Below are 127,147 nucleotides of genomic sequence, written 5' to 3' on the forward strand. Positions count from 1 at the left end.
AAGCTTTTCAAATAACTTTAGGCACACTGAGAGGAGGGCAATCGGACGGTAGCTCGAAGATTCAGCTGGGTTTTTGATTGGTTTGAGAAGGGCAATAACTTTTGACTTCTTAAAGAGACCCGGGATACGGCCTGAGTGAAGAATATCGGTGTAGAATCTGACAAGTCATTTCCTAGTACGGGGACCACTATGTTTTATGAACTCTGTGTAGATGCAGTCCACCCCATCGGCTGTTCCATTTTTCATATTTGACAATGCTTGGTCAATTTCCGATACGGAGAAATGGTGGGAGAAGGAGTCATTTGGGGTGGTGTGACTACGTAGGGCCTTTAATTCCGAGTTAATATTTCGCGTGAACGGTTTGTCAGCCTCGGCCTTGGATAAATTGCCTATATGAGCAGCAATGATGTTTGGATCCATCTTAGGACTTGTGGATGAAGGGGGGTTTGCAGCCCCAAGCTTGCGAAGAAGTTGCCACACTTTACGACTGGAGTGTTTGAAGCTCATGTTGGACATGGATTTTTCCCACTCAGATTTTTTCCCATCGTCCAGACTTTTTATGAGTTCATCTGCTACCTCTGGGCTTTGGTTTGTACGGAATTCTTCGAGAAGTCTTTCACTGTCCTCATTGCAGCATGGGATATAGTCTTTACGGAAACTTCTTGGGATGCACTTTTTGGCTGTGGCAATTACTAGTCCAGAGAACCTTTCGAAGTTGTTGGACTTAGGGGGTATAAATCTAACGTCCCCTTGGAGTTTAGCGGTGAATGCGAAAGTTCCACCTTCGTTTAGGGGTAGATCTTATAATCGGAACGGTTATGCCAATGTTTACAATTTCCGGACGGTGTTGGCTTTGAGGAAAGTGAGGCAGTATGCGTCTTGAGGCTGAGAGGTGGTTGTCGTTGGAACCAGAAACAAAGCATAGATTGGGATTGTAATCACGGTGCCATCTGGCAGAGCGAAAGCTGCCGGGGTCCTCGGCATCAAACAGTAGTTGGAAAGCATGATTTTTCCGACCATTGGTAAAGCCCGCTCGCCGTTTTCATCTTCGTTGGCATATCTCCAGAGGCTATTGTGACTGTTGAAGTCGCCGCAGTAGACAGCCGGGTGGGGGTAGACGGGCAGTACGTTTTCCTGCCAGAAGACTGTTGGAGGTTTATAGATGTTTACAATGTGCATATCAGAGTTGTGATTATTGATACGTATCCTGTATCTGAACGTAAGATCACCTCACCAGAAGATATATCATTGTGTACATACGTAGCGATGCCGTATTTGCTGTGATTAATAGCTGCTAGAAGTTTATAGCCAGATATATTGTCTCTATTGTGTAATGTTTGGATGAGGACGAAGTCAACTTTTTCAACCGTCAATAATCTGGATAGATAGTCAAACTTCGATTTGCTTATTCCCTCGATATTGAGTTGGTTCTATTTCTTTTGTTGATTTTGCCATTTTAACTTATTTGTGGCTTTGTCAGGATTATGCTTAGTTTGTTTTCCTTTATTTTCCTTGTATCTCGTTTTCTGTTTACCAATATTTTCTCCGGGGAATCGGAGACGAGTGTATATATATGTATATAGATTTTTTTGTGTTGATATGATAATTTGCGATTTCTTTTATGTTAGTTTGTAGATTAGGAGGGGTTTTATTTCAGTTCCACTTTCTTTCTCTGTAGGAGGTTAATCAAATTCTTTAGCCTCCGATTCGTTGTAGTTCATTTAGCGTTACCCAGGATGCACCACGAGGAGGCCAACTACGGTTGCATGGCAAACATGCTAAAATATTTTTCGTGTTTCAAAAATCCCCAAAAAATTTAATGACGTGATAGAAATCAAGAAAATTTCGTTGGTCATTACATTTGAAGTAACCGTACCCATAACATGGCCTTTTGTCGTTACAAAATACTCAAAAGAAATTCGTCGATTTTGTGTGGACCGATAACTCCTGACAATAGTTATTAGAATTATTTAATGGTTATTTTTGCTATGCGATAGTAGAAGTAATTGTATTTCCGTTACAGTTCTATAGAGCAACCGGATTTCTTTTGGAACCTTTTTAGTGTATATTTTTTTTTAATTAGTATTTTTTTCAATAGGTTATAACTAAAAATCTCGCGGTGTCCCGCTGTTGCAATAGTACAGAAATTTAGAGGAGCTCTTGAGCTATCAATTTCTCAATAGATTAATTGCGAGCAACTGCGACGACGCACAGTGGTTCCACTTGAATGGGTAGAGTGCCCACAAGTATGTCCAGTGCAAATAGGAAGCGAATACGCTGGTTACAGCTTTGTACAGCTGCGAAGCTTGTTTTAAGAATCCATGAGTGTAGCATTTCCGATCTGGCTATTAAAACAAAATATCTTGAACAAAAGTACCGATTGTCTTACGTACAAAAATAGGCATAGGGAAATAAAAAACTCTCCAAAATAACATAAAAACCATCCAATTAGCTGGTTAAATATACCAACATTTTTGTTTCAAAATTGGTACAAACGGACCCTATACCGTTTGTTTAATAGTTCTCTTATATTTTTCTTTTCAAAAAATAATGATTTGTTTAAAAAATTTTAGTGTCCCGACAGGATATCTACTGTCCTTTGAAGTCAAAGCAAAAGAAAAGTTCTATGATATTCGAATTATAATTGGGCATTTAAAGTCTTCTGTACAAGTTCTACAAGTCTTCTTTCAGAAGACCTACTGATCTTCTCACAAAGGTCTATTTTGAAGAGCTTTTACATAAAATAAGATAAAATCTTAATTGTTAGATGATTCACCTTATGTGCCGAGCGCTTAACTTTAATGCGTCAGCCATATTGTTGTTTTTCAAAAAACTTGCCTTCACTTACACTTTTTTCATGTGGTTGTTGTAACGCAACGCTCAACGCACCGTATGTGCCGAACGCTTTAAAATAAAATTCAGAAAGCAGATTTTGTTATGTTCTTTCTGATGAAGAAAATATAAAAAAAGGTTTCGTAATTTATAAAATAGTGAGAAATTCGGCTGTGTTTTGATCAATGTCATTTCTGATTGATTCAGCTATGCTATACGACTTTCGCTTGGTGCTAAAATTCTTAGTATTTTTGCTAATTTAATTTTTCAACAATGTAAACGGGTTGATTATTTTATTATATCGTGTTTCTAAATTGTCGACTAAATGCACTAAAAGGCTGCGTAAATACTTTCTTCATATCCCTTTTTGTGCCGGAGGTATAAGTCAATTAAAAAAATTTCATTAGGTGTACGACTTTCGCTTGGAGCCACTGTATATAGCAACACCACCACCACGACTTCCCCTATCCGATTTGAATATCCATTCAAGGTAATTAGGCCATCTGGTATGGTTAAATTTAGCCACGTTTCTGTGATACATATAATATGTGTGTTCGTTTACTCTACAGAACAATGCAAAAGACCTTAGTCGATTGCAAATTTGTACAAATTTTTGAGTAAGCGAACACAACTAATGTTGATGCAAGATTTTTCGAAAATGTATTTAAATTCTTCGAATTTATTTACAAGACTTCGAGAATTAATGTGGCAAATTTTTAAACCATTCTTTTGTTTCGCTAATATACTGACATATCTATAAAATTTGTGTATTGTGGGACAATTTTCAATAAACTTAGATGAAGTCCAACTTTAATACTAAAACGTGATTTTCATTTTTAGAGATTCCCGGCGACTAGAAACGATTTACAGATTTGGTGTATTGCGATACCTATAGTAAAATTTTATGACGAACAATTTTGTAGAATATTTGGATTTGATATGATCACATTTTAAAAGAGTTTTTGAACGATTTTCGAAAAAAAAAAAAAGACCAAAAAGATCCCAATGATAAACCGAACGAGAGTTAAAAAAAATATTCCCCTCAATAAAGATTCTATTTAAATGCAAGGATTCCAAGATATCTTAACTCGAATATTCCGAAAAAAACCGGAAATAGGGGGAACTTGCCCCGCCTACTTTGGCTACTTTCCGATGTAAACTTTAAAAACGCCGGTACAGGTGTCTCTTATTTTTAGCTCTACTTTCATAATTTACTCAGTTTTACTTGTCATTTTTTTTTGTCGCACAGTGTTATCAACTGCCAAAACTTCCGTCTCCTCCCCGTGACTGTCTACTGGAGATTTGTTGGAGCAAATATGGTCAAGTTATGCATAGGATATGGTCAAATTATTAATCCTCAATTGAGTTTTTACTCAATGTTGACATTACAACATTGTATCTGGCGAAAAAAACACATCCTTATTAGCACAGGCGTAATTTCAAGAGATCCTCCAAGTGTTTCATATATCGAGATTTCTGAATAAATTTAAAAATCATATTTTTTGCCATTAGCTAACGGGTATAAGACCCGTTGGCATTAACAGAAATTAATTGACCCATTTTTTCTTAAAATGTTGATTACTCCAACACAGTGTTTAATGTAAATATTATTTGCATACTCATCATTCAACCAATACAAATCGTGAACAATACTTGAGAATCGGTATGTTTGTAAAGAATCAAACCCTCCAAACATTTGGAAGTTAAATATATCTTCTCTCAGTAAATGCGTCTCCGTAAAGTGCCTGCTTTCAGTTAAAAATTCGAGTGTTGTCTACTTACAAGAACAAATATGTTGTTATCGCTTTTTTATCCGTATGTGGTTACAACTGCGCGACTTACAGTATTATAAAAAGCGACACTTTATGTTGTACAAAAACAAATGCTTAAAGTCTGGAGTATTGATACTACTCTCTACATGAGTTGATTGACGTGATTTCTTCAGTTCCTGTGACGTTCTGTTAGCAATCGGTACAAACTTGATACAAAAATTTAAATGAAAAGAAAGCTGTTTAGTTCCTTTATTGTATATTAACAACTTTTATAAAAAAGTAAATCAAACGTATTATTATTCATTTGAATTCAATGTTAATGCGTTTATAAAAGGTGCGTTGTATTATAAAAATTGTTTCTTTTTTGATCAATTTTATAATAAAATACATCTTTTATAACCGCAGTAACATTAAATTCAAATGAATAATAATAATACGTTTGAATAAACAATAAAAAACTAATAGCCTTTTACAAATACTGTCGGTTCCGTCACTACTGAAAGTTTCGTAAACGGTACCTGCATGAGTACCTAATGCACACTCAAAGTGCCCCTCTTCCGACACTCCAACTGAATCGCATAAGAAACATACAACAGTGACGGAAGCGAAAATAGAGTTTGGACCGCATAAGTGGAACAGTTTCTTTAGTCATTTTTGTCTTTTCGGAAACAAATGCGACTGTCGCAGTAGACGCAACAATCCGTTTTCAGTGACTTTTGCGTCAAGCAAGCGATAGAAAATGTTTGGAGGGAAGTGTTGTATCTATGAAAATCAATACATAGACGCATATACCAAACATTAAGCAAATCACCGATACATACAGATAAAGGTACATACATAATTATGTTTTCTTTCTTATTCTGAAGTGAAGATCATGACCTCTTAAGAAACAGGTTTTTCTTTGAATACGAAATGTTTGGCAAAACAAAGTGAAATGCAAAAACAAAGAACTACCTATGTAGACAACATGTGGAATATGAAGTAAATACTCACCGCCATATTAAACTATTTTGTTTTGATAATTGATTTCTTGATATGTCTTCTTAACAAATCTTGATTTTGAAGCAGCCATTGAAATAATTTTCGTAGTATTTGTTTATCTTCGAAATTGTTATTTTTTCTTTCGTATTACCCCTGATTTCTGTATGTGGTACAGTCAGTGAACAATATTTTGTGGCAAAACATAAATTTCGTTAGAATATTTTCTTTCTTTCGTACTATAAATTAACTTAAAACACTATTTAAATTGTTCGGCTACATTTACATAGGAACAGCGATCCTCTGGCTTTTTCTTTATGAGGCAGGGTGGGAATGTTAACTTTTACTACCGCTGTTTGGTACTCTTTTTATGACTATTTCTATAGTCCATTAACTTTTCAATATATTCATCATGCTTTACAATTGTGGCCAAAAGACCTCGAGCATTCACCGGCGATTCCCCTGGGCCATAATCGATTAATTCATTATCCAAGGTTGTCATTTTGCCACCCAATGCCCTTAGAATTGCATCACCAGCACAAATATCCCATTTTTTGATTTTAGTTGAATGCAAATAGGCTGTGGCATTATTGGCAACAACTTGTAGCACTTTATAGCCCGCACCAGCTGCAGTTAAGATATTCGATTTCACTCCAAATACCGAACGTGTCAAATCCTTAACATCACCAGCATGGGAACGAGATACAGTGATAATTGGACTATCTGTGTTTGGATGATCGGGGTGGATCTGTGATAAATATTCCGACATGGAATGGTCAACCCATGCCCAGGCAGTTTGGCCACTGAATGGACTGTGTATAACACCCATTACAGGTTCACCTCGCACAGCCACACACACCATGGTGGTAACATATTCATAGAGTTGTTCTGAAAGTGAAGTAAATAACAAATTAATCTCAGCTATTATTGACCATTATATAACACCAAATGCACCACACCACCTACCTGTAAATTCCTGTGTTGCATCCAAAGGATCTATCCACACAGTAACATCCTTGATGTCCACCAATATATCCGGTATTGAAGCTGTCTCATGCAACACCGTAGGATCCAAATCAAACGTATTTGCCTCAGCACAACTTTCCTTATCCTCTTCCGAAAATATTGTGACACGTGGAAAGATCCGGTGTAAACCCTGCTTCATAACGCAATGTGAACGGCCATCAGCATCCGTGTATGGATCGTTGGCTCCTTCATCTGTTTTACCCTTACTTTTCTCCTTCAAATCTCTGCTCTTGGCCACTTCCAAAATCTCGAGACCTCCTTTTTGGGCTGCTTGTATGGCACCTATCAGCAACTTCCGCATATTGACTTTATTTTGATTTCTCAACATTCCATACATGGCTGGTCGTTGTTCCTGCTCGCCACCACTGAACACATAAAATAGGAAAAACAGGACAACAATACCAGCGATTGCCGCAGGACCCCGATTGATTTTTATACTCCGGCCGTGCATTGTTATTGTGGCTTTGGAGAAACGGCTATTTTGTAATTTTGTTTTTATCAACGTCACCTCAGAAGACATTCATTCGTTGTTTGGTTAAGCAAAGCTTGCTTTAACCTCAAGTCGACCACGTATTAATGTATGTCAGCAACAGCGAAATGTTCTTGGAGCTATGCTGTCCGTAAAAATAATCTCACATCTCCCAACAAAAAAATGTTTGTTTATTTTTGGTTTTATTTATAAATGACGTTGGTGCTGTCAGTGTGTATGTGTGTGTACACACAGCGTTGCCAGTACTTCTTTTCGCGTTTTGCCCCAAAAACTGGTACGCTTTTTAGTTTATCACCCGGAAAAAAATCCCACATTTGGTTCAATGTAGGGATACGCAAGTCGATTTTCGAGTAATCGATTCCTCGATTTTTTGATTTGAGGAATCTAAAAATCGAAGTCGACTTTTGACTTCATAGAAAATCAAAGGATCGATTTTCTATTATGTGGCAAAAGCAAAAATGGTAAAATTTGTAAACTTCCCTCATATGAATTATATGTTGTCTGAATTGTAAAGGAACGCTTTTCGAGTAAAAAAATGGTAAAACTTGAAGATTCTTGCACGTAAAGGAACAGAGCTATTATTTGTTGTACTGATCATGGTATAATAATACAGGTAGCATTATCATGCCAGCTGATGGTAACATAATGTGTCAATTGCATTGAATTGATGTCAAATTTTGACATCTTATGTTGCCAACAATTGCCGATGCGGCTACCTGTGTACTTGTACCATGGTACTGATGAACAAAGTTAAGGGGTAGTTAGGTTAGGTTTAGGATGCGCAGCTGCCATGCTGGCAGCCACTCCACTCGGAGACCTTGAGGTCCATTGTGATCATCCTGACTATTGAAGTATATATGTCGTATTTGATGAAGTGATTATAGATGCTGCTGTATGGTGAAGTGTACATAGTAGGTGATGGTGTGCAGTAGAAGTGTGATATGTTGTTTATTATTATGGATTTGTTATTTGATGTTACGTGTGGTGATGATGGTGTACAGGAGTCATGAGTTATGATGTATGTTTTGAATGGTGCATATGTTGATACAAGGCTGTTGATGATGATAAAGTGTGCGGTTGTGGATTTTATGGATGGATGATGGATAGTGTTGAAGGGAAGATTCAATGTGGACTATGGATGAGATGATATTAGATGCTGCTATGTGGTGATGTGTGAGTGCTGATGATGTTGATGTGTAGTGGAAAGTGTGATGTGATTCTTGTTATTGGCGAGACTGCATAATGTTGCGTGACTACAGATTATGGTGTTGTGTGACTGATGGGTATATGGTGATTTGTGCATACGGTATACGGTGGTGCGTGAGTGCAGATGGTGTGATGTGTTCCTTGTTGTGAGCGATTCTGTATGATGTTGTGAGACTGCAGATTATATTCTGAACGGTGCTGTAGGCCTGCAGATAATGATGCAGGCTGTTTATGATGATATGGTGAGCTATGTGGGAGGAGATTGTGGATTAGGTGGAAAGATGGGAAGGAGGGAAGGTGAAAATGATAAGACAAAAGAGAAAAGAATAAGAAGAGTGAGTAATTGTAAAGGAGAGTAACAGATTGTTTTAAGAAGAAGAGAAAGAGATTATTTTCCTAGACTGTGTTAAGCCTGTTCTGACCCGCCCCAGAGCCACTTTAGACTCTTACAGTAAACCACCAGGATAGTAGGGTCAATAGAGGAGAAGTAAGATAGAGAGTCAATCACATGTACACCAAATAGTCTATGCCTTTTGGCCATCAGTCTAGGACATCTACATAAAAGGTGTTCGATTGTCTCTGTTTCCTCCTCATCCTCGCATAACCTACAGTACTCAATGTTATTATCATCCCACTTACATGTCAAAGATCTTATTCTACAGTGGCCAGTAATGACCCCTGTAGCTATTCTGATTTCCGACTTGCATAGTGAGAGAAGGGACGCAGTTCTACGCCCTGAGATTGCCGGCCAGATTGACTTCGACACCTTGCAACCAGGTGCGTCTTGCCAAATTCTTACGGTTTTCTCTGCATAGAACTGACTGAGTTTGCCGAGGAAGTGGCAGAGCGGTGGCCTGACATATTCCTCTACCGTAAGGTCAGGGGACTGGGAACCACGCCTTGCTAATTCGTCAACAATCTCGTTTCCTTCAACATTGCAGTGTCCTGGCACCCAACAAAGGTTTACGCTTAAATTACATGTTTTTAAGGTGGACCTACAATTTTGAACGATCCTAGATTTGATAGTATATGACCCAAGCGCCTTAAGGGCAGCCTGACTATCTACGTAGACTGTGACTGTCCTACCTACTTGATCCGTCAGTCCTACTACCAATTCCAGGGCCTTCAATACTGCGAAGACTTCCGCTTGAAAAACACTGCAATTTGTATTGAGTTTATATGAACGCCTAATGTTCAACTCCTCACAGTACACCCCCGCTCCAGTACCTTCAGCCATCTTAGAACCATCAGTAAAGATGGAGAGGCTATCGGGTAGTGGCCTGCCATGCTCCCATTCACTTCTGTCAGGGATAGAGACCTTCGCTGCATCGAAATCCAGCGAAGGCGAAATGTAGTCAGTTACACTCCCTACGTCACTGAGTCCGATCAGACCGCTGAGCTGGTGTAAGATACTAGCATGTCCAGACCCAGAGGATCGCCAAAGATTAAGCTCCTTGAGCCTCAAGGCACTACGGGATGCTAGATACTGAACAGAAATGTCCAGTGGCTGGATGTTCAGTATTGCACTCAGTGCCGCTTGAGGGGTGCTTCTCACTGCTCCTGTAATAAGAACTGAAGCAGATCTTTGCACAGTAGCTAACCTGGACAAATTGGACTTGCTATTCAGGGCCTGCCACCAAACAAGACACCCATAGGTCAAAATGGGGCATACCACTGTCAAGAACAACCAGTGTATGATATGTGGTCTCAGACCCCAGCTCCTACCTATTGAGTTCTTGCAAGAATAGAGTGCAATTAGACCCCTCTTAGTGCGCTCCTCCGTGTTCCTTTTCCATCTAAGTTGATGGTCAAGAATCACTCCCAGGTACTTCGCCTCCGTAGAAAGATTTAGCTGCACTCCATCTAGTGTTGGTGGAACGAACTCGGCTGTCTTTCTTTTTCTAGTAAAGAGCACCAGCTCTGTCTTTGCCGGATTCACGCCAAGTCCATTGGTGTGAGCCCAGCGTGAGAGTTTGGCAAGTGCTCTTTGCATTAAATCAGACAATGTGGACAGAAATTTCCCGCTAATCAGGATGACCACATCATCCGCATAAGCAACTACCTTAGTTCCTAGATTGTCGAATTCCCTGAGTATCCCATTTATCACCAGTAGCCAGAGCAAGGGCGATAGGACTCCCCCCTGCGGTGTGCCTCTGGTGACAGATCTCCTAATGGAGCTCTCCCCAATATTTGAATTGATAAGCCTGCTTCTAAGCATGCTGTCAATCCAATCTATTAGGATAGGGGGGACACCCAGCGATTCAAGAGAGGAGTGGATCGATTCGAGTTTCACGTTGTTAAAGGCACCCTCTATATCCAGAAAGGCAGCCAAGGTGAAATTCGATTCAACCATATTCTTCTCTATATAACCCACGACACAATGTAGAGCTGTTTCTGTTGATTTCCCTTTAATATAAGCGTGTTGTGATTCGCTAATAAGGTCTCGTCTGAAGAAAGTTCTAATTTCTAAGTCTAACAACCTTTCCAAAGTCTTTAAGAGAAAGGAGGAAAGGCTAATCGGCCTGTAGTCCTTCGGCAGTGAGTGACTTGGTTTCCCAGCTTTGGGAATATAGGTCACTGTTACCTCTTTCCACAGTGCCGGTATGTGCGATAGTAGTAAACAAGCCCTAAAAATCTTCTGAAGAATGGTTATCAAAACAGTCGGTGCGTTCTGAAGCATCGCTGGAATGATTCCATCAGGTCCAGGAGACTTATATGGCTGAAAAGTACTAATCGCCCATGAGATTTTGTGGTGGCTTATTAATCTATTGACAAGAGCCACTTCCCCCGGAGTGCGGGTCCTGCTTCTGTCCACACAAGGTGTACTCGAGCTGGCATCCTCACTTCCGGGGAAATGTGTTCCTGTCAACAGATCTAGAGTCTCTAGAGCGGAGTTAGTCCAGGTACCGTCATCCCGTTTGATGCTCCCAAAGGGTTTAGGGTCCTTCGAGATCACCTTACGAAATCTCGCTGCTGCATTAACCCCCTCTATGGATTCACTAAAGCTTTTCCACGAGTCTCTCTTAGCTTTCCTGATTTCACTTTTATACCGATTGAAACTCTCTCTGTAGAGGTTCCAATCGGTATCAGATTTGGTGCTGTTAGCTTTATTAAAGGCTTTCCTGCTATTTTTCCTAAGCTTTGCTAGCTCGTTGTTCCACCAGACTGGTTGAGTTCTCCTACCAGGATAAGATAATGGGCAAGACTTCTCATAACAACCCTGGAGGACACGCGTGAGATCTGCAACTTGGCCATCTATTTCCTCCGTTGTGCGTGGTTCAGGGAACTCACACAACCTCGAGGAAACGAGGGAGCTGTAGATTTCCCAGTTTGTCCTCCTTGGATTCCTATGAGGCGGTTGCCTTTTACTTCCATGGTGGACTTGAAAGTGTATCGCTCTGTGATCTGAAAAGGAGCACTCCTCCGATACCCTCCAGTCCACTATGGCTGTATCTTCCATATTTGTAAGGGTGAGATCAATGACCTCCTCCCTTACCCTATTATGGAAGGTGGCAGTGTTACCCCTATTACATACTCGTAGATTATTAGCTAAAATAAAATCGAATATGGACTCACCTCTCGCATTGGTGTCTCTACTTCCCCAGTGGAAGTGATGTGCATTTGCATCGCAGCCCATCACCAACCTGCATCTGCCCGTCGTCTCCTCCACTAGTTTGCGCACCAATCCGCTAGGTGGGTCGGGAGCCTCATACGGCATGTAGACCGAGGCCAGAACTAAAGCCCTACCGGTAACTTCGTCTAGCCTCACTACAGTCGTATCGCCATCACTGTAATTGTAGAGTTGAATAATGTCATGTTCACACGAGCGTTTCAATTACGTTGTTCGCCTGACGAACGACGTACACGAATTAACCCGTTTCCACGACACTATTCGTAATTAACAGAAACTTAACAAAATTTTCTTAATTTTTGTTTCCTTGTTTTTACGAAAATTTGAACCGAAAACACATAAAATATACATTAGCTTCGTTCCTGTACTTTTTTAATGGCAAAAATAGCAAAAGAGAAAACTATAAAATTTGTTCTCAGAGCAAATATTTGTTCAAAAAGTACAGGAACGGAAAATATAGTAAAGTTTATTAATATGTCAAGAATAAAATATGACAGATGTCATGCAAAAATAAAAAATATATACATACAACGACTTGAGATTTTAAATGTATTTATTTCCTTTTTATATCGTTATGTGCCCAGAACAATATCTGATGCAAGTTTTTGCTGTTCATTTAGAAATTAATGAACGAGTGTAGAGGACCAAACTGTTCACAAAAGGCAGGTGATAGTCCCCAGGAACAGTTATATCAAATTCATCCAACAAGAAATACATATTTTGAACAACAAGCTTAAGAAATCATATGTTAATAAAAGCGACAATTCCCTCCAACATATATATTACGTTGACTTTTACTATGAAAACAATAAAAATCATGTTCATAATTCCTCTAAAGATTTATTGAAATAGCATTTTAATAAAAAATTAAGTTCGGGTACTCCTTCGGTCGTATCACCGCTAGTCAGTTTTAAAAGCATTATCTGTAACATCTTAAAGTTGCATTCAATATTATTAACACCAATAGGATCCACTAAATTTTTCGCCCTTGGCATAACCATCGATGGAACGAACATCTTACCCATGGGGCCCACGCAGGTCAGAGCTTGAAATGGGCAAGTCATCTGAAAATATAAGATATCCTTGGATGGACTGAATTTAACACTTGTGTGTAATACAACCACATACATATCTGGGTATTCCGCCTGTGTAAAAACCTCATTTATGTTGCGTCGAACTATGTTCAGTACTCCGATTGGGCATATCGACTGACTTATAGCATGCAGTTAAAATAGAATCGGCTGGGATAATCCTGTCTTTCTATTCTTTGATGTTGGGAGGAAGGTAACATTTGGCGTCTGGGAAGAAAGCATTAGGCTTTTTGTATGTCTACCATTTGTTCCACCAAGGATATTGTTGTAGCGGAAGCTAAAAACGTTGAAGGACTTGAACAATATAAATCATGTTCTTTTAGAGGTCTTGTAAACACGATCATGGTTTCTTACATGGAAATGTGTAAAGCTTTGGTCATAATTGCCGTAGTTGAACTGCAGGGATGAAATTGTTAAATGGTTATGAGCTTTGATTACATTTTCTAGTTCATTACCACGTATTTTTATTGAAAGATTCAACAACTATTACCGAAATTTCAATTTAATTCGTTTTAAAATTATTTTGTATTGATGTTTTGCTTCTGACTTTTTATTTTTTGTTCTTTCAAAAATGTCAAATATTCCCTTTGACAAATTTACAAATTTTTACACAACCAAATTTGTGTAGTAGAAAATAGCAGAAGAGAAAGCCTTTCAGAGCCATTTTTATTTAAAGAGAAAAGCTAATTTTGCCAGTTTCTGTTGTACGGGAACGCATTTTTTCAGAAAATTGTGAAAATAGTACTAAATAGTACTATTTTGCAGGTTCTGGAACACAACTATTAAATGAACAGGAAAAGCAATAGACTTTCCTTCAAATGTATCTTCTATATTTAACTACACACATTTCATTCATTTTTTCCATCAATTCCGAATAATTTTGTATTTTCAATGTATTTTTATATTTTTCTATTTTCAAAATTAAAGTGAGAGAGACATGTCAAAACAATGTTTGTGTATACAGACTTTCAGTTATTTGTTTCCTTTTTGTTTCTGATTTTTTACGCGATTTTGAACTAATGGACAAGAAATGTGTGTGGAATTAAGAAGGAAACACAACCATCTTCCTTCTGCTTCTTTATAAAATGTTTAGTTCATTAATTTTCTTTCATCTTTTTCCTTTTTTCTAAAAATTTTTGTGTTTTCAACAAATTTTTCAATTTTGAATTTAGACATGTCATAATTAATTTATTTCGATAAATGCTCTCATTTGTTAGAGATGGGACATATTTTATCGTTGTTCGGAGAGTATTTCTACTTGAACAACGTAGAAAAATCGTCGTTCGTTCTTAGAATTTTGTATGGGGAATCAAGTAATTTATTCGTATTTGAGGGTCGAACAACGAATAGAGAACGAACGACGTACCGTGGAAACGGGCTATAAGGTTTAGACTTTTCCTAGCTACAATACAGGTTCTTACCTTGTCTCCATTATTCGTATAGAATAATGAGAAGTGCTCATTGTTTAGTCCAGAAACCCTATTTTTATACAAATAGGGTTCCTGGACCAAAGCAATATAAGGGGTAGTTAATGTCATGTTCACACGAGCGTTTCAATTACGTTGTTCGACTGTCGAACGACGTACACGAATTAACCCGTTTCCACGACACCATTCGTAATTAACAGAAACATACATAAAATTTCCTTCATTTTTGTTTCCTTGTTTTCACGAAAATTTGAACCGGAAACACATAAATGGTCTGTTCCAGTACTGCAAGAATATACTAATTGTTACTATTTTTGTCGATAACATAAAGGAAAAAATGTTATCGTAGTAAAAAATAGTAGCTTCTTGCAGGTTCTGGAACAAAGCAAAAATATACATTAAATTAATTGCTTTAGACTTTCCTTCAAATGTATCTTCGATATTTAACTACACACGTTTCATTCATTTTTTTTCATAAATTCTGAATAATTTTGTATTTTCAATATATGCTCTGTTCCGGAACCTGCAAGAAGCTACTATTTTTTAATCCGATAACATTTTTTCCTTTATGTTATCGGAAAAAATAGTAAAAATTAGTAGATTCTTGCAGTTCTGGAACAGACTGATATTTTTAAATGTTTTTATTTTCAAAATTAAAGAGAGAGAGAGAGACATGTCAAAACAATGTTTGTGTATACAGACATTCAGTTACTTGTTTCCATTTTGTTTCTGATTTTTTACGCGATTTTCAACTAATGGACAAGATATGTGTGTGGAATTAAGAAGAAAACACAACCATCTTCCTTCTGCATCTATATAAAATGTTTAGTTCATTAATTTTCATTCATTTTTTTTCCTTTTTCTAAAATTTTTTGTGTTTTCAACAAATTTTTCAATTTTGAATTTAGACATGTCATAACTAATTTTTTCGATAAATTCTCTCAACGTAGAAAAATCGTCGTTCGTTCATAGAATTTTGTGTGGGGAAATAAGTAATTTATTCGTAGTTATGGGTCGAACAACGAATAGAGAACGAACGACGTACCGTGGAAACGGGCTATTACACTATTGCTCTGTTCCAGAACCTGCAAGAAGCTACTATATTTGACTACGATAACAATTTTTCCTTTCTGTTATCGAAGAAAATAGTAAAAATTAGTAGATTCTTGCAGTACTGGAACAGACTATATGTAAATAGGTGTGTACGATAACCCAATAATTTGTACAAATTCGTAAAAATTTTTACTGAATGCTGTTCGATAACAAAATTATCCAGCAAAAGAGAGCGAGTTTGGAGAGATTTTTGGAGAGTTTTGTGACTGAGAACTTGCAAATTTTTGCTGGGAAAATTTGTCACGCAAAAATTTGCAAGTCTGATCAGCTGACTTTTAATCACCTGTTCAATGTAAACAATTCGAAATGTTAACATTTTTGACCAAGAAAATTTCACAATTGTACATTTTTTAGATTCTAAAGCGTTGTGGATAGGATTAAAGCATTAAATAAGTAAACTGCAATTTTAAAATTTATGTTTTTGTTCCGTTTGGTTTAAAATATCAAAATAAACAAAAACAAATTTCATACATTTTCGGAAACAGCTGATTTTCTTGCAAGTTTTTGCAAAATGCTGTTCGATAACTTTCTGCAATTTTTCTTGCTTGAGAGAGTAAAATTCACTGAGAGAGGTTGCTGGAACTGACTGAGTAATTATTGCTGGGAAAGTTATCGTACACACCTAATGTCATATGACATGAAATTTTCCATCGTTATATAGTCGCTAATATGTACAATATTGGGGATTTTCCTTACGCCATTTACTTTGTGCGTCCACACCAGCAAAAATGTAATAAGAATGCGTCTCACATTGCCTGCGTGGGTAGATATGGAATGTTTTTATTTCGTGTCATATAATATTGATAGATAGTTGCTCTGTTCCTTTACTTGTCTGAGGTTACCATTTCTTACCATTTTTAACCTGCAAAGTGTTCCCTTACTTTAAAAAGCATACAATTTATATGTGGGCAATTCACCACTTTTACCATTTTCTGCCACTGTTACCATTTTTTAAAGTAAAGGAACAGACCAAGTGTAAACAGCCCTTAATCTAAACACCATTTCTTTATAAAACGTGTCAATTTGGTTTATAATTGGTCTGTTCATTTACTTTTGAAAATGGTAAAACCGGCAAAAGTAGTAAAAGATGTAAACTGCCTCCATGAATTGTATCGTGTCTGAAGTAAAGGAACGCTTTTCGAGTAAAAAGTGGTAAAACTTGAATATGCTAATACATAGAAGTAAAATAACGATGATTGTCACGTACACCTTATTTATAACACTATCCCAAGAACAAGTGACATTTTAGTACATCTTTTTCTATGAATTTTACAAGGGAGCACGCAGCTAGGATGCACTCCATTTTCGATCTAAATCACAGCTTTTGATGTAGTGTTTTGGATTGAATTTAAAGGCACTCTTCGGATTGCAATAAAATATGCAATAAAAATGCAAGCCCTTGCGAAATATCCCAGAATAAATAAAATGCATTTATTATTTGTGTAAAACAATAATACAAAGAACTTTTATTATATAAACACAAATTAAAAGAGTTTCCATTAAATTCAATCACATTTGAGTTCACTTTCTCCGTTCTTCAATTAATCCAAGCGCATCTGATTTTGCTTCATCTTCCTAAAGGTTTTTTATGTTGACTTCCCATCACTAGTTCAGCCTTCGACATGGACTCCAACTGCACTCCATTCCATTAAAAATTTCCGTCTCGTGAACTACAGCAAAAATGTTCGCAACTTAAGTTTTTATTTCCTTATTTTATAACAAATTCTTAGAAATGTATGCGGCGGGTTGGGATCAACCAACTGTTTTTTATAGGGATCTCTAAAGCACTGTTGGGCAGAAATGCTCGGCCTCATACACAAAAGTGTAAAAAATACATGAGTCTCTCGCAATTTGCCCACCAATGCTCTAAAGCAACTGTTTATAAATTGTATCCAATGGAGTGCATTTTTCAAAACTCCGTGTGGACTGCATCTAAGGATGTAATGAAATCATAACTCCACATGAACAACTTCCAACATTTTTGCTGGGTATCGGTAAAATTAAAATGCTTATAATTTCGGTAATTAACGAACATTTTCGGTAAGTTAACAACCAAAATAAATCCCACCAGTAGCAACGTAGGTCCACGTTTTCTTGTAGCCCCCACATAAGGTACCCCGACTTCGAGTATTTACCCAAATGGTGGGTAAAAACTATTTAACTGCCGAACCAATTGACGTAGGATGACAAAATTTGCCTCAAATCTTTTTTATACCAATAGAATATTAGGGATTGAAAAGGGGGGATTTGGGTCCATGTTTTGATATAGCCCCCAGATAACCGAACTTCCCTATTTAAGGAATTTTTCCCAAATTAGCCACATTTTACACTCATATTGGCTGCAATTTGGCACAGTGAGTCCTCAATATACACAAAATATCCTCGCAAAAATTTGTCAACGTAGGCCCACGTTTGGGGGGTAGCCCGCACCTCAAACTTACAAAAATTAAAACAATTAGAACACGTTCGTCAAAATAGGTGTATAGCAGAATAATTCATTTCAGGTCTAATATAAGCATAACACCATAACATAACACTGGAATTTTTCGTCATAATTTACGTAGTGATCGACATTTATTGTCTCAGAAAAACACCAGTGAGAGTAATACACCGAGAAATGTGTTATTAAATGGTATTTTTGGGGAAAATATTTGACGGACAAATATCCGAATTGGGTACTTATCGAAAAGTAGTTAACCGGGACAGTTTGAACTCATTTATATGAAAAAACTTTGGGGATATTGATTGTGAGGAAATTAAACGGGAAATGCAGTTAAGCAGAGTGGTAGATAACCGGGGTGCAGTGTAATTATGATATGAATAAAATCTTAAATGTGGTAAAAATTTAGAAAAGATAGCTATTTGAATTTATTGAATGAAGTCTCCAATAAAATGCAAATGGAAAAGAATCGTTTATATAACTGTAACTAATGCTTGGTTTACATTTATGAAATCCACTAGATTTTAACTGTCAATTTCTTTACGTATAATATTTTCCCTTTACCTTATCGAAACAAATAGTAAAACTGTGTAGATTCTTGCAGTTCTGGAACAGACCATTTGTAATGGATAGATAAGGATGGAAATCTATTCTTAGTATGCCTTGTAGGGCAACATATCGGGCCTAAATAAGTAGTAAAACATCGCACAGATATTGATGCACACATTTGAAAACTAACTTAATTGAATAACACTTCATAAACAGTTTTCTTTTAATAGACCATAGTATTAATATTAAGTCCAGTTTATTTAATTAAATAATAATTTTTATTAATAATTTACAATATATAAAGTTGTAATATTTCTCATTTCTCATACGCTTACAAATGTTATACAATAGTAATATAATATTTTATCAAATTACAATAGAGAGACAACGTTGGGTTTTTTTATCTATGTTATTTTTTGTTTGTATAAATATTGTAGAAAATATAAGTTCATGTCGATGTTTATCTTTTTATTTTTTATCCATACATTATTGCTCTCCAAACTACAACAATTGGAAATTGTTGTTAAAAAAATTAACTTTTTAAGTAATTGTTGCACAATAATTAAAACACGCAATTGTTCAGTAATATCATTTTATGGTCTAAACTATAGGTGAAAAAAGCAACAGCTTTATTGTTTTGTGTAAGCAAATCAAAGGGATTCTTAAAATATATTTTTTAATTGCATTCCATTTCAAATTTTAAAATTGTAATTGGCTAAATATAGGAAGTGAATGATTTTCTTTACAATTCATATTGGCTACAGGATTTATTATTTTTTTATTTATTAATAACTATAATTATAAATTATTTAATATGGGGAAGCAATAAGGGATAATGTCATGTATAATTTTTGGATTAGGATGTTGAGAAAAAAATTTTTGATTTTGTTGTCCACAAATAAGGCATCATATTTGGAAAGTTTGTTTGGCCATTTTTAAGTGTTGTTGTTTTTTGTTTTATATAAGTACGTTATACATTTTAAAATGAGTTTAGAATAAATAATTTATGAAACCAGAGATATGAACCTTTATTTAAAAAAGGGAAAAGTTGAAAAATTTAATGGAAAAAATATAAATTAGTGCTATAAGCTTATTAAAATATTTAAATTAAGTATGGTGTTCTTTCTTTTTTCTTTAAACATTCAGTGCTGTTTACAATATAAAACTAGTGAATCTTTTAATAAAGACAAAGACAAAAAAACGTATATAAAAAATACTCAATTTTTCGATTTTTTATGTCGTAAAACCATTACTTGAAAAAGAAATAAATATCATTTAATTTTCATATTCAGAAAATGCAAAGATATTTATTCAATGTTTTCTATAGAAAACACATATTATCTACTGTAAAAAAAACTTTATAGTCATTTTCATGTTTTATAGGTTATAATCGTATTTATAAAAAATATTTATTATTATCGCTGAAATCAATACTGTGTGCTACAAAACCAAGACTCTTGCAATATTGAGAATATTAAAAAGTAGCGGTAGAAAAAATGAGGTTAGAGAAAACACAAACATTGTCAGATTATGGAATAACAATGCCAAACTTGGTATAAATTTTGATAATATTAATCCGATCAAATAACGCATTCCCCTGTCCCTATGAGAAAAACAATTTAATTGAAAAAAAAAAAAACTTTAAAAAATGTCAGGTTATGGTGAAAAAATTGAGGTTATGGTTTCTGCAAAATATCAAAATCTGCAAAATATCAAAATTTCTCCCCTCCATCTCAGAAATACAAGAAGAAACTTATATAATCAATTATATAGGACAGTGGTGCTCAAATATTTTGTGTATTAGCCCCTCTGAGAGAGTCTCTCCTTTGCCAAACAACGGCAGGTGAGAATGAAGGGGGCGTATGTTGTTGTTGTACATCCGATAATGTGTATGTTGAATCCGAACGGTACTAAACCTCAGAAAATGTGGCTAGCAATTTGCAGAGGGTGACATTATTGTCAGGGATGAAAGCACCGACCATCTGTATGCAAGGCGGATATGCTAACACGGCAACTCTGTGAATCCCCTAAGCACTAAGTACAAACAGTGTTAATATAGACCAGGGCGAGTAGTAGTTCCGGTAGGCCTGCAGCATCTCAAATCTGGATTAGGTTGGAATGGAATGCAAGACCCCTTGCCCCATCTGGAAAGCAAACGCGCCTATTGCACGTATCAATGGACAATTAATTAATCGAAATTAATTGAGTGGTCGCAATAGTAATGGAAGGGTGTGGCCTCAGCTGCGTACATATGCCAAAATATTCAGACCCGTTACTTGGATCAATCATTTTCGACATGTTCAGGAGGGGTGTACATATTATGTAGTCACATTTCGACCTTCCACATTATGATTAGGTTTCCGAATCTCGGGGTTTATATACATAGGTCCTCCTTTGCAGGACGAGAGTGTTAATATGCTCTAGATATGGGCCTATATTCAGTTTAATCAAACATGATTAAGGTACCTAGTTACAGTTCAACCTTCCTTATTATGACTAAAGTTCCGAATCTCGAGGTTTATATATGGTTGAAGCACATGTTGATTTCGGTGTGTGGATTTGTGGATTGTAAATCGAATCATGGACAATAAAAAAAATTTTGTATAGGTTAAGTCTTATAATCGAGTAGTAGGAGAATCTAGATACAGATACTTTCTGTGATTAAGGGTCATTATTATATGTTTTCTTTTACTATTGGATGAATGGATATGAAAACGCGAAAATAAACAAATTTGCAGGCAATAAAAAATATAATTTGTACATAAAAAGTTAAAGCCATTAAGGTCCTCCTTGAAGTTTAATGATCACTTTTAATATAAAATTAATAGGAAAGCTATAAATCTGTTCGGAAAATCGAAACTATAACAAAAGAAGACTTCTAATAATGGGGGTAATTCTGTAATTTTATGGGATAGCTTTCTGTATATGAATTAATAAAAATGTATCTAATTTGTGATTGTCCCAAACCTAACCTCACTTTTTCTATATTAAGAAGAAGACTGTTCATGTGGTTTAAAATCCTTGTTTAGACGATAAAAACCATACCTAACCTCACTTTTTGCTTTTATAAACATTTTCTAATATTCTCAATAAGGTCTACGCACGGAATCTAGGAGAGATGTAAATATAGATAAAAGGTTAGGTGGGCACAAAAGCATATTGATCATAAAGTGTTTCAGCATTCTGCAGCAACAACAAATTATTGTTTTATTCAAAATTAGAAATGGCAAGAAAAAATAATATTCGATTTGTTTTGGCTTAGGTTTTAGGGTAATGGATATTGCATCTCCTACTCATATTTTCAACGAATATTTGACTTCAGATTACCGAAAGGGAGGCAATATTTGTAAAATTGTAATGTTGTGATTTTTTGAAGAAGTTGAGTCGGAAATGCGTAGTAAAATTCTGTAACACTTTTTTGGTTAACGGCAGAAATCAGTAAAAATGAAGACGCAAAGTTTAAACAAAGTTAACAAACAACACCGTTCCCAACCATTTGTGTTAGCTGCAACCTTATTTTGGTCGCTAGCATACTCGAATATATTGGTAGCATTGTGGAAAATTGTACCGTTAATAAGTTACAGAATTACATTGAAGGACTATGTTTAGAAAAATAAACCACAAGATATGAGGCCTTTGAAGTAGAATTTATAAAACTAGGGATTAACCTTTTTTACTTTACAACTGTCACATGCTGCCAAAATTTCGCTTAAAAATTTAAAATTCTGTCATGATTTTTTTACATATGTAATTATAAATTATTTTCTAATATAAAGGCACTAACAACAAAAAGAGAGAGAGAGGGCGTTAGGGAAGTGTGAATTACAGAGCCAATTAAGAGTCCTATTAAACCTATTAGTACCTCAGATTACTTTTGTTGTCTTTTTTATGAAATACTTCTTTTCTTTTGTAAAAAATGGAAGACTTTTTTTAAACGAGTCCAATTTATTGCTTATTGGTGTTTTGAGATTTCTTCTTCAATTTTTCTTTCTCCTAATTGACTCCTTCTTCTTGACCATGCTACATAAATATTTTGCAAATACTTTAGGCATACCCAAATTTAAATTTAACTATGTATTTTTTGACTTTGTGCTGGTATCCGAAGAACTTGAAATATTTTTTTTACTACCAAAACCAAAACGTAAACCCTTTTTACGTTTCTTAATATTGCCATCACCACCACCAACTGCTGTGGCAGCACTTTCATCCGATTTATTTAGTTGGGTATCACTGTGATAAGTATCCGAAATGTTGGGCACTGAATCTGCAATCTGGGAGGAAATTAAATCCTCTGATTTTAAACGTCCAGCCGATTGTAAGGTTGAAACTGATGTGATAAAATCTCTATCTAGGCTGGGAAATGTCATGGGTGTTACCGATTTGGGTGCCTTATTCAGCATCTGGTGATGTTGTTGCATTATTTGTCGTTCCAACGATGATGTTGAAAAGCGACTGGGCGATTGTTGTTTGCTGCCACCACTGGCCCCCTGTTCCGGTGCTGATTGCACCGATGATGATGTCGATGAGGTAGATTGTTGACTTGCTGTACTATGTTGTTTAACCATTTTCTTTGCTCTATTATTGGCAGCAACGCTAATAGATTTTGCCACACCGGCTGCTGTGGCCACTGCTGCTACAGATATTGGTCCAGAGTTGTTGTTATTATTGTTAACTGCTGATGTTTTCGTTAGTTGGCTATGCTGAGTGTTTGGTGGTTGTGGTCTTCCCAATAGGGTATAAAGATCTTTGGATGTCGTTAAATCAGAGCTTTGAGATCTTAATAGGGGGCTGAAAGTAGAGAAATTTAAAAGTTAATTATTTGTTGTTTAATTTTGGTCGCCAATATTCGAAAATCGAATAGGCAAATAAAGAAGAAGAATTTTGAAGGAAAACATTTATTTATGTACTGTTTGTTTTTGTTTTAATTTTAATGACATTTAAAGATTTACACTGAAATGGTCCAAGGAACGAACACTAGCATATCTAAACTAAAAGGGGGAAGTGTTCAGCGTAACTTTTCACATTATAATAGCTATAAAAGCTTGCTTTTTCACATGTCCACCATACGAATTATTAAATAAGGGAAATATAACCTCACATATTCTCACTTTCCACGCAAGTAAGATAATGTATTCATTTTGATCATTTGAATGGGTAGACGTGCGTGGTACTATGTCCGAAAGTGACTCCCCGTTGATGGGTTACTACTCTGGACATGTACACTTGCGGGACTTTAGCAACCCAGAGGGCCATCAGATTTTAAGGTGCCTTTATCAAAGTAGCCGTTCTTGTCGTATTGTAAAATTCGATAGCGATAGAGCGGAAGAGCAATGTGTCGCATAAAATCTCTTCCAGCGGAAGAGGTATAACGACAGGTGATGATGAATAAGGTTGCAAACTTGAGCCTGCATGGAATCATAAGGTGATGCTTGAAACAAGACGATGAGTACCATCCAAAATCCCCAACAAGTCGGAAATGGTGCAGACTGATTCTCAATTCTTGACAAACTGAATCAAAAACTCAGGCGACTAATGAGTATTTGAATAATCTTCTGTAGGAAAGATGTGACACCATCGGCCTCAGTGACCGGATGGATAATACTAGTTATACACCCCTGTCGGGTGAGGATGTGGAAAACACAGTCTTTCATCCTCTTTTGGCGTCCAAGCATTGTCCTCAGTTGGCACAGCCCAAGACTGATACAATCCACCTTCAGGAAAAACGCAATTTCGGCATTGAATGAAGAGTGGAAAGCAGAACTCTCTTCCTTCATCCACTGCCTCAAGGACGGCTAACATCAAGGAGACAAATCATAAAATGACTTATTGGCAAACCTATAGTTATAGTTATAGGAAGAATCCTAACACAATGATGGACATGGAGTTTAGAGAGACTTGGTTTTATATACCCAAGAATTCTCTATACCCTCCTGAATTCCAGGCTCCGAAGGACGCACGAAATCCGCAATCCCAACAAGCTGTCATGATGCAAATATTGTGAAAACGTCGTCCAAGCCGAAAATTCGCGTAGGAGACGTGCCAAAGGGGTGCAATGTCGCTGTCATATCCCGTGCCAACCATAGCGTCCATCACGCGTCATCGCTTTTATAAATGGCAGAACTGCAACAAACCGGGTGAATAGGCAGACTTTTGAGACATCTTCATATGTGGGAAAGCGGCCAAACCCAGAATCTATACTTCCTTCGTACCACCAAAGTGTGAAAGATCACCTGAGGATGGTCGCGTGGGTCTCATAAGACCGAAACGATCCCCAGAGGCAATATGAAACACATCTGGTGCTGGTCTATTTGAGAATCAGGTAACTACCCCCAGACGACCTACCGGTAAGTAATTGTTGACCCCAAAGGGAAGATCACTGATGATCGCTGGCTGCTAGTAGAAGGTCTGCTGGAGAGTAATTTTATCTGGCAGTGTGGATAATGGTAAACGTGCTTCGGCAAAGCAGAAGAATAGAAACCTACGTAGAAGTATAGGTTTGGTGCTGGGTTGGCAGTAGCTGGCCGAAACGCTTTTGGTTTGGGGTCAATCCGGTTCAAAGAAACAGCTGCCGTGGGATTATTCATAAAGGAGTAAAAGTCATTAGCTGTCGGGATGTAGAATCGAGAGATTTCCCCACCCAGGGAGTTATGGTTTTGAGGCCACTTGGGAAGACGTGGTTTCAGCTTGGGTATCGCCTCGAATAATCTGTGTTGTCGAGGTTTAATCTTTTCCAGGACAGTGGTGGCTTTGCAATAAGGTTCTTTTAAAGATCAAGAAAGTTTAAAGGGCTTGTTGGGTAAACTTCAATTAGTCGGTAGAAGGAGTTATTGCTGCATCCAGATTTCCGAAGGTGTATAATACCATACGGAGTAGGAATAGAAGCTATGGATCATGAATTAACTCCGCTGTGGCTAACAAGTGCTCACTTCCCCGGCTGTAAGGATGTTGACAACATCACGAAATCGAGGTATGGATGTCCAATAGTGTGGATAAAGGTAAGACGTGCTTCGGTAAAGCAGGCCTTCATGGGATTGTTCATAAAGGGTAAAAGTCATTAAATGTCGGAATGTAGAATCGACAGATTTCCTCACCCAGAGAGGTATGGTTTTGAGGCCACTTGGGAAGACGTGGTTTCAATCTGGGTATCGCCTCCAATAATCTGTGTGGTCGAAGTTTAATCTTTTCCAGGACAGTGGTGGCATTGCAATGAGGTTCTTTTATAGATTAAGAGGCCAAGAAAGCTTAAAGGGCTTGTTGGGTAAACTTCAACGGGGTGGTAGACGGAGTTTAGCCTGCATCCAGATTCTTGAAGGATCATAATACCATAGGGAGTAGGAATAGAAGCGATGGATCATGAATTAACTCCGCTGTGGCTAATAAGTGCCCACTTCTCCGGCTGTAAGGATGCTGACAACATCACGAAATCCAGGTGTGGAAGTCCCCCCACAGTGTGGATAAAGGTAAGACGTGCTTCGGCAAAGCAGGCCTTCATAAAGCACTTTTTGTTGTTGTAGCAGCATAGAAGCCAAAGTAGAAGTATAGGTTTGGTGTTGGGGTCAATCCGGTACAAAGAAACCGCTGCCGTGGGATTGTTCATAAAGAAGTGAAAATCATTAGCTGTCGGGATGTAGAATCGAGAAATTTCCTCACCCAGAGAGTTATGGTTTTGAGGCCACTTGGGGAGATGTGGTTTCATCCTGGGTATCGCCTCCAATAATCTGTGTGGTCGAGGTTTAATCTTTTCCAGGACGGTTGTGGCATTGCAATAAGGTTATTTTATAGATCAAGAGGTCAAGAAAGCTAAAAGGGCTTGTTGGGTAAACTTCAACGGGTCGATAGACGGACTTAATTCTGCATACAGATTCTTGAAGGATCATAATACCATATGGAGTAGGAATTAACTCCGCTGTGGCTAATAAGTGCTCACTTCCTCGGTTGTAAGGATGTTGACAGTCGAAATTGAGGTGTGGTGGATGTCCCACATATATAAACACGTCGGTGAATCTATTCAAAAACTTCGCAGACTTATAAATACTTCGACTGCTATATGCGTCTCCAGACTTGATCCCACACCAAAGGGAGATTTATAGGGCTAGTCTGTGTTATCGCACATACGGAGTCCGCCGAAGGAGGTAAGGATTACCTCTATTCCCAAGACTGGTAGACCAAGTCACTCTTTACCCAAAGACTACAGATGAATTGGCCTTTCTTCCTTTCTGTTGATAGTTCTGGAAAGATCGGTGAATCTAGAAATAAGATCCAACATATGTGCCCACAAACGTCTCCGAAGGGGCATTGAAAACTTCTCTTATACCGTCAGTCAACATTACACTGTGTGGTACTTTTGCCACCAGAGCTCCGATTCACTCGCGAGTGAAAATTTGGGGGGAGATGGTAATTTTTTTTTGGGTGCAATATTTTTGGTGTTTGTGGGGCAAGTTTATTTGGGGTGGGATACGTTTTTGTTTGATGTTGGGGAGGGGGCAAGTTTCCCCCCTTAATTTGCTCGAATTCGAGAGGAATTTCACTCGCGAGTGGAGCGGAGCTCTGTTTGCCACCATTGAAAATGTGATGCTGTCTGGCCTGGGAATCGAACTCGAGCACCCAACCTTAATACAAATCAAACCACGACAGCGGATTCTTTCGTACCGAATTGACCAAACTTTATACTAGACATAGAGGAGTCTAAAAACGCTGATAGTATAAAGGTTATGTCATACATGTTCGTCTCTGATTTGCTCCTAATATAAACGAGCTGTTTTTATCTTTAAAAATCTCAAGTTTGGGTCAATTCACAATGCATTATCTTATCTGGGTTTCTCCTCTGTCTTCATTGAGTAGATCGATAAGATGCTGGAGACCAGAATTATCAACTCACAAATAGGAAAGAGTTCTAATAGGAAGTCTGTCGACAAGGGCACATTTCAGGGAAGAATAATATCACGATTGTTTTGGCTCCTAGTGATAAACGAGATACTCAGAGACATTAATTAGATACGAACGCCGGATTAAGACAATCGCTAAAACAACTGTGTAGAGTGTAATACAGGCCTGTTAAAGTGGTTTCAACGGTTGAATGCCAAGACTGCCCAACATACTAAAGCTTAAATGCGGAAAACGATCACATATTGTTGCAACAACAACCTGTCAAGAGAAAGCCTGCGATGATTGACATTGAACGCGAAACAAATCGACAATCGGCTTTGTATATAAGAAAATTACTGAGAAATGTGTCCATGTTTGGCTACATTCTGCTAAAGATTCCTTCGTTACACACCCATACAACTTAACACAATGTTGTTACCACAAATAAACACATACATATAAATCATAAAAAATAAAAATGAATTTTATTAATTACATAAAAATGAATTTCAAGTGAGACAGACAGATAGATGGATAATAGATTGGGATGAGAGTTAATGAAGTTACACATTTATACAATAAACAAATACATCGATCGATAGTAATAATGAGGAAAAATTAATTAATAAATAAATTAATATAGTATAGTATGTAGTCGTATAAGTAGAAATCAAGTCTATCAAGTAGTAGTAGAAGTAGTGGTAACAGTGGCACACAACAAAATTCATGTGGTAGATTTTTGTTTCGAGTTTCTGAAATTGCAAGAGAAAAAAAGAAAATCGAAAAACAAAACAAAATCTAAATTAGAAAAGAAAATGTTAAGAAGGTTGAACAATATGAACGTCAGAAGGCAAAAGAGAGAAGCGTTAGAAACATACATGAGAAATGGGAGTTCATGCTTTGTGAAATAATTGGGGAGGGGAGAATATAAATACGTTAGTGTTCAACCTAAACTTAATATAAAAAAACCACTGTAACCATAAACAGAGATATTCTCAAATCTTGATAGAAATATTACCACCTGGCTAAATGTGTCATATGCAGATACAGGCAACATTTTGTAATTTTAATTTTTGGCTGTGTTGTGATTTGAGGATAAAACAATAACGATAAGGAAATTAGCATGTATTTTAGCTGGGGAATAATTTTGCACTACTAACTTATGCTTGAAAAAGTGGTACATTATCTGTGTAAAGAGAGGTGTTATTATGGGCACCAGCCTATTTTGTCCACTCTTGCATTTGGGTAATGGAAGAATAACAGAAAACATCAAACAATCTGGGGGACAACATATAAAAGCAAACACAACAAACCTTTGGTTCGATTTTCGTGGTGGAGGTATTGGTGCACGACCAACTCCTGCTAAAGGATTAACGCCGCCGCCACTACCAACACCTCCACTTATTGGTGGTGTCGGTGGTTGTTGCATGGGTGTATTAATTTGACTTGTTGGTGTTGCATTTGTCAACGCCGTTGATGTTGTTGTTGTTGCTGTGGTCAACGACAATGACACATTACTATGATTGACTTTTTTAGTACGCGGTGGTACTGTAATCGATGAACGATCTGAACGTTCAGACGAAACTGAGGGACTATGACGATGACCGTCATGTATCATAAAAACACTAAACGTTGTTGGAAATTCGTAAAATTGTTTTAGAATAAATAAAAAATAAAATTAAAATAAATTAATGATAATAATGAGGGTGAGTATGACGAAACAGTAACACAGTGCTACAATAATAGGTTGGCGGCAAGTTCCAAATATTGTTGGAAATGTCAAGACACATGAATAAGTGAGGACTTAATCTTACCTACATAGTTGACCTTCATTTTGCAATTATAAAAACAATTTCTCGCAATATTCCGGAAAAATTGAAAATTGTGAGGAAATTCGAAAGAAGATATTCTAATCTCGTTCGACAGAAGGTCTTTTCACATATATGCTATTTGATATCAGGTCCGCAAGGTGACAATTTTTTAGACAATCGCTTTCATATCAATTCTGTTGCTTGTTGATAAAGGTACAGGATGGATTTAGATTCCAAATAATAAGGGATCGATTATGGATAGCAACCCAACTCCAGTTGCGTTGCCGACAGCAAATTTAATAATAGAAATTTCCATTTCCGCATTGAAATTTCATACTTTTTACAATTAAATTAGTAGCTCAGACTTCAAAACACTAATATTGAATGAATTTGACCAAAATTTGTGTCGTTTCACTTATTTTAATTGTATGATTTTCTCTTCTGGCAACGCAACTATAGTTGAGTTGCTATCCAAAATCGACCCCTAAGTTTACTAAGGGATGCAGTAAGGACGTCCGCCTTGCCCTATGATGGTCTGCGATTCAGTTACTGACCAGAACATCAAAATTTTCAGCGGTAGCAAATCCTCTCAGTGTAATGGTGGCGTACTTTTCCATAGTACTTCATCTATGAAAAACTTCTCTACAAGTGGTGTTGTAAGACACGCCGTTCGGACTTGGCGATAAAAATTAGGTCCCATATCATTGAACCAATATGAATTGGCGTGCAGATAGGTCTCCCCTATCCCTTCGGGGATGTTGTGGGAACGTATGTGTGTATTTACTACAAAAAATACTCGTTTTAGGAATTCGGAACCAAGAAATCCAAGCCCCGTAGAGTTAAAGAGGAAGTTTCCCATGTTCCGTTGTATTCCACCCCATACAGACGGCAGTGAGATCGTAACGTATGCGGACGATTGTACGATCTTGACGTCAGGTAACTTCCCTGATGTCATTTGTGAAAGGCTGAACTCCTATTAGACTGATCTTACCACTTTTTTCCACGCGATTAAGAAATATCCGCAACTAAATCTACCTACGGCCACTCTGTTTACCATATGGACTGCAGAGGTCAGCACTGTGTTGAATGTCATGATCGATGGTAGAAGAATTCCGACCACTAACTATCCAAAGATAGTAGGGGTCACATTCGACAGCATGTTCAAGTCATCCAAGCATGTCACAGCTATCTTCACAAGTTGAGATATAGGAACAAGGTCCTCAAGACCCTAGTCCTGCAGTACTCGGGGTGGTTTTTAAGAAACCTTGTTAACCATATATATAACGCGATAGATCGATCAGTGATATGCTATGCGGGGCTAATGTGTTCATAATGCAATGGAAAATATTCAAACAACTCAGAATTCCGTCCTGAGAACTGCAACAGTGTGCCTTCCCATGTATTCAGTGTTCCATTTACATGAGGATACAAAGATCTGAGCTATGCGGCATCAGTGTGGTCCGAGAGTATGTGCGCAAGGCGATGAAAAATATTCAAACTAGTACGAATGCCGCCCTGAGAACGGCATCAGGGTACCTCCTCATGTCTTCAGTGGACCATCTACATGAAGAGACAAATATTCTACCAGTACAGCAACACAATGACATGCTCTCGTTGCAGTACTTGTTCTGGTGTTACCGTGGGAGCCATCCTAACCATCATATGGTGAATGGGACGATACGTTACATGAGACAATCCCAAGACATTGACCCTATCAGGCTGATTTGAATACTATTCACTCATATGTAGACGCAGATTCCATAAACAACTATCGTATGAATACGGTCCTCGGAGTACATCACCCATATATTGCAGTTGCGCAGCGTCAGCTGCCACGACAAACCAGAGTAGGTTTTGTGTCGCGTCAAAATTCCTATAGGGCAAGGATTGATAGCACCGTGCAAAACATCTGACCAACATGCTGCACAGGCCCTTTTCAACTGACCTGCCAAACCTGCTCAACTAACACCAGTAGCTTTATGGTTACAACCCATCGAAGCAATCACATTCCTAAAAGTAGATAAAGATGCTGAGCAAGATTAAGGGGAAGAATAAACAAACAAATGCTCATATGCTGTTACAACAACAACTCTTTTTTAGGTTACTAGAACTCTCAATAAGTGGAGGTAAACGTGAGACAGTTATCCGGGAAATGTGATTAATCTCTGACCTAAACGTGGGCAAGTGACCAATGTACCCGAGCTTCCCATAAACAGGGTGTGCAATTATTTAACCGTTTGGAAGGTAATCTTATGCTGGTCCATCAATCTGCCAATATTTCTACTGGGCGCGTCTGCCCACAAGGAGAATGGTAAGGGTGTTTTTGTGATGTGTTGAGTAATAACTGTTATAGAGATATCGCAGACATAGTTGTCTCAACATCTCTTCATTCTCTCAAACTTTTTGGAACATTGCCAAGCAATATCTCTCCATGTTCCCCAAATTCCAAGGATATTTCTAGATCCTCCGTGGACCAAAAATTGGGTAGTGCCCCTAAAACAAACTACGATGGGAAAAGTTAAAAAAAAATAGTTACGTTTGTTTAGGTATGGATTTCTTTGCACCTGTACCAGCGACAAGTGAATCATAACCAAGAGCCAAGAGTGGGGAAACTCCATTTTCGGCTGATCGGAGCGAAAGATTAGGCGGGAACGACTTTCACTCGCCTCATGAGATTATAGGGGATAGTTTAGAGAAATAGAGAAGGGAACTCGTCGAGCAACTGGATAAAAGAGCGCTCCTATTCGACGATGACCTGAGCACTACGTCGATTCCGGCCAAGCCAACTAAGGAAGATCAGTAGTGGAATTCTGTAACTTTTTTGGCATTACCGACAAAAATCGGTAAAATTCAAACGCAAAATTATGAATGAAAAGCTGAATTAAAAGTTGGCAACACTTACGGTTTCGGTAGGGTTTAGCGACTACTTTATGTTCGTAGGTAAATTACCGAAAATGTTCGCTAATTATCGAAATTAATAGCAATTAAAAATTTCTAGTCATCGATAATTGTCGGTAATTCTGTCGTTAACTAGTTACAGAATCGCACTACAGAGTAACATAGACGATGGAAAAATGAACTTGGGAGCACAAATGGCTGCACAGCTGCTCCTATATGGGCACATGCCGTAAAGAATTACAATCAAGATGCGACAGAGACTATAACTATAACTAACTATAACTGTAGAGTCCAGATTGAGCAAAAGAACGAACACACAAACATACAATAATAAACACTATTACAACAAGTAAAAAAGTGTCAGTCGGCTTTGCCGACAGATATATACCCTCAGCCAATGTGAAGCGAAACTTTCACCTCCGGACAGATCGAATGTATTTAAGGTCTCTTCAGCATTTTGTGGCCCTTTTTGGACATTTCAACTTGCCGACAAAAATGTGGATTAGGAATTAACTGCACTAAGACACAGATGTTGAACTTTTGTAGGGCAGGCACTTTTTGGGGAGGACCGATATTGGCCATTTTAGAAGTTAAACTAAATTTTGATAAAATATTAGGAGATCCAAAGTTTGGGCCAAATTGGTTGCCACATTCAAGTGACATCGTCCTAACATTTTAGTGACATTTTTTTAAATATTGTAAATAGATGTACTGAAAGTTGTGGACCGGTATTGCCCATGAAACTATGTTTGAATATAATATGACGAAGGCCAAATGTTGGACCAAATCGGTTGAACAATTCGAGAGTTTTCGTGCTCTCCGACCGTCACATATGGTGACATAGGGGTTTTTTACACCTTTCGGGCTGTTTTCCCAAGAAATATGGACTTGCCCCTGAGAAAACTTTTACCGTCGTAATGGAGGTAGCGAATGCAAATAGCTTAAACAAAAATCAAAGTGATTTGAGAGCAGGTCTTAAAGTGAACTTATCCGAAATTTTGTGTGAGAGGTACCAGAAGGACAAATATAGTCCATATTCGAACGTGATCTATATCTGTGAGATATATTAGGATGTGCAAAGTATAGATTACATCGGTCACTCCCTTCAATAGTTATCGTGCGCACATTTTTTCCGAACATTTTTGAAGTTTTGTGGGGGAGTGGGGGAGGTAGTAGCCCATCTTCGAATTTAAACTATGTTTTGATAAAATATCACGAAGGCCAAATTTTGGGCCGAATCGACAGATCCGTTCGAGAGTTATCTTGCGCTCCAACCACTACACAACGTGTCATAGGGGCTTTTTGCACCTTTCCGGCCATTTTCTCAGGAAGTATGGCCCCTGATGAAACTTGTACCGTCGTAAGGGGGAAGTGAATACAAGTTGTTGCAACAAAAATCAAAGCTATTTGAGAGCAGGTCCTAAACTGAACTTATCCGAAATTTTGTGTGGAAGGTTCCCGAAGGTGTGGGCCGATTGAGTCCATATTGGAACCTCATCTAAGTCTGGAAGAAATTTCGCGATGTGCAAAGTATGGACCAAATCGGTTACTCCCTTCAAGAGTTATCGTGCGCACAAATTTTCCAAACGTTTTCGAACTTTTGTGAAGGACGTATCGGAAGGAGTGGTCCCAAATAACCCAGCTTCGAACTTAAACTATGTTTGGACAAAATATTACGAAAGCCAAAATTTGAACCGAATCGGTTCATCCGTTCGAGAGCTACCATGCGCACCAGCCAGCCAGCCAGACAGACAGACGGACGGACATTGCTAAATCAACTCCAAATTGTCTGAAACACATTTCGTCCAAACATACTTGGGGTCTAAAACCATTATTTCGATGAGGCACATTTTGCCCGTATGAAAGTGTATATACCCTTTCTAGCCTAAAGGCTGACGGTATAACAACAACAACTACTGTAGAGTCCACAATCCCACGGGGCGGGTTCATTCGTACCGGATTGGCCCAAAACCATAGTGTTTTGGCCAGCGTCTGCCAACTCAGCATCAAACCTATGCTTCTACGTAGGTTTCTATGCTGCTACAACAACAACAACTGTAGAGTCCAAGGATAATCCGCCAGAAGTCAACACTTCTAAGGTCATTGATGCCAAGGAAGTATAAAAATTCGTGTGTATGTACCCAAACATGCATTCCGAGAAGGAGATTTACGACATTATAATTCAACCGAACTCCAGGTGGACAAAATCTTCGAGTAAATATACTTGCTCAGTTCAGACCTCATGCTATCCCAAAAGGCAAATATTTGCTCCAGCGACAGTCAGTGTGCGCTTGCTGAGAGCAAATATTTGCCTAATGTGACCATACGTTTAAAATGGCAAGCAAGCGGAGAAGGAAAAATTTAACCAAAACAGGTCCACAAACTGTAGGGTTCCTAAGGTGATTGGGTGAACCCAAGTACAGTCGTAGTTTTCTATAACGTAGCACTTTGGGACCGACAAATTATTAAGTTATAAACAAAATTCGTTATAAAGAGTGAAAATGAAAATCCTAACAAAAAATAATCTGTGTGAGGATTTTCACTTGTACCTTAAAACCACTTCGTTACAGGGAAGTTCGTTATAGAGAAGTTCGAATGTATATTCAGAAAAGAACAAGCATCACATCTTCAACTTTTGGTAGTGGCAAATTCCAATTCCAATTTTGTCATTTTTTGACACAAAACCGTTTTTTATGCCCTTGTTAAAAAAATGGGTTAGTAGGGGGTTTTTATGATCCGACTGTCATTAAATTTTTAATGTGATTGGTCTTCTAGGGCTGAGGAAAAGTACATCTTTTGCAGATGTAATTCGAATAATTCCATTTGTAATTCGTTACATTCCATTTGTAATTCCACTTTGTCCATTTGTAATTCGAATTATTCCATTTGTAATTTGAAATGAAAAAATACAATTTTTTATTTGCATTAGTTTTATGTTCGGAATAATTCGAATTTCAAATGGAATGATTCGAATTTCAAATGGAATAATTCTAATAACAATTGAAATGTTTCGAATTACAACTAATGGCTATATTACACCATATGCTTTTTCACATGTATGTTGTCACTTTCGGTATTCTAATATAAAGACCAGCTGATGTCATACATGTGAAAAAGCATATAGGGTAATAATGCCATAACATATTTCGAATTGCAAGTAAAATGTCTCAATTTACATTTGAAAAAGGTGTATATGTACTTGAGAGTGATAATCACTACATTCTTTGCAGAAGTCAACAAATCCATAGGTAGGGATGAAGGCGAAACATGATTCATTTCTATATCATATCACAACCGAGCCCTGGTCTTAAGAGCGGAACTTCCGAAATAAAAGTTATTGAATCTTCGCACCATTAAATGCCACCTTACAATCTGTGCTAGCTTCAACCACTTCACCATTCGCTTGATGATCAGTAGCATATCTAAATTAGTTAATAAAATTTTGTAGCACTGTGTTACTTTTGAAATTGGACAAAAACACATACAATCTCAATTATTAATTCTATGTTAGCAAACAATAAGTTCTATAGACAAAAAACAAAAATCACTATACCTGTCATTATAGGATGCAGATGATGCACCGGCAACAGCAGCATTACTTGAACTTATGACATTAGCATGATTGCTGGTGACAACCCCACCAATGTGATTGTAAGCTTCCAATGGGGAAGGTGTTGGCAATGGTGTACGTTGTGAGATTGCCGGTGTTGTAACGGCACTTGCACTTATTGTTGCAGTTGGGGCCGTACCCAAATAAAATTGCACAGATGGAGATTCCATATTGTCCTCACTTCCGGACGATTCTTCACGCATTGCATTCGAACTATTATTCATAATGGCAGATCCACTATGGGCCGAATTACGATTATAGCCATCGATAATACCTGGATAAATATATAAGATATCTTGAAACTTTTAATCATTTGTTCCTACTATTTGATATACAAGTTTTTTTTAATGAATGATACTCTAAATATGCCGGCTTAGTAAGCGAGTGTGGGGGGCGGGGTTAAAAAATCTAGAAAACTAAATGCCAATGTTTTGGGGTTAGAAGATGCTGTTGCTTGTTGTTATTTTTTCTCCATGTGATGGATCTAAAACTATTTTACCGGGTCGTTGTACATATACATACACCTGATTAACGAACAAAGGGAAAAGGAAGTGGAGGTGTAAATGGATTCGAAAAATGCTAGCATAACCTGCTAGGACCAACAGAAAAAGTTAGGCAATCAGTTATAAGAAACGATCATCATGTAATATTTGTTTAGTTACAAACATCAAACTCGTTACGTTCTCGTATTATTTCGTTTTATAATGGGATAAGTTCATGAGTTTTTTATTAAATGTAGGAAAGAGATCTGAAGGAGAGAGAGTGAGGAGTTAATAATTTGCATTCATCATGCATCCAACACAAAGACAATTGAACAAACAATACATTTTTAGACACATACACAGAAATACATATGCCCAACAACAATTACATATGTATTAATGGCAAATGAAATAAATTAATGATAGACAGACAAAATTTAACAATTCACCGGTTTCTTACCTGGTCATAAACCCCATCGTTCAGTTATTTTGTTTGTTTTTGTATTCTTTTCTGGTAGATACCAGGTTTTTTGAACTTTGAAAATTCAATTATTTCGACTCTATTTGTCTTGGTAGATTTTTTGCGTGATGGAATGATCGATTAGTTGAGTAAAAATGTAAAATAATTTTATGTATCGAAATATTTTTTTGTAATGATCACTTCCGTCCGTCCCTATTCGTCTGTCATTGTCTATACTTACATCACGAATCCAGTCTATCTTTTATTTACTTTAATAACCCTTCCGGTGATTACTGATTTCATTATACCCTACACCACTATGTGGGGAGGGTATTATAAGTTGGTTTTGGCCAAAAAGTTTGTAACGCATCGAAATAATGGTCGTAGACCCATACTTATATATATCAAAATGAATGTCTCGACGAGCTGAGTCGATCTGGCTATGTGTGTCCGTCCGTCAGTCCGTCCGTCCGTCCGTCTGTCCGTCTGTCCATCTAAACCTTGTAATCACGCTACAGGCCGCAATTATGATCGGATCGTCACGAAATTTTGGATGTTGATGGGGGTCCCGGAGGGGAAGAAGCCTATTGGTGATGGTCGGATAATATTTAGGGGTCGGAAATGGCAAAAAACTTAGGTGGATAAAATGACAACGTTTTTTTCCAAAGCCAATATCTCAGCTTCTGTATGGGGTATACCAAAAGCAAAACCTGACAATGAAAGCAGAAAATATCACCTTTCTAATGATGTAAAGTAGGTGCTCGTAGGCGATCAAACAACGAAGATATCGCAATAGTAGCAAATAAAACCCCAATTTTCATTTTTGCGAATTTAATTATATTGACAAATATCACAGCTTTGGTTGAAAATTTTCCAAAAGCAAAGCCTGACTATGAAAGTAGAAGATCCCGTCTTTACAATGATGCAAACTAGGTCGGCGTAGGTAACCAAATAACGGAGATATCGCAATAGTCGGTAATACATCCCATTTTTCTATTTTTTTGGAAATCACGCTACAGGTCGCAATATTGATCGGATCGGCACGAAAACTTCAGGGTTAATGGGGGTCTCACAGATGAAGAAGCATATTGATTTTGGTGATGGTCGGATAATATTTAGAGGTCGGAATGGGAAAACACTTATTTGGAGAAAAGTCAACATTTTATTTCAAAGCCAATATCTCTGTTTCTTTAAGAGGTATATCAAAAGCAAAACCTGGAAAGAAAAGTAGAAAATATCACCTTTACAACGGTGTAAAGCAGGTTGTCGTAGGTGGTCAAATAGCAAAGATATGGCAATAGCCGATAATGCATCCCATTTTCCGATTTTTTTGTAATCACGCTACAGGTCGCAATTTTAATCGGATGGTCACGACATTTTGGGGGTTAATGGGGGTCCCAAAAAGAAAGAAGCCTATTGATTTTGATGATGCTCGGATAATATTCAGGGGTCGGAATGGGCAAACACTTATTTGGAGAAAGGTCAACGTTTTATTTCGAAGCCAATATCTCTGTTTCTTCAAGAGGTATATCAAAAGCAAAATCTGGCAAGGAAAGAAGAAAATATCACCTTTACAACGATGTAAATTAGGTTGTCATAGGTGGTCAAATAGCAGAGATATGGCAATAGTCGATAATGCATCCCATTTCCGATTTTTTTGTAATCACGCCACAGGTCGCAATTTTGATCGGATCGTCACGAATTGTTTGGGAGTTGATGCGGGTCCCACATAGGAAGAAGCCTATTGATTTTGGTGATAGCCGGATAATATTTAGGGTCAGAATGGGGAAAAACTCATTTGGAGACAAATTCAAAGTTTTATTCTTTGTGAATATATTGGCTTCTAGTAGGGGTATTCCAACGACAAAGCCTGTCAATGGAAGAAGAAAATATTACCTTTACATTGGTGTAAAGCAGGTTGGCGAAGGTGGTCAAACAAGGGAGATACCACAATAGTCGGTAATGCATCCAATTCTTCCATTTTTTGCAATCAAGCTACAGGTCGTACTTTTGATCGGATGGTCACAAAATTTTGGTTGCTTATGGGGGTCCCAGAGACAAAGAGGGATATTATTTTTGGTGGTAGTCGGTTTATATTCCCTAAAAGAAATGTTTACCAGTGAAAAGCTTATGCACAGGGGTAGTGGTGTAGGGTATCACATGGTCGGCCCCGTCCCGACTATAGCCTTTGCTCACTTGTTTTTCTTTAAATTACTTACAATTGTCTTTTATGTTGGACATGATTTGAGGCAAATTTTACATATCGTTATTGAGAAAATTTATGCAATATAATACACAAGATTTAAACAAAATAACAAATTCCACAAATAATGAAACCATTGACGCTTTTCATGAAAAAATGTTTCATTTCGTAGAGTAGCCACCAAAAAGTTTGAAATATACCCATTTTTAAACAAATCATTTATGAAATATAAAGGAAAAGCTTACAAAATAGGAGAATAAAAACTATGTCCCTTACAAATCTTTGGTATCATGCTTAAGTGTTCCACACGCCATTTGCCCGTTTTGAGATAATCGCATTTTAATGTTTTGCGTCACAACTGCCTGGATCTGACTAAAGAAAATATGTATATTTTTGACTTGAATTATTACTAATAGCATATAGAATATATTTGCATAAATATAGAGGAATATGTATTGAAATATAAAAGTTATAGAGAATTTTTAAAAATAGAATTTTGGTCGATTTGTTCCATATCCACACTTATGACACACATGTCAAATATTGTACACCACATGGACCAAAGTGACAAATAATTTGTCCATCTTTGCCTCAATAAATTAAATACTTCTAAATCGAAAATTTAATCTTTGATTTTTGAAATGTGTTTTTAAAATTGTAATTGTTAAAATATTAATTGTATAACTTAAAAAAGTTTAAGCTTTCGCGTCGGAGCGTGGATATCTCGGAGACTAGAGCAGATAGGAGAAAGCAGAAAAATTCAGAAAGAGCATAGCGGAAAACCCTAGAAACCACCTCTATCCTAAAAAGTCTAAAATGGCGTATGGAACACTTAAGCATGACACCGACGAAATGACAAGCACCTTGATGGTGTTCTGAATATAGGAAAAATTTAAACAGCTGCAATTCAAATAAATTAATTCAATGTTTAGGATATAATTCTATTGGTTTAGTGGTCATCTACTTAAATATATTTATAGACATAACTGGTAAACACGTATTAGTACTTCCCAAGAACAACAAATAGTTTTTAATTTAGATAGTTAGGAGATCCAGTGATATCGACAGTAAGTCTGATTACCAACTGTATTCACCATATATGTATTTGGAGTACGAAAGAAGAAAGACGTAGAAAGCGTTTGACTAATTTTAAATACAGGTGAAGGACCATATCAAACGGTGGTCAGGTTCCGACAATACTTTGCCGGAATATGTTATACCCACAACTTTTTGAAAATATAGGTCCATTTACCCGTCAAAAAATTACAAAAAAACTAACAGTTTTAAAGAAAGACTTCACGGGGAATCAATTGAGACCAAACTTATAATCATCGGGATAGTAGTTAGGATATTATAGCCAAAATAAGCACATATTTGTGTTACAAAAAACAAATTTTGGTTTGGAATAATAGTTTTCACGTGCATTCTAGAGTTGAAAATGTTGGAAAAATTCTATAGGAGTACTTCTTTTATTTTTCTTGAAACTCCCAAAGAAATGGGCGGATTTTGCTTTATCTACATTCACACAGAAGGTTTCCCATTGAGGAAAGTTATCGGGTTGTTGAAATAAATCATTAGACTTCTTAAACGGAAATAGAGTTCAAATAAACCGCTTTAACTTATATGCATTATTAAAATATGTGTACATCGCGTAATTATCAAAATCGTTTTGTCCGCATGTGATTTTCATGTACAGCAAGACCATATCTTTTAATTTGTATATATTTTTCGAAAAATAATTTGGACGCTAAGATGTAGCATCGGCTGCATCGTAGCGTTAAAAAAACCTATAAAACATCGCTAAATTGCGCAAAGCTCATACAATTTCGTTCCGCATCCGGTTTTAGTGTCAACATGAAAATCTGTATCGATATATGCCTATTTCAAGGCAATCAGTCAAGAACCGTGGATGTGGCATCACACACTATTTTTGGGATAAAATGAATGTAGTTTCCCTATCAGTTAAGTTTTTAAATCTCAGTTTCCGCAAAAAGGAAGATGCTTCACTAGTTTTTTCATAGTAGTGCAAGCGGCCGATAGAATACGCGATAAAATGCGCTATATTTTCAAATACAATATTAGGTGATTTTCCTACCTTGAATTTCTCCTATTTCGCGTTTTAGTAGATGGATTTTAAGGAGTAATGATTTATTAGATCCGCAACGTAAAAATCCAAAATTTGCAATCATGCACGAGTAAATCGAATACGAATTGTACAAATTAGACCCAAAATTATGATTTTTAGAAATTTGTTCGCACAAAATTTTCGTATTTGGATACAGATTTCTCTGAAGCTGTGTAGGCTACATTCAAGACACATATATCAAATAAATCAGAATCGTGAGTTCTTCATTTCTATATACGATTTTTTGAAAAACGTGTTTGCGGAACGAAATTATAAGAAAATTTCAAAAAACACTTAATATCTGGCTTCAAAATGTCAGCATCATTTAATGGTAGACGCAGATCAAATTTTGAAAAGTTATACATTGGTGGGATGATCCTTAATTATTTGGCTTCTACTTTCACTTTGACAGGAAAATCGGAAAAAATGTGGGTTGGTTTCAACCCATTTTTACCCATTTTTTAACATAAATATAGCCACAGCTTCCTCGCAAATCAACTTTGAAGGCCAATATTTTTTGCCAAGTCTAAAAACATTTCATTTTATCCAAAAGCATTTAAATTGTACAATTTACAACCACTATTCGCGAGTTATAAAGGGGTAAACATTGGCCTCAACGATGTTAAATTTTCAATAATATTGCCCATATACACTCTTTCATACGGGCAAAATGTGCCTCATCGAAATAATGGTTTTAGACCCCAAGTATGTTTGGACGAAATATGTTTCAGGCAATTTGGAGTCGATTGAGCAATGCCCGTCTGTCTGTCAGTCTGTCTGGAGCGCACGATAACTCTCGAATGGATCAACCGATTCGGTCCAAAATTTAGCTTTCGCAATATTTTGCCCAAACATAGTTAAAGTTCGAAGATGGGCTATATCGGCCCACTCCTTCCGATACCTCCACCACAAAAGTTCGAAAATGTTCGGAAAATTTGTGCACAAGATAACTCTTGAAGGAAGTAACCGATTTGATCCATACTTTGCACATCGTAAAATTTCTACCAGACTTGGATGAGGTTCCAATATGGACTCAATCGGTCCACTCCTTCGGGTACCTTCCACACAAAATTTCGGATAAGTTCAGATTAGGACCTGCTCTCGAATCGCCCCCTATACGACGGTACAAGTTTCATCAGGGGCAAGTCCCTTCTTCCTGATAAGCCTGAAAGATGCAAAAAGCCCTTATGACACTGTGTGCGGTTGTTGGAGCTCAAGATAACTCTCGAACGGATCTGCCAATTCGGTCCAATAATTGGCCTTCGTATTATTTTGTCCAAACATAGTTTAAATTCGAAGATAAGCCATATCGGTCCACTCCTTCAGGTACCTCCCCACAAAAGTTCAAACATTTTCGGAAAAATTGTGCGCACGATAACTCCTGAAGGGAGTACTTTGTACATCCTAAAATATCTACCAGATATATATCACGTTCGAATATGGACTATATTTGTCTACTCCTTCTGGTACCTCTCACACAAAATTTTGGATACGTTCACTTTAAGACCTGCTCTCGAATCACTTTGATTTTTGTTGAAGCGATTAGCATTCGCTACCTCCATTACGACGTTAAATGTTTTTTCAGTGGCAAGTCCATATTTCTTGGGAAAGCAGCCCGAAGGTTTTAAAAAAACCCTATGTCACCATATGTGCCGGTCGGAAAGCACAATAACTCTCGAACTGTTCAACCGATTTGGTCCAACATTTGGTCTTCGTCATATTATTCGAACCTAATCTATGTCTGGGTGAAATATTATAAAGTTTGGACCAAATCAATTACGCCCTTCGATTCACTTTATGAAGAATTTTGAACTTTTGAGGGGGGAGGTACCAGAAGTTGAGATACCCATTTTTGAACTTGAGATAAGAGTGGACAAAATATTACGAGTTGCAAAGTTTGGACAAAATTGTAAAAAAATCAAAACGATTCGAGACATCTTTGCGATAGGAGGAAACCCAAGTAGTTAATCAATATCGTCCATATTCGAACTTCATCTTGACTCAAGATTAGACAAAATAGTTTCATCCGTTCAAGAGCTTTCGAGCGAACCAGTCATACAGACATATAAACCAACGACAGAGCTAATTAGACTGCAAATTGCCTGAAATGGTCCAAAAGCATTATTTCAGCACTTTTTTATTGTATCAAACAAAGTACTTTTAAGTAGCTGCCTACAGAAAATTCGTTCAATCTACTGCCAACCTGCTGTTTGTTTCGTTGGAAACAAAAATGAATTAATGGTCAGTTTCACTAAGACGATTCGGATTCAAATTCGTGGGAACCAGTTTTTTGAAAAACTATTTTTTCATTTTTGATTTCAATCAACACAAATTGTATCACGGTGTGCCTTAACCAAATTTAAATGGAAGGTGCTTACATCTGAGGGTTTTTGGGGTTCTTTAGGTTTTCACGATTTTGCTTGGAAACCGCGAGCCCTTTGTAAATGGGCCAAAAGAAAATGGGAAAATTTCGCGGATTCTGAAACAGCAATGTTCATAGACAAGAAAAATAAAAAAAAAAAACAGAAACGCCGGAGGGATTTTTAAATAAATCACAATCAAAATTCATAATTTTAGGTTTTCACGATTTTGCTTGGAAACCGCAAGTCGTATCGAAATGAGTCTAAAGAAAATGTTGTAGCTGTGAAAATTCTCTACAAGACTGACCTTTAGGTTTTTTTCGTAGGTTTTACCATTTTTGAGATATAGAGGTTCAGTTTTATAAGGTGGCTATACATTCAGTGCATTGTCTCAATTTGAACTTCTATATCTCAAAAACGGTAAAACCTACGAAAATATCATAAAGATCAATCTTGTGGAGAATTTTCACAGCTACAACATTTCCTTTTGGCCCATTTACAAAATCGTGAAAACCTAAAGAACCCCTAAAAATGTGAACTTAAATCGCGATTTATTTGAAAAACCCTCCGGCGATTTTTTTGTTTCTTGACATTTCTCATCTATGCGCATTGTCGTTTCAGAATCTGCAAAAACTTGCCTGGTGTAAGCACCTTCCATTTAAAATTAGTTAAGGCGCACCGTGGTATACTACTACATTTGTTTGGTAGTAATTCGAACGAGTTTGAATTCGAAGCGCCTTAGTGAAACAGGTCCTTAACCGGTTTCTAACCCGATTTTTAAATCTAGGCTTTCGAGCCAAATAACCGGCTCCACTCTCTATGAAAATTATACATTTCCATAATCAGCACCATAAACCCTACATTTAGACATAAAATTAATAAAACGGAGAGTTTCGTTGGAGACGCTCCAATTGGGCTTACATTTACAGGTGGCATAAAACTACTGTTACATGGAATAACTCTTCTGATTTTGTTAGAATTTTTTTTTTTTTTTTGAAGATAGGTACGATTTCGCTCTTCACGGGAGCACATATTTTTTAGGGGACAGAGCCGATTACCCCGATTTTTTAGCCGGTTCAAGAATGTTCTAGGAAACAATCGTAAAGAAAAAACTTGTAAAGACATTTGATTAGACCCTCTGTTTTCAAGAAATATTCCGAAAACCTGAGAAACCCCTTAAAAAATAAAAATAAATTGAAATTGAATTGAAAAATTTACCTTTGATCTGAATAACTTTTTTGCACACATGGGATCTATGGTTACTTTTCTTATTTTCTATTTTATAGTTTTAATAGTTTATGTCTCTATTTATGCTAATTTAATATTTTAAGCTAGATTTTTTCTTGCAAAAAGTTATTAGATAGACACAGGTTGGTTTATCCACCATTTAAAAATCTACCACTCAATTTCACATCTTTTCTTTGAAATTTATGTTCAATAAAATTAAGATTGATAATTGCTAGGCCAAATTTTGAATCTGTGGACGTTTCTATTTTTGGCTTTCTACTTTTTCTCCCAACCTCTATCCATATCTATTTGCTCTTGCTCATCTTCAAATTTAATAAATTATGCAGGCCTTTCCTTAAAAAAAATGTATGAGGTAATATTATTCGCATCCACAATAAATTTGTAGGTAATTTAAAATTGTTTATATCATGTCAAGGTAGAAGCTTCCTTATAAAAGCCTAGACAACAGCATCCATATCAAAATTTATACTTTAACAAATATTTGTCTTATGTTATCGCTCATGAACCAACCAACATAAGGCCAGACAATAACCTCTCTCGCCAGAAGATGAATATATCAAAAACATATAAACCTATTTGTTTGGTTTTAAATCACCTTTGTTCTTAAGGAAAAAAAAACGTCTATGTATATGTACATTACGTGCTGTATAACAATTATTAATCAATAAAGTTAAACACAGTTATAATGAACTGCCGCTTATTAAAATGTTTTAAACTTTATGGGAAAATTGTAAACAAATGATATAAAGCTTTAGTCAAACGATGACAATTAATATATTTTTAGCCAGCGAGTTCATTATAACCCCGTTAAACTGTAAATTAATTAAACATAGCAAGATAATAAATTCAATAAACAAATATTTAAATAAACAAAATTTAAAAATTAAAAATAATAATAACAAGCAAACACCGGAAAGGATTTAAAGCATTTCAGAGATACCACACGCACACACACTGTGTAACAGAAAACCAAAACAAATAAACTGGATACGAATTTTGTTTTTGTATTTACAACAGAACATAGAAAAAATACAATCAAATTCCAAATTTAAAACATGTTTTATTATAAAATTTTAAGTGAAATGCTTAAGTAAAATATGTATAAAATAATTATTTTATATGTAAATGTAGAAAGAAAATAAGGCATAGGTACATACAAAGAGAATATTGTACGTTGTAAATAAAAGGGGATAACAAAGACAAACTTAAAAAAAGGAAACTGTCAACACTTAACAGAGGGGGTAATAAACAAGAGAAAAAATTAAACATTTGTTGTATTTTTAACGCTCATTCGGCAAAGAATCTAAAGAGGTTTTTTTTCTGGGCAAACAAACTCATAATTTAACAAAAAACAAAGAAATCAAATGCAAAAATATGACACCTTTCTTTTTGTCGGTAGTAACTACATCAATTCAATATACAGTATAACAAGGTTATAATGGAAAATATTTATACGAAAATAACTTTTATAAGGAAAACGATTTTGAGGTTTCTTTAATTGCCAAACAAATGAAATTAAGAAACTTAATTTGTTTTAAATATGTAAATGTATTTCTTTGGTTTTTATTTTTAACCCATTGACGAAAGTCATTTGATTTCTTTTGTTTGGAACCAGACAATTCATAGGAAATTACTCCAATTAATTCCTTTCTTTCTACAGAAAGAAGCTGTTTATATGACTTCATTATAACCTTGTTCTCATATTGCACTTTTTCAAAAAAAAACCATAACTTAATTAAATATTCCAAATAACAGCGGTGGTGGTTTTGTAACGTATTTTGAGGCGGGAAATACTTCTTATTTATAAAGAATAATTCATGGAAACGGGGGAAAAACTGATATTTTTGTTTATAATCGTTAAATGCCATTTAATGATAAAAAACATGGATTGAAATGATTCGGAAGAGAAGATAGAATTCTTTGATGTCTAATTTTAAGTTTTGTCCACATAAATGCACATTCAAAAAAATAACATTGTGCTTCGAGGGGTTTCATGGGTGTTTGGTAGTAGTAATAGTAGAGATTTTGTTGGATTGTAGTGGTAGGTAGGTAGGTTGATTGTTTCATTCAGCAGAGATCAAGGAAAAGTTTTCAAAATTTATCTTACCTTGAACAGATTCATCATCTAATTCATCTGAGCTGCTTGTAATACGACCTGTAAATAATTTAAATATGTGTTAATTGGGTTGTTGGTTAGCACATATTGATTTTGTTTAATATAGTTTAATTATAATTTTATATAAATTGTTATTGAAAAAACAATTATATGTTTAAGTAGATAATTATTACAACAAAAACGAAATTCCTTTAAATTCTTCAACATTGGAACCAACAATCTTAGTAGCAAAGATTTATATGCTATTTTTTAAGGGAGAATAGATTAGTACCCACTTCATGTGGTCATTATAGAGTTATGATATTTAGTTTCTTCATAATTTAAGTTCCTTCCTGTAAGAAATTAATTTACGTTTTCTGTTCAATGTTAATACCAGAGATGTACAATTTAGAATAATTTGATTCTTAGTAGCTTCCAGATGCATTAAAGAATGTGACCATCCTGTATTCCCGTTTCCTGAATTTGTATTCAAATTAGAGAAATCGAAAAAAAAACAATAAAATATTGGAGGAAAAAATTTTAAACTCGGACTACAGCAATAGCAAAATCTAACGCTACTGGTAAGCATGTGGTGGCGACTAGCTCCATCTTCAAAGATAGTAATTCAACCAGTAAGGAAAGGATCAAAGTCGGGCGGGGCCGACTATATGATACCCTACACCACTGTGAATATGTAAAATATATATGGGAGCTATATCCAAATCTTAACCGATTTCCATATAATTTGGCACATTTATTTCCAGACCGAATTCAGTCACACATTCCAAATATCATTGAAATCGGACTTATATAGCGTATTTGGTGCAGCAAATACGCGAAATCGGCCGAAAATATATATGGAACCTATATCCAAATCTGATCCGATTTCGATATAATTTGGCACATTTATTTCTAGACCGAATTCAGTCGTACATTTCAAATTTCATTGAAATCGGACATATATTGCGTGTTTGGTACAGAAAATACCTGAAATCGGCCGAAAATATATATGGGCGCTATATACAAATCTGGACCGATTTCGATATAATTTGTTACACTTATTGCTAGACCGAATTCAGTCAAACACTCCAAACTTCATCAAAATCGGACGTATATAGCGTGTTTGGTGCAGCAAATGCGTGAAATCGGGCGAAAATATATATGGGAGCTATATCCATATCTGAACCGATTTCGATATAATTAGCCACATTTATTTCTAGACCGAATTCAGTCACACGTTCCAAATTTCATCGAATAGGACATATATAGCGTGTTTGGTAAAGAAAATACCTGAAATCGGCCAAAAATATATATGGGAGCTATACTCAAATCTGAACCGATTTCGATATAATTTGGCACACTTATTGCTAGACCGAATTGAGTCACACATTCACAATTTTATCAAAATCGGACGTATATAGCGTGTTTGGTGCAGCAAATGCGTGAAATCGGGTGAAAATATATATGGGAGCTAAATCCAAATCTATTTTGTTTCCTTTTGTATGTTACATACAAATGCACAAAGACATAATACCCCTTATATAAAACTGTAAATGAGTGTGATTAGCTTCGTCGTGCCAACTCCCCGGTTATCAGGTTCGTAGGTGAGCATAAGCAGAACAAATGGTTAAATCACCTGAAGAGTTTCAACATTGGAGCCGGAATAAGTGAATTTTGGGCAACGGTTAAATCACTCTCCAACCCTGGAAAGAAGAAAGATATGACCTCAGTCACGTTTCGCGACGTTACGCTGACTGATCCGAAGAGGTACGCAAGTTATTTTAATCGAAAGTTTGTCGAGCACCCGTGAGTGACAGGGTGAAGAGAATAGTTGTACTTCGCATTAGATCTTCTGAATCACTACAATTTGCAATGGATGATGTTGCGAATGTCATCAGGAACGCCAAATCATCCAAAGCTTTGCGCCCTGATGGAATCACCATGGTAATGCTGAAACAGCTGGATGAACCGGGAGTCGAGTATCTCACTAAAGTTTTCAGCCTATCGCTAGCCACACATATCGTTCCCGAAGTCTGGAAAATGGACAGGCTGTATGCCAACAAAGGTAAACACACCGACCGCGGTTGCCGCCTGTAGCAAAGACCCTCGTAGTTTAAGCCAGAAATAGCTCCACTCTGTTTGAGGACATCGAGCATATCGGCATATGGAATTCAGAAAGGAGAAGTCCAAGCCCCGTTGAGTGAAACAGGGAGCTCGACAAGGTGGGGTGATATCTCCGGAACTGTTTAACCTCTCCTGTATTCCGTCCCCTGCAGACGGCATTAAGATCGTATGCCGATGATAGTACGATCTTGGCGTCAGGTACCTTCCCTGATACCATTTAATAAAGGCTAAACCTAACTGATTTTACTACCTTTTTCCACGCGAGGAATATGTAAATATCTGCCACTAAATCTACCGTTACTCTGTTCACAACATGGACGGCTGAAATACTGATATTGATCGATGGTGTACGGATTCCCACTAATAACAACCCGAAAATATTGGGTGTAATGTTCAAAAGCATGTTTAAGTCGACCGCGCAAGCCACACAGAAGTAGGAACAAGGTCAAGTCGCTGGCCGGCAACATTTGGGCGCTGATAAAGAAACCTTGTTGACATGTTACTAAGCAAAAGGCCGGTATGTAAATATTAGCGTTACGCAGTTGAAGAATATTCACTGCAACAAGGTGGCTCCTCATGACACCAGTGGACCATCTTCACGAGGGAACATAGGTTTTACCGGTGCATCATCACAACAGGATATTTTCGATGCAGTACCTGTTTAGATGTTATCGCAGTATGTATCCCTGTTACGATTTAATGGACTGGCTTCCCCCACCCTGGCACGTAAGGAAAGGTCTTCATGATCTAGATAGAGATGTCTAAAGGTATAAACGGGAACCTCTAGACCATTGAGCCTATCAGGGGGATTTGGATAGAATTCACATTGATGCAGTCGTGTTAATGCCGTACTCGGGGACCACCCCATCCATGGTAGTAGAGGAACGCCAGTTGCCAAGGCAAACACGAGCGGACGACGCAGTCGCCGAAATTCCTATTGATACCACGATACCAACACATGCACGGCATATGGATTGGGACCACACGACACGCTGCATTTCTAGAGTTGTGCCAAATGAACTATATGGAACTATCAAGTTCAGTACGCAGTTCCAATTGCCCACATCATTTGTAATCACAAACGTTAGATTTTAAGACGTTACTCATACGTTTTGGAACTAATACGGTGAACTAGGAAGTAAATTATCCAAATGTATGCATTATCCAACTCTGATCAGCTAACCCCACTCACCTGTCTCCTGATTCTTTAGGGACGCAATCAGTCCAAGTTGCAGAATTTTTGAATCTTAATACAGAGGAGCCAGAACGTGATAACTGTAATAATACACGAACGAACGTATTTGAGTTGTTACAACAACAACTACACAGACTTTTTAACACCTGAAACCTCCGCACACATCCAATCTGAGATTCCAAGTGGATATTTTTTTAATTATTAGGACCACAACAACAAGACCGTTAAAGTGATAGTCCATTAAGTTTAATAATATGGCAAATGCTTCTTCAAGATACGGAATGACATCTTGGCAAAATGCATTTTTATGTTCATAGAAAAATATTATTCATAATAAATCGGTGAACCCTTCTACGGAACCATCAGACAAATAATAGCTTCTATGTATTATTTTCCACACTTGAAATTTATGTTTGAGTATTGAGTAATAATCATCTCTTCCTATGTTATAAAAACCAACTTAGACTGTAGTTACAATTTTACTGAATGACGAAGCATTTATTCTACAACTCACCTTTACGGTTTCTATGCTATACAATGTAGCATAGGTATGCTGGCCAAAAAAAGCCCATCACATAATTTTTCTTTTTAGATAACCCCAAAAAATTCCTCTAAATCATCATCCACATTTCATTTTTCCATCAATCAAAATATATAGCCAATTTTCTTTATGAGATTTGGGGAGTAGGGGTTAAAAATGTTCTGTCGGGTATATAAATTTGAAAATGAGTATTCATCTAATAGCGTAAAGAGCAACTAGCAACTTCCTTTCCCAAGCATCATAATTCAACCTACACCAAATCTATACAGCGCTATTTTATCAAGTTTATCAATTTAGGGACGGTCACAGACATATTAGACAAGAACATAAGCACACATTTACATTAAATACTCTCTGCATTAAAGCTTAAATAATAAACGGTTCCTAATAACTATGTAAAAAACAAGAAACAATTTCAACTTACCTCTAGAACTTTTCACAGAAGAACCACCATTTCGACCATACAATACACTTTCCAAATACGATAAACCATTGTTATTGACAATATTCATGCCTAGGCATTGTTCAATTTGTTTCCATCGATGCAGACGTTCCTGAAGTTCATTTGTTACCTCACCCAAGGAGTTACGTGCCTCGACAATCGAACGATCAACATCGTCAATACTTTTGCCATGTGTCGAGACAAAAGCACCCACCAAACTGGAACGTTTTTTACGTAATTTCTCACATGCCTCACGGGCAGATTGCAGTTGTTTTTCAGCAGCAACACGTTTTTTCAAATGATTCTTACTTTCCAATTCATATGTGTATTGTAGCCATGATTGGAGTTGGGGTGGTGGTGCCCAACAATTGTCCACCAATTCAATTTCGGCACGTGACAATTCGGTGCGTAACATTTCAATTTCTTTTTTTAATTGTTGTACCTCCAAATCTGAATTGGACGGTGTTAAGGTGGGTACTTCTTTGAGACGTCGCTCTAAATCCATTTTTTCCGTGGCAACATTTTCCTGCTCCAGCCGGGCTCTTTCTAATTCCTAAGAACAAGAAAAGATTTTGGGTATTAAGATAAATATTTCTTGAGGAGAAAGATGGAGTAAAGTTTGTACAAACCTTTTGCATTTCCTGTAAACTTTGTTCGGCTCTTTGTAGACCCTCCATATCTTGGGCCATGCGCCGTAAATGTCGTTTGGCATTTTTATTTTGTTGATAGGCATACCAGCAACCTATTATAGCACTTAAAAGTAAAGTAACTAAAATATAATCTTTCCAGCGAGTACCAGTCTCTGCAATAGAGGGAATAAAAGAATTTCAATATTTAACATTTAAAATGGTTTTGCATTTTTACCTCTTGGGGGTCCGAAAAGTACCACATCCATGGCTTTAAGGGCAATTTTTTGCTTATGTATAGGATCCTTAATACCCAAAACATTACTAACATAGTGCATATTGTTAACAGCCAATCTGGGAATGGAAGATACCAACAATTATTAAAAGTTGCCAATAACACTTAAAAATAAATTACCTTGGCAGAGCTGCACCCGATACTTTATGTTGCTTAAATAATTCCACATATTGCGGCAATTGCACTGATTGAGCCAGCCAATCTGTTGTTTGTTCAATAGTCCAATTGTGAACCTATTATAAATTTCATTTCAAATTGAGTCCTAGGGGGAGAAATTTTAGCAAATAAAACATACCTCCGATCTCAACCAGGCTTCCCATAATTCCTTAACAGAAATATGCATGTCATCATTGAAATGAAAAGCCTTCTGACGTTTTTCATAACCCGAATCGTATTTCAATTCTTCACGCAAGAACTGGAAGTAAAGAGAAGAATAAAAATTAATAGTATTTGAGTTTTATCACTAAATAACATTTTATGAAGCACTACAGCCGCGGACAACTATCCTGATTGGATACTAAACTAGCAAGATCCAGGATTAAGAGGTTGTAGTCAGGAGCACAAGGCCTGTATTAAACGTATATACTGGGAAACGATTTGAGAATGGACATTAAAGTGAATTTAAGCGGAAAAATCAAGAACTTTGGTTTGGGAGGTACCCTAAGGAGTAACTTCGGTACAAATTTCAAAACAATCAAACAGCGCCTTAACTGCACTTAGAGTACATTTTGAACTGTTGTTAGGCAGAAGGTGTTATCCGATATAGACCTTCATGACGTTTGGAAAACATTGTACGAAATGCAAAATTTGGGCCATATATGATACTCAATTCAGTTGTTGTAGCAGCATACGTTTACTGCTGGATTGGCAACCGCTGGTCGAAACGCTTTTGGTTTGGGGGCAATCTGGTACAAAGAAGTCTCCCGTGAGATTAACATCCAGTTGTTGTTGTAGCAACGCAAATATGATCGTTCGTTTATCTTTTTCAGTAAAATGGTTCTGGTTCCTCTGTGCCCAGGTTCAAATTCAATTCTGGATAGCTGGGCAATTAGACAAATTTCATGCGGGCCCAATACCAATTGATGCGATTGCAACGTCTGGGTCTTAATTGGCTAAAACCACTCGTGTTCGGAGTGGATGGGGGTGGTCTCCAAGTACGGCAGCCCTACTGTTCCTGTGTACTGGCTGCGAAACTACTCCACTGCGAATGTTATTCAAGCCTGCCTGATAGCATCGTTGATCTATAGGCTATCGTTTATACCTTTGGACCTCTCTCTTCAGATCATGAAGATCTCTCCTGACTTGCCTGGTTGGGGAAAGCCTGTGCACTATATCGTGGCAGGGATGCTAACGGCGGTAACACATTGACAATATCTTGTAGTGTTGATGTACAGGTAAAATCTTCGTCTGCTCATGAAGATGGTCCACTGGTGTCATGAGAGGCACCCTGTTGCAGTCCTCAGGGCGGCATTCTGGCAAGTTTAAATAATCTTTCGATGAATAGCGTTAATATTTGCATACCTTACTGGCGCCGCAAAGCTTACCACAGACCGGCCTATTGCTTGATAAGAGGTCAACAAGGTTTCTTTGTCAACACTCTATGTGCTGTTGACCAGCGACTTAAGGACCTAGTTTATACTTCTGATCTTGTCGCAAACAGCTATGGCGCCCCTATCGTGGTGTCGAACTTTACACCAAAAATCTTGGGGTAGTTAGTGGTCGGAATAAGGACACCAATGACCAATATGTTCAGCAATAGCCTCATTTCAGGCGTCCAGGTTGTGAACAGTTAAACAGTTTCGGAGATATCATCCCGCCTTGGGAAACTCCCTGTTTCACACCTCTACGTGTCTTTTACATCTTATTTCTGTATTCCACAAACGATAGTTGATTATCGAATGTTTCAAACACGGCTGGAGGGAAGTCTTTTCTAGGTTCTGTTGTTGGTGCAGCAGCATAGAAACCTACGTAAAAGCATAGGTTTGATGCTGGGTTGGTAGCCGCTGGCATTTCGGCCACTATGATTTCGGGTAAATTCGGTACCAAAGAACCCGTTGCCGTGGGATTTATTGGTTCAGTCCTCGACAGATATGTGTGGATATGGGGTGTAATGATGTGGTGGTGTTTTGCATGTTCGGCAACTGGTTTACTATATCTTATCATTGGAAGGTGTACTGTCTCTAAAATGTTCGGTAATGGCGACAAGAATGAGATCCGCTTGTATGATTCGCCTATGCAGGCATCCTTGCGTGGCTTCAGTAGCGGGACCAACCTGCCAACTTTCCAGGACACTTGTTAAATACTCAACTCCGGATTAATCCTCTAATTCAATCATTTTCGTTGATATCGACAGGGTTTTTAGCTCAAAAAGTCATGTATTTAAACTGCACTTAAACGAAATTTTTGCAAAAATTTTTGCGGTACCTAAAGGATTGGACCAATATAGGCCATATTGAAACCTGATATGTGCCTGAATTAAATATTACGGCATACAAAGTTTGGACCAAGTCACATTTCGAGAGTTATTGCACTATTTTAACGAAAAATGTTAAAATTATGGGGGGAGTTCACCGAACTGACCTATCTTCGAGCCTAAATATTACGAGATCCAGATTTTGAACCAAATCGGGATCTGCTGACCATTGCACCACTATGATACCCTGGAAACTATTTACATATATTCCCACAAGCTCTCCGAAGGGACAAGGGGACTTCTCTCATATCAATGAGTGCACGCCGATTGATATTCCCTAAATGGTATTGGATCTACTTTTTATCGCCGAGTCCGAATGACGAGTCTTACGACACCACCTGTGGAAAAGTTTTTCAAAGACTCTGGAAATGTAAGACAGCATTACAATGAGAGGATTTGCCAACGCCGAAAATGTTGATGTTCTGGTCAGGGATTGAACCGCAGATCTTTTGAGTGCAAAACTGACGTGCTTACCACTGTACCCCGGTGGCTGAAAACAATTCACTATGATAAAAAACAAACCCAATTTCGCATACTTATAGGGAATATGATCGGTGAATCTAGACCGGTAATGATGCCAACTTTTGCAGATGCGGTTTAGATTGCAATGCGGATTAAACTCACAAACCTATTACAGCTGGGCATGTTGTGAGAATTGTCTTTCGATCCTAACCAAATTTGAATTTAATGACTAATAAACTCCACCGCCTAGGGTATCAAAAGGGATCTCCACAATCTAGCCACCACACAAGCTGAACTTTATCAAAACCGCTAATTAAAAATTTTTCCATAATTGTGTTAACCCAAAAGTAGACATGCAGGCAGCAATATTTATTGTTTTCACGTGCCCCCAACAGCAAACTCCTCAAACAAAAGAAACCCCCCAATTCAGAATAACATCAACTTTTTTTCTCATTAACAATAATTAGGTTAGCATATAAAGGTACTTAAATAAGGAAATTCCAAAAATAACTTGGACTACATTTGTGTCATGTGCCTTTACCACTTTAAACACTAAAAATAACAACAAAGACACTTACATCATCTGATTCGCTCAGGTCAATATTGCCATTATCATCGTCATCTAACTGTTGATGTAAAGTTCTAATGGCTTCCATGCCCAGGCGATCTTGGACATTAAAACAATCGATATCATCAGCATGGCAAGCACCATCGGCAGAACCACTTCCTAGAGAGCCTAAAAAATACATGGAAATATTTTAAAATTATAACTAAACTGGAAAGAATGAGAACATCACACTTACTAAATTCATTGGTTACAGCCTGTGACATGGCTTCACTTAGTAGGTTATAGGTATTTTTAGGTTCAGCATGACCACTGTGTGAGGGTTGCTGTTGATACACAGCCGGTTGATGTTGTTGTTGTTGACTATTAATTAGAGCTGCTTGTGATGGATGCTGATGATGTGGTAAACCTCCACCACCTATACCATGGGAAGAATACTGATGTTGGTATTGTTGCGGATGATGATGCTGTTGCTGATTTTGTACAGCGGAGGCTTTTTGTTGCTGTTGTTGTTGTCCATTTTCCGCCACAGCCGGAACCTGTGCTGGATGATGTGAATTATAGTGTCCGCCACCGCCAGCTATTGTGTCACCCGCCGAACTACCGCTACTATAGACTAAACATTTGTGTAAAGTTAGTGTGGTGATTAGTGTAAAGGTAAGTAAAACTTTATTAAAAAACTGCATTCTGTCTTTTTTCCGTTCAATATTGTTGCATTCCTTGTGTCCGACGTACAACACAGCACTCTGGCAAGGCACACAATTTGTTTGTTTTCGTTTAAAATATATTAACTTCTTTTATAAATGGTTAATATAAATTTTAGAGAGAGATTTCTTAGGGGCTGTTGAGAAAAGAAATACAAGAAGAGAGATTATTAAAATTAGAATATATATTTACTTTATAAATGAAGCTATATAACGCTCATTTACTCAAGAAGTGGCATCATTACTCAATAAATGCAAATGATACAGCAGCTCGTTTGCATTATACAAAGGATGGGCTCTCACTTTACTTTATTTTGTTTGTGTAATGATATTTTTAAGTTGCAAATTGAAAATCAGCAAAAGAGCGACGATGTATTTTTCAAAGAATTTACACTTTCCGGTTGAAATGTGAGAAGAAAATGAGTAAAAATTGTTTAATCTGGAAAGACACTTGAATCATATATAATATTCATTTATCTTTAGATAACCGCATTAAGCAAAGAAGTATACAAAATTAGTTTATCATTAATAAATGTCTATGAATAATTTATTTTTATTGTTGCAATGTGAATCGTTGTCGTTGATGTCTGGTAAAGTTAAATATGAGTAGGAAATCGACGGGCACATCATGGAAGTACAAAATGTAACATCATGGGATTTTTGTTTATTTTGTATCATAAGTTGTTCTAGAAACTGGAATGAAGAAACTTATTACCGAATATATGCATATTCAAATAACGATATATTATTAAAAAAGATGATGGAGTATCTGACGATCCAAGTCCATCGATATTTTAGGTTCATAATAACTTGGAGCTTGTTTTTTTAGTTATTCTCCTTTCCACGATAATGAAGAAAAAACTTATATAACAATAATAAGTCAAACACAATGAACTGGGGTGATGAAGGCATTTGGAAATCAAGTACAATCGATGAGGATGAGACGATTTGATTTAATTTTGCATATTCGATTATAAAAATTTGCACTTTTGAAATGCAGTTGTTCATAAGTTATATATAGGAAAATGGAAAACATGATAACTTATGGAAGAAATATATATACAAAAACATGAAAAAATATGCTCACGGTTTTCAATTATATTTTCAGTGAAACAAACGTTGGTCCAGTCTGAATTTAATTTAATTTATTTATTACCACAAAAAGAAGGAATATCTGAAATCTAATTATAAATAACCATTAGCGAAAGTATCATGAACAACCTCCGTGACAGTAAATTAGAAGGGATTCATATGAATTGAACTGAACTGAATCTTTAATCAACCTGCTAAAATTAAATTACATGTAAAAATAAAATAAATAATTAAGCGACTTTAAATATGGGACAATGTACTTTGTTACCTCTCTGTTTTTAAATTTCCGACATAATTTGCATATAACGGTACGCCCTTGCAACAAAAATTTTCAACACATTTTCAAAAATTTTTTGTTTCGCAACAAACTTTGTAATATCTATCTTCGCCTTGGTAAAGAATCTATTAAATATTTTATAGTTTATTTCCCCTCTTCGAGTGTAATCGTGCGCACCATCTTAGCGGACCGAAGGAGTTTACCAATATGGTCCATTGAATGCCCGATATCACCCATTAATAGGGTTGCTGCATTCTTCGTGGAAACAGAATACGGGATTCCACCAATAGCATCCGCACACGCAGTACTTAAAACCAGTCGTTTTTGTTCCAATCCCTGAAATAGTGAGCTTCATGAGTCAGAGGAATATCATAGTCGCGGCGGTGCAGGAAACCAAGCTCGGTCGGTCCTCGAAAACGAATAGAGGGGTATAGTGCTGGCGGAGCAGATTGATAGCTCTACGTTTTGCATGGTCGTTTCTCTTGGATCATACCATATCCCCGTAATTGTCTCCACCAGCAGACCGTTCGATTTCATCACCTCTGACACCGCACTTGCATCAATCATGCATCAAGCTAATTGGATGTTTTCAGAGAGGAGTTCCCTAATTACCGCTTCAGAGATCTGCCCAACCCTTCTGATGATCGGGTAGCAGAAAGGTCGTTCCGATACACCATCACTGCTTCAGCCGCTCGCTATATACCTGCTTCCAGATGCGACTGGAATTTAAATGGTTTGCGGTGAGCATAAACAGAACAAGTGGTAAAATAACCTGAAGAGTTGCAACAACTGGAGCCCGAAAAAAAAGAATTGTGGACAACGGTTAAGTCACTCTCGAATACTGGAAAGAAGGAAGATAGGATATCAGTCAAGTTTGGCGATGTTGCGCTGAATGATCCGAAGATGTGCGCAAGTTATTTCAAGCGACAGTGGAGAGTGGCAGACCGAAGAGAAGAGTACTACGTCGCATTAGATCTCTTCCTGCCGAGGAAGAACCACGACAATTTACAATGGATGATGCTGCGAATGTCATCAGGAACGCTAAATCATCCAAAGCGTGGTAATGGTAATGCAGAAACAGCTGGATCTGCCGGAGTTCGAGTATCCCACTAAAGTCCTCAATCTGTCGCTAGCCACCCGCATCGTTCCCGAAGTCTGGAAAATGGACAGTGTAGTCCCGTTTCTGAAGTCAGGCAAGGGTGACATCAAAGGTGAATCGTACAGACCGATTTCGCTTTTGCCGCCCGTAGCGCTGCACGCCATCTCCACACATATTAGTCAAGGCACTCCACGCTGTTTGAGGACATCGAGCAGACTACTCTCCGGCCAGATACACTACACATTAGATACACTAGACTGAGACTATTGGGTGACTACGAATTCTCTACTCTCACCGAAGTCTCATCAGCAGATCCTGCAACCCTTGTCCGTTTCTCAAAGTCGTGCAAATAGCTTTGGGAAAACAGTGCTATACCCATACAAAATTGAGAGTATCGTTTTTTAATGGGTTTTCTACAAACTAAAAATTTTCTTTCATTTCAATCTGTATTTTTCACGCTATCTACCACACACTATCATCTCCTTCTTCGTCTACTACGAACCCTTCGTATCTATCCCATTATTTCTTTCTAATTTCAGGATGAACACAATGGACCTATGGTCACCGAGTGAAGCGGCTATGATGAATTATGGCCGCGCATCCTTAAACCTAACCTTACCCTCTGGCCAAGTTTGAAACGTTGGATAATTAATCATATTCGTGATACCAGCCGTATGTGGGACAAAAATCCAATAATATGCTTGATCAGCTGTGTCAACGGGCTAATGGACCTTACCAATGCGTCTTTAGACCTGGCAAATTCACCATTGAACAGATATTTCCCCTGGGCAAATCCTGGAGAAGACCGAAGGGATGTAGATAGATCGACACCTACCACCTTTTTGTCGATTATAAAGCTGCCTTCGAGCCATGTCTAAATTTGGTATACCAGTAAAGTTTAATGACTTTAACTGATACCCGGTCCTCGTTTAAAAAAGGAAAGAACCTCTTCAAACAGTACACTCCCAATACAGGTGTCGGACAAGGAGACATACATTCCTGCTGGAAAAGGTTATACGTGATGCAAACGTCAAAAGTAATGACGCAATTTACACCAATAATCATATGTTACTTGCTTATGTTGAGGTGATAGATATCATGGGTCAATCAGTAAAAGAAATAACTGTTAAGAAAGCCGAAAGTGGGTCTGGCGTTACGGCCCAATCTGTGTTGTCGGTGAATATCGAACTGTATAGGCTATACAACGACATCAGTATGCATAGTTAAACGTATCGAGACGGCAGAACTGGAGGGCCAAGGCTTCAATAGAGCAAACAAGTTGAAAAAGAGATTGAAAAACACGTTATTCCAAATTGGCAGCAACAAATAAAAAAATGATGAAATAAAAGTGGAGTTATTTGTGTACGAAACAAACGAAATATCAGCTGGTGGACATTGGCAGAATAGATTTTAAGTAAAAATGAGGGAGGACTTCACAGACTTTTCTGATGTAATATTTTTTGTTAGCGGATTTTACATCCTAATCAGAGAATGACTTCGATCACAAAAAATTTCATCACACTCGTCCATTTACTCGATTTTTGTTCATAACGTTGCTGTGTTTGATCTGCATAGAATGATTGTTTTTAAATAGGCTCGAACAAAACGATCAGGTTTGATGAGTTTTATCCGCACACACAAAGTGAGCGTTTGTGGTTGTGTGTTTTGTTCAGTAACAAGGGATGATCGAACATATGACTCGTTGGTAAACGTTCATAAATCTGATTTTCGTTTTCAATCGAGTTTGCTCTGGCTCAATGATTGTTCACGTGTTCGCTCAACTCAGTGTTTTTTTAACATTTCGGTAAATAGCAGTTAGTTTTTTTTTATGAATTCTCATTGCATAAAATGTAAAATTAATAGGAAATTTGAAACTATCAAATGACTTTACTGATATTTTTATAATATTTATAAAATATTTACTTTAAATAGGATTTGCTGTAGTATGTATATAGTATCATATACTTATATGAAACATAAGAAATTAATTTTAAATTATCTAATTTATTAAATCATAATTTTTAAATCAAATAGGTACATACTTTATTGAAATTAATGTTTGTTGTACTTTTATAAGAACCACTGTTGTCTCAAATCCAAATGTTTTTTATATATATTTAATTTCTACTAATTTATTAATTTTTTGTTTCCTACATACACATTTTAAATATTGTAAATCGAAAATATCCACCATTCATACAATTATTCACTGCAACTCCTTTTTTAACACACACACATACTATTTTCGTCTGTTGTGATTTCAATCAGAATAAATATTCTGAGTTTGAGTGCGATCAAATCACTCACTTCACAAGGAAAAATCAAAATAATAACATTCGCTGGGCTGATCGTCCCGTTGGTAGCAATCAAATATGAGTTCGTAAACAAAGCAATCAAGCGAGCCACTTGAACGTGAACATCCAACTTCATTCAATTCAAGTTAGATCACAACATTTTTTGTGTTTGTGTGAGCGACTCGAATAAACAATTTACAGCCGACGGTCTGATTGAATTGAATTAGTTTTTTGTTATGAGTGTTCGATCATACACAATCGCACTCAAAGCCAGTCTCTGATCCTAATATCATTAAAAGCCGCATGAAATGGACGACCGTACTGTATGTCTTCCAATGATCAAGTACTGCCCGTTGAGTTGGTAGTCGCTGATGTAGACCATTAGCGGCTTGCTTCTAAAAATTTCACAAAAGTTATCCCGGATATTGCGGTGGGGTTTAGATCCTTTGAGTCGTTGTTATTTCTAGAAGCAATAAAGGGACATTTGTGAATGACGAGCTATAATATGCAGAGTGAAATTTTTTTAGAAGTCTCCGATTTTCTTCATACGGAAAGGTTGAAATGAACCCTTTTATGTTGTCTTGCCAAATAATACTCGCACTCATTTTTTAATCAGTTCAATACAAACATGCACATTTATTTGTACCTCAAACGCTATCCCTTCTCAAACTTCCTTCACATTGTTAAACAGTTTAAAGGTTAGGTATTACACTTATAATATCGTATTGCATTTGTGATAGACATGACATACATACATATGTATGTTCGTATGTAGATTTGTAAAACACCCCAACTAACTTTTATATAACAAATTTATTTTAATATTTTAATTTTGTAGCAAAAGCAAAAACTACACCTAACAAAAAACCACATCATTTAGAAACCGCAACAATGAAAGCTATTCCAGAGACTTCTTTAGAAAAACAAACATTTTCGAGTCAAAAAATGAACTTTATTACCCAATTTGCAATAGATAATCGGATTTTAATGGAAATTTGACAAACATTTTCTGGAAAAAACGGTATTCATTATTCGCCTCAATGCACAGTGGATCCACTTGTATGGAGAAAGTGGCCAAAAATATTTAGAGTGTAAAAATCAAGCCAATGCGCCGCTTACAGCTTTGTGCTGCTGTAAAGAGTGTTTTAAGAAACCACGAGCGTAACATTCTCCCCCCTTTCCCCTCTGGAGGGGGTATGCGGTAAGAATTGTTTTATGCTGTTAATACAAATTGTCACGAACAAAGGTCCCGATTATCTTATGATGCAAAAATTGGCTTGGGGAAACAAAAAAATCTCCAAAACAACATAAAATCTAACCAATTTAGCGGATTAAAAAAAACAAAATTTTTGTCTGAAAATTGGTAAAATTTTTGATATAGATCTTATAGCGTTCTTTCTGGAAGGCACGTACCGCCAACGTAAGACAAATTTGAAAGAAGATTTTTTCATCTTGCCACGGATGCCAATTATGTTAATGTACGTGGTCAAATAACAGAGTTATACGCTAATATATCCATAGAAACCCTATTTAAGGGCAGCTTTAGTCAGCGGCGCACCATTTATAGTCTGGCACTAGATGGCAGCTGATTTTAAAACTGAATAATCTTAGACCCATGACCTACTTTGGAAAATTATTCCCAAGGTGGGCACTGGTGGGCATCATGACTAAAACCTTAGGTCAAATTTAAGTACATGATCGAATTGGCATTACAAAATACACTAAGAAAATATGCAGCTAACTAGAATTCCACAACACGCTAAAACACTATTTTTTAATGAAAATTAAGCTATTACCTCCTCCTTCAAAATCCACTATAATATTTTGCTAAACGCATTAGTTTCGCGATATTTTGAATATATTTACTTGCACTTAAAATATAGGTTGTACTCACAACAAAAAATATTAGTCAAATGTTCCGACTTTTGAAGTTATTCTTAAGAAGATTGCGTTTGAATGAAACAAAAACTAATATATTTTTAAAAAGGTCCATGTCATAGCTGTCAGAGTTGCCAGATGTTGTACCAAAATTTTGACATTCATTTTTTTATTTTTGGCCAATGGGTGGATCCACTGTGCAATGGTACGGATGCTCACACACTCATGATGGAGAGGTGTGAAAGAAATTTTCTAATTTTTTTTTTCAGAGATTGTAGAAAAAATAGGTGGAAATGGTGTTGTTGTAGGTGCCCACTGAGTCATCACTTTGCTTCCAAAAAACCAAATTAATTACTAAAAGACAAAACTGTAGACTTACAAACATACACGAGCAAGACAACGTAATGAGGATGATGGTAATTCAAAATGTGTGTGTTTGAGTGTGTACGTGTGTAAAATAGATAAGGAATAACCGCGAAATTGTTTAAATTATGCAAACAACAAATATTGTATACAATTTAATTAATTGTATATCAGTGAAATAAAAATAAAAACAACAACAATAAATAAGTAATTGCAAACAAAATCAAGTCATAAAAATTCGCACCTGGATACGCAGCAAGCAAGCAAGCAGGCAGCATATGAATAATGCGAGCGGTGACAACAACTATGTACGCTTTAAATAATAATAAACAAATGGAGAGACAGACAGACGGACGGACAAGTAAATATGTTTGTATTTTGAAGGTTCAAGACGCCGCTGGACAAGCACCACAATATCGTAGAATCAGCAGCCCCAAAACAACAACAACAACAACAACACCAACAATGACTATGTACACATGTCTAAAACTTGTTTCGAGTCATATTTTTATACCGAATTTATTTATACATTTTGTTGTTATTGTTGTTGTCATTATATATATACATACGTATGTACCTCGTATGTCTGTCACTGGGGGCAGGCAGCTGATTGTCAAACTATTCCAAATGTACTTGAACTTGAGAGAGAAGTTTACAATTTGTCATGAACAAAAAAAAAAATATAAAATAAAACAGTCCTAAACGGAATTATATTGTGGGTTTGTTAGACATGAATGTTATATGCCCCGGCATATAATATCAAAACAAGTCAAAGGTCAAGTGAGACTCTATTGGGATTGGCGTGACGTGTTCACAAATATGCATTGGAAATTTTATTATAAGCACAAATTTTATTATTACCGTTACTAATATTGAATTTAACGTAGGTATATAAATAAAATTAGTTATTGTTCTACAAAATAAAAAGAGATACATTTATAAAAATGTTTAAAAAAAAAGTAAGAAAGTATCAGCTATGCTGACGGAGATATACCACCACCCACAGACAAAAAAAACCTAACCAAACCAAACACAATAATTATGCCGTATATAAAATATATTGATTTCACTGTGTGTAATTTTTTGAGTCATAATTTATTAACCATATTCTGACTCCACAGTGTGATAGAACACCAAAAATGAGAAGACACGTGTCTCGCCGTTTATCCCTATGTCATCAACTTTCGCGGTTATAGGCCTCCAAAAGTTGGATGCTTTGATGTAAACAGGGTCATTTAGTCAGGACTCTATCTTCTAAACCGTTGGGAAATTTGAATTTATCTCAGAGGCAATGTTGTAGCTCTTGTCTTAAAGAACAAAAGTTGTGAACACATATAATGTATCAAGCTTCATCCGCAAGGTCAAAATCGCCATAGTCAAATTTCTTTTAAAATGTTTTCTCAAGTTTTGTTATACAGCTTTCAAACCGATCAAAATTGAAGCGAACAACCAACTAGAAAAATGTACCTTAGATCTTAGTAAACAACTTTCTAGAACATACGAACTCTGTATGAACGGATCTTAATGGTCAAAATAGCAAAACAATTGCGATTTTTATCCTCTTTTCTCGGCATCTCCTCCATAGATATTAATTAAACCGTTCAAAATTCAAGAAAATAATCAACCACAAAATTGTAGCAAAGGCTTCAATAAACAACTTTCTGGAATATGCGAAATGTCTTTGGACGGTTCTTAATGGTAAAAATAGCAAAAATCTTTTGAAAATATCCAATTTGTATACTTTTTTCTCCGACTCTGGTCCAAAGATACGCAACCGCCCAAAAATTAAGGATACAGTCAACTACAAAAATGTACCTTAGATTTCAACAAACAAGTTTCTAGAAAAAATGAAGATTCTAGGAACGATTCTTCAAGCTCATAATTCGATTATTTTAGATCATTATTTCCTGTTCAGGTCCGTAAATAACAAACCGTTAATATTTCCTTGAGTTTTTAACAGTTTGTTATTTCCAAACCTGAGCGGGGGGAATGTTACAAATAATTTAATTGTTCGTGAATTTCAGCCCTAAGAATCATCAATAGAATAGAATCTTCATTTGTTCTAAAAAGTTGTTTATTGAAATCTTAGGTACATTTTTGTGGTTGACGGTATCCTTATTTTTTGGGCGGTTGGGTGTCTTTGGACCAGAGTCGGAGAAAAAAGTATAAAAATTGGATATTTTCAAAAGATTTTTGCTATTTTTACCATTAAGAACAGTTCATAGACATTTCGCATATTCCAGAAAGTTGTTTATTGATGCCTTTGCTACGCTATTGCGGTTGATTGTTTTCTTGAATTTTGAACGGTTTGATATCTATGGAGCAGAATCCTAAAAAAGATTATAAAAATCGCAATTGTTTTGCTATTTTGACCATTAAGATCCGCTTCTACAGGGTTCCTATATTCTAGAAAGATGTTTATTGAGATCTGAGGTACATTTTTGTAGTTGGTTGTTTGCTTCAAATTTGTTCGGTTTGAAAGCTGTGTAACAAAACTTGAGAAAAATTTTAAAAGAAATTTGACCATGGCGGTTTTGACCTTGCAGATTAAGCTTGAAGGATTATATGTGTTCACAATTTTTGTTCTTTAAGACAAGAGCTACAACTTTGCCTCCGTGATAAATTCAAATTTCCTAACGGCTTGGAAAATATAGTCCTGACTAAATGACCCTTTATACATCAAAGCCTCAAACATTTGGAGGCCTATATCCGCAAAAGTTGATGAGATGGGGAAAAACGGCGAGACACGTGTCTTCTCATTTTTGGTATTCTATCACACTGCGGTGTCAGAATATGGTTAATAATTTTCGTGTTGCACAGTGTTTTGTATCACAACTTTGCTTTAAAATCTGTAGGTACCGCGATCTGGGGCTATACCAAATCATTGACATATACAAAACATTTTTAGTATCCAAACTTCTTCAAAAAGGACTCGAAATGTTAAATTTCGCTAAACTAAGTTTGGAAAAAAGTTTGAAAACGTTTTAGAGTTATCTTGAACCATAGCCAGTTTAGTGCTGGCAGTGTTTTGTCACTTTTGGGCCATTATCGCAGGAAGTATTGACTTACTCCGGAAAAAACTTGTACCGTTGTAAATGAGATCGCTACAACAACCTACTTGAAAAGAATCAAACTATGCCAGAGGAGCTTTTATACTTCAATTTTTCCGAATTTTGTATGGGAGGTATCCGAAGGAGTGGACCGATTAAATCCATATTCTAACCTGATAAATGACTGGATGAAATAATACGATGTGCAAAGTCTGTACCAATCAGAAACTCCCTGTGATAATTATCTTGCGGATTTGCCATTTTGGTTGGTGCCGTCAGGGTTTCATGGTGCTTTTAGGCTAATATATCAAGAAGTATGGACTTGCGCAGGAAAAAAATTGTGTCGTTGTAAAGGGAGCGGCAAGGACAACATACTGAAAAAATTTCAACACGATCCGAGAGGTGCTCTTAAAGTTCATCCGAATTTTCTGTGGAAGGTACCCGAAGGAGAGGACCGATATAGTCCATATTCGAGTCCGATATATATCTGGAAGGAATAATACGATGTGCAAAGTTTGGACCAAATCGTTTGCTCCCTTCGAGAGTTATCGTTCACACAATTTTACAGAAACATTTTGAACTTTTATGGGGGAGGTATCGGAAGGAGTGGACAGATATGGCCCATCTTCGAACTTAAACTATGTTTGGACAGAATATTGCGATACCCAAAATTCGAATCGGTCCCACCAGCCAGACGGTCGGACATGGCTAAATCGACTCCAAATTGTCTGAAACTAATTTCGTCCAAACATACTTGGGGTCTGAAACCGTTATTTGGAGGAGGCACATTTTTGGTCGTATCAAAGTGTATATACCAGCGCTACGCTGAGGAAGAATATTAACTGCACAGGGTGCGCCTTCTCTTGACACCAGGGGGCCATCTTAATGAGGAGGCGAAGGTTTTACTGGTGCATAAACCCAATAGGTTTGAATATCATTCATACGGATGCAGTCGCAGATTCCATATATAATTATCATATGAATGAGGTCCTCGGAGAACATCCTCCATATATCGCAGCTGGGGAGCGTCAGTTGCCACATCAGACCAGAGTTGTTTTGGCTCAACTACGCTCCAGATGGTGCATCCTTCTTAATTCCTATAGGGCAAGAATCGATGACATCGTGCAAAACATCTGCCCAGCATGCGGCACAGGCCCTCACAATGCTGCCCCTTTTTAACTGCCCTGCCAAACCTAATCAACTAACTCCATCGACTTACATCCCATCGAAGCAGCTACATTCCTAGAGCTGGAGATAGACCCAGAGCCAGATTAGGCAGAAGAATGAACTTACAAACGTATAATAAAAGCACTGTTACAACAATAACCTGCTGACAACCAGGAGAAATCTTGATGATCTAGAGGTAGTGGTCCAAAAGAGATCCACTAGACCAATGAGCCTATCAGGCAGTCTGGACGATGCAGCCGCCAGGATTCAAATTGGGCCGAATTGATGCCACGATAGAAATAGTGGTATGGTCTACGATGTACAACGTTTGGATCTCTCTTCGAGGGTTATCGTACGTTTTACCCAGTTTAGTTGGTGCTCAGGAAGTGTGGACTCGCTTTCGCAATAATTTGCTAGTCGTAACAGAGCACTATAGGTAATTTGCCCTGTTTTTGAGGCAAAAAGTCGATTTTGCAACTTTTAATAATAATAATTTTTTAGTTGGCATTGAAAAAAGAACATGTCAAAATTTATTAATATAAATGACATTTTTCAAAATAGCGTCATTATCGCGGTTTAAATTGCAGTCAAAGTGAGAATTTCGAAGAAGAACTAAAAAAATATATATTGTAAGGCATATTTCAATGTACTTAAAACCGCGAAAAAATAAACCAAATATAAATATATGTAAAATGGAATAGATTAGCAATTGCGAGAGGAATTTATTTCATATATAATATAGCTGAAACATTTTGGGTAGCGAACAAAAAACACAAAAAGTCAGAAATAAATATTTTATTTTTCTTAAACTCACTTCATATAGACTTATACTAAATTGGCCGTGTTTGGCCGTGATTTTGCCACCTAGAACACATTACTGAAAGTCTTCTGCATTGGTATTACTAGGTTTCAAAACCCGATTTTGCCCGTTTTTTGATATTTATGAGATTTTATTAAGTTACTTCTCAATAAAAAGTCTTAAAATTGTGGAAGGTTGGTTTGAGGAAATAAATAATAAGTGTAAAAAATATTGTGGTTTACAATTTCATTGCAAGTAAAATAAGTAATGCCGACAAATTGTTCGGTATATCCGTGGTTTTCTATAAACGGTGCGGCAGTAGTAAGCTTTATTTTATCTCTCTATTACATATTAATCATTAATACGGTTTAAAAGAGTACTAAACTCGTCTTTATTAACGTATATTCAAAAAATATACAAAACTGTAGTAACAATTCCTTGGAAAATCTTCTCGCGGGGACAAAATTTGTGTTACTTACTACCGTGATCGTTTTCATCAGTTTGTTGTGTATAAGAAAAGAAATGAAAATGGCATTGGAAAAAATAGCTTTGTTCGTTATATACGTAGTTGCTTATAACCGTTGTTCCTTATATCCGAATTTATCTGTAAAAATCTTTGTTTTATCTCACTTTTACACATAAATAATTTAAAAAGTTAAAAAATCTTTTAATTCCGCTGTTATTAATTTTTGTCTCAAAAACAGGGCAAATTACCTATAGTGCAGAGCCCGGAAAAAACTTCTTGGCAAAATTTTCAAAACTTTCCGAGACGAGCTTTAAAGTTTAAACACCACTTTTCCCAAATTTTGTGTGGCGATATAGTCCATATTCCAACCTAATACATAACCAGATGAAATAATACGATTATGGTTGCACTACCCGTACCCGGTTACGACGAGCAAACAATCCCACGGCAGCGGGTTCTTTCGTACCGGATTGATCCGAAACCAATGTTTCGGCCAGCGGCTGCCAACCCAGTATTAAACCTATGCTTATACGTACGTTACATGCTGCTACAACAACAACAAAATAATACGATGTGCAGAGTTTGGACCAATCAGAAACTCCCAGCAAGAGTTATCTTGCAGATTTGCCATTTTAGTTGGTGCCATCAAGGTTTCTTAGAGTTTTTACGCCATTATCTCAGAAAGTATGGACTTGTCCACGAATTTTGTGTGGGAGGTACCCGAAGGTGTCGAACCTAATCTATGCCCGGTAGAAATATTACGATGTGCAAAGTATGGACTAAATCGGTTGTTGTGCGCATAATTTTTCCGAACAATTTTGAACTTTTGTGGGGGAGGTACCCGAGGGAGTGGACCGATAGCCAACTTTTTTACCAAATCGATTAATCCATTCGAGAGTTATCGTGCGCTCCAGCAGCCAGACAGGTAGACGAACGGACATTGCTAAATCGACTCCAAATTGCCTGAAACGGATTTCGTCCAAACATACTTGGGTTCTAAAACCATTATTTCGATAAGCCACATTTTGCCCGTATGAAAGTGTATTTACCCTCGCTAGCATAAATACTGAGGGTATAATTAAACATTATTCTAAATGTTTTTTTTTTTTTTTATAGAATTACCAAGAAAATTTAACATTTCATTTGATTTTATTGATTAATTTGAACGGTTTAATTTTCGAATGTTACAAACAATCGTTTCTATAATACACTTTGTGAGACACAGCAATAACACAAACGACAACCTTAGCGACCAACGACAAATAACAACAACAAAGTTTGAAAACAATACAAAAAATATTTCAGACAGCAACAAAAAAAAAGAGTTGATGAAAAATAGCAAAAACAGATACATAGGTGCTACACACGACAATTTACTTTGCTTTATTCCATTGAATTGCTTCATCTCTCCTTTAGCAAAACAATTGAATTGAAAATGAGAAAATAAAAACGGTTATTACTTTTCTAACTGTCAGCGACAATCAAACAGCCCGCCCCTTACTTTGCATAACATTTCATACATTTATTAACCCTTTGAGAACTAATGATATTAATGAATTTATTTATTTTGAAAGATCTAAATTTTCCATTAAAAAAACTTGTATGCAATACCTTGAAAAGCGTTTTAGAAATACTCTTTAGTTTCCAGTTCTTTAAGGGTTAATAGACCTAACGTATCTATGATCGATGACTTTTCGCTGACTTTCACCTATTATTAAAAACGTCGGTATATTTCCCTCCATCTGGTTAAAAACGTTAGGTAAATTAAAAATAACAACGAAAGAATTATAAACTACAAAGCAATTGAAAAAAATTATTAATATTTTTTCTTAATTGTTTTTGTTGATTTGTAAGAGATAAAACATTACTGGCAGATTTTTTCTTATTGAGAAAAGAGAGTATGCTATGGATTTTTATAGGGATAACTTGAGAGAAGATGGGGTCTTTAGAAATCATCGTTATTTATCCAATAAGAAGGTAGATGATACTATGTACAAAAGATCTGCGAGACGCTGAAGTCATAGACAATTGTGACGTGAATTCTGGTCATTTAACAAATAATTCCTATTGACGGGGCTTGATGATAGGCTACAAAACATCTACCTAGCATGCGTTACAGGTCCGTCTGTGACAACTATATATCTGGATGCTCATTATCTGAATAATTGAAATTTTTATCAATGAACAGATCGAATACCGGCTGCGCATACTTTTTGGACGTATAAACTTGCAGACACAAAACATGGATTTGTTGCGGGAAGGTACCTGAAGGCATGAACCGACATAGTCCGTTTAGAGGTGTATATTTTTGGAAAAGAGAGCGCGCCCACCAATTTTTCAGTTGGTCTTTGTATAATTTTGAATTTTGGACTATTGTGCGGAAATTGCACACGAAAACTAACCAGGATAACAAGGAGTTGTAACCAGGATAACAAGGAGTAACTTCGGTAAGAAATTCGGCTTAAGTTGAGTTTAAGCATTATGTTCGGATCGAGACCAAAGTAGCTTTTGCCACTCTGATCACAAATCGACTGGTCCGTTCGAGAGTTCTCATGCGCTCCAACCACTACACATGGTGTTATAGAGGTTTTGTGCACCTTTCGGGCTATTTTCTCAGGAAGTATGGACTTATACCTGATAAAACTTGTACTGTCGTAAAGCGGGCCTCCGAAAGGAGTTCTTAGACTGCACTTTTCCCAAATTTTTTTGTGGGAGGTATGCAAAGGAATGCCTGGTAGATATATTACGAGGGCCAAATCGATAGTTCCTTTGAGTATTGTCGTTCGCAACATTTTTGTGATTGTAAAACTTTTGTGGAAGAGGTACGCGAGAGGTGGACTGTTATGGTCCATCTTTAAACTTGATCTAAGTTTGGACAAAATATTACGAAGACCAAATTTTGGACCGAATCGGTTGATCCGTCGACGGATACGGTTAAATCGACCCAAATTGTTTCAGATTTCATCCAAACCTTCTTGGGGTCTAAAATTGTTGTTTCGAGGGTTGATGGTATAACAAGAAATCGAAAACCACTGGAGTCAAACATGGTGTTCTCAGCCGAATCAACCCCAATGACCCCAGAGTCAGGGAGCTGACACTGGAAGTTAACAGGCTGGTCGGCGAGCATAAGCGGAACAAGTGGTTAAATCATCTGAAGAGTTGCAACATTGGAGCCGGTATAGGTGAATTGTGGGCAACGGTTAAGTCACTCTCGAACCCTAGAAGAAGGGAAGATAGGACCTCAGTCACGTTTGGCGACGTTACGTTGACTGACCCGAAGAGGTGTGCAAGTTATTTCAATCGACAGTTTGTCGAGCACCCCGAGAGTGACAGGGCGAAGAGAAGTGTATTACGTCGCATCAGATCTCTTCCTGCCGAGGAGGAACCACCACAGTTTACAATGGATGATGTTGCGAATGCCATGAGGAACGCTAAATCATCTAAAGCGTTGGGCCCTGATGGAATCCCCATGTTAATGCTGAAGCAGCTGGATGAGCCGGGAGTGGAGTATCTCACTAAAGTTCTCAACTTGTCTCTAGCCACACTCATTGTTCCTGAAGTCTAGAAAATGGGCAGGTTGGTCCCACTACGGAAGCCCGGCAAGGATGCCAGCAAAAGTGAATCGTACAGGCCGATTTCGCTTTTGTCGCCCGTAGCAAAGACCCTTGAAGCCTTAGTCCTCCCCAGTATAAGAAACAGCTATCAAGTTGCCGATCACGAGCATGGATTCCGTAAGCAGCACAGCACGACAACTGCGCTGCACGCCATTACCACACATATTTGTCAAGGACTCAACCAGTGACGGCCGTGCGATAGAACAGTGATGGTGGCGCTTGACTTATCAAAAGCCTTTGATACAGTCAGGCACTCCACCGGCCAAGCTTGAAACGTTGGATGGTCAATTGTATGTGTGGACGCCAGTCGTACGTGGAATTCAAGAAAAAGAAGTCCAAACCCCGTAGAGTGAAACAGGGAGTTCCCCAAGGTGGGGTGATATCTCCGAAACTGTTTAACCTCTACCTCTCCTGTATTCCGCCCCTCCAGACGGCATCGATATCGTAACGTATGCGGATGATTGCACGATCCTGGCGTCGGGTACGTATCCTGATGACATCTGTGAGAGACAGAACAACTATTTAACCGATCTCACCACCTTTTTCCATTCGAGAAATATGCAGATTACCGCCACAAAATCAACAGCCACTCTGTTCACCACATGGACAGCGCAGTTTGGAAGAGAATTGAATGTCGTGGTCGACGATAGCAGAATTCCGACCACAAACTGCCCCAAAATTTTAGGGGTCACATTCCACACTACTTTCACGTCGTGCGCACACGCCACAGCTATCTGCGACAAACTGAAAAGTAGGAACAAGGTCCTCAAGTCCCTAGCCGGCAGCACTTGGGGTGCAGATAAAGAAACCTTGTTGCGGCGCCAGTCTGGTCCCCGAGATTGTGTGATACGAATTGGAAAAAGATTCAAACTTGCCAGAATGCCGCTTTGAGAACAGAAACAGGGTGCCTCCTCAAATCTTCAGTGGACCATCTACATGAGGGGGCAAAGATTCTTCCAGTAAAGCAACACAATGAGATGCTTTCGTTGCAGTACCTGCTTGGGTGTTACCGTGTGAGCCATCCCAATCAGTATATTGTGGGTAGGCCCGACACATACACGCAGATCAGGAAGGATATACATGCTCTAGAGGGAGAGGTTCAACGATACAGGAGATAAACCCTAGATCAACAAGCGTATCAATCTGGTTTAAATAGTATTTACACGGATGCAGTTGCCAAGGCCTTAAGCAATTATAGTGTGAATAAAGTCCGGCCCCATCTATTGCAGATGAGGAGCGTCAGCTGCCACGACAAACTAGAGTAGTTTTGGCTCAACTACGCTCGGGATATTGCAGTCGCCTAAATTCTTATTGGGCGGAAATCGACCGCGCCGTGCAAAACATCTGCCCAGTATGTGACATGGGCCCGCACGACACAAAACACCTTTTCAACTGCCCAACCAAACCTACTCATCTAACTTCAGTGGATCTGTGGTTACATTCCATCGAAGTAGCCACTTTCCTGAAATTTTCAGAGCCAGATTGAACAGAAGAAAGAACATAATAACAAACACTGTTACAACAACAACATGGAGTTCTTCAAGGTGAATTCATACGTGCGGAGCATTTTGATGTTTCACAACTATTATGTTTCTCAAATGCGCTCCATAAATCACCCTAAAACATTGAGTGTTACACTCAAATTAGGAACAAGGTCTTCAAAAACTCGCCTGTAGCTCTTAAAGAGGGATAATATGGTTGACTGGCTCCACAAGCCAAATCTGGAAGACACTTAATAGTCGTTTTTCGAAATTTGTAATGTTCTTAACGTATTTAATTTCGACAACAACAGTCCGAGACTTTAAAAATCAGCAGGGCTTGTGTTACAGCGGTTAGCCACAGCAAGTAATGTCACAGTAACCCAACTTAAATGTTGTAATTGGAGTTGTACCTTTACATTGAACGTAATTCTGAAAGCAAATTTAGCACTTGTAGAATTAACTTCTGGATTTATGAGTACCTGTGGATATATTATAATATTTAGGAAAGCTCACAAATCAGCAAAAAATACATATAAACTCACCTCTGTTTCTATTAAACTTTTGTTTGGAGGTTTAAAACACTTCTACAACATTTCCATACAAAATCCAGAACTCATAGACCATTTCATGAAATCTTCACTGTCAGTGACGTCGACACATCTATTCGTAGTGGAATTTGGAAAAAACGGATATCTAAAATCACGTCACTTTCTTCTTACCACAATTGGTTAGATTCCATTACATTTAAGATTGGTGTACTATAGCCTAACAATTGTTTTTGCGCATTTCGAGTTGCTCGGGATGTTAATGTTGCCGGTGATGTCACACTTTTCCCCCTCTAAACGAGATACTTGTTCACAGATGACCTTCTCTCGTTTGATGTCAATTGTCAAACATTGAAAATTGTAAACGGTCAATAACAAACTGAACGACAAACCTGAAGTAGTTGATCCAACGCACTTGAATTTTTGTTTTTGCTTGCTAGGTGGTTGATTCATACATTTCATTCATTCAGCTAACCATTTTTTCTAATCTTCAATTTTTTCGTTTTATTTTCTTAAAAAAGACCAGCAACAACAACAAGGCACGTTTTGTATTTATAAAATTTAATTGAGGAATTAAAACCAGACAAATGATCGTTTCATGGAATACTGTGTACCGAATAGTAGTGGCTGGCGGGTAGTTGCCATCATTGTTTGTTGTTAATTGTTTATGGATAGATAATTCTCTCAAGAGTAAAGCCAGCCCTTTGACAATGAACAAGACCCGATTTGTACAAACAAGTTGCACCAGTAACCAATTATTAATTATTGCGGTTGAGAGGAGAAAAAAGAAACGAGACCGACGAAGATGATAGAAAATATAATAAATACAACGTAGACAACGCGGTTAGTTATTATTAATAAAAAATTAAATTGTTGATCTTACTTGCAAGGGAACTTGTCATATTGATTCAGAACACAACATATGACAGTAAAAATTAGCCATATACAAATGAAAGAAACAAACGCCAGCCAGACACACATCCATCAGTTTAATTTCTCAAAAAGATCGACAACACGCACACACACCTATCACACAAACGGCATAGGTAATGTAGCAAACAATTAATAGAGAGGGGGGAACAGAGAAATAGCAAACCACAAACAAACACGAATTGACGATTTCTAGAATAGAAAAACAAATGAAAGCAAAACACAGAAAACACACAAAACATTTACAAGGAAGGTTTAATTTTGTGTTAATCTTTTTATTATCATTATTCACTGTCAGTATTTTTTAGGTGTTGACATTCTATTACAACGTTTTCTATGATGCGCACTTTTACCTTCCACCTGACACACTCACACTCTGACTACAAGACCGAGCAGGAGCAGCAAAAGTAAAAAACAAACAAAAATATTAATTACTAATAACACAAGTATTTTTCATTTGTTGTGGAGCTGCTCTGAAGTAATATAATATTAAATATTTTGTCGTGTGCATTACGGGATTGGGATTGGATTTTTGCATTTAATTTTCTTCTTCAGATTATACAAGTTGCCAGACATCATCTAGCGATTATTCTTTATACCATCCATCAATCTTTACTCATTTTGCTCACTTTTTCACTTGCATTTCATTTAACACAACATTTTTCGCAATTTTCTTTTCTTGCTTCGTTTTATTCACTGACAGACTTACGAGATTTATTGGATTTTTTTTATTTAATCGACACTTTTTAGCAATACATTTTACTTCGCGGTATAATTTGTGTTTTCGTTGTTTTGTATACAAAGAGATTTGTCGGGTTTTTGCTTTTTTAAACTGAAATTACTCCGTAAAATTGTATTAGCTATCGTTTAATGTTTGTGTAAAAATACGTAAAAATACGTTGCTTGCCCCGAAAAAAACTACGACGATTGAAGAAGTTTAGGGATAAATAAGTCGATTTCGGTAAATCGATTATTAGTCGTAAAATAACCGTAGTCGATTATTAATCGATAATCGATTATTTTTAAGCGGGGTACACTAGAGCTGGCAAAAAATCGATGGCACTCTCGATAAAATCGATTATTTTTTTTTTTAAATTAAATATCGACGGATAGTTTTGCCTATCGATACTATCTTAACAAAAATACCCAACCCATGGTTTAATAAGAAAGGTTAGCTAAAGCTTTCTGTCAATTTAAATTTTTTCATTCGACTGTTCCTAAAACTTCAAAACAATATACAAAAACTTTGTATGTTTGTGTGCTGTTTGAATAATATGCCAAACAATTTTAAAAACAATCGAATTCAATGATTTTTAAATTTGTTTTTAGAACATTTGTATGGAAGAAATTCGTCAGCTTTGCATTGAAAAAAACATTTTATCATATCCACAACTCTATTATGTGGTGAAACCCTGACACGTCATTGATTTTTCGCGTTTTTTATAAAATGTTCGAAAATGGTATTGTAAGTCGATGGTCAGACTAGCAAGGTTTCTTGAAACCAATTTCCTTAAAGTTTCTTTTCAAGTTTCGTTAATGTCCACACACGTTAACGTGAAAGTTAAGATTTTTGCGTGTCCTCTTTATTTTACCATTCGCGTTTGTTGTGTTTCTCATACTAATAAAAACAAAACAAACTTAAATAACCTAAAAAACAACACAAAATAATTAACATTAATAATTAAATTAATATTAATAGTTAAATTTTCACTATTTCATTAATTAAATGTTTTTATTAATTCTTTTTATGCTTGTTTTGTTGTTAACGTTTGCTTGAGAAAATAAAAATGAGAGAAAATGGAAGAAAAGACCTTGCAACGAATAACAAGAAGAGGCAACACAACAAACACGGAAAACCATGTACATGGGTTTCACTACTTCATACCCCTCGCCTATAAACTTGACGTCGCCATGTTGAAATCGTTCTAGTCTGACCATCGACTAAACAAACCCAATTGTTGCTTTTGTGTTTACTAATATTGACGTTTTAGGAATTCAGGAAAAACAAGGGTTCTATAGATTGTTTTCATTTAAATCTACCTCTTTACTTATACCATGCCCCAACCTAAAATTCATTGAAATAAATAGAAATTTCGCTGTTTTTCGGTTTTGTGTGTGTGAGAAAGTAATAAGGATACGTAATCGAAGTCAAATATCGACTATTCGATCTTTCGATTTTTACCTTTAACAAAAACGTCGACTTTTCGATCTTTCGATTATGATCAAAGTCGACTAAAATCCATTTTTGATCGATTTTATAGCTTTTTTGATACATATCGCTGTCAACAGAGGGTGTTATTACAATATTTGTCATATACAAATTTTGGGTAAGAAAATCGAAACTCGACCATGAAAGGTCGACTTTTCGATTTCTCTATAACCAAAGGTCAACTACGATTTTTAAACTTCTCAAACCAAAAAGTCGACTAATCGATTAATCGGAAGTCGACTTACCTATCCCTAGAAAGTAAGTCCGTAGTCACACGTACACATTTTTCGGAAAAGTAAAGTGTATATTTTTAATATTTTTTAAAATAAAAACAATTGTTTATTCTCCTTTACATTTCTGTGATGTCAAGAGAAGTGTTGACAACTTAACGATAATATCGATAGCAATCGATATTTTAAAATATTATATCGAAAATATCTATTGTTGGGAATATCGATATTCCCAACATTCGATATTTTATTTTAAAAAATCGATTGTTATCGATATTATCGTTAATTTGTCATCACCATTAATTTGGAAATAGTAATGTCTATGCTTTTGTTGACATTTTGCACAAGTACTTCACAGTAATATAAAGGAGAAAAAACAATTGATTTTATTCAATAAATGCTCTGTTGCAGAACTGCAGGATTCTACCATTTATACCCTACACCACTATGTGGAAAGGGTATTATAAGTTTGTTTTGGGAAAAATTTATGTAACACCGCGAAATATTCGTCGGAGTCCCCCAATGTGGTATACCACACCAATCTTCATATCTTGACGATATAAAGCGATTTTGAGATGTGTGTGCGTCCGTCCGTCTGTCCATTATAAATTGTAATCAAACTACAGCCCGCAATTATGGACCGATCGTCACGAAATTGTGAATGGAGGTCGGGTTCATACCGCAATATATCCCTATTTTTATTGGTGATGATCGTGAAATATTTAGCGGGTGAAATGGACCAAAAATATAATATTTATCCAATTTTTTTAGCGGCTCTGTAGGTAGCAATAGTGTTCAGATCAGCCCGATATTTTATATAAGGTAAGAGTATAAGACAAAGAAGAAGCTTGCAATTTGAGATGGCGATCAGATAATGTTTAGAGGGTTACATGGACCACAACTTTTGTGTGAAAATTTTTAATATACAGCTTATATCTTTATTTCTGTAAGAAACATTCCGGGTAAGTAGGCTACACTTGGAAGAGGAATGCTTGACCTTTCTATGGATGTCAATTGTGTTGGTGTACATAATAAGATAACAGAGTTATACTATGTTTGCATTTACGAAATCCACTCGATTTCAACTGTCAATTCCATGGTTCAAACGTCAAATGAAATCCAGTCGATTTCAGATGAGTTTTCATTTGACGTATATACAAAGGAATTGACAGTTATAATCGAGTGGTTTTCGTAAATGTTAACATATGGTCTGTTCCTTCACTTTTGAAAATGGTAAAACCGGCAAAAGTAGCAAAAGTTGTAATCTGCTTCCATATGAATTATATGGTGTCTGAAGTAACGGAACGCTTTTCGAGTAAAAAGTTGTAAAACTTGAAGATTCTTGCACGTAAAGGAACCGAGCTATAGTATTACTGCCTAATATACCCTGTTATTTATGTGTAGTGTAATCATAAACACGCTAGAGGTCGCAATTATTGCCCAATAATCACAAAATTTTGCACGAGGTAAGAGTTTAAGTAGAAGAAGATGACTACTTTTTTGGATGATGAGCTGATAGTATTTAGCGGGTAAAATAGACCATTACTTTTGTATGAAAAATAAAAAAATAATTTTTGGTCTATATTTTATTTCCTGGAGGGCATATACCGGCAAAATAGCCGAGATATGGAAAAATAACTACTGACCTATCCCCCTGATGCAAATTGTAATAACGTGTCTGCTAGATAACGGGCCTATTGCTAATATATAATGGGTTTTGTGTAGAAAACCACATTTTCCCATACACAGTTTTTTCCATTATTGCAAATTAAATGGCGCCCTAGCGTATTAATTGTCCAATTGGATTTTTATACATACATTGCAGCATGGGTCGCTTTGCCACTTTTTTCAAAATGATTCCCCAGTAGGGATAGGTAAGTCGACTTTCGGTTAATCGACTTTTTGCTGTCAAAAATCTAAAAATCGTAGTCGACTTTTGTCTGGAGAGAAAATCGCATAATTGATTATCTTGTGATCGATTTTCGAGTTTGCCCATAGATTATGGACTTGGCGGTTTTACAGTTTCAAAAGAAAACTCGAACATCGACGAACAGTCGATTATAATCGATTTTCTGCGGTTATGAAAAAGTTTTCGAGTTTTAAGACAACAGAAATAATCGATAGAGCGAAAAATCGCATTTTTAGTTTTAGACCAAAATCGAAAAGTCGAAAAATCGATCATAGCTTTCCATTACCTATCCCTATTCCCCAGCCAGACAACATACAATTTTCAACGGTGGCAAAATACCCTTCAGTAATGCTGGCGACATTTTCAGAGTATTTCAGCCATGTAAAAAATGCTCTACAAGTCGTGTCTTAGGACACGCCGTTCAGACTCGGAGATAAGCTGTAGGTCCCATATCATTGAGCGAATATGAATCGGGGTACACTTGCTCATTGATATGAGAGTAGTATACATTGTCCCTTCTGAGATGTTTGTGAAACAATTTTCATATTATTATTTAAGCCAGAAAGTTATTTTTTACAATAAGTTAATTTGTTCCATAATGAAATTTTGATTTGTGGAAAGCTAATTCCCAAGGGTAGTGGTGTTGGGTATCACATGGTTGGCCCCGTCCGACTATAGTCTTGACTTACTTGTTTTTACTATTTTCTTCGAGGAAAAATTGTTTTCGTAGTAAAAAATAGTAGCTTATTGCAGGTTCTGGAACAGAGCCTATCGTCACCATAAATGCCTGAAGACGTAACCCACATGAAAATTGAAATTCGCTTTTTGATGGAATCTGATACATAAAGCCAAAATACATGCTCTGGCAAAATTTTAAGCTTCTTCGTTCAAAAATAACGATCTTATTCAAGATAATACATTTTGGAAAATGGCATAATATTGCAGATGTTGTTGTAATAATGGATCCGAAAACGAGCGTTTTCGCGGTTTCAGTTTCAATACTTGCTCCCAATCGCATATGATTAATAATACTCCAAATACTCACCCGCATAAGTCCCGGTCCACACTATCGTGAATTTCATTAAAAAATTTCATGAAATTAGGTGTTCTTAAATCGAATTCCCCACTACAGCAATTTTATGATTTTACTCTACTATGGACGTCGATCTAGAGACGCATAATTTCATATCAAAATTTCAGTGAAATTACTGTAGTGTGGCCCGGGACTAAGCTAATTATTCCATAAAACAGTTTTTCATTTTATACCGTTTTTTTTTGCTTCTCGTGTAAAGTTTTTGTTTTGTGGGTTACGTCTTCCGGCATTTATGATGACGACTATATAAGGTAGAAGTGACAATCAACTGTATTCTTAATTTTTTTTTGTAAATTTAGTTTTCAGGATGTAATAGGGTCTACTCATGAAATTTGAAACTTCGAAATTTGGGAAATACAGCTTTTTATCCTAAACGTGTAACAAAAATTACCTACGACAGTTCTGAATGCGTTATATTTAAAATTTGATTCAAATTTGTTCTATTTTAGAGGATTTTCAAAATATATTTATATTTTTCCTAAAAAAATTCAATATTTTCTTTGACAATTAATTTTCAATAAAAAACAATAGGTATGTTCCAGTACTGCAAGAATCTACTAATTTTTACTATTTTTGTCGATAACATAAAGGAAAAAATGTTATCGTAGTAAAAAATAGTAGCTTCTTGCAGGTTCTGGAACAGAGCAAATGTTGTTTTCTAATTTTGTTAGTTGTTGTAATTCATGCATATATATACCTTATATAAATTTGCCTTGAATGAAACCAATTCCAGTCGGTAATACCGTATTTCGGTCATTTGTGGCAATGCTGTTCTAATATACAATATTACCAATGTCCCAATTTACATTGGGCGAGTTTACTTGCGGCAATTGTCATTTTGTAGGAGAGAGAGGTGAGGCATATGGTAACCCTTTGACTCTCAGCACCCTCTCTCACCTACAAACTGACAATTGCCGCAAGTAAACTCGCCTAATGTAAATTGGGACAATTGAGTTGTGTCTTGGATAATTAGAGGTTATGTTTACATCAAACAATTGAGTCGTGTTCCTTTACGTGCCTGAGGTTACCAGTTTTACCCGCAAAGTGTTCCCTTAATTTCAAAAGCATACAATTTATATGATAGCAGTTCACCACTTTTACCATTTCTTGCCACTGTTACCATTTTTAAAAGTAAAGGAAAAGACCGTTGATTTGTTGTTTATATACAGTATAATCTCGATAATCCGCACACCACGTGCTTTGCTGATGCCCGGATTACCAAATAGTAACAAAAATACATAATTTTATATTGAAATCATCTCATAAAAACCTTTTATTGAAGCAAAATTTTATTTGATATAAGAGAATTCATTTTCAGTAATAAAATATAAGTTTTCATAAATTTTATTTTTGTCCCGGTCCACACTAACGTGAATTTCATTAAAAAATTTCAGGAATTCTTCGTTTCTAGATCGAGTTCAATAGTAGTTTAAATTCAAAAAATTCGATCTAAGAACGCCTTATATCGTGAATTTTTTATTGAAATTACGATAGTGTTGACCGGGACAAAACCTTTGACATTAAAAAATACTATTTTGTGTACGGGAACATATGTATATATTCTGATATGTATTCTGATTTCGACATTCATTTCAAGCCTAAATGAAACGCATACGTTTTCATTTTGACCATTATCTGTCACATAATCCATTTTAATGCTGCTTTCCACACTGTCATCAACTAAAGCATCAATTAGCAATATCCTATAGCAATTAGCAATATCTTTAGCAATATCCTATAGCAAGTTTTTCATGTCAGCAACATATCGTTAATTTACTCAAAGAGTGTCACATCTCGAAAAAGGTAGAAAAGGTATTATATAGCATACATGTTTGTCTTCTTTAACAAAGGACTTTTCGAAACAGTTCATAAAGACATTGTCAAGTATTTCATTTGAAAAAAAAATCAAATTTTAAGATATATTGGAGCTTCCGATCACTAAGCTCAAGTTTGTATTTTCCTTGCTTAATAGTTGCTCCTTTACAATATAACGTTTTTTTTTTTTGAAGAAATCATCCACCCAAGCGAAATCGTTTCGTCTCCCTCATATTTCAATAGAATTTTTCGACAACAAATTTCTTAATTTGTTTCCCATAAAAAGTGTTAGATATTTATTTCGGTATCGATATATTACGTTGTTGCTCTGAATTCGTAATTAGAATGGTCAAATTGAAAAAAAAAACATGTAAAAAAGTGTCAGTCGGCTTTGCCGACAGAGGTATACCCTCAGCCAATGTGAATTGTAACTTTCATCTACGGACAGATAGAATGTATTTAGCGTCTCTTCAGAATGGGACATTTTAGAAGTTAAACTAATTTTGAAGTTAAACTAATTTTGACAAAATATTAGGAGATCCAAAGTTTGGACCAAATTGGTTGAACCATTCAAGTGATATCGTCCTAACATTTTAGTGACATTTTTTTTAAATATTGGGGAGAAGTACAGGCAGTTGGCGATCGGTATTGCCCCATGAAACTACGTTTGGATAAAACATGACGAAGACCAAATGTTGCACCAAATCGGTAGAATAGTTCGAGAGCCACATATGGTGACATTGGGCTTTTTACACCTTTCGGGATGTTTTCCCAAGAAATATGGACCTGCTCCTGAAAAAACTTTTACCGTCGTAATGGAGGTAGCATATGCAAATCGCTTCAAAAAAAAGTGATTCGAGAGCAGGTCTTAAAGTGAACATATCCGAAATTTTGTGTGGGAGGTACCCAAAGGAGTGCACAAATATAGTCCATATTCCAACCTGTAGTGCGATTCTGTAAAGCTGGGTACACATTGTCAGTTTTGAATGACAGCTTTAGCTCTGTTCCTTTACGTGCAAGAATCTTCAAGTTTTACCACTTTTTACTCGAAAAGCGTTCCTTTACTTTAGACACCATACAATTTATATGGGAGCAGTTTACAACTTTTACTACTTTTGCCGGTTTTACCATTTTCAAAAGTAAATGAACAGACCATTTGTTGTTGCTTGCTAGTGTGGCCGTTAATTTTTGTCATTCATCATTCAACCACAAAATATTTTGTGTTTGCTGGACGGTTGGACAGTTATCGATAATTGCAAAAAATCGTCATTCAAAACTGACAATTGCTCTGTTCCAGAACCTGCAAGAAGCTACAATTTTTTACTACGATAACGTTTTTTCCATTATGTTATCGAAAAAAATAGTAAAAATTAGTAAATTCTTGCAGTACTGGAACAGAGCAAATGTGTACTGCACTTAACTCATTTTTGGTGTTATCGATAATTGTCGGAAAAATTAAAATGCTTATAATTTCGATAATTAACGAAAGTTTTCGGTAAGTTAACGATGAATAAAAAGTAGTCGCTAGCCTCTACCGACACAAACAGTGATGCCAACTTTTCTTTATGTTTTTAGTCATAATTTTGCGATTTAATTTTACCGATTTTTGTCGGTAACAGCAAAAATGAGTTACAGAATCCCACTACTGATCTATATTTGGTAGATATATTAGGATGTGCAGAGTATGGAGTACATCAGTCACTCCCTTCAAGAGTTATCGTGCGCATATTTTTTCCGAAGATTTTTGAATTTTTGTGAGGTAGGTACCTTAAGGAGTGGACCGACATAGTTTATCTTCGAACTTAAACTATGTTTGGACAAAATATTACGAAGCTCAAATTTTGGACCGAATTGGCAGATCCGTTCGAGAGTTATCTTACGCTCCAACCACTACACAAGGTGTTATAGGGGTTTTTTGCACCTTTTAGGCTATTTTCTCAGGAAGTATGGACTTGTCCCTTATGAAACTTGTACCGTTGTATGGGGGACAGCGAATACAAGTTGCTACAACAAAAATCAAAGCGATTCTAGAGCAGGTTCTAAACTGAACTTTTCCGAAATATTGTGTGGGAGGTACTCGAAGGAGTGGACCGATTGAATCCATATTTAAACTTCATCTTCATAGAATTTTCACGATGTACAAAGTGTGGGCCAAATCGGTTACTTCCTTCATTTTCGAACTTTTGTGTGGGAGGTACCGGAAGGAGTGGACCGATATAACCCATCTTCGAACTTAAACTAAGCTTGGGCAAAATATTACGAAAGCCAAATTTTGAACCGAATCGGTTGCTCCGTTCGAGAGTTATCGTGCGCAACAGCCAGACAGACAGACGGACGGAAATGGCTAAATCAATTCCAAATTATCTGAAACACATTTCGTCCAAACATACTTGGGGTCTAAAACCATTATTTCGATGAGGCACATTTGCCCGTATGAAAGTGTATATACCCTCCTTAGCATAAATGCTGAGGGTATAACAAACAACTCGCCAAAATTGTTTTTTTTTATCTCTCAGAAAAAACCAGTATTTTTTCTTGCTTTATGAAAGGCGTTCATGAAATGCAGAAATTTGAACTTTGGCAAGACTTTATGAACACTATTCCTGAAATGCAGTAATTATTTTATTCTGTGTACAGTGTTTCATAAACCCGTTTATGTTTTTTGTTCGACCTTTTCGTAATATTATTAAAATGAATGTAATCAAGCTTGAGGTCAATGTTGTGCTTTTATTTATTTCATATTTGTTCCAATATTTCGAAATTCTTTGAATTTGAATTAATTACTAAGTCCCGGTCCACACTAGCGTGAATTTCATAAAAAAATTTCATGAAATTAGGTGTTCTTAAATCGAATTCCCCACTACAGCAATTTTATGATTTTACTCTACTATGGACGTCGATCTAGAGACGCATAATTTCATATCAAAATTTCAGTGAAATTACTGTAGTGTGGCCCGGGACTAATAGGACATAAAAATACGTAAAAATTGACGATCGCTTACTTGTAAATAATTAGAATAATAACTTAAAAACTAGCGTAGTGTGACTACCTCCGTCAATTGTTATTATTGCACTGATAATTATCTGCTTATTGCACGATCTCTTCTCCGTATCAAGGCAAATATTAATGTGCCTTGCTCCGTATTAAATCCCTATAGCAGTAAGCTGTGTTGTCTGTGTCCGTTTTGCTGTTTATTCGTTTTGTTGTCGGCAGGTTATTAATGTGGAGCATCTCTATTGTTAATCTCTTATTGTAGTTACCCTGTAGGAAGTATGGGGACATGTGTCGACATGTCACCACTTTGTCTACGATTGTGGTGACAAAGTCAACACTTTGTCAACAGGTTGTCAACAGGTTGTCAACAATTGATACTTTTACCTTAATAAGAAGAAGCATTGTTTATAGTTAAAACTGATAGCCCAACGAAGCATCTTATTTTTTCTTCATTTTCTTAATTGTTTGGCATAAAATAATGGGTTTTTGTGAAAAATCAATAAAATATATAATTTTAATAACAACAAGTATGAGCAAAGGAAATTAGGAAAGGAAAATGACAGACAAGTGAAAAAATAGACAATTCTATATCAAAATGCAGGTTCTGAGGCGGCTGACAACATTTGTGGTGAAACTTCGACTATTAGACATTTTATGGAATCTTTAGAGATGATGACGAATATTGTCCCGTCTCGCTGGAAATGATGAACGCATCGTAACCCTGATATTTGGACACGGCATAATAATGATTTAGAATGTTGAAGGGTTATTTGGCAAAATTGATTGCGAGATTTTTGCAATGTTTATACGGCTGTACTCGTAATGTAAGAAAATTTAAGGACATTTTATTTATACATATGTTTACTCTTTTCAATTCTTAAATGTTATATCAATATTCAGCGAATCGCCTAATAAAAAGCGAAGTGCAGCAGAAGATAAGCAGATAAATCACACGAATTCTTATGGCCAAGAACCATCAATTCTTAGGCGATGATATTTCTGACAATGAAAACGATTTTTTTTTTATTATTGGCTAGTCTATCTTGAAAACATTGGCTTTATTTACTAATTTTGTGGGCTTAGCCCTTTATAAAGATAAAACGACTTTAATACGCAATTTGTACTTTTTAGTATTTTTATAATTATATGTTATTCTTTAGTAAAATATACTATTTAAACAGAAGTATAAGTTCATCGTCTTATAAAACACACTATATAGCCTTCTAATCTATAAAAAGTTTCAAATAGGCCAAAAAACTTAATAGTGAACAACTTGGTACCAATGTCTCCATATGACCCTTTATGTACTATTGACTCACTACCTCCAATGTCTCTATTGACTCACTACTTCCAATGTCTATACTGACTTACTACCTCCAATGTCTATACTGACTCACTACCTCCAATGTCAACACATGGTTCCTCAGGAACTACTGACTTACTATTGACATACTAGTTCCGGTGTCAGTACTGACTTTCGAATGACACGTTCATACAAAATGTCTATAGGAAATTACATTAGTTGTCTACAGTTTGTCAGTAGTACTGTTGACAATGTCAGTAGTAAGTCAAGATTCACTATTGACATTTCCTACAGGGTATGTTCTGTTTGTAACACTCTCGCCTCATCGATGTTGGGTGCATGGTTGTTTTGCTTACAGTGTTCGGCTAAAGCAGTTTTTTGTATTGTGTTAATATGTCTTAATTTTATGTCCGATTTGTGTGCTGACATCCGTTTCTTTAATTAGTTTTTTGTTGTCCCAACATATAATTTTCCGCAACTTTCTTCCTTATTACCACCATAAATAAAAGCACAACATTGACCTCAAGCTCGATTACATTCATTTTAATAGTTTTTCATAAACATTTGTTGTTGCATGCATTTTGTCTAGTCTTATTTCTTCTATATCTTTGATAAAATACACTGAGGATTTATTTGACGTATACACAATGCAATTGGCATTTAAAATTAAGTGAGTTTTGTAAATTTAAACGTACTATTATGTTTTCTACTGAATGATATAGGAATTTTGGTTTATTTTTGTTTGATTTTGCGGGAAGCGTACATGAATAACGGTGCTTTTATGAAATATAAACATTCACCTCCGTCTAACAACATAACCAACTTGTGAATGTGGCGCTTAACGTTCATTCCACCATAATCACACTCAACATCAATAACTGTTGACCAAATTTTACAACTGTGAAAGGCTTTGAGTGAAAGCTTATTTCCGCATCCTTTCACTCTCCTTGTTATGTTGAGCTCTCCAATTTATAAAATTGCTCTCTGTGTTTCTTTTGTTTTGATTGTTTGTGAGAACATCACATAAATAACGGTAACATAGTGAAATGTAAACATTCACTTTCGTTTACCAACAAAAACTAAATCGGCAACAGTAGCCATTATGGCGCCCAACGTTCGTACAAGCACAACCTCGCACACATACCTCCGCATCAAAATACGATGATGATGAGCAGCTAAATAACTGAGTTGCGGAGCATAAAATGAAATCTGTGCAAAAGTTTTACATGGTTGTAAAATAGAACTTCCTTGTTCATGTGACAGCAGACAACGAGACGAAGACAGTAGTAGATAACGGACTTGTCAATGGAATGCACGCATAAACGGTGCTAACGGACGGTAAAAATTGTTACTGGTTTGTGTGGAAAAACAGAAGAAAAAAATCTATTGTTTTTTGGATTTGTGTGAAAAAAGAGCTAATAAAAATATTGCTGGAAAATGTCTAAAGAAGAAAAGATATAAAAATTAACAACAAAAAGAAAGATAATCTTTTAAGGACTATGTCTAAGGACTTTTTTCTTTTGCAAAAGTCAACAAAAATACAGATTTTTTGCAAGTGGATAAGTGCGAGCTTCTTTCAACGTGTGTGTGTTCAAGCTTCTTGTGATGAAAAAAGTGATTAAACAAATTGACCTGGATTTTAGTAGTCCTTCCTTGTTCTTTTGCATGGGGTTTTTCTTATTGTTGTTTTCTGTTAAGAGGATGCCAATCGTCGACGTCCTATGTCTCAAAGAAACAAACAAGTTAGTTTAATGTTTCACATTACCATTGCACTCGAACTATTTCTACACACAAATGAACATGTAAATTTATGTTCCTATGTATGTTGGTATGTATATATGCCTGCTGGAGACATGGAGAATGCATATTCTGTTGATGATGGTTGTGAATTGTTGTATTGATGGCTGGGTAAGTGGATGTGGGTGTGTGTATGGTTGGTTGTTGGATTGCTTTTAGTCGTTCGGTCGGTCGGTACTGATGCACTCATTCACTTTGGGGTTTTGGAATCAAATTGTGGTATATACTCTTACCTACCTATCTACTACTGTGCGGTTTGGAAACCTCAAACTGTGTCAAAGTTCTAATAACAGTCAATGTTCCACTTATGGCCCTTGCAAAAAGTGAAAGAAAAACTTTTTGTTGTTGCTGCTATTTTTTGTTGCTCTTATTTCCTTCTCGTCTCTCCGTATTTTGGCATTTGGGGTATGTTGTTAAAAATTTTTATAGGCTCATATTTATTAGTGTGTTGAACATGATGCCACCGCAGCCGTTGCCGCCGCCACCGCAGTCACCACTGTTGCTAATGATGGCTGCGGTTGATGCATGCAAAATCAGGCTCAACAATTTGGTATCTCTTGTTAAAAGTAATGTTTGCAAACTTTTTACACCATTTCTGTCATCCCATTGTTGTGGATTGACTGACATATTGGCGCGACATTGTTGCTAGCGCCAAATAAATTGGCAACGTACTCTGACCCACTCTCAAAGTGACATCATCAGCATCAAGTGTTTGAATGCCTTGTTTTGTTGAGTGCAGCTCAAAAACTCTGGCATTGATTCAAAAAAGAAAAATTGCGAATTAATTTATTATCCTCCAGTTTTCAGATTGTTACTGCTGTATAAGAATGTCGCCGTCCGGGGATAGCACAGTAACCTTAAAAATTTTATCACAATTTCAAAGTTTTCTGCAGAACATCTGCGTAACAAAAAATGAGATGATTCTTCACAACCGGAAGTGAATTGAGTTTGAGTTTTACTAAGCTTGCCAAGATTTTATGTTTTTTTTTTTTTCAAAACACGTTCATCTCTTGTTGTTGTTGTTGTAACAGTGTATTTATTTTAAGTTCTTAAGTTCATTTGTCTGCTTAATCTGGCTCTATCTCCAGTACTAAGAGTTAGTCAGTTCTACTGGAGTTAGTTGAGAAGGTTAGACAGGGCAGTTGAAAAGGTGCAGTGTGATGTGTGAGCGGCTCCATCACTGTTCTATCACGCGGCTTGCTCTTGTTGAGTCCTCGACTAATATGTGTGGAGATGGCGTGCAGCGCTTTAGCCATGATGTGCAGCTTACGACACCCATGCTGATGATCGGCAGGACTAAAGCCTCAAAAGTCTTTGCTACCGACGACAAAAGCGAAATCGGTCTGTACGACTCACCTTTGCTGGCATCCTTGCCAGTAACGGGACCACCCTGCCCATTTTCCAGGCTTCGGAAACGATATCGGTGGCTAGCGACAGGTTGAGAACTTTTGTGAGATACGCGACATCTAGTACCTCCGGCTGTTTCAGCATTACCATGGAGATTTTATCAGGGCCCAACGTAGAGCTGGTAAACTGTCGATATCCCCTACATTAGATATTTTAGATGTTTCATTTCAAAAAATACATTTTACTTTTCCGAAAAATTTTTACGTGTGACTACGGACTTACTTTTTCACATCCACAAAACCAAAAAGCCGCGAAATGTCTATGTATTTCAATGAATTTTAGAGGTTAGGAGTTTTTAATGCGATAATATCGATAGATAAAAATTATATATCGATATAGATTAAAAAAAAAAAAAAATATCGGCCCGTCTGCTGATGGAGACAATTATGGGGAGATGGTCTGATCCAAAAGAAACGAATGATTGACATGAGACGTCGTTTGTCAGACCAGGTGACACGATGATTTTCTATCTATCTGTTCAGCCGGCCCTTTGGTCGTTTCCGAGGACCGAATGCCACAACTGGTGATGTGCAATAAAGTCCCCCAATACCAGACGGTTATGACCTTCCAAAAGGCGGCTATTGTTGGGCCTATAACCTGGAGTACAGCTATTTATCGTTGGAATGTATACGTTCAGCAACTCTACCTCGGCAGACGGTAATGACCTTCTAAAAGGCGGCTATTGTTGGGCCCTTAACCTGGAGTACATACTTATCGATGGGATGTATACGTTCAGCAACTCTTCTTCTTCAGGCGCCTTATAGGAGGTCTTGTGTGTTTTGCAGGAACAACCGCATTCGTATAACTTCTGACTTCATTCATAAATTCATAATTATCATGGCCATTTCATTCATAATTATGGCCATTCTATATTAAACATAACGGTTCATAATCCAATATTTTGTTTAGCTAATATATTCTTAATCGTAAAAACCATAACAACCATAATAGTATGTTTACATTTACGAAATCCACTCGATTTCAACTGTCAATTCTATAGCTTAAACGTCAAATGAAATCCAATGGATTTCAGATGAGATTTCATTTGACGTATACGTAAGGAATTGACAGTTGAAATCGAGTGGATTTCGTAAATGTAAACCAAGCATAAGTCTACAGCTCTTAATCAGCTGTAGTGGGATTCTGTAACTTATTTTTGCTGTTATCGATAATTTTCGGTAAAATTAAAATGCTTATAATTTCGATAATTACCAAAATTTTTCGGTAAGTTTACGATGAATAAAAAGTAGTCGCTAGCCTCTACCGACACAAACAGCGATGCCAACTTTTCTTTATGTTTTTAGTCATAATTTTGCGATTTAATTTTACCGATTTTTGTCGGTAACAGCAAAAATGAGTTACAGAATCCCACTACTGATCTACTTAACCTGCTAATAGGTGATCAATATTAGAGTAGTTCACATCGAATGATTTATAGTTACCTAATAATAAATAAATAACGGTACTTAACTCTATTATTAGCTTTGTTCCTTTACGTTAAAGTTTCTTCAAGTTTTACCAGTATTACAATTTTTAACTCGGAAAGCGTTCCTTAACCCCAAAAAGTAGTAAAACTTGAAGCAAAATTTAAGGGGGAGCATGCCAAAATGGCTTCCTCTTTTACTACTTTCTGCTCGACAAATTTTGTTGTGTAAAAAGTGGAAAATCTGTCAAATTGCTGATTTGACATTTATTTGACAATTAAGGCAAAAGTAAAAAAGAAAACTAAGCGCTTTATCAAAGCAAAATAAAAAGAAATAAAATAAAATAAAATAATAAAAATTTAATCCAGTGAAATAAAAAAATATAAAACAATGAAATTTATTTTGTTTTTTTTTTTATTTTTTTTAAGCAGCCATGTTTGTTTTTTGACATTGCTGCCAGATCTACTATTTTTCCGTTCCTTTACTTTTGTGCAAAACTTGTTACGTGAGAGCAATTTTCACAGTTTTCTGAGAGAAGAGAGAATTTCTCTTTTGCAACTTTTACTTTAAAAAAAATGAAGGAACAAAGCTTTTATAAGTATTCTTTTGTTATAAGCTGTGTTCCTTTACTTACCTGAGGTTACCATTTTAACCATTTTTAACCTGAAAGCGTTCCTTAACCCCGAAAAGTGGCAAAACTGGAAGAAATTTTTAAGAGAGTGAGAGGGGAGAGAGAGCGAAAATGGCTTTCTCATCTACCACAGGCTACCAGCAAAATTTCTGCAGGTAGAAAATGGCAGAACTGATTTTTCGACTTTTGTTTGACGATTATTTCACAAAATGGACGAAAACCGAAGAAAAAGTCGAACACTGACAACACTAAATTAAAAACTGTGAAATAAAATACGAAAACTGATTTTTTTATGTTTTTTCTGACATTGCTGCCGGATCTACCGTTTTTCCGTTCCTTTACTTTTCTGGTAAAAATGTTCATGAGAGAGCAATTTTGACACTTTTCTCTTTTACCACTCTTACCATTAAAAAAGTAAAGGAACAAAGCTATAGTTTGGAACAGATTTATAGCGTTCCGGTTAACTTGAAGACAGAAGCGATGATTAAATTTCAAGGAGGAACTTCTTGGCATTACCTTTTAACGTATAAATTATATTATGAATGGCTACAAATGGGTTTATTTTGCAATTTCAAATCCATCCGATAGTAAATGAAAAATGTAATAATGACCATTAATCTTATATTTTGTTTTCTTAATCAGCTGTTGTACTATGTTTACATTTACGAAGCCCACTCGATTTCATCTGTCAATTTCTTTGTGTATACGTCAAATGAAAACTCATCTGAAATCGATTAGATTTCATTTGACGTTTGGGCAATGGAATTGACAGTTGAAATCGAGTGGATTTCGTAAATGTAAACATAGTATTAGATGATCTACTAACAGTTGATCCGTATTAGGGAAGTTCACATTGAATGTTTTATCGTTAACTAATAACACTACAAAATTGTAAAATTATATTCATTATATCCGTATTATGTTTATCAGCTGATTCTTTATCAACATATAGCTAACGGTTTTGAACCCTCCAGTTCCGCTAACAGGTGATCGTCCGGCTACACCATGTGCCACTCCGACTTGATGAATAAGATGGAAATATTATTTGTGCATATAGGATTGGATATTGAAAATGTTTCCTTCTTGAAATGGTGTAATTAAATAGCAACTCAAAATCTCAGTATGATTAATACATACAACAAAAAAAAATCAGTGTTTGCTGTTGCTGCTCATTATGGCCCTGAGTTAACACCTTTTAACGTTGCCATTTTGTTTGCTGTTATTCACACGTGTAATTACATCGGCTGCATGGTATGCACTCTGGGTTCTCTGCTAGGTTTCTGTTTGCATTATTATAGCCTAGCCTTTGATATGCACGTTCTGCTGCATATTCAGCTCTTCTGAGTAAACATTGCTGCTGTTGTAATTGAGAAAGCATAAAAAAGAGCAGCAAAGCTAAACCAACTAAAGCTACATTCAGTCCAATCAACAAACACAAATTAAGGCAAAAAGGATAACAAATATGTGTGTATGAGTTTGTGTGTGCATTTTTTTGTTTGCAATCATCATAAAGTAAATACCCTGTAGGCAAAGTTAGCTAGCTTAGGGCAATAGGTGCACTTGATTGCATGAGAATGTTATGAAAACATTTATACATATGTGCATATAATGCATATCGTCACCATAAATGCCCAAAGTCGTAACTAACAAAATATTAATTTTACAGGAGAAGAAAAAACGTTTTAAAATAAAAAACTGTTTTGAGGACGAGTATTTGGGATATTATCAATCATATACGAATGGGAGTAAGTAATGAAACCAAACCCGCGGAAACGCTTGGTTTTGGCATCCGTCATTTACAACAAAATCTGCAATGTTATCCCATTTTCCGAAATGCCTTTTCTTGAATAGGATCGTTATTTTTGAACGTAGAAGCTTCAAATTTTGCAAGAGCATGTATTTTAGTCTTATGTATTAGATTCAATCAAAAAACAAATTTTGATTTTTTGGAGATATACCTTCGGGCATTTATGGTGACGATATGTATATTAAAGGGAAAGAGACAACACATACCTATGTATGTTTGCGTGTTAGTTCGCAATTGCCAAAAGTAAATAGATTCTGGAGAAAGTAGAGGGTGGACTTGTTTGCTCACACGGCGATGACATTGATGACAGTGCATGTATATAATAACATGGGAAAGCTTCGCCACGTTTTTGTTCAAAATGTTTGTATATCAGACCGTTAAAGTTTTGTTCAAATATAAATAAAATACTATAAGTATTGATATATGTATATAAATGATTATAATTTTGTTTTTAAAATCCATCGTCGGAGGGAGTAGTATTGTATGGGCTTTAATATCAACTGAATTTTTTTTATGAAAGCAGACATGATCGAGACATTGTTAATTAACAAAGTTTCTAAAAACTATTTAAAAAAGTGCAAAAAATGTGTTCTATGTTCTGGTTTTTACCTTCATCAGGGCAACGCCGTTAAAGACTAGACTAATATAGAGCAATCCTTGCTAATACAGGACTTCCCATATATCATTAAATTGTTTTTATGTCATTTGTTGGCAAATAACTTCAAAAACTAGAAATTTTATGCTATATCATTTTTAGTGACACTCACTGTACTTTGTCGTTTCGCCACAGTGTACAATGTACAGAAATACAGGAAATGTCGTCTATAGGTCTGTTCGATAACCCTAACCATGCGTTTACACATGGCAGGACAGTTGACTTCATGTATTGATTGTCAAAAACCCAAAACTTGCCTGTGTGACGTAGGCGTCCAGACAACTGCAAAAACAGTGGTAAAATTATGAATGAAAATGATCGATATCTTTTCGTTTTGCGTTCACATATTTTGTTTTTGTACATATTCTTTTGTTTTCAGCACATTTGAATTATCAGCTCACTTCTTTTTCACAAAAATGTCAAAAATTTATAACCCCAACTCTCTGTGAAAAAATGATGGACGGCTGGCAGACAGCCGACAAATGCATGTATGTGTTAGTAAATCAGAGTTGTATTTGAAGACAAACTGTCTGGTCTAAACGACTAGTAAAGTTTGTACAAATTTGTACAAACTTTTACAAATGAGAAGTAGTTGCAAGTACTTGCAAGAACTTCCAAATACTTTTTACTTGCGAAATTATCGAACAGACCTTACCCAGCAAAAATTTGGATCCGGTAGTCATTACGTAACCCATTACAAAGTAATGTAAACAAGCTTCTTTTCCCATTACAAGTAATATGAAAAGTAATGGGTTACTTCTTAAAAAATTTACAAGGTAAACCTACTTACTTTACTCCTCACTATGTAATGAAGACGGTGGCACAGTGAGTGTGTGTCCGACTATAAATCCTAGGGTTGTGTGTTCAACGCTCACCGTCGGCACGCGAGTTTTTTTTTAATTAAAAAATAACAGTTCGTGGTGCACATGTGCACTGCACATTTAAGTTCTTAAGCAACCCTTAATATTCGTCTGCGTGGCATAGTGTGTAGTGTCTTTGGCTAGAAATCAGAGGGTTCGTGGGTCCAATTCGGGAAGACAGCGAAATGAAATAAAGTAAAATAAAAGTAAGAAGTGTGTTGAAATTAAAAACAAATTCTCCACATCAACTGTTCTAAAAATAGAATTTTTTCACCTTACTTTTCAACTTCTAGTGGGCACATATTAATTGTTATTCATGGCGTAGGCGCCCCACCCCTTACATATTTCATAATATTAATATTGTTACGGTATTAGATTTAACTAATGTCCGTGTAGACGTTGTTTTATTCCCCGATACGATTTGTACCAAATAAAACAGGGTTCGTTTTAGATTACGTTTCTACAATGCTTTATTTACTTTATTACACTTATTCGAAACCGACTTTAATTACTAAGCACACAGCAAGTCTCTAGTTAGCACGCAGCTCTTATTTAACCGATCTGTTCAGTTCAACGCTTAAAACACAACTCAACTCCGTCATTGCCAGTTCCCCTGCATTTATATCCCAAAGTCTCCCTTTTCGAGAAATATCTAGAGCATATGGCAACACCTCGAATCTGTACAACGAACACACAGACGCACATTCGCACTAAGCGAACAACCATACTCACATACATACATGGGGGATGATCAATGACGTAATTACAACAACAAATAAATGTAAGAAAAGAAGTGACAAACTAAACAATAATTACATGACTATGGCAAAACAAAATAAAAGCACATTAATGAAAGGTAAAGTAACATCCAGAATAATGAAGAGAGTTCTACATGGTAGTTGTTGCTGCTTAAATAAAGTAACTGCGTAATAAAAACTTTACGTTACAATTCAAATTTTTAAATTAACGGAAATTAAACTAAACTAACTTAAACCTATCAGTTACATTCGTAACAATATATTGACATTTGTAATTGTTTTTTTCATGTAATTTGTTGGGGAACCAGTATCCTTAGAGTTGAACATACCGAGCCTTAATTTTTGGTTTAACTAAGCTCATTAATGCTCTAATGAATGTTCAAAGTGGATAGACAACTCATTAAGGAACATACATACCTTTGGTAATTCTCGAAGAAACCATCGATTTGGTAATTTTTGCAATACTTTTATTGTCACCCCCAAATAGTAGTTAATTCTTGTTTTTGACCGTATTTTTATAAATCGCAAATAAACTTAGCATATTTTGACGGAATTTTGTTTTAGGCACCTATAGCAAGAGATTTGCACAAAAACCGTATAGTTTTTACATAATTTTTGCCATAAACGAACAATTAAATGAAATTTTCTACAATTTTGGTTTTTGCAATACATTTGTTGCCTAACTGTACATACCATAATTATTTTTCGATACACTTTGGCAGTTTTCTTACTTTTTAAAGTAAGACCAGCTCAATCACAGATTTGTTCTTTTAAATTTTAAAAACAAGAAGTTTTTAAAGTTATTGTGGTTAAATTATTTTTCCCAATACCCTGAAAACACAAAACCGCGCGCGTCCGCTATCATGCTGGACGGATCATCACATATTTCTATTGGCTTATAAAATATCTAATAATCTTGTCTTTAGACGAGGAAATTTGATAAATATTTATTTAATAAAATGTGGACTTTTAAAATTCAAATTTTTTTAAATAATAGGGTATTTTTTGTCTAAAAAAGTTCAATATTAAAAAAATATCTTCTTTAAAAAAAGATTTTTATGTAATTAATAATATGGTATAATTGTTCCACAAACATCCCAGAAGCGGCAAGTGAGGGTTGGGGTGGTGGCGTACTCAATAAGCCCACAAAATATGTATATGATGATCGGCACAGGCCCTCTTGACCTATAGTGCACATTTTTTTTTGTTTTTTTTTTTTTTTTTTTTTTTTGAAAAAAAGTGTTTCCTAGATAGTCATTCGTCACAAAACTCTTTTGTTTTATGAATTGGCAATCGTTTTCTTTACTTAACATTTTATTTTTTTTACCACATATAGTAATAATTTTAACTGAAATACATACAAGTTATTGTATTTGCCTATTTTTGGACGATTTGAAATACTACCATATCGCTCATTTACTCAAAGAGTGACATAACTCAAAAAATGCGTTTTCTGAGTTAGCAATTTCTGTTTTTTTTTCTACGACTTCTACTTTATCTTGTGTCAAATTTTCATGGTGATATCTCTAAAACTCGACGAGTTACAGCTGATTTACTACGAGTTTCGCATAATTCAACACAAAAGTTTTTTTTGGAGTTTATGAAGCAATAAAACGCTTCAAATCATGCTTTATGTTGCACAGAAATTTAACACGGATATCTGGCTAGGTGCGGGTGCCACCGTGGTGCAATGGTATGCACACCCGCCTTGCACACTGAAAGTCGTGGGTTCGATTCCCCGGCCAGGCAACATCAAAAATTTCTCAACGGTGGCAAAATACCCCTCAGTAATGATGGCGACATTTCCTGAGTATTTCAGCCATGTAAAACTTCTCTACAAGTGGTGTCTTAAGACACGCCGTTCGGACTCGGCAATAAACAGTAGGTCCCGTATCATTGAGCTAATATGATATGAGAGAAGTCTCCCTTGTCTGGGTAGGTGTTAGTTTGTTTTTTACGTAACTAGATTTTTTTCTCGAAACTAGATTTTTTTCTCGAAACTAGATTTTTTGAAATGTGTTACTCTTTAAGTCAATAAGCGATATATGTAATATTTCGACGACAAAATAGTGAGAAACCAACGGTTATGTCATTTAGGTTATGTCGTGTGCCCCTGTACCTTGTTTTCAGTTAAATATCCGCTTATAGTGACTCGGGAAATGGTCAAAAGTTCTGAAAAATAACAGCTTTAAAAGTTTTTGTGCGGAAGCTTTTTTTATCGAATCACTTTATAATTAATTTTTATGTAGTCTTATGTAGAAACTCATCACGCTATGATACAGGGATATGAGGTTGTAAAAAAGTCATAACCCTAGTGGGCATAATAGTAGCCAAACAAATGAAGAGTGCTCTTAAATCATGGAGACCAATGACGGGTTATAAGTGCACGATTATGCTCTGCTACGGAAAAAGCGGATGACTCCAAAAAATTACAATTTGAAACTACTGACACTAATGACAATACCGAACAACATTGAAAAAATTAGGTATTAGGGCGAAACCTATAGCTCTGCGTGTTGCGTGTGCGTTAAAAAATACAAAAACAAAATACATGTATTTCAAATTGAAAACAACAAATACATGTATTTTGTTTTTGTATTTTTGAACGCACACGCAACACGCAGAGGTATAGGTTTCGCCCTTAATGCTGTAACACCAAGCATGGAGGAAATTACGCCAAACTTAAACGCATTAAAGCTGCCGCAGAGGATATCATACGCCTAGAACTACTCTACGCCAAAATCATTCAAGAATTTAAAGAGAGATAACTGGACGGAAGAAATAATTGTCAAAATCCCTAAAAAGACGACATATATACTCCAATGCCGACATATACATATGTAAGTACTTTATAATTTAGACGTAGAGATGCGGCATCACTACGCGGCTGAATGTGTGCTGAAACACGATTTCGTATGCTTTGACTTTTGACTTAAAGTCGGAAGAACATGCAACTTAATGAATTAAGCCAGAAATCCTCTTATGTGACGAGGCCTTAAGTACCCCAAATAAACGTTGGAGTACGTCAAGGCTGTCCATGACCACCGCTTCCATTTGCAATAATACCATATGACAACATGCTAAAGGTATGCAATAAAGAAGAGAGGTATAACATGGGGGGCTGTATAACCAGCTCGAGGATTTTGCATATGCAGATGATAATTGCCTTGAGTCACACAGGGTCTGCGACATGCAAGACAACATAAAAGATCTAGTGCGGTTGGCAAATAAAGCTGGACTAAAAATCGACACCAAAAAATATATGCAATACATATAATATACGTATTTCCAATTAATCGTCAGGCGGCGTCATTAAGGTCATGAATATCTCTCCAGACACGCCTGGGTGGGAAAGACTGTCCAATAGTCTGTTGATACTACTGTATCAATAACATATTTTTGTGTTGATGTACAGTAAAAACTTCGTCTCCTCATGAAAGTCCACGGGTGTCATGAGAAGTTATCCCGTTGTAGTCCTCAGGCGGCATTCTGGCGGGATTAAATATTCTTCCAATGTGCAACTCTAACATTTCAATGCCGTTTTGGCGGCCGACCACAGAATTCTCGGCGGAGGAAATTGTATGCAGACCTAAAAAAGATAAACAAATCATTTGAAGAAATAACAAGTGAGCAAAGGCTGTAGTCGGGACGGGGCCGACCATGTGATACCCTACACCACTACCCTATTCACTAGATAACATTTCTTTTAGGGAATATAATCGACTACCACCAAGCATAATATGCCTCTTTCTCTCTGAGACCACCATAAGCAACAAAAATTTCGTAACAATCCGATTAAAATTGCGACCTGTAGCTTGATTGGAAAAAAAATGGAAGAATTGGATGAATTACAGACTATTGTCATATCTCCCTTGTTTGACCACCTTCGCCAACCTACTTTACACCAATGTAACGGTAATATTCTCTTCTTCCATTGACAGGCTTTGCCGTTGGAATACCCCTACTAGAAGCCGATATATTCAAAGAATAAAATGTTTAATTTGTCTCCACATGAGTTTTTTCCCATTCCGAACCCTAAATATTATCCGACTATCAGCAAAATCAATAGGCTTTTTCCTCTGTGGGCCCCCATCAACCCCCAAAATTTCGTGACTATCCGATCAAAATTCCAACCCTAGCGTGGTCAAAAAATGTAAAAAAATTGATATATTACTGACTTTTGCGATATCTCGGTTGTTTGCCCCCTTACGCCAACGTACTTTGCATCACTATAAAGGAGATCTTTTCTTCTTCCATTGGCGGACTTTCCTTTCGGAATACTCCTACCAGAAGCGGAGATATTCGCATAAAAAATGTTGACTTTTCTCCACATAAGCTTTTTGCTTATTCCGACTGCTAAATATTATCCGACCATCACCAAATTTAATAGGCTTCTTCCTATGTGGGACCCGCATCAACTCCCAACAAATTCGTGACGATCCGATCAAAATTGCGACCTGTAGCGTGATTACAAAAAAATCGGAAAATGGGATGCATTACCGACTATCGCGATATCTCTGTTGTTTGACCACCTACAACAGCCTACACACCTTTGTAAAGGTGATATGTTACTTTCCTTGTCAAGTTTTGCTTTTGATATACCTCTTAAAGAAACGGAGCTATTGGCTTTGAAATAAAACGTTGACCTTTTCTCCAAATAAGTTTTTGCCCATTCCGACCCCTGAATATTATCCGACCATCATCAAAATCAATAGGCTTTTTTCTCTGTGGGACCCCCCAATACTCCCAAAATTTCGTTATTTGGCCACCTACACCAACCTACTTCGCATCATTGTAAATGTGGGATATTCTACTTTCACAGTCAGGCTTTGCTTTTGGAAGCTCCCTAACCAAAGCTGTGATATTCGTCATTATAAGTAAAATCGCAAAAATGAAAAGTTGGGTTGTATTAGCGACTATTACGATATCTTCGTTGTTTGTCCATCTACGACAACCTGCTATACATCGTTGTAAAGGTGATATTTTTTATTTTCATTAGCAGGTTGGGCTTTTAATATACCCTTATAGATGCGGAGATATTCGCTTTGAAATAAAACGTTGACTTTTTCTCCAAATAAGTTTTTTGCCCATTCCGACCCCTGAATATTATCCTACCATCACCAAAATCAATAGGCTTCTTCCCCTTCGGGACCCTCATCAACAACCAAAATTTGGTGACGATCCGATCAAAATTGCGACCTGTAGCGTGGTTTGGAGGGACGGACGGACACACATAGCCAGATCGAGTCAGCTCGTCGAGACATTCATTTTGGTATATAGGTATAAGTATGGTTCTACGACCATTATTTCGATGCGTTACAAATACCAAAACCAACTTATAATACCCTCCACACATAGTGGTGTTGGGTATAAAAGTTTTATGTCATGATAGATTATGTCCCCAAGAGGAATAAAAAAAGCTGGTGCCGCATAGCTAACCACAGACCGGTCTATTGCTTGATAAGAAGTCAACAAGGTATCTTTGTCAGTACCCCAAGTGCTGCTGGTCAACGACTTGAAAACCTTGTTCCTACTTCTGATCCTGTCGCAAATATCTGTGGCTTGTGCGCGTCGAACATTACCCTCAATAACTTGGGGTAGTGGGGCAGTGATTCCATATTCCCCAGATAGTCAGTTATGTAGATATTTAGATTACGATATCTATGCCCTCTGGAGTTTGTGGAATTTCAGAAAGGTTAAACAGTTTTGAAAATATCACCCCGCGTTGGGGAAATCTCTGTTTCACTATTCGGGTTCTGGACTTCGTATTTCTGAATTCTATAAACGTATGGCGTCCGTAGATATATGTAGTTCATTATCCAGCGTTTCAAAGAGGACTGGAGGAAAGTCTTCTCTATATCCTCGAACAGCTTGGCATAGTTGGCATAGTATCAAAAGCTTTCGGTAGGTCAAAAGTCTCACGGCCTGCTCTGGTTAAGACCTCGACTGATGTGTGTCAACAAATATGTGTTTATGCCATTGAGTCGTATATTATGGTCAGATACTACCTCTAATGAATGTTTGAGGGGAGAATGGACATAGATTGAGCAGCACATGGTCGGGTGGACCAAAAATATTGCGGTACCAAAACAACTGTGCCTAAAATATTATAAAGGTATTTTTGATGATGTTTCCCCGAGGATAAAATGTAGTTTCCCAAGTGACACCACGGGGAAGTGAGTGAACTTATGAAATGAAGAAGCGACAAAGATAAATCCTGTTTTCGATAAATTAATCAATTTATAGATTTTTTAAAGAACAATAAAGTCGTTGTTGAGGGAAATAGTCGCCTCCAAGAGGTAAAAATGGCGGAAGAATATGCACCTGAGTGGTCTAATGGTTGCATGTGCGTTCATGTGTTGCCAGAATCCAGTGGTAGAATTGTTTGTTATCGATGTTGATTTTGTACGATTCTCAAATCGTGCATGGCTGTGCTTTAGATCACATTTCAAATTCAATTGGAATCTGTCAGCCCACTCAAAAGTGATCACTTCTTCCTCTTTTTCTCATTACACGAGTTGTTGCCGCGGGCCACGCCGCATAGTCTTTGACCCACGGAATAACAAAATGAATGTTTTCGACTTTTTTCATTTCAAACCACTTTTGTAATCTGATATGACATGAAAGCACCCCATACGCCAAAGACAGACACATCTCAAGCTGTGCGATTAAAAAAAAAAAAACTGAAATGAAGGCAAATTGATACACAATTTTACCTCTTCTTTACACCAATAATAACAATAATATATACCATACGTATGGATGAGTATTGAATGGATGGATATCTATGGAATGGACAAGACCCAGAATTTTAAGCTGTCGCAGCACATCACACAACAATGAAACTGTGTGTGCGTGTGTGTGTTGATAATTTAATTTAAATGAAACTTTAGCCCATATGAAAGAGCGGATGGATGGCCCTACCGTCAAAGAAGTATACATTTTTGAATTGATTTCAAAATCTATTCAAAAAAAGTATTGAATAAGTACAATGTGATGTTTGTTGTTATTATTTTATTTTGAACCGGAGGCTGTTGTAGTCGAAAAGTCTATTATATTCTTCGCAAGTTTTCCTCCACATTGATGGAAATTATTTTCAATTATTTTTGTTCTTGTTATTTTTTCTTTATTTTAGAAGAGGAGGAGCATGTTGATGGCAAACGTTTGGTGTAAAATGTGTGACAGATTTTGTTAAGAGGAGAGAAGACAAATAATACAATTGGGAAAAATGGATGAATCATCATCACTGACCCTTACCAGTTCCATATTGATAGCGTTATGTTTGGTAATATTTGGCTTGTTGCTATATCGTTATTTTGGACATCGCCAGGCGGTGTGGTCACGTTCGTATAAGGAAGAGAAGATTGGATTGTCGGCCCATAAGCTGTTCAAGCCAAATGGTTATATGGTGAGTTGTAAAATTCTCCCAAAATTATATGTAGGTATGATAATTCCTGTTTCCTCTCTTACCTTTTAGATCCACTCAGGCTCAGAGCTGTTGCTTAGCTCAAGTGGCAGCTTTAAACGGTTCGATACGGTGGACAAAGATTCGTTAAAGAACACTCAACATCAAAACTCACCCAAGCATGCCACAACCCCACTGTGGAACTTGGGGCAAAATGATCTAGAGATACCACCACAACCACTGCGACCTGCTCCAGCACCAGGTCCACCCAACGCAGCAGCTTCTCCATCTCCCTCAAGCCACAACACTAATCAACCAAAAATTGTTACATTTTCCCTGCAACTGACTAATGAATGTCCTGCAGGGTTAAGCAATCATGAACCGGTTAATATATTCCGCTCAGCGAATGGACACTCATCTTTGAAACACACAAGTCCCATGGAAATTCCTCCATTGGAGGCACCACCCAAACCTAAAGTAACAACGAATCATGTCAACACCACGATTTGCGGCGGTATTGCCAGCCACAACAACATTCCGAACACAGCCATACCCCGACCTGTAGCCAAAAAATCACCTCAACAAAATGGTTTTTCCTTAGAAGACAATCCTTATAGCTTTAAAAGTTCTGGCATGCGCCAGGACAGACCTCCCTTACAGCGGGCTAATACCAACATCTTTAGCAATAATAATAACAACAACACCAATCCTTTTCTAGAAAATACAACAGCAACAACAAAAACAATTTACAACACTGCCTTATCAATCAATCAAATGACCAATGACGACATACCTGAACCAAAAACAACCGAAGCAACAACAACAGCAGCAACGATTCCTGCTAATCCTTTCATAGAAGAAACAAAATATAACACCATCTCTTCGTATCGCAAACCAAGTTTGGCCTCTCACAACGAAGTACCACCACCCTCTGCGGTGCCATTTACATTTCGCAGTCGTTCCTTTTCACAAACTGAAGTTCCCACCACCAAGGATGAATCTCCCATGATTTCATTGAAAAATTTGGCCAATGTTTTCCAAAATCCCACACAATCCTTGCCAAATCCCGGCAATCCTTTTGTCCATGTGGCGAGAAAAATCAAAGGTCCACATATGTTGCAGAAAACAATTTCGGAAGATTTTCTCTTTAGGAAATTTGGTTATAGTGGTTTTGGAGGTACGGGAACAACACAACAACAGAGTAGTCTAAATGGCCAGCTCAATGGTAACGGCAGCGATATGGGTAATGGTGGAACCCCCTCACCATCGTCATCATGGAATTTTAGCCGTTTTCTTATGCAGGAAGACACACCATTTGGTTTGTGGCGCCGCAATAGCTCCCAGACTTCCTTGAATTCGGGCAGCATGACTTCGTTGGTAGATGGTGGTAAATTGGAACGTGCAATTTCTTGCGAATCTGTGGACTCGGATTATGAGTCGTTGGGCTATACTAATGATTTTGATCAGTCCAGCTATACCCAGATTACGGGATATCTGTGTGTGGGCTTGAACTATGACAAGTGAGTATTAGTGGATTAAACATTGTCTTCTGATTAATTAGAGACCCTAAAAGGGTCATTGCAGATCAGATATTGTTTACTCTTGGATTTTGAGCAGGACCGAACTTTTTCTACCCTCCACCATAAATTTTGTTGGTTGATTGATGTGGCTGAAACATAATCTTCATAAATTCCCACCATTCTTGCACCGAAACCGGCAATTATTTACAGGAAATGTGGCTAAAATCTGTAAAATACCGAAAATCGGGAGGTACCGTTCTATATGAAATTGCTTAGGAAAAATGTTGTAGCCCCACCGAAGACTAAATACCAAAATCCAGCAATTTTGTTTGGATAATGGTGAAATCGTGGACCTGAACTGACAATTATATGCTGGAATATTTTATACGCCCAAAGAAGGCTAAATAAATAAAATAAAAATAAAAACAAAAGCAAAAATAAAAATAAAAAAATAAAATAAAATAACATAAAAATAAAATAAATATTAAAATAAATAAATAATAAAATAAAATAAAATAAAATAAAATAAAATAAAATAAAATAAAATAAAATAAAATAAAATAAAATAAAATAAAATAAAATAAAATAAAATAAAATAAAATAAAATAAAATAAAATAAAATAAAATAAAATAAAATAAAATAAAATAAAATAAATTAAAATAAAATAAAATAAAATAAAATAAAATAAAATAAAATAAAATAAAATAAAATAAAATAAAATAACATAAAATAAAATAAATATTAAAATAAAATAAAAACAAAGACTAAACACCTCTTCCAAGCTCATTTGGTCCGTGCCGTTAACAGTTCCGTCTGCTGCGTTTGCCAGATCCGCATCAACCATATGTCAACTTGGGTGAGGTGGTCTTATACCCATCCAGGACTACTTCCCTGTAGGAGTTATGTTGATGCGCCATAACATCTCCCAGTTTGTCTCCAACTTCGTCGTCGGAATACGAGACACCCCCGCAGTCCTCTCATCAACAACAAACAAAGCGGCGATATGTTGCATCTCCCAGCGTGTCTCGAACTTCGTAGTCGGATTTAACTTCGACGTCAGAATACGAGACACCCCCGCAGTCTCACCAACAACAACAAACGCACAATCTATCACCCTATGTTGTTGTTTAGTGCCCCGGAAATGCATCATTCCTGAAAGTAAAGTGTGGGACTTCCGAGGTAGAGATGCTGAATGTCTACTTACCAACGATGATGTGCATTGCGTTATATGTTCGACATTAGTTCGCTATTGGAGGGTAAAAACCGCTTGGTTCTAGGGGATTTCAGTGCTCATCATGGGGTTTGACATCCCGTCCTGGGCAATGACCAGAGGGGTGCATTAATAGCCCCACGTTTTGAATAAAACGTTCCTACCAGGATAAGAGGAGATTGTAACAGATCGCCGGACACCACCATTGCCGCACCCGGTCCTTGGCTCAAACCATCTTCCCATCATCGTCTCCGTCAACAGACCACGCGACTTTATAACCTCTGATCGCCGTATTTTTTTGAACCATGAGCATTTCAGAGAATTTACCAATCATCCATTCCCTCAGATCCTCGGGTAGCTTAGAGAATTTTCCGGGACATCATCACTGCTGCAGCCGCTCGCTTCATACCCGCTAGTCGAATACCCGAAATAAGACCAAATTTCAGGTCGTTTCTTTAGGCTCAGGCAATCTCCCCATAATTGTCTCCAGCAGCAAATCACCCGATTTCATTACATCTGAACGCCTCACTTGCATTAATCCTGGGAAATCTAAATGGGCTACTTTCAGAGAGTTCACTAATCACCGCTTCAGAGAACTGCCACAACCATCTGATGTTTGGGTAGCAGAAAGAAAGCAGAAAGGACGTTCCGCGGCATCATCACTGCTGCAGCCGCTCGCTATATACCTGCCTGTCGAATACCCGAAATTTCCCAGCAAAAGCGACTGGGTTAGCAAATGAGCGGCAGGAAGCTGACACTGAAAGTTAACAGTTGGGTCGGTCAGCATAAGCGGAACTAGTGGCTAAATCATCTGAAGAGTTGCAAGTTGCAACATTGGAGCCGGAATAAGTGAATTGTGGGCAACGGTCAAGTCACTCTCGAACCCTGGAAAGAAGGAAGATAGGACCTCAGACTAATCCGAAGAGGTGTTCTAGTTATTTTAATCGACAATTTGTCAAGTAACCCTGGAGTGACAGGACGCAGAAAAGAGTACTATTTCGCATTGGATCTCTTCCTACCGAGGATGAACCACCAAAGTTTACAATGGATGATGTATCGAATGCAATCAGGAACGCTAAATCATCTAACGCATTGAGTCCTGATGTAATCTCCATGGAAATGTTGAAGCAGCTGGATTAGCCAGAGTCGAGTATTTTACTAAAGTTCTCAACTTGTCGCTAGGAACCCACATAATTCCTGAATCTGGAAAATGTGCAGGGTGGTCCCGCTACTGAAGCCAGGTAAAGATGCTAGCAAATGTGAATCGGGCAGACCGATTTCGCTTGCCGCACGTAGCAAAGACCATGGAGGCCTTAATCCTCCCAAGCGTCAGAAATAGCTATCCAGTTGCCGTTCATCAGCATGGGTCCCTAAGCAGTACATCACTACAACAGATTTGCACGCCAGAGCATGCCGTGCGATAGGACAGTATTGGAGGCGCTCGACGTATCAAAAGCCTTTTATACTGTCACCGTCCGGCCATTTTTGAAACGTTGGATAATCAATTATATGTGTGGACGCCAGTCGTACGTGGAATTCAGAAACAAGAAGTTCAAGCCCCATAGATTGAAATACATAGTTAGTTCCCCAAGGTGGGGTAATATCTCCAGAACTGTTTAATCTCTACCTCTCCTGTAGTCCATCCCTCCAGACGGTATTGAGATCGTAACGTATGTGGATGATTATACGATCTGGTCTTCAGATACCTTCCCTGATGTCATTTGTGAAAGGCTGAACTCCTATTTGACGGATGTTACCACCTTTTTCCACGCAAGTAATATGTAAATATCCTCCACTAAAAGTACAGAGTGGCCGTTCACCACATGTACTGCAGAGGGGAGCACTGTCATGAATGACATGGTCGAGCAGAATTCCGACCACTAATTACCCTAAGATTGTAGGGGTCACATTCGACAGCATGTTCACGTGGTCCGCGCATGCCACAACTATCTGCGATAAGCTGAGATGTAGGAATAAGGTCCTCAAGTCTATATCCGGCAGCTCTTGGTTGCAGATAAAAAACCTTGTTAACCACATATAAAGCGATAGGTCGGTCTGTGGTAATTTATTTTTTTTTTTGGTATTTTTTATCAGCATCGTGGATTTTTTAATAATATATTTTTCAAAATCGTGGATTTTTTAATAATATTTTTTTTCAAAATCTTTTATTTTTTAATAACATTTTTTTCAAAATCGTGGATTTTTTTAATAATATATTTTTTAAAACCGTGGATTTTTTTAATAATATTTTTTTCCAAATCTTTTATTTTTTAATTACAATTTTTTTCAAAATCGTGGATTTTTTTAATAATATTTTTTTCCAAATCTTTTATTTTTTAATTACAATTTTTTTCAAAATCGTGGATAAAATTTTTTCAAATCGTGGACTTTTTAATAGTATATATTTTTAATCGTGAATTTTTTAATAATATTTTTTCAAAATCGTGGATTTTTGAATAATATTTTTTTTTTAAATCGTGGATTTTTAAAATATTTTTTTTCAGATCGTGGACAATTTTTTCAAAATCGTGGTTTATTTATATACTAGCAAAGTGCCCGCAACTTCGTGTGCGGAAAGGATACAAAAAATAAACAATATGTAGTATGGAAATTGCACTGTTGCAACACTGAAAATGTTGTTGCACTAATACCAATTTTAATCAATATTTATTTTTATTTTAGTACTGTACGTACCCCTTTAGTTCGATTTTCAAAAAGATCGGCCGTATCTCACCCTTACACATTAACAGATCAACTCACCCTAATTCCAAAAAATACAGATTCCAGCACTGTCCCTACACCCAAAAACAAACTGGGTACCATTAAGTACTTTTCGTATACTCATGGTACGTATTTTGACGACATATCTCAACCCTACACTGACATTAATGCAAAATAATAACAATAATAATTCCAAATCTCAAGATTCCAGCTGTATCCGTTCGTCCAATTCCTAATTGTACCAAACATATTATTATTTCGTACTCTTCGTATCCACAAGTAAGATTTTCCAAAACTACATCAATCCTTCACTTTAACAATAATCTTAATTCCAAATTTCAGGATTCCAGCTGTATCCGTTCGTCCAATTCCTAATTGTACCAAATTTGGAACAATTGAGAACTTTCGTACCCATTAGTGCGATTTTTTAAAACTTCCTCAATGCAACAGGGCTACAATAATCATAGTTTCAAATTGCAGGGTTCCACTGCTATCTGTTCACCTAACTCCAAATTGTACCAAATTTAGTACTTTTCGTACCCATAACTACGATTTTTTAAAACTACCTGAATCCTACTCTTCGGCTGTAATCGTAATTCCAAATTTCACCCAAATCCAAGTTGTACCAAATTTAGTAAGATTTAGTACTTTTCATATCCATAAGTACGAATTTTCTACCCTAATCCTACACTCCAACAGCAATCACAATTCCAAATTTCGGGATTCCAGCTCTATCCGTTCACCCAAATCCCCATTGTACCAAATTTAGTACAATTTAGTACATAAGTACGAATTTCCAAAACTACCTCAATCCTACACTCCACCAGTAATCCCAATTTAAAATTTCGAGATTCCAGCGAGAGATTCCGTTCACCCACAGCCCCATTGTACCAAATTTAGTACTTTTCGTACACTCATAATTTCCAAAAACCCTTTAGTACATCTCTCGTACTCTATCCTTTCGCCCAAATCCAAACTGTGCTAAATTTAGTACCATTTATAACTTTTCGTTCCCATTAAGTACAATTTTCCAAAACTACTTCAATCCTACACTCCAACAGAAATCTCAATTCCACATTTTAGGATTCCAGCTTTATCCGTTCATCCAAATCCCCATTGTACCAAATTAAGTACCATTTAGTACTTTTCGTACACATATGTAAGTATGCATTTTCCAAACCATCTCCCTTTTTAGAAGTACCACTTCCCAACTTTGATTTCCATACCAAATTCCATGATTCTAGCTATATCCGTTCAAAATATACAATTGGTACTAAATTTTTGTAAATTTTAGTACTTTTTGTACACTTAGTACACCCTACACCCTTACAGTAATCTTAATTAAAAACGTCATGTTTCAAGCTCTATTCGTTCCCCCAAATCCATGTTGTACAAAATTTAGTAACACTTAGTGCTTTCCGTACTTATAAGTACGAATTTCTAACACTACCTCAATCATACACTTCAAAAGTAATCTTAATTCCAAATTTCAGGATTCCAGCTCTACCCGTTCACATAAATCTAAATTGTACCAAATTTAGTACTTTTCGTACCCATATGTACGAATATCTTAAACTTTCTCAATTCTGCAGTTCAACAGTAATCTTAATTCCAAATTTCAGGTTTCAAGCTCCATCCATTCACTCAAATCCAAATGGTACCAAATTTAGTACCATTTAGTACATCTCGTACTCATAAGTACGAACTTCCAAAACCATTTCCTTATATCAACGCCATATCCCAAACTTGATTAACACACCAAATTTGAAGATTGTAGCTATATCCGTTCAAAATATACATTTAGTACCAAATTTAGTAACTTTTAGTACTTTTCGTACACTTATCGGTCGAATTTCCAAAAATCCTTTGGTACATCTCTATAACTCTCCATCACTGCCCTCGTTCAAAATTTCCGAATTCTAGCTCTTCGCGTTCGCCTAATACAATGGATACTATATATAGTACCCTTTAGTACTTTTCGTACCATTCTAGGACGAATTTCCAAAAACCCCTTTACACAAAAACAAATTGTAGCAAATTCTGTACCATTTAGTACTTTTCATAGTATTTTTTTCCTGCATATCTTAATACCACACACAAACAGTGACTCTAAGAACAAATTGTAGAATTCCAGCTCTGTTCCTACACCCGATACCAAATTTAGAACGATTTAGTACTTTTCGTATACTTATGGTATACACGTATTTCTTAAACCACCTTCATATGCCAACGCCACACACCAATACTCACCCTGACTAATAACAAATTGAGTGTCATTTCGTAATTTTCGTATACATATGGTACGTATTTCGATAACATCCCCTAACCTAAGTACTCTTCGTACCCATAAGTGCAATTTTCCAAAACTACCTCAATCCTTCACTTAAACTGTAACCATAATTCCAAATAACTAAGAATAACTAAGAATTTCCAAAACTACGTCAGTCCTACACTCCAACAGTAATCCTAATTTCAAATTTCAGGACTCAAGCGCTATCCGTCACCCAAATCCTAATTGTACCACATCTAGTACCATTTAGTACTTTTCATATTCATAAGTACGAATTTCCAAAATCACCTTAATCCTACAATCCAACAGCAGTCTCAATTCCAAATTTCGGGATTCCAGCTCTATCCGTTCAACCAAATCCCCATTGCACCAAATTAAGTACCATCTATAACTTCTCGTTCCCATAAGTACGATTGTCCAAAACTACTCCAATCCTACACTCCAACACAAATCTCAATTCAACATTTCAGGTTTCCAGCTTTATCCGTTCACCCAAATGCCCATTGTACCAAATTTAGTACCAATTAGTACTTTTCGTACATAGTTTCCGAAAACCCTTTACTACATCTCTCTTACTCTTCATCCGTGACCCTCAGTCCAAATTTGAGGAATCGGACTCTATCCGTTCACCGAAATCCAAGCAGTATTAAATTTAGTACCATTTAGTACTTTTCGTACCCATAGGTACGAATTTCCAAAACTTCCACAATCCTAAACTCCACCAGTAATCTCAATTCCAAATTTCGAGATTCCAGCTCTATCCGTTCACCCAAATCCCCATTGTACCACATTTAGAACCATTTAGTACTTTTCATACACTTATGTGTACTTATGTACGAATTTCCAAACTTCCCCAATCGTACACTCCAACAGTAATACCAATTTCAAATTTCAGCATTCCAGCTCTATCCGTTCACCCAAATCCATATAGTACCAAATTTAGTACCATTTAGTACTTTTCTTACACATAAGTACGAATTTACAAAACTACCCTCATATCTCAATCCTACACTTTAGCAGTAATCGTAATTCCAAATTTCAGGTTTCCAGCTCTATCCGTTCACCCAAATCCAAATTGTACTAAATTTAGTACCATTTAGTACTTTTCGTTCCCATAAGTATGAATTTCCAAAACTCCCTCATACCTACACTCCACCAGTAATGTCAATTCCAAATTTCGAGATTCCAGCTCTATCCGTTCGCCCAAATCCCCATTGTACTAAATTTAGTACCATTTAGTACTTTTCGTACACATGAGTATGAAGTTTCCAAACCATCTCCTTTTAGAAGCACCACTTCCCAACCTTGATTTCCATAACAAATTCCATGATTCTAGCTATATCCGTTCAAAATATACAATTGGTACTAAATTTTGTAAATTTTAGTACTTTTCGTACACTTAGAGGTCGAATTTCCAAAAACCCTTTGGTACATCTTTCTAACTCTCAATCAGTTACCTTCATGCCAAATTTCAGCTCTTTCCGTTTGCCTAATACAAAGGGTACCATATTTAGTACCTTCTAGTACTTTTCGTACCCTTCTAGGTCGAATTTCCAAAAACCCAGCCTTATCTCACCCCTACACACCAACAGCAACCCACACCAAAATTTGGAGATTCTAGCTTCAGCGGTTTCGTCTGGGCGATGATATGCAGTCAGTCACTCACTCACTCATCACTAAGCTCTTTTATATATATAGATTCATATTAAACTTATATTTCATATAAGATAATCAGTATGGAAAAACATAGCATTAGCAGCAATGGCTATCAGCAGGATCTTTTAATAATATTTTTTTTCAAAATCGTGAATTTTTTAATATTTTTTTTTAAAATTGTGGATTTTTTAATATTTTTTAAAATCGTGGATTTTTTAATAGTTTTTTAAAATCGCGGCTTTTTTAATATTTTTTTAAATCGAGGATTTTTTAATATTATTTGTTTAAAATCGTGGATTTTTTAATATTATTTGTATAAAATCGTGGATTTTTTAATAATATATTTTTCAAAATCGTAGGTTTTAATTAATATTTTTACAAATCGTGGATTTTTTAATATTATTTTTTTAAAATCGTGGATTTTTTAATATTATTTTTTTAAAATCGTGGATTTTTTAATATTTTTTAAGCCTCGGATTTTTTAATATTTTTTTAAGCCTTGGATTTTGTAATATTTTTTAAGCCTCGGATTTTTTAATATTTTTTAAACCTTGGATTTTTTAAGCCTTGGATTTTTTAATATTATTTTTTTTAAATATTGGATTTCTGAAATATTATTTTTTAAAATCTTGGATTTTTTTTTAATATTTTTTTAAAATTGTTGGATTTTTTAATATTTTTTAAAATCGTGGATTTTTTATATTATTTTTTAAAATCGTGGATTACTCAAATATGTTCGTAGATTTTTTAATAGTATATTTTTCAAAATCGTGGGTTTTTAATAATATGTTTTTCAAAATCGTTTTTTTTTTTAATAAAGTTTTTTTTTCAAAATCGTATATTTTATTTATTTATTCATATTTAACTTATATTTCATATAAAATAATCAATATGGAAAAACATAGCATTAGCAGCAATGGTTATAAGCAGGATATTTTAATATTTTTTTCAAAATCGTGGATTTTTATAATAATATTTTTTTCAAAATCGTGGATTTTTAATAATATTTTTTTCAAAATCGTGGATTTTTTTAATAATATTTTTTTCAAAATCGTGGAGTTTTTAACAATTTTTTTTTCAAAATCGTGGATTTTTTAACAATTTTTTTCAAAATCGTAGATTTTTTAACATTTTTTTTTCAAAATCGTGGATTTTTTTTATATTTTTTTAAAAATCGTGGATTTTTTAACAATTTTTTTTTCAAAATCGTGGATTTTTTTTATATTTTTAAAAAATCGTGGATTTTTTAACAATTATTTTTTTAAAATCGTGGATTTTTTAATATTATTTTTTTAAAATCGTGGATTTTTTAATATTATTTTTTTTAATTGTGGATTTTTTAATATTTCTTTTTTAATCGTGGATTTTATTTATTTATTCATATTTAACTTATATTTCATATAAGATAATCAATATGGAAAAACATAGCATTAACAGCAATGAACATCAGCAGGATTTTTTTAATAATATTTTTTTCAAAATCGTGGATTTTTTAATAATATATTTTTCAAAATCGTGGATTTTTAATAATATTTTTTTCAAAATAGTGGATTTTTTAATATTATTTTTTTTTTCAAATCGTTTATTTTTTAAAAATAATTTTTTCAAATCGTGGATTTTTTCATATTATTTTTTTAAAATCGTGGATTTTTCAAATATTATTGTTTTAATTCGTAAATTTTTTAATAATATATTTTTCAAAATCGTGTATTTTTTAATAACAATTTTTTCAAAATCGTGGATTTTATTTATTTATTTATGTTATTATTTAACTTATATTTAATATCAAATAATTAATATGGAAAAACATAGCATTAGCAGCAATGGCTATCAGGTAATTCGTGGATTTTTTAATATTTTTTTTCAAAATCGTGGATTTTTAATATTTTTTTCAAAATCGTGGATTTTTTAATAATATTTTTTTCAAAATCGTGGATTTTTTAATATTTTTTTAAATCGTGGATTTTTTAATAAAATTTTTTCAAAATCGTGGATTTATAATAGTATTTTTTGAAAATTGTGGACTTTTAGTAATATTTTCTTCAAAATCGTGGATTTTTTAATAATATTTTTTTATAAATCGTGGATTTTTTAATAATATTTTTTTATAAATCGTGGATTTTTTAATATTATTTTTTAATGTCGATTATTTATTAATAATATTTTTTTATAAATCGTGGATTTTTTAATATTATTTTTTAATGTCGATTATTTATTAATAATATTTTTTTCAAAATCGTGGATGTTAAAATAATATTTTTTTTTTTTCCAAATCGTTGATTTTTTAATAATATTAAAATGTTACAAGAACAACCAAACTTGGATTATGATCTCGAATATGAAATACTTGACTACAGACCACTCCGTACTATACCTCGACCACTAAAGTTAATAAATTTTCGCTTAATTGCGTATTGAGGTGCTCCTCAGGAGTACCAGCGCTTCTTTTAGGGAGACATTTTTCTATCCGTTACTTGTGGACGCGTCCCATAGAAGTTGTAGGAGCCTATAAGGCAATATACTTAAGAATACTTTTCTCTAATCCGTTATCCCTCTCTTTCTTCTCACTTTCAGAAACTCCATAACACCACAGGGAGTTGATTTACAAGTTAACATTATCGAGGCCAAAGGTCTAATCTTGCCCTTTAAAGTGGATTCCATTGACACATTTGTAAGGGTTTATTTGGTGCCCGATCAAACTGGATCCCTGCAAACAAAAGTAAATATTTCCCCCCTCCTCCTATTAGATTTCTCCTAACTATCATTATTTTTCAAACAGGTGGTAGAGGACTCATCAACACCAACCTATAATGAAGCTTTACATTTCTGGTTAAGTAAACATTATGTCCGGCATTCGTTATGGTTCCATTTGTTTCACAATGGAGATGCCCACACATTAATAGGTTCGTTTGTGGCAAGAATTCCCGGAAATTATTCATTGAAAATTTAATTGGTGTGAAATTTGTTTCTTTAGGTGAAGCTGAAATGGAAATTGGTGAAATACCCAAACCCACAACCACATGGATACCATTGACCGATTCTCGAAAAATCAATGCACAATGGGGTGAGCTGATGTTTTCTCTCAGTTATTTGCCGACAGCAGAACGCATTACCATTGTGGTGGTCAAAGCCCGTAATCTACAACTAAGAGTGCCTAGCAAAAGAAATCCGGATATTATGCATGACATACAAAACATTTTCGTTAAGGTAAATTACACACATAATTTGTATATATTTGGATGCAACCCCTAAGTTATTACATGTGTATTTTTGGTTGACAGGTCTATTTGATGAACAACGACAAAAAGGTTCTCAAGAAACGTACTTCGTTGAAACGCAAGGATCGTTGTCCAGTTTTCAATGAATTTGTGATATTCAGTTTGCCGCCACAAAGTCTGACAACGGCGCAAATACGTCTAACTGTCTATGGTACAACGCAAGATGATCCCACAACGGTAACACCCCTGGGTCATGTATTTGCTGGGAGTAGTTGTTCAAACGGTAAGGGGTTACGGCATTGGCATCAAATGCTTTCATCTTTGAGGAAACCGGTGGCAATGTGGCATGTTTTAAGGCGTGGCGGCAGCACCACGTTGAATAACTCAGTGATAGATGGTAATGGAGAAGTGATGAGCAGTGGAGGTGCAGAAGCTGTTCACAATTTTGTGCCACATTCAAATAATATTCAATGTGCCAAAAGAAATAGTGTATTCTAAGAAAATAGGAGGAATAGCAGTACGGTCCAAGGGAACGTTTACAGTGCTCACTATCATGATAATCGATAATAATTTTGCTTTTACTTGACATAAACCAAGAAATATGTGTTTATCATGTAAACATTTTTTTCAAGATCGTGATTTTTAATGATGTTTTTTCTATGATCGCGGATTTACTTTAATACTTTTTTTCAAAATTGTGAATTTTTTAATAATATTTTTTTGAAAATCGTGGATTTTTAATTACATTTTTTGCAATTCGTGGATTTTTTAATAATATTTTTTTTTCAAAATGGTGGATTTTTAAATAATATTTATTTCAAAATGGTGGATTTTAATAATATTTTTTTAAAATCGTGGTTTTGCTAATAATATTATTTTCAAAATCATGGTTTTGCTAATAATATTATTCTCAACATCGTAGATTTTTTAACCATATTTTTTTATTCGTGGATTTTTTAATAATATTTTTTTCAAAATCGTAGTTTTTCTTATAACATTATTTTAAAAATCGTAGTTTTTTAAACATATTTTTTTATTCGTGGATTTATAATATTGTTTTCAAAATCGTGTTTTTTTAATATTTTTTTTAATCCTGCATTTTTAATTTTTTTTCAAAATCGTGAATTTTTTAATAATATTTTTTCAAAATCGTGGATTTTTTAATAATATTTTTTTCAAAATCGTAGATTTTTTAATAATATTTTTTTTCAAAATCGTGGATTTTTTAATAATATTTTTTTCAAAATCGTAAATTTTTTAGCCATATTTTTTATTCGTGTATTTTTTAATAATATTTTTTTAATCGTGGATTTTTATATTTTTTTTCAAAATCGTAGATTTTTTAATAATATTTTTTTCAAAATCGTGGATTTTTTAATAATATTTTTTTCAAAATCGTGGATTTTTTAATAATATTTTTTTCAAAATCGTGGATTTTTTAATAATATTGATTCCAAAATCGTGGTTTTTTAATAATATTTTTTTCAAAATCGTAGTTTTTTAATAATATATTTTCAAAATCGTAGATTTTTTAATATTTATTTTAATCGTGAATTTATTAATAATTTTTTTGTTTTTCAAAATTTATTTTTTTTCAAATCACTGATTTTGTAATAATAGTCCATATTTACTTTAGGCAATTTTCCTTGCAGCAATTGTCAGTTGGAAGGAGAGAGAGGTGAGGAATATGGGAACCCTTGCTTCTCAACACCATCTCTTACCCACAAACTGACAATTGCCGCAAGGAAAATTGCCTAATGTAAATATGGACTTTATTTTTTCAAAATTCAAATTTATTTCAAATCATGGAATATACATATATTTTACAAACTTATTTTTTTCCAAACGTGAATTAAATTTATTTTTTCTTTCTTTTAGTGAAGTTTTTAAAATTTTTTTTTTCAAAATATTTGTTTTTTCAAAATCGTGATAATTTACAAAATATTTTTTCAAAATCGTGGATTAAAAAAAATCAAATTGAAGATTTTAATTTTTTGTTTTTCAAAATTAAATTTTTTTTCCAAATCATGGATTAACCTGCAAGAATCTACACATTTTTAATACGATAATAATTTTTCCTTTACGTTTTAGATTTTTTTTAGATCGAGTTCTGGAACAGAACAAATATTATTTTCATATTTTTCAAATCGAGGAACATGCTTTGACCAATTTAATTTTTTTAAATCGTGCAATATACATACATATATTTTATTTTCAATTTTTTTTCCGAATCGTAGATTAAATTTATTTTTTAAAAATCGTCGATTTTTTACAAATACTCGTCGATTTTTAAAATATTTTTTCAAAACCGTGAATTTTTAAACATTTTTTTAAATTGTGAGTTTAATATTTTTTTCAAAATCGTGGATTTTTTAACCTTTTTTTAAAAATATAAGATCTTTAGATTTTTTTTTTCAAAATCGTTATTATTTAAAAAAATTATTTTCAAAATCGTGGATTTTTAAAAAAAATATTTTTTTTTCAAAATCGTGATAATTTAAAAAATATTTCTTTTCAAAATCCTGGGTTTTTAAAAAATATTGTTTCCAAAATCGTCATAATTTAAAAATATTTATTTTCAAAATCGTGTAATTCTAAAAATATATATTTTTAAAGTCGTGGATTTTCAGTAAATATTTGTTTTTTCAAAATCGTGATAATTTACAAAATATTTTTTCAAAACCGTGGATTAAAAAAATCAAAATCGTGATAATTTACAAACTATTTTTTCAAAACCGAGGATTAAAAAAATCAAAATCGTGAATTAAAAAGTATGTTTTTTTTAATTAAAGATTTTATTTTTTGTTTTTCAAAATTTAAATTTTTTCCAAATCATGGATTTTTTAATAATAGCTCTGTTCCAGAACCTGCAAGAATCTACACATTTTTAATACGATAATAATATGTCCTTACCGTTTACCGTTTACCGAGGAACATGTTTTTAAAAAAATATAATTTTTTTAAAATCGTGGAATATACATATATTTTTTAAAATTTCAATTTTTTTTCAAAATCGTGGATTTTTAAACATATTTTTTAAAAAATCTTGGATGTTTTTCAAAATCGTGTATTTATTTTTTTTTCAAAATCGTGGATTTTTAAAACTTTTTTTAAAATATAAGATTTTTAAAAAATATTTTTTTTCAAAATTATGGATTTTTGAAAAATATTTTTTTTTTCAAAATTATGGATTTTTGAAAAATATGTTTTTTCAAAATCGTGGATTTTTGCAAAATATTTTTTTCAATATAGTGGGTTTTTTTAATAATATATTTATATATAATTCCAATTTTTTCCAAATTTCTTTTTTAAAAATCGTCGATTTTTACAAATATTTTTTTAAATCGTCGATTTTTAAAATATTATTTTCAAAATCGTTTATTTTAATTTTTTTTTTTTAAATCGTGGATTTATTTTTTTCAAAATCGTGGATTTTTAAACAATTATTAAAAATATAAGATTTTTAAAAAATATTTTTTTTCAAAATTGTGGATTTTTTAAAAATATTTTTTTTCAAAATCGTGGGTTTTTAATAATATTTTTTTTTTACAAAATCGTGGGTTTTTTAATAATATTTTTTTTTAATTTAATTTTTTTTCCAAATCTTGGTTTAATTTTATTTTATGTTTATCATTTATGTAAGCGCTAGTGTAAATGATGGTTAAGCAAGAAAAATAAGTTGAGGAATTATGACACGATCTCAGTGTTTTCTAATAAATAATAAATTTTTATGTAAGGAATTGATTAAATACAAGGATTTATGATAAACTTTACATAAAGTCCTGCTTTTGTTGACAATATTATTGCAAAACAATACATATTTCGCATTAAATAATTATTAACTTATATTAGTTTAGTAAAACGCATTTTACATTAAACATGTTTTATAAAACATGCACCTTTTAAGTTGTCAATTCCAATACAATATCTGTCAAATAAATGAAAAAAAAAACTCCCAAAACACCAGTTTTAAGTGCAGGTGTAAAATACGTTTAAGGTATTGTCCCATTTTAAAGAGCAGGTTCACTTTCTCTTTCATTATACTATTATACTATTATATTTTATACTCTCTACATTCCAAATATCTTTCCAACATATTTTTGACAAATTGGTATTTTGCCGATTTGCCTTGCTAACAATCGGATTATCCATAACCAATCGTCCCTTCATTTCACAGTCTCATCACAAACAAATACTGCCTACTTAATATCTTGATGAGTACTACTACTGCCTATGTCCCTCTCTTGATCTCTATGTTTTCGTTGAAAGTACAATTATTTTATTTTCCAATAGAATATATTGCAAATAGATATACAAATATATAACAAACAACTAAAAATATTAAAAAAAATATTTCTGTATTAAATACATAAATATTTAATGAACTCTTTATGATATTAATGTCGAAATAAACAAAATTCGAATCTCTACTCACCTGTTATTTACTCATCTCAACACACATACTCTCTAATTGGTTCAAACAGTGACTGTATCTCTCATCATGTATCTCTTTCTAAATCTAAATCTCTGACCCCTTTTGTTATACTCAATAAATCTATACAATTTTTACTAAACGAAGAATATTAACGAGAAGAAAGCGATAAAAATATTTAAAAATATATATAACTATTTAAAATATTAATATTAACAAAACCAACAAAACTTAAGACCAAAAATAAACGTTTTTTATACCTAAATTAATTGCTAAACCAAAACAGAACCGAAAAACGAACTAAATGTTGTTGAAAGTATTTAATACGTGTTAAATTATAATTATAAACAAAACCCCTATGTTAAATCAAATATATATTAATAAAATAAATATTTATTAATACACATTATATACATTTATCTTAACTTTAATACAATCATTAGAAAAATCCAGTATATATTTATAACAAAAGAAAAAAAAAACAGTCAATATGAAACTGTGAAACAAAATGTCTGTTCTAGAACCTAGAAGAATCTACAAATTTTTTTTTATGATATCGAAAAAAAATTTAAAAATTAGTACATATATCCTTGCAGTTCTGGAACAGACCAATATTATCATATTTGAGTTACAGTGAAATCTTGATAATTTTTGTGTAGTAGAAAATAGGAGAAGGGAGTGTCAGAAAATGTGAAAAACAGTACTAGACATTACTATTTTGCAGGTTTTGGAACACAGCTAGATTCTGCTCTGCCAAATTTGAAGAAGAAGAAAACAGGATAATAGAGCATCATTTGGGGCCATTTAAAGGATACGTTATTTTGAACTAGTTCATTCCGGAACTATTCAACTTTAGTTTTAAGTATTATCAATAATGAACAGTCCATGTTAGTCTAACGAATTTAATGGTGAAGCGAACTACATTATATACTAGAAGGGTTATTCTGTAACAACTAACAACAACTATTGATATTGTAAAAATTTATTTTGTTATTGCAATAACAATAAAACAAACAAATGGAACTTTTGTCAGCCTATTCTGTAACCTTTTAATAACTTTTTATTTCAAGAGCGTGGATTTTTAAAAATATTTTGTTTCGTGATCATGGATTTAAAATCATAAATTTTTTAATATTATTGTTTTAATTACGGATTGTTAATAATATTTTTTAAATCCTGGACTTAAAAAAAACAAATCGTGGATTTTTAAAAATATTTTTTTCAAAAGCGCGGATTTGCTATTTATTTATTTTTTTTTTTTTTGCAAAATCATATATTTTTAAAAATGTATTTTTTCAAAATCGTATTTTTAAAAATATACTTTTTTTCACAATCATATTTTTAAAAATATTTTTTTAAATAATTAATATTTTTTCAAAATGGTGGATTTTTTTTAATATTTGTTTTAATCGTGGATTTTTAAGTAATATTTTTTTCAAAATCGTGGATTTTTTATAATATTTGTTTACAAAATCGTGGATTTTTTAATAATATTTTTTCAAAATCGTGGATGTTTTAATAATATGTTTTCAAAATCGTGGATGTTTTAATAATATTTCTTTTAAAATAGTTGATTTTTATTTATATTTTTTCTGAAAATCGTGGATTTTTTATTATTTTTTTTTTTAAATTGTTGATTTTTTTATTAATATTTCAAAATCGTGGATTTTTTATTAATATTTTTTCATAGTCAATGTTTTATTAATATTTTTTCATAGTCAATGTTTTGTTAATATTTTTTATTATTTTTTCTTAAATCATGGATTTTTTTCAAAATCGTTGATTTTATTTTTTTTTCAAAATCATTGATTTTTTAATAATAGTTGCATATATGAAAATCGTGGATTTTTTATTATTTATTTTTTTTCAAAATCTTGGTATTTTATTAATATTTTTTCAAAATCCTGGATATTGATCCTGGATTTTATCAATATTTTTTGAAAATCGTGGATGTTTTATTATTATTGGATTTTTTAATAATATTTTTTCAAAAAGTTGGATTTTTCAATAATATTTTTTTCAATATCGTGGATTTTTATATGATACGAGTATTTTTATACCCTCCACCATATGGAGAAGTTTTTATTACTTCCAGGATGGTTGGTATTGAAAATGGGATATATCGGTCCACGTTTTGATATAGCCCCCATAGAACGGTACATCCCGATTTTCGGTATTTTTGAGGTTTTAGCTTTATTATTCCACCAAAATGGCTGAAATTTGGTATATAGTCATCGTTGGGTGTATAAAACTTTCCCCCAGAAATTTGCCGGTATAGGTCCACGCCTTCATATAGCCCCCATAGAACGGTACCTCCCGATGTTCGGTATTTTGAAGGTTGTGGCCACAATAATCCACGGAAATGGCTGAAATTTGGTACTTAGTCTTAGTTGGAGGTATAGAACTTTCCCCAGAAATTTGCCGGTATAGGTCCACGCCTTCATATAGCCCCCATAGAACGGTACCTCCCGATTTTCGGTATTTTAAAGGTGGTGGCCACAATAATCCACCAAAATGGCTAAAATTTGGTGCTTAGACGTCATTGGTGGTATAAAACTTTCCCCCAGAAATTTGCAGGTATAGGTCCACGCCTTCATATAGCCCCCATAGAACGGTACCTCTCGATTTTCAGTATTTTAAAGGTTATGGCCACAATAATCCACCGAAATGGCTGAAATTTGGTACTTAGTCTTCGTTGGGGGTATAAAACTTTCCCCCAGAAATTTGTCGGAACTGGTCCATGTCTTAATATAGCCTCCATAGAGCGGTACCTCCCGAATGTCGTTATGTGAAAATTAGCCACATTTTTTTACCGAAATTGCTGAAATTTTGAGTTTTTTCTTCTTCATACAGGAAAGGAAATTGTTTCATTTTACTTCAATACAAATCGTGGTGGAGGGTATAACAAGCTCGACCCTGCCGAACATAACGCCGTTCTCACTTGTTTTTCAAAAAGTTGGATTTTTCAATTTTTTTTTCAAAAAGGTGGATTTTTTTAGCATTTTTTTCAAAATCACGTATTTTTCAATAATATTTTTTCAAAATCATGAATTTTTTAATATTAGTTTTTTTAATCACGGATTTTTATTATTATCTTTTTTAAATCGTGAATTTAAAAAAAATTAAATCGTGGATTTTTAAAAAATATTTTTTAAATAGTGGATATTTAAAAAATATTTTTTAAATCGTGGATTTTTAAAAAATATGTTTTAAATCGTGGATTTTTAAAAATATATTTTCTAATAGTGGATTTTTACACATATTTTTTCAAATAGTGGATTTTTAAACATATTTTTTTAAATCGTGTATTAAAAAAAATTAAATCGTGGATTTAAATAAAATTTAAATCCTGGATTTAAATAAAAACAAGTAAAAAAGTATCAGTCGGCTTTGCCGACAGATATATACCCTCAGACTGTGTATATTGAAACAATTTTTTTTCCAAAAAACGCATGTATTTAGGGAGTTTTAAGAATTTTGGGCGTTTGAACTGACAAAAATGTTGATTAGGATTTAATATCAAAAGTTTTGCGGAGGAGATACTAAAAAGAATGGATCTCCAGCCACTATATATGGTACCATAGGGGTTTTTTAGAACTTCAGGGATGTTTGCTCAAGAAGTATGAACTTGCCCCTGAAACAACTTTTACCATCGCAATTGAGGCAGCAATGCAAGTTGCTTCAACAAAAATCAAAGTGATTCGAAAGCAGGTCTTAAAGTGAACATGTATCCGAAATTTTGAGTGGGAGGTACCGGATGGAGTGGACAAATATAGTCTATATTTGAACCTGATCTATATCTGGTAGATATATTAGGATGTGTAAAGTATGGACCAATTCGGCCACTCTCTTCAAGAGTTATCGTACGCACAATTTTTCCGAACATTTTTGAACTTTTGTGGGGGAGGTACCTGAAGGAGTGGACCGATATGGCTTATCTTCGAACTTAAACTATGTTTGGACAAAATATTACTAAGGCCAAACTTTGGACCGAATCGGCAGACCTGTTCGAGAGTTATTTTGCCCTCCAACCTCCTCACACGGTGTCATAGGGGTTTTTTGCAACTTTCAGGCTATTTTCTCAGGAAGTATGGACTTGCCCCTGATGAAACTTATACCGTCGTATGGAGGGCAGTGAATACAAGTTGCTAAAGCAAAAATCAAAGCGATTCGAGAGATGTTCCTAAACTGAACTTTTCCAAAATTTTGTGTGGGAGGTACCCGACGGAGTGGACCGATTGAGTCCATATTAAAACCTGATCTAAGTCTGGTACACGCTCCACGATGGGCAAAGTATGGACCAACTCGGTTACACCCTTCAGCAGTTATCGTGCGTACAAATTTTCCGAACATTTTCGAACTTTTGTGGGGGAGGTACCGGAAGGAGTGGACCGATATATATAGCCTAAAGGCTGAGGGTATAATTAAATCATAGATTTAAAAAATCGTGGATTTTTAAAAATATTTTCTTAAATCGTGGATTTAAAAAAAAAATCGTGTATTTCTATAAAAAAAATAATAAATGGTGGATTTAAAAAAAATATTTTTTCAAAAGCGCGGATTTTTAATTTTTTTTTCAAAATCGTATATGTTTATATTTTTTTTTCAAAAGCGCGGATTTTTAATTTTTTTCAAAATCGTATATTTATCATATATTTTTTTAAATCGTATTTTTAAAAATATTTTGTTTTAAATAATTAATATTTTTTTCAAAATGGTTTTTTAATAATATTTTTTTGAAAATCGTTGATTTTTTATTTTTAAAAATTGTTGATTTTTTATTAATATTTCAAAATCGTGGATTTTAAAAAATATTTTCTTAAACCGTGGATTTAAAAAAAATCGTTTATTTCTATAAAAAAAATAATAAATCGTGGATTTAAAAAAATATTTTTTTTTTAAAGCGCGAATTTTAATTTTTTTTTGGATTTTTAAAAATATTTTCTTAAATCGTGGATTTAAATAAAATTTAAATCATGGATTCAAATAAAATTTAAATCATGGATTCAAATAAAATTTAAATCATGGATTCAAATAAAATTTAAATCGTGGATTTAAATAAAAATTAAATCATAGATTTAAAAAAATCGTGGATTTTTAAAAATATTTTCTTAAATCGTGGATTTAAAAAAAATCGTGTATTTCTATAAAAAATAATAAATCGTGGATTTTAAAAAAATATTTTTCTCAAAATCGTGGATTTTTTTATTATTTTTTTTTAAATCTTGGTTTTTTATATTTAATATTTTTTCAAAATCTTCGATTTTTTTATCAATATTTTTTCAAAATCGTGCATTTTTTTATTAATATTCTTTTTGAAAATCGTGGACGTTTTATTAATATTTTTTCAAAATCGTGGATTTTTTCTTAGTGTTTTTTAAACCATGGATCTTTAATAATAATATTTTTAAATTATCGATATTTTTTAAATCGTTGACTTTTTAATATTATTTTAGTTTTTTTTTAATCATGAATGATTTTTTAATATTTTCCTCAAAATTCTAGATTTTTAATAATAGTTGTTTCAAAATCGTGGATTTTTTTAATATAAATATTTGAAAATCGTGGTTTTTTATATTTTTTTTCTCAAAATCGTGGATTTTTTTATTATTTTTTCAAAATCTTGGTTTTTTATATTTAATATTTTTTTTCAAAATCCTGGATTTTTTTATCAATATTTTTCAATATCGTGGATTTTTTATTAATATTCTTTTCGAAAATCATGGATGTTTTATTGATTTTTTTTCAAAATCGTGGATTTTTTCTTAGTGCTTTTTAAACCATGGATCTTTAATAATAATATTTTTAAATTATCGATATTTTTTTAAATCGTTGACTTTTTAATATTATTTTAGTTTTTTTTTAATCATGAATGATTTTTTAATATTTTTCTCAAAATTGTGGATTTTTAATAATAGTTGTTTCAAAATCGTGGATTTTTTTAATATAAATATTTGAAATCTTCGTTTTTTATATTTTTGAAAACGTGGATTTTTTTAATATAAATATTTGAAAATCGTGGTTTTTTATATTTTTGAAAACGTGGATTTTTTTAAATAAATATTTGAAAATCGTGTTTTTTTTAATTTTTTTGAAAATCGTGGTTTTTTAATTTTTTTGAAAATCGTAGATTTTTTAATATTTTTTTTTTTTGAAAATTGTGGATTTATTAATATTTTTCAAAATTGGTATTAATTTTTTTCGAAATTGTGGATTTTCTATTTTTTTCCAATTTGTCGATTATTTTTTTTTTCAAAATCGTGGAATTTTTAAGTTTTTTTTTTTTTCAAAATCGACAATTTTTTAATATTTGTTTAAAAATCGTAAAATTTTTAATATTTGTTTAAAAATTGTGAATTTTTTAATATTTGCTTAAAAATCGTAAAATGTTTAATATCTGTTTAAAAATCGCCAAGTTTTTAATATTTGTTTAAAAATCGTAAAATTTTTAATATTTTTTTAATTGTCTTTTTTAATGGTGGATTTATTAATCCTGCGTTTTTTCTCTCCACGAAGAACTGGCTATTTTTCATTTATATGTATATTTAAAGCTCTTTACGAGTCCATAACTATTTATATTCTAAAAGCGCTCATTAATGCTCATCAT

At 35.2% G+C, this 127,147-nt stretch overlaps 3 protein-coding genes across 31 annotated transcripts; 1 reads left to right on the forward strand and 2 right to left on the reverse strand.

Annotated features, from left to right (window-relative positions):
- Window positions 1-5,695: 5,695 nt before the first annotated feature.
- LOC141399345 (putative inositol monophosphatase 3) lies at window positions 5,696-7,368 on the reverse strand. The gene is made up of 2 exons (XM_073977865.1): window positions 6,549-7,368; window positions 5,696-6,470 (listed from the first exon to the last, which is right to left on the reverse strand). Exons 1-2 carry the CDS (start codon window positions 7,126-7,128, stop codon window positions 5,929-5,931), a joined length of 1,122 nt encoding a protein of 373 aa, XP_073833966.1. The 5' UTR covers window positions 7,129-7,368; the 3' UTR covers window positions 5,696-5,928.
- An 11,652-nt stretch (window positions 7,369-19,020) lies between these two features.
- On the reverse strand, window positions 19,021-76,143 carry Stim (stromal interaction molecule). Of its 25 annotated transcripts, none has more exons than XR_012411826.1 (13): window positions 75,904-76,143; window positions 55,674-56,276; window positions 55,449-55,606; window positions 52,231-52,350; window positions 52,056-52,168; window positions 51,879-51,994; window positions 51,644-51,816; window positions 50,997-51,567; window positions 46,725-46,772; window positions 35,683-36,013; window positions 21,533-23,343; window positions 21,317-21,414; window positions 19,021-20,944 (listed from the first exon to the last, which is right to left on the reverse strand). XR_012411826.1 is itself a non-coding variant. In XM_073977882.1 (12 exons), exons 2-12 carry the CDS (start codon window positions 56,119-56,121, stop codon window positions 22,626-22,628), a joined length of 3,108 nt encoding a protein of 1,035 aa, XP_073833983.1. In that variant the 5' UTR covers window positions 56,122-56,276; window positions 75,904-76,143; the 3' UTR covers window positions 19,021-22,625. The 25 variants fall into 25 exon arrangements, 23 of the variants coding, with proteins under 23 accessions (XP_073833983.1, XP_073833979.1, XP_073833982.1 ...); XR_012411825.1 differs by having other exon boundaries at window positions 35,683-36,034; XM_073977882.1 differs by adding an exon at window positions 28,734-29,045 and having other exon boundaries at window positions 19,021-23,343.
- On the forward strand, window positions 71,041-116,914 carry Syt12 (Synaptotagmin 12). 5 transcript variants are annotated; one of them, XM_073977909.1, is made up of 7 exons: window positions 71,041-71,071; window positions 103,223-103,495; window positions 103,565-105,012; window positions 115,465-115,609; window positions 115,670-115,793; window positions 115,865-116,097; window positions 116,172-116,914. In XM_073977909.1, exons 2-7 carry the CDS (start codon window positions 103,316-103,318, stop codon window positions 116,604-116,606), a joined length of 2,565 nt encoding a protein of 854 aa, XP_073834010.1. In that variant the 5' UTR covers window positions 71,041-71,071; window positions 103,223-103,315; the 3' UTR covers window positions 116,607-116,914. The 5 variants fall into 5 exon arrangements, with proteins under 5 accessions (XP_073834010.1, XP_073834009.1, XP_073834004.1 ...); XM_073977908.1 differs by lacking the exon at window positions 71,041-71,071 and adding an exon at window positions 87,988-88,086 and having other exon boundaries at window positions 103,226-103,495; XM_073977903.1 differs by lacking the exon at window positions 71,041-71,071 and adding an exon at window positions 88,025-88,086.
- The last annotated feature ends 10,233 nt before the right edge of the window (window positions 116,915-127,147 follow it).

This window comes from Musca autumnalis, unplaced genomic scaffold (genome assembly GCF_047663935.1).
Source record: "Musca autumnalis isolate F117 unplaced genomic scaffold, ASM4766393v1 scaffold_3, whole genome shotgun sequence".
Taxonomy (NCBI): Eukaryota; Metazoa; Arthropoda; class Insecta; order Diptera; family Muscidae; genus Musca; species Musca autumnalis.

What these genes read in the sequence shown, in the direction of transcription:
- LOC141399345 (XM_073977865.1), bottom strand. Translation starts at nt 7,128, where the DNA reads ATGTCTTCTGAGGTGACGTTGATAAAAACAAAATTACAAAATAGCCGT. An exon ending in TGCAACACAGGAATTTACAG is followed by an intron (nt 6,471 to 6,548) that starts GTAGGTGGTGTG and finishes CTTCACTTTCAG; the next exon opens with AACAACTCTATGAATATGTT.
- Stim (XM_073977878.1), bottom strand. Translation starts at nt 56,121, where the DNA reads ATGCAGTTTTTTAATAAAGTTTTACTTACCTTTACACTAATCACCACA. An exon ending in ACCTGAGCGAATCAGATGAT is followed by an intron (nt 52,351 to 55,448) that starts GTAAGTGTCTTT and finishes CTTTACTTCCAG; the next exon opens with TTCTTGCGTGAAGAATTGAA. An exon ending in TTCTGTGAAAAGTTCTAGAG is followed by an intron (nt 46,773 to 50,996) that starts GTAAGTTGAAAT and finishes AATTATTTACAG; the next exon opens with GTCGTATTACAAGCAGCTCA.
- Syt12 (XM_073977909.1), top strand. Translation starts at nt 103,316, where the DNA reads ATGGATGAATCATCATCACTGACCCTTACCAGTTCCATATTGATAGCG. An exon ending in GTGGGCTTGAACTATGACAA is followed by an intron (nt 105,013 to 115,464) that starts GTGAGTATTAGT and finishes TCTCACTTTCAG; the next exon opens with AAACTCCATAACACCACAGG. An exon ending in CTGGATCCCTGCAAACAAAA is followed by an intron (nt 115,610 to 115,669) that starts GTAAATATTTCC and finishes TTTTTCAAACAG; the next exon opens with GTGGTAGAGGACTCATCAAC.